Here is a 126079-nt window from a genome sequence, read left to right as displayed (position 1 = left end):
ATGTGAAGGTGCACAGCGGTATGAGGAGTGAATGACTCCCTCCTCCTCCTCCTCCTCCTCCCCCTCCCTCCAGTTGGTATTAATGGTGACACGGCAAGTTGCTCATTCACTGCCACTGATCCCTGTTAGAGCGAGACGGGGAGGGAGAGTCAGTGGGGGGTGATGAGGAACCCAGGAGGTTGTAATTAGACACACATGCACGCGCACACACAACCTCTGGGGTTAACAGTAAAAAACTGCCTGTGTGTGATGAACGGTAGCACTTTCCATCAGAGTCGCCCCAGAAACTTTCCCATGATCGATCACCTTTGAGTTCGATATCAGTCCACAGCTGTCCCATTAGAGGGGGGGTGGGGAGCCCCCGGCCTGCGGACCGTGTGCGGCCCCCAAGCATGACTTTTAAACCCCGTCCGTTATTCAACTGCTGGTCTACCAGAGGAACATGGTATTATTAATTACGTTTTTTATTAAGTGGTTCTGTTTTCTGTTTTAGAAATAAATCAGACAAGACGTTCCTCCCTGGAGTTGTGGGTCGTACCTCCCCAGATATGGAAATAAAAAAGATGGAATAAAAAGGAAAATAAATGACAGAAAGCTGAAGCAAAAATATGAAGTCATTTTAATTTTCCCTTTATTTATTATTAAAGAAAAAGCATCATTTGGGCCTCATAGGCATTATTAATGAACAGATTTTTAGCCTTTAGCTCCATGTAAACAGGCAACAGGATAGATATGGATACACTTTAAACAATGTAACGTGCATCAGCGTGAGGCGAAGCACAAAGCTTGAGGCCTGTCTCAGGAAGTCAGAGCTAGTTTAAGGCTGATGTGCTGATGTGGTACTGTGTTCCAGAGCTTTGGGGCGTAATGGACAAAGGCTGCAAACCCGACTTTATCTCAGCTGTCTCTGGAAACGTCCAACAGACCAGCAGCAGGGAGGAGGACCTTAAAATCAATCCTTAACGTGGACTAATGTGCTCTCTCCTCTTGGCTGGTTCATCGCTGCAGAGTTTGAATGAAGTCTCTCAGGTGTTTTTATCGGGAGGACAGTTAATAGTGCGTTACAGTAATGGAGTCGGCTTGAAATAAAGACATGAATCAGTTTTTCAGTATCCAGAATAACGGCGTCACACCTCTTCTTCTTGTTCCAGGTTTTTCTGCTGTGAATTGTTCATTTTTCAGTGGTTGCAGCTCTCTGCAGCCCCACAGCAGATGTCACGTTCCTCAGACACGATCTCCAAGACTGATGTCAAACTGTCTCCTCTGATGTTTGTTTGAAAGCGCTTTAACACACAGTCAGTTTTATGGCTTCTGTGTCACTTCATTTGCTTACAGGCGCCACCTGGTGGAAGAAGGTGTACAACACACTCACAAACACCAGAATGTCAGAAGTATGAAACTGACAGGAAAAAGGTTGCCTGTGATATGACCACGTGTTTGTGAATGAATTAAGTCTGGATAAATCTACCTCGAAATCTATAATATGACCAAGACATATATGAAGTCATGCCGTCTCCATAACCTCAGGTCTTTTTCTTTATTTTATCGAGGCATTTTTTAACGAGATATTACTGATTGTCAGGGCAGTCAAATAGTTAATCCAACCTGTGAGACTGAATTACAAGATAAGTTTTAAATACTATGCATCTCCACACTGGTGAATGTAGAAAACCAGTAGAATCCTGATGAGGACAGGCTTTTAATGTTGTAGCTGGTCCAGGTAGTACTGAAGTCAAAACACTTATCTTATTTATAATCTATGATCATCTATAGTAATATACTGCGGTAAAGTTAGAAATATATTCACAGATTCGATCAATAACTCCCACGCGAACATTTGTTAGACAGCAAACGATACCTCTTCCCAACCGTGGCAACACAGACAACGAGCTACAACCTACTTCTTATCAAAATAAGCCGTCCTCCGTGCAGTATGAATTAAACGGGTCTCTACGAGCAGCCGGCAGCGAGGCTGGAGCGCAGGGACCGTCTACAAATGTCTATACCGATAAGAAACAATGAAAGATTATTCAATAGCTTCACTTCTGTTAAATGTATTGCCACCAAGATCACCTGACACATCAATGGCCTCCTCCTGTTTATACTACAACTCTTAGTTTGGGAAAAGGTTCTTTTGCATAATTTTGGGGAATTTTTATTGGGAATAATATTCAATAACACTACTTCTGTAGTGTAGTCCGGTAACGATTTGTTCCTTTCAAGTCATTTTATGTGTTCTCATCCTGTGATATTTTATTGCATTTGTCTAACCCAATGAATGTCCCTGAACCATTCAGCGTTGTAAGATCACATGGCCGGTGGAAGCCAGGTAACACATCTTCGTGATCATCAGACTCTCTGCTTTCTGCTTTCTTGGTGGCACTACACATTATTTACATGGAGTTATTGTATATTATTCCCTTGAAAAATTCCCCAAAATTATGCAAAAGCACAATTCTCCAAACTAAGTGCTGTAGTATAAACAGGAGGAGGCCATTGATGTGTGAGGGGATTTTGGTGTCACTCTACTCTATTACCATGAAATTATTGAATATTATTCCCAATAAAAAATCCCAAAAAGTATGCAAAAGCACATTTCTCCTAACTAAGTGTTGTAGTATAACCAAGAAGAGGCCATTGATGTGTGAAGGGATTTTGGTGGCACTACATGTTATTAATATGAAGTTATTGAATATTTTTCCCTTGACAAATTCCCCAAAATTATGTTAAAGCACATTTTCCCAAACTAAGTGATGTAGTATAACCAGGAGGAGGCCACTGATGTGTGGGGTGATTTTGGGGTCACTACACTTCACAGAAGCAAAGTTATTAAATATTATTCCCTTTAAAAAAGTATGTAATAGCACATTTCTCCAAACTATATGTTGTTGTATAACCAGCAGGAGGTCATTGATGTGTGAGGGGAATTTGGTGGCACTCCATGTTATTAATATGAAGTTATTGAATATTATTTCATTGAAAAATTCCCCAAAATTATGTTAAACCACCGTTCCCCAAACTGAGTTTTGTAGTATAACCAGCAGGAGGTCATTGATGTGTGAGGGGATTTGGGTGGCACTACATGTTATTAGCATGAAGTTATTGAATATTATTCCCAATAAAAATTCCCCAAAATTATGTAAAAGCACCTTTTCCCAAACTAAGTGTTGTAGTATAAACAGGAGGAGGCCATTGATGTGTGTGGGGATTTTGGTCGCACTACACTTAACAGAAGTTACTGAATAATCTTTCATTGTTTCTTATCGGTATAGACATTTGTAGACGGTCCCTGCGCTCCAGCCTCGCTGCCGGCTGCTCGTAGAGACCCGTTTAATTCATACTGCACGGAGGACGGCTTATTTTGATAAGAAGTAGGTTGTAGCTCGTTGTCTGTGTTACCACGGTTGGGAAGAGGTATCGTTTGCTGTCTAACAAATGTTCGTGTGGGAGTTATTGATCCCGGAAGTTCGAATCTGTGAATATATTTCTAACTTTACCGCAGTTACTAACTGATCAGAGTCCAAAAGTGGAATTATGTCTGTTAGAAAAATGTAGTTCAATATAAATGTTACGATCTTAAAGATGGAATGAACATTTTGAACTGCACCCCCTGAGCAGATCAACACAAAGAGCCGTTTACAAAATACAAAGGTTTATTACCACAAAGTCGGGTACAGAACTACGGAAAAGAAAGCCAGGAACACGAACGGAAAATCAGCCAAGAAACAGAAATTCAACTGCTCCGTGGCGAGCGGGCAGGAAATAATCACACTAGCGAAGAATAACAACTTAGACCCGAGAAATAACTATATACAGAAAAACACGAAAACTAGACCGGAAGCAAAAACTCGCTCTACAGGAAGGAAAACACAACGCGAACTAGGAATTACGATGAGGCAAGGTGCACGGCTGGAAAGCTGATGGCCCAAAACAATCCGGCAGCTCTGCCTCGCGGCTTAACGCAGGGAGAGATGAAGCAGGTGAGCAGGAACATAGAAGCAGTGAAAACAAAACAATGACAACAGAAAAAAGGTACAACAAAAACATAACGACAACCAAAGTATAACAATGAAGTACATTTCCCTCAAAAAAGTACAATAATACTACACTACAATAAAAAGTGTCAAATGAATGTAATGTAAATGAAATGGGTTTGTTTTATCAAGCATGCCTGGAAGTGGATACACACACACACACACACACACACACACACACACACACACACACACACACACACACACACACACTCTCTCTCTCTCTCTCTCACACACACACACACAAGACATGTTTATTTTTGAATTTAATCGAACAGATATAAGGGCATTGATGTGACATCTCACATTTCATGCCTTTGATCTCTGACCTTTCATCTTAGGCCCCGCCCACAAACAGACAACATCGTGTTTGTCTGTTTGTGGGCGGGGCCTAAGATGAAAGGTCAGAGATCAAAGGCATGGAATGTGGGATGTTACATCAATGCCCTTATATCTGTCAGATTAATCAGAGACCCAATTCATTATTTTGAAAAACGTCTGATAGAGAGATTGTAGTATCGGTGAAAGATCACGTTATCATGGCAGAACCAAATAGAGAAAGAGACTCGTCTGAGGAGGACCCGCCCCAGTGGAAGCTGCAGATGCTGCAGGAGGTCAATGAGAGGCAGGACAAGTACTGGCAAGAGCTCAATTTTTCTAGCGTCAAGAAACAAAAACTTCTGGAAGCAGAAGTCAAGGCTCTCAAGAAACGTTTGGAAGACAACAGCACAGAATTTAAAAGTCTTGAGGAAGGACTCAAACATAAACTATCTGTCTGTGACAAAGAGTGCGAGTCATTAAGGAGAAGAATTACTGAATTGACTGCTAAGCTTGAGTCTAAGCAAAAACAGATCGATGAGAAGGTGAAGCAGGAGCAGGCGCTTGTTCAGGACAACAAAGGAAAGGACAGGCTACTTAAAGCGCTGGAAAAGAAACACCAGCGAGAGGTGGAGAAATGGAATGAGCACCTGAATAAGGTGGAGCAGGCACACAAAAAGGAAGTGGAGAACCTCGAACAAGAGCTGATTGATAGAGACCTCGCCACTGGCAAACTGCAAAAACAGCACGAGGAAACAAAACAAGAAACTCTCAACGAGTGCTCAATCCTGAGAGTGAAAAACGAAGAGCTGGAAGAGACACTCAAACCTCTGAAGGAGAAGCTTAAGGACACTTACAGAGAAGTGTCTCTGTTAAAGGAAGCTGTCAAAGAAAAAGACAAAACAATTGATACGAACATCCAGGACTTAGCCACGACAAAGCAAGCGAAGCACGAATATCAGGACCAGTGGCACACGGAGAAGGAGAAGGCTTCTTCTCTCAGCCGAACGTGTGAAGGCATGACTGCACAGTACAAGATTCTAAAGGCCAATCTGAAAGAGAAACAGGACGAAGTCACCGCATTAAAAAATGAGCTAGATATGGCGAAAAAGGAGAAAAGAGACCTGAATGAAATAAATGAGAAACGAAAAACCAAACTGAAGATCTGTGAGGCAGAAATTGTTAAGCTGAAGACAAAGGTCAGCCAACTGGAGACCTATCAGCAGCGTTTCAAGGGGCATCTGGACGGATGTATTCGATCTATTACTGACCCCAAGGCGCTCAAGAGCAAAGTCATCGCTCTCAAAAAACACTACCTGGACAATTATGAGCGAGTGGAGCTGGAGGAAGAGAAAGAGCATCTGTACAAACGTCAGGCTCAGTTTCTCAATAAAAGGATCGATGATTGTCAAAAGATCAATGAAACTCAGGCCGTGCATATGAAAAAATTGCAGAATCAGTTAGACAAAACTGCTGATGAACTGGACCAGACCAGAAGCCATTTCATCAGATTAATGAATCAAAAGATTGTGGAGGCGCACGAGTTAAAAAAAGAACTCAAAGAGACCAATTACAAGCTTCAAAATGCAACCAAGCCGATACCACAGAGGTTAACATCGTGGGTCAATAAAAAAATCCTGCGGACTGTCAGCGTTGCCTCAAGTACAGAAAACCAGGAGCCACCATTCCTCTATCCGAATGACTGGCAGCTACCAGACCGGGCAAGGCAATCACCACCCCCCAACCTGGATGACTGGCAGCTACCGGGCCTGAAAAAGGAACCGCCACCCCCCAACCTGGATGACCGGCAGCTACGAGACCCCCAGGTAGCACGACAGCCACCCAAAAACCTGAATGACCAGGAGATACCAGACCGCCAGGATGAATGTATCACATCAGCTGTGCGGCCCTGTACAAATGATGAGGAATCATCATCCAGGAAGAAACTTGGGGCCGGTGGTCTCCCGTCAGTTGACATCTAGAACTCAAATTGTAAGCCACCTCCAGTTAAGTGAATCTTAATTCGTCATTCATTCTCCCTCGGCTTTGACACCATGATAATACAAAAACTCCTCTTCAGGACGGCAGCACCACATCTCGGTAAACGTCCTCCTACTTACCAAAATCATGGTATACTGGGCAAAATCCCCATAAAGAATGGGCCAAATCATACAAAAAACATATAGCTTAAAAATCAGACAAAAATCATGTAGCTTGAAAAATCGGACAAATCATATAGCCGAGCATATCTTAATTCATCACTCAAATTCATCTCAAATTAAAACCAAAACAATTATTATAATGAATATATAATAATATAGATTATAATATAATATAAGGGCAGCACGGTGGCACAGCAGGTAGTGCGCGTGCCTCACAGCAAGAAGGGTGTGTACAGTTTGCATGTTCTTCCCGTGCATGCGTGGGTTCTCTCCGGGCGCTCCGGCTTCCTCCCACAGACCAAAAAGATGCTCATTAGGTTGATTGGTGACTCTAAATTGCCCCTAGGTGTGAGTGTGAATGGTTGTTTGTCTTGTGTGTTGCCCTGCGATCGACTGGCGACCGGTCCAGGGTGTACCCCGCCTCTCGCCCGTCGACAGCTGGGATAGGCTCCAGCCCCCCCGCAATCCCAAAAGGGATAGGCGGTATAGAAAATGGATGGATGGATATAATAATATATATGAAAATAATAATCAATAAAAAGGATAAATAAAAAGACAAAAGTCCTTTAATCCCTTTATTTTGTCTCTAACACATGAGTTTTTGTTATTGTTGTTATTTTGGGTTGGTTTTTTGTATTTTTTTTGGGTGGGGGGGGCTCCTGCTGCAGATGCCTCCGTAGTGCAAGCAGAATTATCACCCACAGCTTCAGAATCTCAGGGGGTTTTTTCAAATGTGGGTGGCTCCAGCATTATATCTTTAACTCTTGCCTGACATATTCAAAGTCCAGTGTGTAGGATTTAGCGGCATCTAGTGGTGAGGTCACCACACCCCTCCCCCCTCATCTCACCCTCCCCCACAGCAGCCATGAAAAATATATGGAAACTAGGAAACATGAACGAGAAAGAGTGGGACCACCAAGTCCTGAACATTTTTGAATTTTGTTCACAATTTTTGAATTTTGTTTACTTTGATATTTTGTCTGCTTGTGGGCGGAGCCTAAGATAAAAGGCCACAGATCAATGGCTCCAATGTGATGATGTCACAACCTGTTAAAGACATACTGAAAATGTACACATACGTGCTTTCACTTTGTTTTCATCGTAGCACTTCCATGTATTTTATTGTAGTTTGGTGTTTTTTGGACATGTTAAGACAAATGCTTGCCTGCTGTATTTTTAGTGCATGGGGACTCAATTTAAGTGAACTCTACCACCATGAAGGTCTGATATTGAGTAGATTAGACATAGAAAAAGCATGGCAGCAAAGTGACATTCAAGATTATTCAGTTAACTCCATTTACATGGCTGCGTTGCTGCAGCTGTCCTCTGCCTGCCAGGTCACTTACCAGGGCTCAATCACTGGTAGATAGGCTGTGGTTTTGTATTGTAAAAAGTTCATGACAATTAAGGAGAGAGCCCTGAGTGAATCATTCAAAGGAGCAACTCCAACATTTACCAGGTTAAAAGCAGAACTTTAAGGTCCAACACATCCTGAAATGAAACTCCACAGGCTCGAGAGGTGCAGTGCTCACACTACCCTCAAACACAGCCCGTTTCCCTCTGAGCAGTCATCAAAGACAGGTGCTGCAGTCACCTGCAGGGGGCGTGGCCAGGCTTTCTAACACATACACTCAAATCCAAGCATGACTTTGACCGACGTTGCTCTTCACTCAGAACGTGGAAACATAAACTTTGATGCGACACTTGCACAAACCTTCAGCCTTTCTTATTCTTGTGCTCCTTGTTTCATTAACCTGTGTGGTTTGAGCGAATGACTCCTCGTCAATAGACGTTACAGCTAATGTTGTTGATACTGCCACCTGCTGTGCAGGAGGGGAATGAAGCAGCCACATGAAATGGGAGGTGGTGAGGGTCGACAGGTGTGCGTGTGGCAGAGCTGCATCATGTGTCCGCTGTTTTGTTGTTATGATCTCTGTCACATGAGCAACATGGTTCACGTGCTTATTTACTTCTAATTCAATGCACAACATGACATGATGAGACAAGAATGTCCTGGTGTCATCCATTTTGTTGTTTTTGTTGTCTTTTATACATCAAAGGACACGCCGTTCTTCAAGATGGCGTGCATGGTCACTACCTGTCATTGTTTCGCTCACAGTTAAACCTGCAGACAAGTTTCCAGTTTAGCTGAGCCGCATGTCGTGGGTCAGTTTCATGCTTTACACTCTCAGGTGGTTTGTTCCAGATCTTTATGAATAACCTCATCGGTCCTGCTCCCATGGCTGAGCCGGGGCTGAGGCAGTTATTTGTGGTTAACTGGCCCCTGCTTTGCGTCTGTCACATGTGGGTGTGTGTGAGCCTCGTGGCAGAAATGAGACTGTAGGCAGGCACCCTTCAGACAGAGCAGGAAGGATAAATGTCAAACGATGAAGACACTATCGTGATGTGATACCAACAGCGATGTTGCTTTTCTTTCAGTTTGTTCTTCTGTGGGACCCTTTCATGAATAACACACACTCTCAGCTGCTTTATTACTATTTTAATCTTTAATCTGTAATGTCGCAGTGGCTTGCGTTAGATGCACCGGCTCGTGACACGACGAGCAAAGCACCGTACGAGCGTTAGCATCTGTTTTTGTGTCTCTTAATAAAATGAGACAAGGTGAGGTGAAACTTTCTGCAGCAGCAACTTCCTGCAGAACTAAAACAAGCAGGCAAAGAACAGAACAAGGCAGCCATTGAGGAAATATGGTGGATGTGTTTGCTCATTTCATCTGAGACGCTGAACATGATTTTTCCTTCTTTCTTTCTTTTTCGACGTATTTTAGCTAACAGCATAGTCTGTCTGTCTTTGGCCCCAAACTAAAATATCTCAACAATTTGATGAGTTGCCATCCCAGTTTGTGCAGACAGTCATGGTCCCAGAGGAGACATCCCACTGAGCTTGGTGGTCCTTCCAGGTGTGACTGTTTGGAACAGCAATAACCATTTTCGACATCTGATGAATGAGCCAAAGAACAGCCTTACAGAGCTGCTATATGGCTGAAGACTCACGATCTGTAGCTGTAACAGCTGATGCATGCGCACTGTGCACATGCTGCGTCTTACTCAGATGGTGAATTAACTGTGTTCATACTGTAACAAGTATATTTAACTGTAGTTTAAGGTGTCTCTGAACATCTGGCCAGACACAACAGACAAAAATGATGACATGAAATGAACATGTGATGCTACGGATAACTGAGAATGCACTCAGGCCATTCACGTTACACCTGTGAGTACAAATACTTTAAATACAGTAAATACTTCATAAGGACTTTTCAGACCAGATGCACAGATTTTAGCTTGCTGAAAGGATGCAACAGGTGCCCCTCATTTATCTGTGGGGAAATGCTGCTGAACAGGAAGCTGACGGGGAGCTCCAAACACAAGTGACTCGCCTTGCAGAGCTGCAACACATACACACACACGCACGCACGCACGCACGCACGCACGCACGCACACACACACACATTTCAGTAGGCATGAAGCTGAGACTGAAACTTACACTGAGAACCTAAAACAGCACAACTGCCATTAATCCCCTACAAGATACACACATGTAGGCACCCATATGTTCCTATAGTATACGCACACACACACACACACACACAGAAAGATCTTTGTTTTAATCCTAATCTCACCTGTAGCCCCTTCTTTAACAGTTTCATCATCCTAAAAGCGATTTAGATTTTTGTGTGTTGATCATCACAAGCACAGACACACAAAAACAGACTCCACAAGGGAATCAAACACACAAATTAAACACACTTAAAAGTTAAGACTTAAGACTTAAAAGCAAAGCATCAAATATGTCTCTGTGTGTCACACATGCACACACACCCAACAGGAAACAGAGCTGGATTACTTAAATGAGCTGAGAGAAAACGCTTGGTATGAGAGAGAGAGGGAGGAGGATCGATAGCAGGCTGAGAAACAGAAACAGGAAGGTGTGTGTGTGTGTGTGTGTGTGTGTGTGTGTGCGTGTGTGTGTGTGTGTGTGTGTGTGTGTGAGTGAGTGTGTGAGTGAGTGAGTGACAGCAGCTGAACAACACCAGTCAGAGACAAAGACGTCTTTTCCCAGCATCTGACGTCTCTGAGAGCTCATCAGTTCTGTAGCCTGTAGATGTAGATGCCACTGAGCGTATGAGTGTGTGTGCTTGTGTGTGTGTGAGCGAGTGTGTGTGACATGCCTGAGCAGGACCAGTTCTAACATAAAGCGCACAATGGATTTCCAGCACAGGGCTGCTCTGGACATCTCCACCAGGAACCCTCAGGACGACTTTGAGATCCTGCTGAGAGTCGGAGGAGGAACGTACGGAGAAGTTTACAAGGTCAGAGCTCTGAGCTTCAAACGGTCGCTTACTGTCAGAAACATGTGTGGCAACTCTAAAAATCAGCTTTGTCCTCAAGCATTTGAAGGATCTTTCAAAGAGAAGGGCTTCTACAAACAGTTTGAGACGAGAACCCGTTTAGTTTTGAGATCAGGTCCAAATTTAAAGCTGTAAAGCAGAGAAAATGTGTTGGTGTGAAGGGGATGTTTGGCTGTTGGCATCTCAAGTCAAGCATGGCTTACTTCTGCCTGTTTGACGAGCTGCTCAGCTATCCGTGTCGCTTCACAGTTTAACCTGCAATAAGCACAGGACGGTTACACACTGGCTTTCTCAGGCCTGGATAACTGCTGTCGTGCTCACTGGGAATTTCTTGATGAGTTTGGAGGGAAATATAGGTGTGATTGAGTTTACTTTCATTGGTTGATTACAGTCACAGCTTCGGTGCAGGTTCCAGCCCTGCTGGAGGAAGTGGTTTTACAAGAAGTGAAAGTATTCTTGTAAATAGCTGATAGTCTTTTTTGAGAATTTTACTCCAACTGAAAACTGTCCATATGAACTGGGGATTGTAGTCAAACTACTTCAGCGTCCACCTTTGCTTCAAGTTCTGATTTCATGCTTTCAGTCGTGTAAAAAATTATTTTAGCACTTAAAATTCAAACTCAGTATTTGAGATTTTCTGCAAGATGATTCAGTTTCAGTCAGGAGTCAGATGCAGTCAGCTTTGTTCAGGTGTCTTCCAGTCCTTGACCCTGATTGGATGACGGGTCCCAGTTAAAGTTTTTTAATTTCATGTTCATCAAAGTTCAGGTTTTTCTTTGGCAAGGTCTCTCTTGAAACTTTGAGATGCTAAAATTGTTGAAAGACATTTAAAAGATGTTGAGTCACTGATCGAGCTAACACAACTATTATCAACAAGCTTTGAGCTACTGTGTCTGCAAGTCTGCTAGTTAGCTAACGAGCTAACTGCTGGCTGGTTTATGCTGAATATCTTTTTTTTAACAAATTTGATTGATTTTCAACATATGCATATGCCATAAAATACAATCTGCCATCATCTGAGGAACAGAAAGTGATCAAAGACAGACAGAAATAAACATGATAAACAGGATATTGCCATCCATTTGACCCTAAAAGGTGAGTCTTCAAGCCATCAGTCCCACATACATCCTCCACATCGTACACAGGGCCCCCACTATGCTGAATATCTTATTCCAGGAAGTTACTTTTATATTTAACAACAGAACAGAAACTTCAATTGATACTAATTCTGTTTTTGACATGTACCAACACAGAATTCATTTCTCATTGCTGAACACAAGTCATGATGAAGGTTTACATGAAGCACATCTTCATAGAGCTCCGTGCTGAGGCCGCTGTCTGTCCATTGTTGGATGACACTACAGAAATTTAAGGGTCCGTTCACTCAAATCACAAAGGAACATATCTTTCGTCATCTGCGTGTCTCTTCATGCAGGTCCTTTTGGTTTTATACGCTGAGGTTTTGAGGTGTCTCCCTCTGAAACTTCTGCCACCACCGAAAACTTGATGGAAGCCAATGGAAATTTGTCAGTGGTGCTAAATGTAAAGGAAAAAAATAAATACAAATAAAAGATTGGATGCCAAATGTTTTTTCTCATCAGTCTTCACGCTTTATGTAGACTGTCTCCAAGAAAGAGACCCACAGAGAGAACAGTGGTGGCTTCCCTTACGGCACTGTGGAAAAACAGCAGCTAAACTTAGATTTGACAAACGTGTCGCAGCACAAATTCAGCCTGTGTTTTCTGCCCGAAATGGTCAAAACCTCAGTGGCGGTGACACAAATGTGACGTTGTGTGAAGTTGGTTACAGTATAAGTTCGGGGTCTATATATTGAGGAGCTCATTGACCTCCTCCTCAGACAAGTCTCCACAAGCACAAGCTTTATCTGGTGCATCATCAGTTAAAGTGTGGAGCGTCGGATTAAAAAATAAATGGAAGTGTCATCTGAATTTGGCGTTAGTTAGCAGTTAGCTGTGCCTTCATGTCATTCGAGGGCAGCAGACTGAACATGTGGCCACTCGAGTAGTGAAGAGCATTATCAGGATTCTCTGGTACTTTCCACAAAGACAGTCACACCTGAAACAATCATGAATGGAAACGTGACATGAGCTAAAATCATCAGGGTGCACTTTTCTGCTCTTTTCTATTGGCTGTTTTCTGAGCAGTACATCCCCTTTCACAGAGGTTCATTTGAACCTTTCACTGGCTGTGGAGAAGCTCGTCTTTTGTCTCTTATGGACGTTTATATGGAACTGGTTTGCTTTAAGGGTTTGAGTTCACTGGCTGTGAAGGTCAGGGTGGACAGACGGACGTGCAAAGCAAAGCAAAGCTCACTTCAAGCCAGCATCGACTTCTTCAGTCGTCGTGCTTTTTCATATTTCCTCAGCTTTCATCGAGTGCTTTTACTTACCGAGACAGAAACGTTCATTGTGCTTTAGGAGCAGCTGTGCCATCATACTGTGATGGACCACTGCAGTGTAGCCTGGTGATGGATGCCATAGTACAGACAATGGTATGTCAGGGTACAAAAACACAGTTTGCAGTGTTTGCTTGTAAATGTTACATGGTGATGCTGTGTTTTACGGTTCAGGGTGTAGGATTTAGTGGCATCTAGCAGCGAGGTTGCGGATGGCAGCCAGCTGAACACCCCTCACCTCATCCTGCCCTACAGTAGCTGTGAAAACACACGTGTGAGTACTATGATACTGCTAACATCTAAGATGGCACCATCCTGGTACTTTGAGCTTGACTTCAAAAACAGAATAAAACATTGTGATTTAGCTGGATCTTTTGATAACTTTGGGGAATATCAGCTGTAACAGTGCTAATCTGTACTGTGCTACTGTCCCACCATTAAAAAAACAGAAAACTCAACGTAGCTGATGCAAAGCAGGTTAGCTGTAGAGTGAGCACACTTCCTCTAAACAGGCCGGTAGACCCCGCTGTCCTGTTTTACAGAGAGATTTGCATAGTTCCTTCCTTCACATGTGGACACACACACGCACACACACACAGACCCACATACAGATATTATCACACCCACACACACATGGACACGCACTCAAGCACATGTTTCTGGCAACGTGTTGCTTCACACACAGCACAGCATAGGTCAGCCTGCAAATGCAGCACCTTCGCAACATCAGCAGCAGTCAGAAAGCAGACCTTTCATTTCAAGCAGCAGCAGGAGACGTTTTTAGTCTGAGGCTGTAGAAAGAGGGAAGGCCAGCAGAAATAATGTGAATATATTCAAAATGCCCCTTTCAGAGGATGAGTCAAAGAAGGATGTGGTGGCTGCACTGGATGAGTCAGATCTGTGTAATAATAATTGACTTTTTCTATTATTACGTTTTTATCACTTAACCATCTGTACAAATGTACATCGACATGGTTGTTTTTTCTTTTCTATATCTTGTAAACTTTTATTGTTATCTTTTTTTTTTTACCTCTTATGCCACCGTGCCTGCTTTTTGTAACGACTAATTTTCCCCAGTGTCCTATCTTATCTTATCTTAAAAAGTGTTTTTTAAAACATTTTGACAGAAGTGCAGCAGTGTGAGGCAAAGCGCAGAAGTTTCAGGTCTGTATGAGGAAGTCACAGCTAATTAAAGGCTAAGTGAAAGAGGAGATTTTAGCTTTCTCTTGGCTTCCCTGATGGCTGTAGGCAGTTTTAACAAAGGCTGAGTGCATGTTGTGTGGTACACCTGGCTGCATCTGTGTGTTCTAACCAATCACTTCTCATGTTAACTGGTTCATATTAAAAGGTTTATTTCTGAAAAACACGCTGTAACTTCCATTAAGACCATCACCATCACTTCTGTGACTTCTCCAAAGACGTAGAGTTTCTCAAAATTTCTCATCAGGACGTGTTTGTGTTCCTCTGAACACGACCTAAAGAGCTGAACTGTGTTAGCTGATAAAAAAGCAGCTTTTTCCTTTTGGGAGCTGCATAATTCTATGACCCTAAACGCATCATTGTGGTCACGTGATTTCAGGCTTCATTCAGCAGCACAGTGCTCTTCTTCTGTCCTTTAAAAAACTGGCTTCCAAGAACTTCCTGATGGCTAAATGGCCGAACGTTTCTATCATGCATTCATGATTTTTTTTTTTTTTAATATGACTTTATTATTTATTGTCCTGCTCATTTCCACCACCAGCTTTATATTTGTTCTTTATTGGTCTTTGTTTGGTTGTGATAATTCTTAAATTCCGTCATTTTAGGGGTTTTGTGTGTTTTTTCTGCCTCACCTGTCGCTGTACTAGGTTTACACTATTTTCTCACCTTTGTTGGATTCCCCATATATGAATCAGGGAGTGCAAAAGGTCACGACCTGCTCTTCAGAAAAAAACTCACCTTCATGTCTTCTCTCAGATGAAAACATGAAGTAAATGTCAAGTGTACAGTGGGAGATGAATCAGACATGCTCAGTGTCTGCAGACACGTGATCTCTGCTGGTTTTCACATTCGGAGGTCACTTCCTTTGTGCGTTCAGTCATTTTGATCACGGTCAGAGGTCTCGGGTAGAGATGCTCCTTCCTCTGGTTTTATTAATGTTTGATCATTGTTTCCTTCACAGCCACACACAGTTTACAGCAGCTTGGACTGGGAGCTGACTCAGACTTGACTAGAGCGACTGCAGCTCTTGCTTATCAGATTTGGCCTGTGCTGCTGAACTGCAGATGGGGTTGCTGTTCAACATGGTGCAACAACAGTTTCAGACCTGCAGCCACGCAGACGCTCGGGGCTGCACCTGTTGTGTGCAACCTCAGACGCAAAATGAAGAAGTGAGACAAACGAGCAGTGGACGACATGCAGGAGGTGCCTGCAGAGTCGACTTAACTGTGTCAGGTTTCTGCTGAAGCTGTGTGGTTTTGTGTGTGTGTGTGTGTGTGTGTGTGTGTGTGTGTGTGTGTGTGTGTGTGTGTGTGTGTGTGTGTGTGTGTGTGTGTGTGTGTGTGTGTGTGTACTTTGTAAGAACCACTGTGAGTTTTACACCTTGGGAGTGAGGACATTTTAGGAAAGGGAGGACATCTTGGCTGGTCCTGACTGTCAGGCTTTATGAGGCCAAATGTCTTAAAGGGATCATTTTGTTTATGTGCTAAATGACTCAAATGAGATGATAAAATACCAATTTAATCTGTGTTCATTCATTCTGAGGTCACTGATGTGTTTCAGTTAAATCTGTGAACACGTCGATAACTGGATGTGCTTTCTCTGGATTTCCTTCAGCTAACTGCAGACAAAACTGAACTGTTTGGTGCTAAAGAAGAAACAGTGAGACTCTGCTCATCCCGCCTTTAACAACTGACTGCTTTCCAGTGTGTCACAGAGCAGAGTACTAATACTTAAGTAGTACTGCTGCTTGTCTGTAGGACCAAAGTACATCGTCGATCATATGAACCCTCTGAGCTTTTCAGGCCATATAATGTCTAATATCATAAAATAGCATAAATAACAATAAATACATAATTCATCTCCCTCAGTAAGACAAATGTATTCCCTCAACCAGGATGGAGGTGGGTTACAGGAAGGGCTCAGGCCAGCATTGAGGTTAAGCACCAGAGATAGGTTCAATAGGTTTGGGGCCGTTTTTAGGATTAAATTAGGATTACAGATCAACATCGGGTTAGTAATGGGTTTGATGTATGGGCTCACTGGTCTATGTGGTATCATGTGCTGAATGAGTGCCGATACAAGATAGCCCACCCAGTTCTTATGGTTGATGTGCTGATGTGAGATTTCCTGTGTGGAGTCTTATCTCGTCTCTCGTCAGTCGACCCGTTTACTTTCTCTCTGTGACCTTTCACGTCAGTGCGTCAGGTCTGTTCAGGGAAGAGAGCAGGATCCACTTCTTCATTTCTGTTCATCTCCCGTCTTGTTTCTGGTGAGGTGGACCGTTGGCATGATCACACCTGCTGCTTTCAAAGGCTTCAGCAGCAAACCCAGCTGTCGCCATGCTATGTGTTAGCTCGTGTGCGCTTTGTGAGTGAGTGTGTGTGATCACAGAGGTCAGTGAAAGGAAAGACTCCTACCTCGAGATGAAAAAAGGTCTGCGGCTTCCCCATGACGTCCAACTCGTGTGTGTGTGTGTGTGTGTGTGTGTGTGTGTGTGTGTGTGTGTGTGTGTGTGTGTGTGTGTTTCGTTGTTTACTGATCACTTGTTTACTGTGCGTGTTTCCTCTCAGTGACCTCTCTGATGTCACAGCGGTGACACACTAACACACACTTTGACTGAGTGGACTTTCCATTGTCTTTGTTGACTTCATTGTGTTACTTGTCCGGTCGGCAAAATGAATCGCTGGCATCGCATTCATGTCTCACATCGTTTCTACAATAAGTATCAGATTTTCAGTTCATATGAGTTGAGTTTTGTCATCGGGGGACGGGATGGTGGTGGGATGACAGCCAGCAAAGATGACTGCAAGCAGCAGATTTCCAAACTGTGAGATGTCATTTCCATCGTGTTTGTGGTGACAAAACCATGAAATTCAACCCAATTATTGTCTTTTCTGAATCCTAACCAAGTGGTTTTTGTGCCTAAACCTAAACAGACCTTAAGAAAGCATTTAAAAATGAAAATGTAATCTTTGAATGTAAAGAAAGTTTCAACATATTCGTGTTTTCAATGAACATGATTCTGGTGATTGGGCCGAGCTGCTGCACAGGTACACGTAATCTGCTGATGATGAACAGAACTAAACTTTCTCAGAAGTTCCTGTCACAGACGACGTCAGACAGAGAGCTTTTCCAGAGCAACACTGAGTCAAAGCTGTTTGTGAAGCGAGCACAAAGTGATGTCTTTGATTCTGTAAACGGGTCACTTGTACTAACGCAGGGAAAGTGAACACGCAGCCTTTTAGCTGCCTTCGTCTGCCTTTCATTCATTTCTTTGCGTTTTGAAGCAGCACATACAGAGTCCGGAGACCTGTTTCGAGCTAAAACAAGCTGAGAATACGTGAAAGAACCACAAAGCGTCTGAGTTAAGAAGCTGGAGCATTCAGCAGTTTGATGAGTCAGATATTTCAGACCAGAGCTGGACCAGTGAAGACTGGACTGAAAGTTTGTCCTTTGGTTAAAAAATACTTCATGCAGCTCTAAATTCTGCAGGTAAAGCAACTTCATTGTCAGATTAAAAGGTCAGTTCACCTCAACGACAAAACAACATCTTCATGCAGGTCCAGACTGGCCTGAGAAGCACCTGAAGACTTCTTCTGCAGGCTCAGGCCAGTGTTAAAATGCAGAGGGAAATGAGTAATCAAAGCAACTCAGTGCGGCTGCAGACGTTCAGGACGGCTCACCTGACTGGGCCCTTAACTCTGGAGGTGCAACTGACCGAGTCTTCCAGCTGGAGACGCTCGGCCGTTTTTGACCTTTTGGGTGTTATTGAGGAAACATACGTTAGAGAATTTGTTGTTTTAAAGTTCAGCTGGTGGAGGAGCAGCGTCAGGTTTGGTCACGGCTAAAAAAGGAGCGCGCTGCTGAAAATAGAAGCTCTCTCATAAATGTAAGCTGGTTGTAGCCGTCCTCCACTGTGACCACAACACGACGACGACGTGGAAGTCAAAGGCAGTCTGTGAGAGGAACGCCAACACGAGAACACCTCGAAGAGCGAGAGCCAGCTTCCATTACGGCGTGTCGCTCACTGCAGAGGTGACCGCGGCCGGCCTTCTGCTCATTTCATGAAATACGCGTCAGCGATGATTGTTCAGTGATGAGGACTCAAGACGACATTCAGGCAGCAGTCACTGTCTTCTGATAGACGTCCATGTGCTGTGGACGTGTTGGGACGCCACTCAGCTGATAGTATTTTGGTAGTATTTGTTGCTTTGGACAAACTGTCCATGAAACATCTTTGTGTCGTGTCTTTGAAGCTCCCGCTCTGAGGCGGTGGAGTTTCCGTCGTCGCTGTATTACCTGTCCTGCTCTCACTGACTCTGTCTCACGATGTCACGCTGTCAGTGGGTGTTTCCTCTCAGTGAAGTGGGTGGACTCACTCATGTCTGATCTACAGTGTGTGTACAGTGTGTGTGAAGTCATCTGCTCCACTCACTCTTCAGCCTTCGTACCTGGAAAACATGACTTTATCCTCCTGGTTAGCGTTATCTATCATTTATTTCATCTTTCATTTGTTCCTCAGTGCTGTGATGCTTCCTTACAGGCCACCTGTCAATCAAACCGCGTGGGCGGGATCGTGTTTTCTCTAAGTTGAAGTTGATAACAGTCCAAAGTGGATGCAGTGTGAGCAAAGCACAAAGAAAACACACACAGTTTACACATTTGTGTTGAATGGTTAAGTTTAGAGTGGGGGGGCTGGGGATCAACGCTAGTGAGGGTCTTCACAAGTGCAGTGAGTGAGCGTGTGTGCGTGTGTGTGTGTGTGTGTGTGTGCGTGTGCATGCATGTCTGCAACACAAAACCGACTCGGACACATTGAGAAAATATGTGTGAAGGAAGTTTTGTTTACAAACAGTGTGAATAAACAACGAGAAGTGAGACGAGTCGCTGGTCTCACGATTAAAGGTCAGCCTGTGCGTGTGTGTGTGGGTGTGTGTGGGCGTGTGTGTGTGTGTGTGTGTGTGTGCGCGCACGCGTGTATGTGTGTGTGCGGTAGCAGTAGCTCCTGCGTGTGTATTTTTATGCCTGTCATGCCACAGAGGGCTGCAGTGGGCTGTTTTTTGCACTCCACTGATCTGGACAGCAAACATGCAAATGAAGCTGTGCTCAACTCAAACGCCGCGTTTACAGCTCGCTGTCATCACATGACCGACAGCTCCAGCCTGAAAATGATGACCTTTACTTGTGCTTTTGTCTCTTCAGGCGCGCAACAAACAGAATGGAGAGCTGGCGGCCATCAAGGTCATCAAGATGGAACCAGGTGAAATGCTACCTGAACGTTCATCCTTTCGTTGGTCACATGTCACATTAAACTGTTCATTTCCAGCCTGGCTGCCCCGCCCGGCCTCATCTGGTGAACGTCCCCAAACTTGTTCTAATGCAACACGAGTACTAGCTCCGGTCCTCATTCAGATGGCATGATGGGAGCTTTTAACAGAACATTATGCTGCAGTAGATGCTGAGTGACAGAGCTCGAAAAACAAAGAGAGAGAGGAATTATTTTCCACAGCGACATAAATCATCCAGATCAAATCTGTCAGACTCCAACAATAACCAAAGAAAACAGGCTGCATTCAGTTACAGCCCAACAGTCTGATTACACTGATCAACACTTTGCGTAACCAGGAAGTGTGATTAGTTTGAAGTGCAGAAATAAGACTCATTCAGTCAGTCAGTCTACAGAGATCATCAGAGAAATGATGTCTGACCTCTTTATTTAAACCGACGCTCGTGTTCTTCATGTTTTACGTTCTGGTGTCAGAAATGGAAACTTCGCTCAGCCTCAAAGATGTCAGATGTGTCAGGCTGAATGATTGGATCAGCTAAGGAGAAAAGAAAAATAAAAAAACTGGATGTAAAGTGTTTGTTCGTGGCACTAAGCCCTCATGCTATCCACCCCACCTCCGTCTGGATGCCTTCATGGAGGGTTCGGCATAATAATGACTGAACATTTGTTACTCTGATGTACGTATGAGTTATTAAACGCATCTTAGCGTCTACTTTATAGCATGTGATACTTGTTTTAGGCACATTTGTATCTGCTAATAGATGATAATAGAGGTGACATGTTTACAGTGCATGTTTATAAGATAAGATAAGATAAGATAAGATAAGATAAGATAAGATATAGCTTTATTAATCCCACGCTGTGACGTTAAGCTTTAAAACTGTATGCTGTATGCATTACATGAATTCAGTGCATTCAAACTCAAGAGGAACAGGAGCTCACTGTCATCCAGCGTTGGTAGTGCAGCCCTCCCTAATAAACAGTTAGCATGTAGCGTGTATGCCCACTGACTCACCTGTCCTCAGGTGTAATGTGATGATAATGGTGTCTCTCCGTCTGCTTCCGCAGAGGATGATTTTTCTACTATCCAGCAGGAAATTGTGATAGTGAAGAGCTGCAAACACCCGAACATAGTGGCGTATTACGGGAGCTACATACGGTAAGCTGCCATGTTTCCTCTCTGTCATCGGTGTCAGATGCAGTCGCTCACTCAGAGACCTCCTCTTCCCTCTGCAGAGCCAATAAACTGTGGATCTGCATGGAGTTCTGTGGAGGAGGCTCGCTCCAGGACGTCTACCACGGTGAGCGTGTGTGTGTGTGTGTGTGTGTGTGTGTGTGTGTGTGTGTGTGTGTGTGTGTGTGTGTGTGTGAGAGGAGGAGCAGCCTTTGTGGTTTTCGTGGGTTTGATTTGATTTGATTGATCTACAAAATGTACAAAAATCATTCAGACCAAAACAACAACAAGCTGAAGGAAATGAAGTCGACCACGAAGCCTGTAAAACATCCCAAAAAGCTCAGAGCTGCGACTTAATCGCACTAGATAAACGTTTAAAGGGCGTTCTGTTCGTATCTACAGTCTGCTGCACCGCCATGTTTGTACAGCAGCCCAGAAGGTCAAAAATGTTCAGTCTCAGTATCGACAGTATTCAAAGCATCCTGCAAAACAATCAGTACAAATATTAATGTTGTGATTTTTCTTTTTCCAGTCAGTTCTTTCAGTAATGTGCTGTGTGAGCTGGAAATGCTGCAGTATTATTTAATAATGATGATATAAATAAATATTGATCATATATTGATTATTGCATTGACTTATTAAGTGAACCGTGTTCCACAGTGACTGGTCCTCTGTCTGAGCCACAGATTGCCTACATCTGCAGGGAGATGCTGCAGGTAAAGTCACAGATTTACTCACTAATCATTAACTGCTTTCACTCTTCATCATCTGAAACAAGATACTGCTGACAGCGATGTTCAGCGGACAAACGCTCAATTCTACCGATTGTTCGAAATGTTTGTTCCCTTTGTTTCCTCTTCATGGCAGAAGTGGGTTTAATAGGTCAAAGTATAATATTCACTGTCATGTGTGTGTGCGTGTGTGTGTGTGTGTGTGTGTGTGTGTGTGTGTGTGTGTGTGTGTGTGTGTGTGACCAGGGCCTGGACTACCTGCATGCACAGAAGAAAATCCACAGAGACATCAAGGTGAACACAGCTGACAGTGACGTGGCACTGCTCTTTGCTTGTTTCTTGCACGTTTAGACTGAGAGTTGATAATAAATAAAGTGTCATTCAACCAGCTGTCCGATAAAGTTTTACAATTTCATGAAGAAACTGAAGAAATTCCAGACTTTCAGTCTTTCATCGTATGATTTTATAATTGAAAAATGTTTGAGAAAATGCAGCATTAAATCTTAAATTAAGAGAAGATACAAACCGAGCTTAAGTCGATGAAATGCGCGCTGAGGGAGACTTTTGGAGTTGGCAGATTTTTGATTTCCATCCTGCGTGGGCTCAGATAAAGACCACTGAGCGGGTAAAGGAGACTGCGTATTATGAGATGTTTCTGTGGTTGTCTGTGTTGATGTTTATCTCGCCCTCTTTGCTTCCAGGGTGCCAACATCCTCCTCAACGATCAGGGCGAGGTCAAGCTGGGTAGGTGATGTGTGCACCGCCTGCTCTGCACATGGTGTGGTTAAAATGAGTCACTCGCTGCAAGAGCGGCGGTTCAGCTAGCACGTCTCTGCCGTCTCCTTATTCAGTGTCGTGCTTCACGCTGGTGGAGAATTTATTGAATCCAACACTTCATGTTCAGCAGCAGTAAATTTCATTCACAAGCAAAATCTTTTGAGGTGACACTCCCCTGAACACACCATTTAGGCTGACATGTTCATTCAGAAAAGAAGAATACTGAAGAATACTTCAGGGACATTATGATGTGTTCATGGCTGCTGTACGTTCAAGGATACACAGAGATGGAGAAAACCTGTTCGGCAATAATTCTGATTCTGAAAACTGGCGATTTGCTCACAAGCATCTTTTGTACTAGATTTGAATGAGCGGTTATTATTTATGTTGATGTGTTTCCTCTGTTGTTTAGCTGACTTTGGGATCTCAGCTCAGATCACAGCCACTCTGGCCCGGCGGATGTCCTTCATTGGGACGCCATATTGGTAAGGCCGTTAGCCAATCACATGAAGGGGTCAGGTAATGACTGAGGAACCAGTTTAATAAGGAGGTGACGCATGATGGCGTGTTGCCACTTCACTGTCAGCAGTAATGAATCTTCAGGTGGAGTGATAAACTGAATGCAGGGTTTAAGAGTGGGGGCGGACATGTGTCCGTAGGTGACAACATAATCCAACACATACCATAATCCAAAATCATCTCCACTTGGTGCTGTTCCCCTCCTGTCCACAGGATGGCACCAGAGGTGGCAGCAGTGGAGATTAAAGGCGGCTACAATGAGCTGTGTGACATCTGGTCCGTGGGCATCACAGCCATAGAGCTGGCGGAGCTGCAGCCGCCGCTGTTTGACGTCCACCCGCTGCGGTAAATACACACCGCACACGCACCAATCAGAATCAAGCATTCACGGTGACAATTTTTGGTTTATTTTTTCAAATCAAATGTAAAGTCATCAGATTTTTGACTGCACCCAAACGTCTGCATGTCCACGCATGTCACCGCTGGTTTCCCACAAACGAACGTGTCACACTGTGGCCCACAAACCTGCGATGACAGACCAGGTTGCGTGACCCCAGGCCTGTGCGAAGACGTGACGCTCACACACACACACACACTCTTACTGACTGTGGTCTTCTGTGTTGTGTCCTGCAGCGTCCTGTTTCTCATGTCCAAGAGCGGCTACCAGCCTCCCAAACTGAAGGACAAGTCTAAATGGTAAACGAAAAATCATGAGAGCGAACGTTTATACGATATCAGTCAAACAGCTATGATCTGATCAACTTTCTGGTCTTGCATTTATATTTCTAGCCTTGAACAGATGTTCTGTTCAAGCCTGCAGCTGTGGAAGTAATTCCTGCTGCTGCATTAATACAAGCAGATAAATAGGATCTAAATTCAATCATTATATGTGTGCGTGCTGCATGTATTTATGTGCTCATGTCTCCTGTGTGCAGGTCCTCCATGTTTTATAACTTTGTAAAGGCCATGCTGGTGAGGAACCCGAAGAAGAGACCCAGCGCCTCCAAGCTGCTCTCAGTCAGTACTGCTCACCTGTGCTTCACTTCAGGGTTGTTTAGTGTCAGTTCTGCATCAAACTGACTGTTGAGTGTAGAAACACTGACGGTTTGTGAATGTGTGAGAGAAGACAAGCTGTCAGTCGAACGGCTGAATATTAATTCTGCCTGAGCAACTGTTTGCCAACAAGATCAACTTAACGGTGATGAGACGATCATGTTATATTCACGACTTGTTTCTGCTGCCCCCAAGTGGCCGAAACGCAGGTTTAAAGCAGCAGGTGACCACAGCTTTGTCTTCATGTGCTATAAGCCTGCAGGCCGGCTGTCGTCCAACGTCGGTCTTGGCCTCCTGTGAGCTCTGTCTTTACTGGGATGGACGGAGCTGTACTAACTGTCTCCTCTCCGTCCCGTCCTGTCTCTGCAGCACATGTTTTTGACCAGGCAGTGCCTGAAGCAGGAGCTGACCCTGGACCTGCTGGAGAAGTTTCGAAACCCTGAGAGGCTGAAGACCTGCCTGGTGACGGAGGACGACGAGATGGAGGTCAGTCAGTGCTCTCGTCATTATAGATGATTAAATCTGATTTTTTTGTTTTGCTCAAAGTTTTTGGTCGGTTTAAATCAACTTTAGATTTAAAATTCAGCTTTAAAATATTTTTTAGCCACCTGACGGTCAGAGTGTCTGCCCTCCATTCCCCCCCCCCCCCCCCCGTTCTCCTTACGCTCTGACACCATGAATCATTAATTAATGTGTTTTCCTGTTGATTGAAGGTGGCACTGCCTGGATCTTTAAAAAGGATCCAGTCCATCAACAAACACAACCGGGCAGAGAGGACAGACTCTGACATAAAACGTAAGAAAACACACTTCAGCTGTTCCGAACCTCATTGTTGGTGTGATGCTGAGTTTTATATATATTATATATTTTAAAAGTAATAATTATTGAGGCTGCTTTTTGTGAACTGACTCAAATGTTAATGTGAAGAGCGTCTTTGTGTTAAATCTTGTGAATCTTGTAAATCTCAGTGGAGCAGATTTACACTCGGAGGCCTGTGAAGACAGAATCGCCGAACACGACGGTGAGTTTGTTACACATTTCGTGCCAATAGACAGACTTTTTACACACACATCCACTGTGTGCTGTGCGTTGTGTGTACAGCACACACACACACACACACACACACACACACACAGTACAAACATCCCTCTCTCTGTTGGTATTGCAAAGAAAATGTGTGTGAAAAGTCAACAGTGCTGATTTTCAGGCAGGCACACGACAATGAAAGAGATTCCAGGTGTTCTGTCCTTCAAATGTCACCAACAGGTGCAGAACTCAGCACAGGTGAAGCTGAATTATCAGCTGTTGTCCTTCCGGCTTCACTTTGAGCTGATTTTTACCACAAGATGAATAAAACTATCAAACAAACGGAGGAGTGTGGATGGGAGTCTGTGACTGTGACCTGTTGTTTGTACACTTGACATAACAAATGTTGGTAATTTCACATGTTTTCACAGTTAAGACATTCACTGGAATCAACCAGCAGCACCAAGAGTCCAGTGAGGTAACTGTCCCACAGATGATCATCACAGACATGAGTCACATCAACAATGCAAATGTCTAACTTGTCTTTCTGTCCCAGGGATCAGGACACGGACTCAGACGATGACTATGACGACGTGGACATGTAAGAAGACTGTTTCAGTCCAGTTTAACAAAGCACCACACCATCACCACAGCTTAAGAACGAACAAAGTCCAGAGTTATACAAATGCAGATAATGGGATAAAAATGACCTTTAATTTCTTTTGCTTCTTGCCCACCTCAGCCCGACAATACAAGCCACCAGGTAAGCTGAGTGAACACCTGTGCTTGTGTGTGTTTGCATCACTAACACATTTACACTGAACAAACTCTCTCTTGCAGCAGTCTCATCATGCAGACTGATGAAACTCCACCTCCGCTTCCTCCAAAGGTGATTATTGAGTGAACAGGCAGCTGAAACCGTTATTATCAGTTAAAATAATATATAATGTAAGATGTTAGTCAGAGTCACAGTGAGGCTCATGAGCCCTGAACGCATCACTCATCAGTCACTTTAGCTTGTTTTAGAAACGTTTATTTAAGACGCTCAGCATGTCGCCTTGTCTGTGTGTGCAGCCCAAGGCTCGGACCAGCTCAGAGGAAAGCATGGCAGGCGAGGACGACCGGGCGAGGAAACCCTGCTCTTTGTACGCCCCCTCCCCTCTCACCAGGACCTCCAGTGGGACGCACGTCCGACCTGCGCCCAAACCACGATCCTCACGACACTCAGGTGAGCTGCCTCACCTTTGCACTGCGCTCGGCCAAAGGAATCAAACACCAGTATGCAAAATATAAAACACTAAAGAAGAACAGCTTAGGTGAAGCTGTGTGTGTTCTAAGTGTTGCTGTCATAAGTGTGACGTGGCACCCTGAAAGCAGCCTTCAGGAGTGTGTGTTCAGTCTCATCCTCAGACATCACACACACATCTCCTCACACACACAAAGACTAATAATCAGTGAAGAACATGTACTGTAGCTGCTGTGGGACATTTTCCATCGTGCCTTTTTTATATGAATGCAGTGAAAATGCTGTCACTCAGTTTCTTCTCGTGTGTTTACGTGTGCGTCCAGACCCTGCGTCCATCCCCGTCCAGCTGAATGACAACCCGGCAGACCTCCTTCCTCCTGAGCTCCCTCCTAAAAACATACGCAGACGGCACCCCCCATCGAAGGTACAGCAGAGGAGAAGATCTGAAAAGAAAGACAGAGATGTCCCCAGAGGACACAGAAGTGGAGTTAAGACAAGAGAGAGCAGAAGAACTTAGAGATGAAATTCAGGTGTAACAGGAAGGAAATGTTCAGTTTGTGGTGACACTTACAGGAGCTAATACTCAGCTTCAGATGCTGAAGGAAAAGGACGTGTTTCCACTTCCTTCCTCTCCGCGATGTTTAAGTTCTGACACGGTTTCCTTTCTGTTCTCAGGACCATGCTGAGTGCATCAGCCCCGTCACGAAGAAGCCTCCTGTGAGTTTCTGCTGCTTTTCCACAAGTTCTCCTCCCTTCATATCATCCGCACCGCTGCGCGTCTGACGTGTGTGCTGGTGTCTGATGTTTCACGCGTTTCTTATCAACCATTTCATGCTTCAGCAGCTCCATGTTTATCAGAATATGTTGAGTTTCAAATTATGAAAGTGGGTCTTTCAAAAAGCCCCAGCAAATTAAAAAAATGTGGAATTTAAATCATTTTAGATATTAAACCCAAAAGTTCATTATTATGTTACTTGTGCATTTTTACTCTACTACTACTAGGTCTACTTCAAAAAGATCTTCCACGGCTGCCCTCTTAAAATAAACTGCTCCACCACCTGGGAGAACCCAGCCACCAAAGGTTGTGTCATTGAGTGAAGCTCACAGTAACTTCCCTGCTTCTGTCGTCCTGTCAAACGTCCGTCTTATCTGTCTGACCAGCCTGTGCGTCCTCTCTCTCCCTCAGACCATCATCTGATCCTGGGGGCAGAGGAAGGAATCTACACCCTGAACCTCAGCGGCTCGGAGGCCACGATGGAGCTGGTAGGACCTTTATCTGGTTAATACAAACAGGAAACAACAACAGGAAGTGAGGAACAGATTGCTCTGGTTTAGTTGTTGTTAATACTGTTTGTTGTTATGCATCCCAGAGCTGGATATTGAAGCTATCTGCAGCAGGAAGTGAATGAACGAACGTCTTCTCTTTGTCTTTCAGTTGTATCCCGGGAAGTGCACCTGGGTCTACACCATTAATAACGTCCTCATGTCTGTATCAGGTAAGTCAAACGAGCGTTCAGTGAATTGAAATTAACTGACTGGCTCTCCGTCCTCGAGCTTCCTGAAAGAAGTTTGAGATCTCGTTCTGTGTTCAGGTAAATCGCTGCAGCTTCACTCCCATTCGCTGAAGGAGCTGTTCGAACAGGCTCGCAAAGACCAGAGGATGGTTTCCTTACCGACTCACAGACTGTTACCAAGGTATCACTGGAGTCTGGATTTCACATCCTCTCTCTCTCTCTGGTTTGCTTTGAAAGTTTTATCTCAGAAAACGCCAGTTAAAAACTACATTTCGTCCTCAGGAAATGTGCAGTGACGTGTAAAATACCGGATACCAAAGGCTGCAAGACCTGCTCAGTCGGTGAGACAAAACGCAAAGAAATCACGCTGGATTGTTTTTATCAGACATATTATTAATCCCCTTTGCTGTAACAGTCTGTGTGTGAGTGTTTGTTTCTTTTCCAATGAAAATTAGCTGCTCGTTTCAGGATTTAAGCTGCGTGAGGAAAAGTAAAGGATGCAGCTTCCTGTGCTGATTGGTTCAGACAGATAACAGCTAAAACTGGTGTTTGGTCTTGTGTCCTGCAGCGGAGAACTTGCAGCGAGGCTGTGTGTTCCTGTGCTGCGGTCTGGAGTCCAGTGTGGTGCTGCTGCAGTGGTACGAGCCCATGCACAAGTTCATGCTCATCAAGGTACGCGATGCTGTGCGATTCAGTCGACTGTTGTTTCCTATTTAAAGACAAAACTTGAGTATTTTCATCATCAGTTTCTGCATTAGAGGATCAAACAGGTCCGGCCTTTAAGATTTACAAATCCTGGCTTATTAATAGTCCCTTCATGCTCTGACGCTGTCTAATCCTGTGCTCCAGAGAAATCAAAGAGTTGGAAATAAAGATTTCCTACAAAGAAAAATGCAAGGGAATGCAACATCTAGAAAAGAGTTTTTCATCCTAGAAGATTCAGAGATGCATTTATGTGTCTAATGTCAATGTGGCAGCACATTATGAATGGATTATGCTTCTTTAAAACATCCGTGTTGTTTGTATTATTCCATCACAATGAGTCAAAAATGCATTTTCAAGCCTTTTCTCTTCCAGTAAAGTTCACAGATGTTTTTCTTCTTAATGCACTGAAGGTCGTGGCATCTTTCTGTGATGAAGGGAAACCTGTGAATGCTAAACAGGATATTCAGTATTAAATAAAACAAAAACATCTGCAAGTTGAGATGATGTATAGTTTTATTCCAGGGGCTTATTTTTCTTATTTGTCTGTCATACAGTTTTTACCATTTTTATTGCACTCACACTGACAGCAGCTCATAAAATGACCACAGGCAGAGAAATAAAACATTTTATGGCCACTATCAAATTTATGAGTTAGCTTTAAACCATAAAATCATTATGGTTTAAAGGACAGACTCAGTGGTGCCCCCCACCACACTGTGGCTGAAAGCTTGCAGGTCCTTGAACACAACACTTAACCTGTTTTCTGCCTGTGTGAGATGAAAAAACCACAAACGTGTTTCAGGTACCCATAAAAGGAGATCAAACCCTTGACTTGCACCTTTGCTCTTTCATGCTTGCAGCATTTTGACTTCCCCCTCCCCAACCCTGTGCGGGTGTTCGAGATGGTGGTGGTGTCCCAGCAGGAGTACCCACTGGTGTGTATCGGTGTTTCTCGGGGGTCTAGCCCCAACCTGCCAGTCAACGTAGAATACATCAACCTCAACTCCAACACATCCTGGTTCACCAACTCTGGCCTGGGTAGGCTGACGGCGCATTAATGAGACCGTTAGAAAGACTTCAGAGTACACGAGCTACAAACGCACTTTGATCTAAATCCACAGCAAACTTTTGGTCTTTTTGTTGGCGGTGTTGTGTGTCTGTGTTTGTGTGTGTGTGTTCTTACAGAGAAACCTTGTCCAGATGTGGTTCAGGTAAACCAGCTGGACAGCAGCTCACTGCTCGTCCTCTTAGAAAGTAAGTTAACACAAGATTCATTCAACATCTAATGTTAAAGCGCTCCTGATACAATGTTCCAGACGTGAGACAGAAATACGCAAAACAACACAAATATCTGCATGTTGTTGTGTATTCTTTATAAATGACAGTTTGGCTCTCCATGTGACGCCTTGTGGAACATATTGGAGATAATAACGCTGAACAATTATGTTCCCACTCCAGTCATGGGCAGCAGGAGTGATGTTCAGGTTAATTTCAGGTGTTTCTGATCTATAACAGCCTGTGAACTCTGTTCTATGTTTGGTCCATGTTCTGTCTTACCTCCACACCTCCATTGTGGGAGTCCAGCACTAAACTCTCTCCTCCACAGAGTCGGTACATATAGTCGGTCTGGAGGGGGAGGTGAAGAGCAGCAGGCCTCCACCGCATGACACCACCTTTTCCCATGATGTTGACTCTATAGGTGAGAACATCCACTGACAAACCGGTGAGTGTGGATGAACAGAGCCCAGCACTGACCCTGTCTGTCCGTCTGTCCGTCTGTCCGTCTGTCCGTCCGTCTGTCTGTCTGTCTGTCTGTCTGTCTGTCTGTCTGTCTGTCCGTCTGTCCGTCTGTCCGTCTGTCCGTCTGTCTGTCTGTCCGTCCGTCTGTGCAGTATATTTTGAGGACACGCTGCTGGCGGTGTGGCGTCACGGCTGGCAGAGAAAAAGACAAGGATTCACTGAAGTACTGGAGGAAATCACCGACCCCAGGAAGATCTACAGGCTGGTGCAGTCGGACAGGTACGCCGTGTCTTCACTCGCCGCTCCAGTGTTCATGTCTGCTTGCTTAGATTTAGAAGAGGAAGTTGGATTAGGATGGTGCTGGATGCTGCACCCAGCTCAGATGGCTGTGGATGGAGCGTGAATGGGATCATTTGGGTGGACGCTGTTTGCACTGCCAGCCTGTCACAGTCCAGTGGGTGGTGTTAATGCTGCTCATATGGATGAAAGTCATCAGCAGGCGCTCTTTTCTCTGTCTGATCAAACATGATGACTTTTGTTGCAACTGCAAAATAGTCAACTCAGCCTCTGTTTACGACGAGCAATTTGGAAATTTAAAACTCCACCTGTGCCCCGTAATTTTAAAGTAAAGTTTAAAGTTTAAGGTTTAAACTCCACCATATTCATGTTGACATCCTCTGACCTTCTCACTGCAGGATGGTCGTCTTGGAGACGCGTCAGACTGAGGACCAATCAGGGCTGTCCAATCTTTACATCCTGGAAATTGCTGAGAACTACGTCATGTTACCCTGACTCTCCAGTCTGCTGGCATAGAGCATGATGGGAAACTCCCAGCTCCACTTCTGTATGAACGCCTCTACGCAGAGCTTCATCTGTCATCATTAACTCTGACTGGCATGGTCGCTTCACTGCCACAGTATTTTATTTTCTAATGGGAGGACGCGTCAGAAGGACATGAGGGAAGGAAGCTGCAAATTCATACTGCTGAAAGAGGATCGTTGTCTTGTCTCCCTCAGTCTTGGGGATTCTGCTCTTATTTATGCTCATTTTAACTTTTTCTGGTTCTGAAACAATCTGAAGACTCCACACAGCCGAGAAAACCCTCACTGACAGTGAAGGAAGGTCTCCTCTGGCACTAAAGGAGAGTGTCGACTTTCTTCTGCCACAGTATTGTTGATTGCAGCAGCAGCCGCCTGCAGGGACTGAAACATAAGGCTTCCCAAAGATGCCACATACAAGCATAACGGACTGGAGCATCGCAGCTCATGCTGTGTGTTTTGAAACCTGAGTTTGTGTCGGATAAAAATACACACTTCTTACTGCCGTTACACTGTAATAAAGTTAATTACCACAAGATGCAGTGAACTGTCCTGACTGAGGAGGAATAGGCCGAATCAGCCTCCATTAATGAAGAAATAAAATGAAAGTAATCCCTGTTAGCAGGTTTGCTCACATCTGAGGAGCTGAGTTTCCACCTGTGTGTGTGTGTGTGTGTGTGTGTGTGTGTGTGTGTGTGTGTGTGTGTGTGTGTGTGTGTGTGTGTGTGTGTGTCCACCCTCAATGTGTGCATGAGCTGCTGCTATGAGAAGATGATGTTGAAATATTACAGCCCCACAGCAGTGAAGTCTTCTCAATTTGTTCCTCGCTGCGTTATGAGAAAGTACAGAAGGAGATTAGCGGCGGCACAGATTGTATTTGCAGAAATCTGTCATGCTCGTGTTGAACTACTGGATGTAAAACAAAGTATTTGATAATAAATTAATCCAATTCAGCCTTCTGAAGATAAAAATGAGGGCATGAAGGTGTTGGGAAGCAGCGTTATTTTTAATTATAGCCATCGCACACAGTCGATAATATTACAGATCTTTAGTTTGGATTAATTTATTCATGTAAGCAGTTTTATTTTCATCATGTAACAGCTCAGTGTGAACATGAGTGTCATATTTGTGCCGTTCAAACGAAGCGTGGCTTCAATCTCTCTCCATAAAAAGCTGTTGAGTTATTTTAAAGAGGAACCTGCTGTTTCTCGTCAGAGCGGAACATGAAGGAGCGCACTCGTTCCCACAGCTGATCTTTAGGGCGGTGCTGTGGTCACTGGGAGGTTAAATGAGAGGTGAGTGAAGGAAGTGGTCCGGGGCCGGATGCCCTCTCTTTACCCCCCGACACCTCGGTGGGAGTGCGCAGTGCCAGGCCGGGCCAGCAGCAGCAGCAGTCGACGCATCATCGCACGTACTTTACGCACACTGGATGCAGAGACCCGGTGGAAGATGATGCTCAGACCGGCTCAGATGGGCTTTCTCTCGGGCTTCATGTATCAGGTAGCGGCGGTATGGTTGCCGGTACTCGTGTAAAATGCTCTGGAGCAGCCCGGGTGTGCTGGTCGGCCTAGCTGAGCTCGGCTGCTGCTGCTCGCCGTCGCCTCTCCCATTTCTATTCTAGTACTTTTTTATTGTAGCTTTATTATTTCCAGGTCAAAATCTCAGTTTCCTGTGCGGCTTGTTTGTACTAAAAATGGCCGGAGATGGCGGCGCTCTGAAGGATATCAATGAGATTAAATCCCAGTTCCGGACCAGAGAGGGCTTCTACAAGCTGCTCACCCTCTCGGACTCGCAGCAGCGGGGCGGGCTGTCGCGGGGTCCGTCCGCCGGAGCCACGCTGGGCCCAGGGGCTGGACCCGGTACGATACCCGGCGGAGGGGTCGGGCTGCTGCAGGGGCCCGGGGCTGCCGCCGCCGCCGCTGCCGCCGCCGCCGCCTCCTCCTCCTCCAATGCCGCAGCCAACTCCTCTCCGGCGGGCTTCCTGCCGCCGGTCCGGGTCTCGATGGTCAAGCTGCAGCCCGAAGACCCGAGCGAGGAGTCGGAGCGGGTGTGCTTCAACATCGGCAGGGAGCTGTATTTCTACACGTACACCAACATCAAGAAGGTGAGCCTGCTCTCCCTGCGGCCAGTGACGGATCGGATGGTCAGGCTTAGCTTAGCATGCTAGCCTGCATTGCTAATGTGATGTCGTTAGCTCGTGTTTCGTCATCTTAAACCGAGCCTCTGCTGCTGCTGCACAGAGCTAGCCACCGTGCTCACGGTCAGTTTCTGTTTGGTGTGCACTGCAAAATGGAGAGGCCGGTGGTGTGTGTGAGCGGACCGTGAGTGGTGCATCTCCAGGTGGATGCACGGTGTCAGCGGAGGCTGCAGGGGAGCGACGGTGGGAGCAGGAAGAGGCGGACTGACAGCTCTCCGTGCACTGCATGTCTGCCGAAAGCATGCGAGCCACAGGCTGCTGCTCCTCTCTGCTGCATGCTCAGCGGTTACACACCGAGGCTGCAGCTTGCTGGTGTTGACATTTTGAGGTGATTCAGTTTCTAATTTACGGTGAAATGCTGCTGATTGAAAACCTTCAGCCTCCCGCTGCATCACAGGCTCTGCTGTCCCCTGACCCTCCGTGGAGCAGAGGAAACACTGATTCAAAAGTCACAATTCAGTGTGAAAATCAACTATTCCCAAGCTTTTAATCTGTCGTACTGTGTCTCATAGTACATGACAGACATCTGAGATTCTGCATCAGATGTCTGTGTTGACCGGACTCTCGCCTGAGGGAAGGATCTGCATTTGTCCTCCGGTTTCTCCTCACAGAGCTTGTTTTTAGCATCGCTAGCATGCACCAAGGAATTCTTAGAGGGCTGAAATTGCTTGCAGCCAGTTGCACGCTTGCTTCTTAATGAGGAATGCTAATAACCCATTGAGGACGACCTGGAGGACGAATGTGAAACGCTTGTCCTCCTCTAACGTTGCATGGATCAATGAGGGCAGACTGACTGCCAGGCTTTTCTTTCACTGCACGCTGTCACTCAGCTTTAGATTCATCGTTCGGTTCATCCTGAAGTTACTCCACGAGTGCAGTAACGTGGTTCATGTTCACATGCAAACAGTGTGAAGACACACGTCATCGTCAATGAACTGAGCAGTCAGAGTTCACTCAGTGTCTGCACTCAGGCAGCCATCGTGTGGTTCATCATACTACGACTCTACATCCTCAGAATTCAGGGGTTTGCAGTCTTTATGTGAAGGAGGAGATGATGTCTGAGAAGCTTGAGTCTTCCCTGCTGCAGACACACAGTGATTTAACTGGAATACTGACTGATACCTGAACCGAAGTCCTGCTCAGATGCCTGCTGAGCAGTCATGTCTGATCGAAACGTTGAACTTTACACTGACGAAGAGCCCAGTCACGTCTGGTCAGTCCAGTCTGCTTCATGAGGTCGGCTGGTTTTGATCCGATCTGGTGCGTCCCTGATAATCAACGCTGCACGCTGCCCTGAAGCAGGTCTTAACTTCACTTCATCAGTGCAGTCTGCCTTCACCCTGCAGGTCAAGATGTCTTTCGACCTGCAGATCACTGCTCACTGCGTTCCCTCGTCTGCTCCTCCTTCACTCAGTGACTTCCTACATTTCCCAGAATCCCTCCTTGTGCCCCTGCAAACATCAGTGATGGAAACACCTGCGCACTTCCTCTAAACCACAAATTTATTTAAAAGACAGGCTACCATTCAAAGTGTGTCTTAAAGGACCAGTGTGCAGGTGGTAGTGACATCTAGTGGTGACGTTGCAGGTTACAACCAGCTGAATACCCCTCGCCTCAGCCCGCTCCTTCCAAGCGAATAAGAAAACCTACAGTGGCCTTGAAAGGCGTTCTCTGGAGTCATTGGTTTGTCCATTCTGGGCTACTGTAGAAACATGATGGACTCCATGGAAAATATAGATGATATTTCTGCCAATAGATCCCCATAAATCCGACACAGTGCTCCTTCAGAACAATGCTCCGATGCCTGGAGATCGCTTCCTAACGAGCGTCTGATGGACAGCCGGAGCAAAAATGTCCACCAGGTTTATCTGAAGCTGATGAAACCGTGTTTCTGTGCTGAGCTGCACCAGAGGCCAGTAACGTAGTGAGGTGTTAAAGAAACAGGCCGCTGACGCCTCATAGTAACATCATCAGGCTCTGTGTTCAGAACGAGGCGGCACATCAGGAGGCGATCTGTATGAACGTGAGTACAACAAGAAAACTCAGTGCTCGTGTGGACGCCTTTGGTTTAAGTGTGAACCGTCCTGCAGATGGACAACGTCTCGCAGATTTCTTGTCAGTCAGTTGTGTTTTATTGGGCGTGATGTGTGTTGTGGTGTGAATATTTAAATCATGGACTGCATTGAAATCCAGAATGACTTCAGCAAACCTTCAGAGGCCAGGTGTGACCTTTAGGCGTGCTGGTGGTGGGTGGACCAATAGCGTGGAAGTGCTCCTGCAGCCATGTTGCTTTGTGGCGTTCAGGACACGTCGGCGTCTCGCTGTGAGACTGCTGACTGTCAGCACAGAGCGGCAGCAGAAAGAGACCTTTGTTCCTTCGATCTGTCACCAAAACCTGATGTTTCCATTGATCTTTTGTGTGGATGAAAATGGTTTTCTGTCAAACTCTGCTGCAGAGTCGCATCACTGATGAATACACGGGTGCAGAAATGAGCTCGTCAGCAGATGTTTGCAGCTGTGTGAAGTGTTTCCTTGTGAATGACCCCCCTGAGCGTGATGTCGTGGTTCTCTCCCTGCAGGCTGTAGACCTCAGTAAGCCGATAGACAAGAGGATCTACAAAGGGACTCAGCCGACGTGTCACGACTTCAACCAGTACTCGGCCACGGCAGAGAGCGTGGCGCTCATCGTGGGCTTCTCGGCCGGACAGGTCCAGTACCTCGACCCCATCAAGAAGGAGACCAGTAAACTCTTCAACGAGGAGGTATTGTGCTGCGCTCAGCTCCGTGCCGCTGTGATTAAATCCTGCTGTAAAGCGTCAGATCGAATTCGTCATTCTTGTGTCTTTTTTTTTTCTGCCCCAGTTTGGATGCTTCAGAATTCAGTCTTCATCGTTTCCCTCCATCGAGCTTTGTTGTTTCCACATTCTTTCACTGCGTCTCCTGAACCGCCTCTCTGTGTAATGGGATTCTCTTTAATGGGATTCCCAATTGAATTTAGGAAATGTGTGTGTGTGTGTGTGTGTGTGTGTGTGTGTGTGTGTGTCTCCTGAATGTGTTCACCTCTCTGAGTTTTGCTTCTCTACATCTTTTTTCCACCTCCTGCTCTCTCCTGTTTGTCTCTCTTCCCTCTCTCTTTCTTTATTTTCTGTCTTTTTTGATCATGTTTTGCTCACAATGAGCCGACTCTGCGTGATGTTCTCATAAAAGCACAATCAAATCTAAAATCAAACTTCATATTTTTTCTTTCTTTCATATTTTTCTCCACCTCTCCTCCTCCCTGTCCTTCTCCTTCTGTCCACTTCCTCACACTTTCCTCCGTCCACCTCCTTCCTGTCTTCCAGAGATTGATAGACAAATCCAAGGTGACGTGTCTGAAATGGCTTCCCAAATCGGAGAACCTGTTTCTGGCCTCCCACGCCAGCGGCCACCTCTACCTCTACAACGTGGACCACCCGTGTGGCACCACGGCCCCGCAGTACTCTCTCCTGCGGCAGGGCGAAGGCTTCGCCGTCTACGCCTGCAAAACCAAGACGCCGCGCAACCCGTTGTTACGATGGGCGGTGGGTGAAGGAGGCCTCAACGAGTTCGCTTTCTCCCCGGATGGTGTGCACGTGGCGTGCGTGGGCCAGGACGGCTGCCTGCGCGTCTTCCACTTCGACTCGATGGAGCTGCAGGGGGTGATGAAGAGCTACTTCGGCGGGCTGCTGTGCGTGTCATGGAGCCCTGATGGGAAATATCTCGCCACGGGTGGAGAGGATGACCTGGTTACCGTCTGGTCCTTCGCAGAAAGTCGTGTGGTCGCGAGAGGGCACGGCCACAAGTCCTGGGTCAATGTGGTGGCGTTTGACCCCTTCACCACGTCCCTGGAAGACGACGAGCCCATGGAGCTCAGCGGCAGCGAGGAGGACCTCCACCAGGGGGCGCCAAATAACTCCATGCACTTCGGCCGGGTCCGAACCAGCAGCACGTTGTCGCGTCTGTCCCGGCACAGCTCGAAAGGTGGCGGCTCGGCGGCGGTCACGTACAGGTTCGGCTCGGTGGGGCAGGACACCCAGTTCTGTCTGTGGGACTTGACGGATGACGTGTTGTACCCCCGCCTGCCGCTGTCCCGTGCCTTTACTAACACTTTTGGACCCTCACTGTCCAACTCCGGCAGCGGCGGGGTCAACAGCACTTCAGGAGGGGGAGGAGGTGGAGGTGTTGAGGGGCACCATCACCCGCCTAACACCAACACCGGCACCTCCAACCCACCGACGCTCCCCTTACCGCTTCCTCGCTCCCTTTCTCGCTCCAACTCTCTGCCCCACCCTGCGGTGGCAAACGCCTCCAAAGGCCAGGGCAACTCTGAGGGCGGCGGAGGAGGCGGAGGAGGAGGAGGGAGCAGCAGCGGAGGAAACAGCACACCCTTCAGCATCGGCCGCTTCGCCACGCTGTCGCTCCAGGAGCGCAAGTCGGACAAGTCCGGTTGCAGCAGTGGGGTGGAGAAGGAGCACAAGCGCTACCACAGCCTGGGCAACATCAGCAAAAGCAACGATAAGATCAACGTGGCGCCGAGGAGCAACCGGCTGGACGCCGCCAAGGTCCTAGGAACCACGCTGTGCCCACGCATGCACGAGGTGCCGCTGCTGGAGCCGCTGGTGTGCAAGAAGATCGCGCACGAGAGGCTGACGGTGCTGGTGTTCATGGACGACTGCATCATCACAGCCTGCCAGGAGGGGCTCATCTGCACCTGGGCGCGGCCGGGGAAGGCGGTAAGTCTTCAGGCAAGTCCCTGATTGGACAGTGAGGCGCAGCTGACAACTGCTGTCACTGTGATCGTGTTCATTATTGATTATTATCATCATTATTATTCATTAAATGCTTCAGAAGCCGAAGTGACTGCAGTCCAAAGCGATTTCCGTAATTATCACATTTTCAAACTGCAGTCACAGAAGTTTTATCTGCACAGCTGAATGATGTCAGCAGTCACTGGAAATTTGATCAAAATGAAACGTTTAAAGTCAAACATGATGAAGACAAGCTGCTGATGAAGAGGTGCAGCTGACTGAAGTGTTGAATTCTTTATTCTTCCTGAAATGATTTTTACACTGAAGAGTCTCATCTTTAATTCTTTGCATAGAAGAAGAATTCCAGTCACTCATTTCAGGACATTGATCACGACACCGATCAGCTCTTAAACTCTGACCTTCAGTGTTTCCCTCTCAGCTCAGTCAGCAGCTCGTTTTGAGCAGGACATGATGTCACCTTTGGATCTTCCTGCTCTCAGAGGTGGAGGACAGATCTTCTGGTTTTCTAACTTGGTTTCATGTTTTCTCTTTGTGTTCAGAACTTGACAGCACAGAACGGGAACTCTCCGAGCGGCACGGTGGTATAGCTGGAGGAGAAGCTTTGCACTCATCCCCAATCCTTCCTTCTTTGTCTCCTCGCTGTCCAACTCCGTCTCCACCTGTCCTCAGTCAGGGGCCAGAGACCTTCCCGCCTACCACAGCAGTATTAAACCCTCAGTGTTACTCTCTGTACCCGTCACCACCCAAACCCTGATTCCATTCGCTCACACGGCGGCGTTTGGTGGGAAACGCTTCCTGAATCGTCGGCACGTGAAGTGTGAAACTAACATCTGACAGATTTACCAAGTCAGCTGCTTGAATATTAGCAAAGAGGCTAGCTAGCATGTGAAGCAGTCAATAAGGTTCTGGTAGCTCGCTGCAGTGCAGTCAGGAATATGCATGACATGGCCAAAAGTATGTGGACACCCCTTTGACGTGGGGCCCCTCAGGTCCAGTGAAGTCTCCATACGTACACCTGATCCACTCTCATGGCTGAACGGGAGCAAATCCCTGCAGCCGGGTTCCAACATCAGACAGGAAGCCTTTCCAGAAGAGCGGAGGACGGTCTGTGATGCTGGAATGACAGCAGTCACTCACACAGCAGGTGTAATGTTCAGGTGTCCACGTGCTTTTTGCCACATAAGTTCAGATCCACAGATTCTGTTAATCTTCAGTACAAAGATGACGTCGTTCCAACGTGTCCTGATAAAATGGCCGAAGGCGTCCCTCAGATCTGCTTGTCCATTTTCCAGAGGAGCAAAGTGTGTCTGCAGTCAGTTTGACCCAAAGTTCATCAGAGCCATCATGGTGTCACTTTAGATTTAAAGACTTGTTCCTGTACGTTCGATCTGTCTGACGTCACCGCGGTGGTCAGCGCTCGAGCGGCGCCTCGCTGTGCTTCGTCTTCAGGGAGACTTTCCCACCTCGAGCCTCCGTGGGAGTAAAGTTTATTCCCAGTGCTTCGGCCCCCTGCCTTCACTTCACCCCCCCGTGATTCTCTGCAGAAGGACTGCGTGGAACAAACAGATGGTATCTGCTCCTCTGTGTCTGCAACCCTGAAGCTACAAGGAGCGAGCAGCAGCCTCCACCCTCATCCACCCCCCGGCCCCCCCCCGCCCCCCCACCCCCCCCATGCAACAGACACTGCGAACGCCACGGCCGTTGTATTTAAGTTATTTATTTTATCACAAGACTGTGCAGTAATTTATAATGTAAATACTGAAAATACTCTATAAATACAAAGAGGACAAAGCTGTATGGAAATAATGACTTGACAGCGAAGAAGAGAAGAAGAGGCGGAAGATGAAGAATATTAATATATGAAGATCCTTCTATTGTACATAGCAACAGTTAAAAATTGAATGTCTGCTGTTTTAGGGAACTTGAAGATGTCAATGTGTTTTTATTTGGTGTGATAGAGTTTCCTCAGTTGGTCCCAGACGGCGAGCTGGGTTTGATCCGTCGACTGAAGCGGCGGCGTCTCCGGACTCTTTGGAGAAAGTGGCTCCTCGAACGCAACGTCCAGAGGACAGACAGCATCTTAATGAATAACCTGCTCACGAACAAACAAACAAACACTCACTGTTGCACATTCCGGACGTAGAACTGCTCTCTCTCACACACACACACACACACACACACACACACACACACACACACACACACACACACACCCTCATGGTGTAGCGTCATGCATTGTGTGTCTTGGACTCCGTTCCTGTTGCACCTGATTGCCTCTTGCAAGAGTTTGCACATGCAGTAAATCCACAGTCCATCCTGAGCTGCCACCAGTCTTCTTGTCTCGTCTGATTGGACGTCTGTGCAGAGACGCCTCCCGTAACGCCGCCTGGAAACGGCTTCTGCTTGTTGATTCTGGTGCTTCTTGAATCTCTGAAATGATTTGAAACTCTAATATGCTGCACAGATATTCTCTGTGGATTTGGGCCTGAAAGTATGACTGAGTCATTTTTGGTTTAGTTTGTTCTTTCTGGAGTCGGACGTGCAAACGTGAGCAGGTTTTGAGGCATTTTGAAGACGACAGGACATCAGAAACTCTGCATGCTGACACCATGCTGCATGAGAAGCTTCATCACACTGAACAGACTGAATGGTTTTGGTTTTAACAGTTAATGTTTTTCACATCTGGACTAATTTAAGAGACGTTAGCAGCAAAGGATGCAAACGTCTGTCTGTCCACCGCTTTGGTCCAGACTGAAAACGACTCATTTTTGGATGCACTTCCATGAAACTTTGTCCAAACGCTCTCGGTGAGATGAATTCTGCTGATTTTAAATCTATTATTTATGACTAAAAGCCTGCGAACTCACATTCCCATCAGCCTCAGTGGTCCTTTGTGTTCAGTAGTGATAAACAGATGTTAGCACGCTAACATGCTAAGCTATGATGAACAAACATCAGTGTGTTAGAGGAGTTAGCGTTTAGCTCACAGAGCTGCTAGCGCCTCGTTGCTCGTTATAAATGTGAGGCTGGTGAAGAAATGACGGCTCGCTGATAATCAGCACGCCAAACCATCGCCGCTCACCTCTGAACCACAGAGAGACAAAGGGCTGCAGGAGTTTTCCTTCACCGAGCCTCTTCTTAACAACGACTGACTCCTGGCTGATGTATGAAAGCTGAATGCTATTTTAATCTGCTTTCTCTTTGTTTTTTGTGAGTTATCGAGTTTCCTGTCTGACAGCACGTCCTATAAATAGCAGAGTACCTTCCAGGACCGCCGGAGCCAAGGTTGTGCCCTTGGAGCTGCAGACAAACCACCAGGTTCCTCACGCTGTGGAGCCGGCGTGATGGTGATGGTGCTGGTGCAGCACATATACTGGCCTTTGCTCATGAGCTCTGGGGTCAGTCTCAGCTAAATTAATCACAACGTCTGAGATACGAGTTAAGACTAGATGCGCTCTCTGTGGAGGTTAAAGGAAGCTCGACCTGCTTTGAGCAGACGTTGAGGATTCACCATCTGCAGAAGGTCATGCAGATGTGTTCCTGACTGCACCGAAGCCAGTCTGTCAGAACTCCTCTTGTCTGTTTCTCATGTCTCACTTTTTTGCTTTTTATCATTTCTTCCTGAATCTTTTCTGTGTGATTGACATGGAAACAGGTGCCTTTGTTTATCGGCGAGCTCGGGTCCAAAGTTCAGATGAAATGTAAGAGGAGAATCAACATCAGACCAAAAGAGATCAAACTGCAGCTTTTCCACCTTCACTTACAGAACGCTTGACTCAAACCCTTCAAACTGTTTGAGGCAGCTGATGGGACGTTTTAGGCTCTTTCTAACGTTTGGACTGTGAACTGCAGGAGGTCAGAAAAGATGCTCCATACGTCAAGTCAACACTCGCTCCTGAAGATCGACTTTCAGTGTCTCAGCCAAGGATTTACGCTTCTGTGCTTTTAAAACAACCGTTTAACCTAATGTCAGCTGCGTAAAGCTGCTTTAGTCAGAGTCAGCTGACAGTGAACACAGTGAACAGCAGGGAATACGAGATGAATGGATGACGATGAGCATCAGGATTCAGTCTGAGGGGCTTTGAGCTGTTTAAAAGCACGCTGCGATCACAGCCCAGTTTCCACCTGAGAAAATTCACTAATTCACTTGTTCAGTTTGCTGTGTTCAGGCAGAAAATCCAAAAGCAAAATAAGGTGTGATGTCAGAGAACTGTGAAAACCAACATTCAGTCACATTTCTGCTCATTTCGTCGTCATTTCAGGCCGAACCGAAACATGTCGTATTCCTCTGTATCTGTGTAAAATATGCACTCTGTTATCACCATACAGGCATCCCATGCATGAACACACACACACACACACACACACACACACACACACACACACACACGCTTTCACACACACTTCATGCCTGTCCTGGTGGGAGTTATAACAGCAGAATGACGTCACTGTATCCAGTTTGTATATGGAGATCTGTTATTAAAACGTTAAACCTGAAACCTGTGTGTGTGTGTGTGTGTGTGTGTGTGTGTGTGTGTGTGTGTGTGTGTGTGTGTGTGTGTTCAGAATAGATTAAGATGCTGTTTTATTGGAGCCCCTGTGACAGTCCAGCTTTAATCAAAGCGTGTTGTTCAGACTCTGGTCGACAGGGGGCGACACACACAAACACTCACTTTCACTGCTTCGTGCCGCTGAGGAGGAAGACAATGACCCTTTCACCCGAGAAAACACGAAGCTTGTCGACGTGACGTGGCGATGTCGTCCGATACGAGTGTCAAGTCAGACACAGTAAGACCGGAAGTCAAAAAATGCATAAAATAAAGGCTGTCAGGAAAAGGAGATTTGGGCCCACTTCAATTTCAACCAATGTAATTATTCAGTTAATATTTTCACCAGTAATCAATAAAACAAATAATAATTGATCCATTCTTTATTCTGTGAAATGTCAAAAACAATAATAAAACCTGTCCATCAGAGGTGTGCACCTGTGTGGGTGTATAATCGACACTAATGCATCACCATGGCTGATGAACAGTCCAAAATAACCTAAAACATAAATACACAAGTGCAAGCTCTGAAATTTGAGCTCAATGACAGAGCTTGAGTGAATATAATAAGGTAAGATAAGTCAAAATGCATCGTCAGAGTAACTGGAAGACAGCGATGACAGCTGAAGGAGACTTTTATTTTGGAAATGAACGGAAGCACAGCGGAACTCTACAGTTATGAGCTTGACTATGAACAGTAATGTAGAGCTGGACGGCAGCTGAGCGAGTAGTCTGAACATGGAGGCGAAAGAGGAGGCCATGTCGGTCAAACGGTGAGTCTGATTTATCAAATCTCACCTTTAATGTCTCTTTATCGTCTCTGTTGTCCTTTTCTTTGTTCGCTGTCACTCTCCGACATGACAGCAGTGATGCACGCGGCGCTCTGATGTTGAGTGTTTTAGGGTTTGATCAGTTTCACCCGCAGCTGCTCTGTCCTGTCTGTGTGAGTGAAGAGCTCCTGTAATCAGGTACAGGTGTTTGTTTGTGACTGTCAACAGTACACAGCTGTTTGTCTGCTGCTCAGCCTTGTCCGTCAGTGGAGCCACAGATCAGATTTCATCTTTAATGTTCGTCAGATCCTTTAAATATTAAAGAAAGTTGAAAACCTGCAGGCGGACAGACAACATGAGCTGCTCTCTGCTGTCTGAGCAGCTTTATTTCCGCCACGTGTGGAATCTGAAACATTAACCTCCAGAGTTTAATACAAACAGCTGGAAATAACTGCACGTGCACGACCCGAGGCGACCTGCCGTGTGCAGGTGAGCAGAGAAACCTGAACTCACCTGCAGTAAACTGTGATCCCGACTGCGTGAGGGGAAACTGAAGATGAGACGAGTTTGCATGTATTCATAAAACAGTGAGAATTCACACTGTAATCAATCAATCAATCAGTTTGTCAATGCGCATAAAAATCATCAAGTGTTTTGAGAATTGATTCATCATTCAGGTTGAATTTCATAAAAATGCCGTAAAGCTGCTGGATCCCACGTGTCTACAGCCTTTGTGTCATGTGACCGTGAACTTTTGGTTTGGACTGCGGGTCAAAACAAACCGTTTCAACATGTTTCACCTCGTTTGGCTTCCGGAAGTTCTGATTGATGCAAATGTGTCAAAATAAAGCTGAAATCTTCAGTTAAGAGTTCAGAAACTTTAGTTTGAAGCTGCAAAGATCTGCTGCCTCTGTCGGCTCGGCTCGGCTCGGCCCGTTTCTGTAGCTATCAGAACACACCGACTCTTATTGTGTCATTGTTTCTGTGTGTGCGCGTGCGTGTACATGTCAACAGGTGTGTGTGTGTGTGTGTGTGTGTGTGCGCCCGCGCGCGCGTGTGTGTGGACTCCTCCCTCCTTCCTGAGGACATTGTGTTCTCTGTGAAGTAGGCCAACCTGCTGGTTAGCCTTCACCTTGCAGTTCACACACACACACACACACACACACACACACACACACACACACACACACACACGGGGATTTGGTTTGTTTATCACTGGAGCTCGTTTCCCAGAAATCACACTGATCGAACAAGTTTTTCTTCTTTTTCCTGAACAAATTCAGCTCATGATTCTTTTCATACTGAATTAATATATTGATTACTCACACAATGTTTCCTCTAAAAAAAAAAAAAAAAAACGACTAAAAAAACGTTGAAAAGTCTCATAATTTCCTGAAGGCCGCGCCGGCGTCGTCAGCTGCTAACAGCACAGATGCTACTGCTCATGTTAACAGTGAAACCACAACTTCTTCATAACCACAATGACCTGTCCAACACTCAGAACACAGTGTGATCACTCAATGTGTGTGTGTGTGTGTGTGTGTGTGTGTGTGTGTGTGTGTGTGTGTGTGTGTGTGTGTGTGTGTGTGTGTGTGTGTGTGTGTGTGTGTGTGTGTGTGTGTGTGCACGCACGTGTGCTGGAGAACAAACTGCTGTTACTCAATGTAAGCAGTTGTTTATTTGCAGAAGCAGAAAGTGTGTGAGAGGGGAAAACACACACACACACACACACACACACACACACACCCCTACTGCACAGACTCTGTGTGTGTGTGTGTGTGAGATGCTCGCTTTGATATTCGATGATGGTTTGTATTCATGTGCGTCACGTGCTGTCCGACTGCACATGGGAGGTTATTTCTGAAGTGGCGTCCAGCTGATGTCCCCTGCGTCCTTCTTCTTCTTTGACTTTATTTGACTCCATCTGATTGGCTGTGTTGGTTGTGTTTGAGGAGCGCGTTCATGCTGTGTGACGTGACTGCACGTCCACGAACTGTGGAAACATGAAACCCTGCTTTTGTTTTGTTAGCACGTGTTTGTGATTCAGGCCAAATGAGGTCAGGACGAACGGAGGGAGGGAGGTAGGAGCGAGGGAGGGAGGGAGGAGAGAGGGAAGAAAAGACAGCAAGGGAGGGAGGGAGGGAGGGAGGGAGGAGAGAGGGAAGAAAAGACAGCGAGGGAGGGAGGGAGGAGAGAGGGAAGAAAAGACAACGAGGGAGGGAGGGAGGAGAGAGGGAAGAAAAGACAGCGAGGGAGGGAGGGAGGGAGGGAGGGAGGGAAGAAAAGACAGCGAGGGAGGGAGGAGAGGGAAGAAAAGACAGCGAGGGAGGGAGGAGGGAGGATCTGGACGGCGTCCCACAGGCTGGAATAAATAACATTCTGTTCTCGTCCGTTTGGGACATTTTTCCCTGTTTTGTTGTCCGCTCTGTTCCCAGGGAAAGAGGCTGCTGTGGCCTGAAGGGTCCAGGATTTAAGACTTTAAAGGGCCAACAGTTCAGAGCTGGTCCTCCACATCAGGCTCAACACAGGCCACATCTGAGCTGAGAGAGTTTGTGAAGTGACTTTCTGAGGTGGTCGATATGAAACGTATTAAAATTCTTGTTAAAAACAGCTTTTTGTCGCTGAATGAATGAACGAATGAATGAATGAAGCTGCTTTAACGATGCTGAAGAGGAAAACTGTGATTGGTGCAGCTGAACTTTAAGGGTTCAGATTTAGTTTAATGTCCATCTGTCCTGTGGCTCTCCTCTTCCTCCTCCTCCTCCTCCTCTTCCTCTTCCTGTAGGACCAGTTCGGAGCAGAGGAAGCTCCGCTCTCGCGATGCCGCCAGATGTAGGCGGAGTCAGGAGACAGAGGTGTTTTATGAGCTCGCCCGCACTCTTCCTCTCCCCCGCCGAGTCTCGACACACCTGGATAAATCTGCCATAATGAGAGTCGCCCTCAGCTTCCTGCGGATGCTCCGCCTCTTCCGACCAGGTGAGCAGAACCTCCTCAGGTGCCGTCTGCTGCTTTCTCAGCTTTTATTTTGTATTTTTCATTTAACGTCTGTGCGATTCTTTTGTGGGACCTTACCTGCAGCTATAGTCTGTACATTTACGTGAAGCCCTGCTTTTAATTTGAAAGGTTTGCCACACTCTGTTTGCTGTAACACACCAGGTGAGAATCAGAAAGAGGAGTCTGAGGAGGACGAGGAGGAAGATCCAATGGACACTTTCTACACTCAGGCGCTGGCCGGCTTCGTCATGGTGATGACCGAGGAGGGAGACGTCATCTACCTGACGGAGAACGTCAGCAGACACATCGGCATCACACAGGTACACGAGGACAGAGCGAGAAAACTGGTTGAACACTGATAAAATCAGTCTGCGTCAGCATTTCCACCAGATCAGCCAGCGGTAGTTTCCCATAACACCCTGCTGCATGTGGTAGTGTGAGGAGTCAGCACTTTAACAGCAAATAACAGAGATGTGGAGTCTGTGGTCGGCCCTCGCCGGCTGTCGCTTCCCTTCACTGGTTCCTCCTCACTGTGTCTTTAAGTGGACTCGTGCTTTTACTGTAAGCCTCTGGAACAGAACGTGACCTGTTCTGAGAAACTCGAGCAGAGAGGGACGCCGTGCCTTCGGTCTATTCTTAGCGCCGCTTGAGATCAAGTTTATTATTGAGGCACGTCAAGGTTACGCTGACTGCATACACAAACACAGAGGAATGTTCTGTCCTGCTGTTTGCTGTCGAGCTGATCTCATCCAGCGGCGGCGACGTGCAGCGTCGGCCCCTCCTCCTGTCGGCGAAGGCGGAGTTTGTTTTGATTCATCTGACGGCACATTTAAAGAGTCGAAACGTGATTTCACTCGTTTCCAACCTGAAACTGATGCATTGGTCTTTGTGTGTCGCTGACAGTTGGAGCTGCTGGGACAGAGTATTTATGACTTTGTTCACCCGTGTGATCAGGAGGAGCTCAGAGACCTGCTGAGTCCACGCCCAGGTGAGACGCACTGTTTCTTATTTCCATCAAACTCGTCACTAACATAGTCAAGCGAGAAGAAGATTCAATTCTAGAGTCTGTCTGGACTCCAGGATTTAACGCCGCGCTGTGTTTGAGGTTATACTGGGCTAGTTAGCATTAGCATTCACTTTCAGAAATGAATGTCGAAGCAGAGAATTTAAGGGGATAAACGTCTGTGAGCTAGCTGCGTTAGCTTTGTCGTGTCGCTTCCAGGTTTGAATAAGAAACCACTGAAAGAGCTGCACAGTGAGAGGAACTTCTTCCTGAGAATGAAGAGCACGCTGACCAGCAGGGGGCGCACCGTCAACATCAAGTCGGCTGCGTGGAAGGTTCAGTATTAGCAAGACTGCATATAAACACACACACACACACACACACACACACACACACACACACTTAGATCAGTGCTTGAGTCAAGTGTGAACAGACTGTCCAGCCAAGAGTGGTACTCTGAGCACACACGCACACATACGCACGCACACACACACTTGGGCTAAACTCCAGCCTGAAAGAGATACGAGGTCGTGTGTGGCGTTCAGCCCAGCGCTCTCACAGTGTACACACACACATCCACACACACTCATACAGTACAAACACACACGCACACACACAGACGTCCAGTTCGTGTCTATTCACGCCTGATGGAATAATACAGAGGAGCATTTCTTTACTTGTCAGACAGTTTTGGACTGAAAGGAAAACGTTGGACCGTCTGACTTTAGTCTTCGTCCGCTCCTTCAGGTTCTGCACTGTACAGGTCACCTGCGTCCGTTTGGTGGCGGCTCCACGTCGCCCCCTGCAGCCAGAGTGATGACTCTGCTGTGTGAGACCGTCCCTCACCCCTCCAGCGTGGAGTTCCCTCTGGACTCTTACACCTTCCTCACCCGCCACAGCATGGACCTGCACTTCACACACTGCGAGGGCAGGTAGGACGAGGCCTCACCTGCTGCAGGCTTGTAGCTAACCCCGACCTTTGACCTCCCCGTGGACGGGAGGCGAGAGAAAAGAGGTTCCCCTTTGGGAGGAATGTCAGAGAGAGAGGATTTAAAAAAACAGTGAACTTTTTTTTTTTTGTAATTCCTCTGTTGTTTTTCCTCCATCGTTCTGTTTCCAGGGTGACAGAGTTGGTGGGATACAAACCGGACGATCTGATTGGCCGCTCGGCCTACGCGTTTCATCACGCGCTCGACTCCGATCACGTCAACAAGAGCCTGCACACACGTGAGTCTCAGTCTGTGTGTTTGTGTACTCCTATTCTGAATATATTCAGAAGCACAAAGCATGTAGTAGTAGTAGTATTACTAGTAGTAATAATAGTAGTAGTAGTATTAGTATATGTACATGAATGTGTAGATCTACTTTTAATACACACAAATTCTGTCACTGAAAGATGTTGAAGCTCATGAAAATGAGCACATTTGAGCCTTTTCACCATATTTGTGTAAACACAGACTGTTTTCTGTCCCCGTCTGTCTGTCTGTCTGTCTGTCCGTCTGTCTGTCCGTCTGTCTGTCTGTCTGTCTGTCCACACTGCAGTGCTGTCCAAAGGTCAGGTGAGCACCAGCCGCTACCGTTTCCTGGCCAACAGCGGCGGCTTTGTCTGGGCGGAGACCCAGGCGACCGTCCTCTACAGCAGCAAGACGTCGCAGCCCGAAGCCGTCGTCTGCCTCAACTTCATCCTCAGGTACGGCGAGGTCAGGTCACATGACTCAGAGACAGAGCAGGTGATCACAGAGCTGGGACAGAAGGTGTGGGACATGTAGAGTTAACGTGAAGGACGTGAAGATGTGGTGAATAAAGATGGAGAAGTACAAACCCTCCTCTTCCTCCTCCTCTTCTTCTGCAGTGCTGTGGAGCAGCCAGACGTCGTTTTCTCCGTCGAGCAGATCCAACGTGCTCAGACTGATCCCTCGCCGGCGCTTGCACCAAAGGATTGTGGGACATCTGACGTCTGTGACTCTGACCCTGATGATGAGCATCTGGCCAGTGAGAATGAGGACGTGGGTTCGAATCCCGGCGGCGCCGCAGAGCTCTACTTCAAACTGAAGGAGAAGCCGGAGGAGCTTCTCCAGCTCGCTCCCGAGGCGGGAGACGCCATCGTGCCGCTGACGGGTGAGACAGCAGAAACGTTTGGAGGTGATGAAGATGATCTCTGGAAAAGTGATTTAACAAACCGGCTTTTGTATCTAAGATTTGTACGTTTGTGAGTTTGACTCTCTTCACATGGACGCCTCGTCCACACGTACACGAGGACTGTCCAACACGTCTCTTTGTGTTTTGGTCTTTCGTTCACACTCAGACGCAGTTTGATATCAGCATGCTAGCATGTTAGAGCTGCTAGCATGACATGTTCACCATTTTAGTGTGGTGGCATGCTAACATGTGCTAATTAGCATTAAACACAGAGTACGAGATCATTGGCATTTTTATTATTATTTATTTATCGTACAGACTTTAATTTGTCTCCAGTTTGAAAATATTTCTCGTTTTTTTGTGTTTTCTGTCAGATTTTGCTGAGCTGTCGTTCTTCAGTCCATCCGGTCCAGACTCGGTGCCAGACCACCCTCAGGATCTGTGCACTCCACAGCTGAGACAGCTCCTCTCCCCCATCTTCAACCCCCTCACCCCACCTTCATCCTCATCTTCATCACCGCCCACCTCCCTACCTGATCCTGAGCCGGTAAAAACGAGCCTCAAGTCTTCTTAAATCTTTGAAAGCGACAGTTTCTCTGTCTGTCCAAGAGTTTCAACTCTTTATTTTGTCTGTGTCTCCATGTGTCGTCCTTCCTCAGAGCTCCTTTGAGGAGGAGGAGGGGGAGGATGAGGAGGATGAGGAAGAGGAGGAGGAGATGGAGGAGATGGACGAGATGGACACCAGCAAGGTGGAGAAGTTCTTTGCAGTTTGCCCGGAAGATGGTCAGAAGAAAGAAGAAATGCTGGAGGTGGGAGCAGAAACATGATGATGATGATGATGATGATGATGATGATGATGATGATGATGATGATGATGATGATAGCTGTTTTTACAGGGTACAGTGCTTCACATGGCTGAACCAGGATTTTGTACAAATACTTTCTCACAGTAGAATCATGCTCTGACCTCTCACTGGGCCGTAAATGGGATCTGATGCTAAAAATGATCTTAAACTACGAGCCGTCATCAGACGGCGTCCTGCTCGAGGTCTGAACGCCGCTTCCTGTCTGTGTGTTGTCAGGACACAGAGGAGATGGACCTGGAGATGCTGGCTCCTTACATCTCCATGGACGACGACTTCCAGCTGACCTTCCTCAGCAGTTTGCCAGAACATGCCGACAAACCTTCGCCTGAGCGCTCGGCTGTGACGCCAGCGGTCGCAGCGAGCAGGAAACGGTACGACGGGCCGCTTCCTTCCCTCAGGTGGACGAATCGAATCCTCCTGTGGATTCAGCCATGTTTGACATGTCTGATAAATTCACTTTGAGGAGGAAGATGAGCTCGATTCAACTGAACAGGAAACAACTTTAGCTGCAGAGATCAACATATTTCTTTCTTTTCCAAAATGAGATAAACTACAGAAGACGCATACTAATACTACTGATACTACATTTCATAGTATTCCTGTCATAATGTCTGAAACACTGACTGATCACAATGTTTCAGAAGGCCAGACTTCATCTGAAGCTCATGTTCATTACTGAGTTTGTCCTGACGGGGGCGCCAGAGGAAAGGCTCAATCAAAAGCTTGAATCCTCTGTACGGTGTCCACCTTAGGACAAATTAGGACATGAGACTCAGCTTGGCAGGTTCATTTCTCCAGTCTTCCTCGTTTAAAGAAGAATCAGTGAGAAAAAAGAATCAAAGCGGAGAAAATAAAAAATGAAATTAAAAAGGAGCCAAGAGCAGTAAACACACACACACACACACACACACACACACACACACACACACACACACACACACACACACACACACACACACACACACACACACACACACACACACACACACACACAGAGCACTGTTGAATACTGCAAGACTGTGTTGAGCAAAGTGTGTGGTGTGGTTAGCAGCAGCTGAGTACTGTCCATTATTAAGAAATAATGGACACCCCGCAGCCAATCAGAACGGAGTATTCATGGTGTATATTCTGTAACTGAGCTTTGGGATGTCTGAGATATGATGAAGTACTTAATGCAGTAAACAGTCTAACAAAGCAAGTTTACTGTGTAAATGTCTCAATGTCCTCTGTCCGTCTCTCATGAAGGACTCATAACCCAGATGAGGAGATGTCATCCCAGCTGATTCAGGACAAGAGACAGAAACAAGATGCTTCCTCAGTAGAAGAGGAACTTCTTCTCAGCCACAGATTACTGGTGAGGAGGAGGAGGAGGAAGAAAATGTGTTTATCCAGCAGCTTTTTAAATAAGTTTACTTTAGAGAATGAAAGATCATCTTTCCGCCGTGTGGAATTGAAGCAGTTATTGATGAACCACTGAATCACCTCAGTGATTGCTGGGGTGTTTCACCTCCTCTGACCGTCTCTTAAACTCCGCCTTCAGGGCTGTCTGGATGAAACCGACCAATCAGATGTGGTCCTGGATCTGGCAGGGGGAGGGTGGAGCCAGCTGCTCACAGACAGAGACCCGCTGTTTGGAGGCGTGCATGGACTCTGTGATACTGCAGGTAACACACACACACACACACACACACGGTATGTTGTGTGTACACAGTGCAGTCACATGATGCAGTTTTTAAAAGTTCTTTTGCATAATTCCTTCTGCTAACCAGAGTTAGCATCCAGCCGTCCTCCACAGCTGCAGAGCCGTCAGGCTCGATGCAGAAGCGTTTCGCCTTTAATTGTGTTTGTTTTAGTTGCTGATGTCCAACCGGAGTCTGCACAGGGTGTTTTATTTTGAAAATTTATGGGATTCTCTGTGCTCGTCCAGACTTGACTAACTAACAACGTGTCAACATACAGAGCGAGAAAATCAGCAAAACCAGGCAGGCTAAACGCGCCTGAAACCATCCATGAGGTCCTAACACGTCTGTCTGTCTCGCTCTCTTTCAGCTCTGATGAGGGACATCTTCAGTCCTCGCCCACCTGACCTGTCGCCGCCTCTCTCTCCTTTGACCTGACGGAGATCTTTTCAGTCGAGCGTCAACTTTCAGCGCAGAAGTCGGATCTGTCTGAAAACACACCACGCCGCAAACACACACAAACATGAACTGACACACGCTGCCTCACCAGGACGTGAGGTCGGACGTGACCTCATCGCTTGTAGCTCAACCAGGACGTCACCCTGTGGGGTCGTTGGGTGTCGTAAGGCGGGCGGGCGGCGCCGTCCGTCTGGTCTGCTTCCTGGAAACGCAGACGGTGCTAAAATCTGAACACAGAACATTTCTCTGAGCAGCTTTCATCACATTTAATCTGTTTCTGTGCTTCTGTCATCATTTAAACATGTAGGAACTCCCATCATGCTCTGCTTTGACCAGCTGTTTCCTGCAAACACACACAAACATCGTTTATTTCAGTGGCATCTTTTTACATCTTTTTATACATTTAAACCTTTTTAAAGAGTACGGTTATTACTGTGTTATCAAAAACTCTGATTCAACAGTCGGCTGGTTTGTTTTAATCACCCTGTGGTGCCGGGCGGGTGGGGTTTAATCGAACACTCCCTGTAAGCTAACGTGAGGCGATCAATCAGAAAACACATCACGCTGTGAAAGCTTCGTGTTCATTGTGATTTTAAACTGAAACCGTTAATGAGTCGGCTCGTTCAGATAGAAAAGTACGTAAACACTAGTATTCATGTTTTTGACTTGTACGTGTTCAGTTGCAGTGATGTTTCTCCTTCTGTCATTTTCTACATGTGAGCCTGTTTGAAAGGCGCAAAATGTCCTGATTCAGTGTGAAACCGTCGACTCTTCCAGCTTCCTGTGCCTTTACGGATCTGCTCTGAAGGTCTGCGGTGGTTTGAGACGAGGGAGGAAATGAAAGCTGTCTTTTGTTTTCGCTCTTTGTCTTGTTAAGCTGAATAAAAGCGTTGAAGCAGGAGCTGCTGTGTGGTCTGTGAGTGGCGCCACCTGCAGGCGATGATCAGGAAACCAGGAACAGATCTTCTGTCCGGGTGTCATCGCTCAGACGGTTTAGTCAGCCATGCAACAAAAGTACGATAGTACGAGTATAAAATAATATAAGGTGTAAATACTCAAGTGAAGTTCAAATACCTTAAAACTGCAGTACAGTACCTGAGTACTGTGCTCCACAGAGAAATACTGTACTTTTTACTTCACTACAGTAATCTGAAAGGTGTAGTTACACATGTCAGGTGTGAGCAGCTCCACTCATTTCCCCTCTGATCTTCTCACATGGTTTCATTTAAAGAACTGAAGCCACAGAGATCAAATTATCTAGTTCACAAAGGCAAAAATGAAAATTTGTGTGTTGAGTGCTCAAGTACTGTGTTTATTGAGATACTTGTATTATGACTTTGTACTTCTACATTTCAGAGAGAAACACTTTAATGATGTAAACTTTATTCACTTGAGAGTTTTAGTAACTAGTAAAAGATTTTACTCACAGATGAGCTCATAAAATGTGGTGCAGGGTCAAAGGTTAAACTAACCAATAAGACACAACCAGATACTGTGTACTACTTCCACATGAATGCATTAGTAATAGTATTCTATAAACATTTTTCTGCTTTGAGTATTTTTAAACACATTTTATGAACAGTATTTACTCTTATTGAAGTACTCTTCAATGCAGTACTTCAACTTTGGCAGAGGATCTGAATACTTCTTCCTGCACTGCCTGAGCGTCACTGTCCGTTCCACCTGCACCTGATCAGCTCGACCAGGCGCGTTTGGAGGCAGAGACAGGATCAGGAGCCCTGAATGAGTAACTGTGACTTCACCTTCATGCAGTTGTCGCACACTGGTGTCACACGCACACTGGCGTCACACACAGGTGTCATACACACACTGGCATGACACACTGGCATGACACACAGGTGTCACACTGGTGTCACACTGGGGTCACACTGGGGACACACACTGGTCACTTGGCGGAAAACCTCTGAGGGTTTGTGTGAACTGAGGGGAAATCCTCTGGCCCATCCCCTCTTGCACTGGGGTCACACACTGGTGTCACACACGTGTCACACATGGGTGTCACACACGTGTCACACATGGGTGTCACACACTGGTCACTTGCAGGACAACCTCCGAGCGTTTGTTTGAACTGAGGGGAAATCCTCTGACCCGTCCCTTCTTCCACTGGGGTCACACACTGGTGTCACACATGGGTGTCATGCTGGTGTCACACACGTGTCACACACTGGTGTCACACATGGGTGTCACGCTGGTGTCACACACGTGTCACACACTGGTGTCACACACTGGTCATTTGCAGGAAAAACTCCGAATGCTTGTGTGAACTGAGGAGAAATCTTCTGACCCGTCCCTTCTTCCACTGGGGTCACACACTGGTGTCACACATGGGTGTCACGCTGGTGTCACACACTGGTGTCACACACTGGTGTCACACACTGGTCATTTGCAGGAAAAACTCCGAATGCTTGTGTGAACTGAGGAGAAATCTTCTGACCCGTCCCTTCTTGCATTCAGAGCATTTCGACAGCGAGGTTTTTCCACAGAGGACATTTGGTTCTTTCAGAGCTTCTCTCGTGTGTTTCCTCCTTCCTTATGTAATCCTGCCAATCATGTTGGCTCACTCACTTCTTGTCCTCAGTGTCTGGAGGTGGCTTCCTGTCTATGACGTCAGGTCCTCAAACACTGGAGTTAAACGGCTCCACACAGATAAACTGAAGCTTCATCAGCTAAACGTAGTTATTTAGAATTTTTCCAGAGGTCATGAGCTAAAAGGTTCATATTTGTATATTCATCTGAAACGTTTTAAGAACTAAACCTGCTCTTGTTAAACACAGTGGAGAAATGTGATTTTCCTGACATGTCGTGAAATTAGAAAATGGCAGAAATGAAAATAAGTGCATCCACATCGTCCTGCTGTGGAGTGTTTGAGTAAATGTACTTGTGTCTTCATCAATGACTCGTACTCGTCCGTCCATTCATTTGACTGTAAGCTCACAGCTGACTGCTTACAGTAAACAGCTCCGACTCTTCTGCTTTTCGCTTCCTAATCACACACTCATCAAGCCAACTTCTCATTTCGGTCGAACTCCTCCTGAACACCCAGGATTCACTCTGCAGCAGGAAGTCCGATTTTAACCCTTAATCACCGTCACGCTGCAGCAAACAGCTGTTTCACCCAGAGTTCAGGCCTCGTAATGATTCACAACGTTTTCCTGGAAATTTAAATTTTAATCCTGTTTCAATGGAAGCATCCGGACAGGAGGTGATGCTTCAGTTCGTTTGGAATGAATAGAAGACGGCTAAATCTTAAGGAATTAACTGCAGTTAAACAGTAAAGGAGTTATCACCAATCAGCAAAAAGCTGTACCAAGAAAAGCAGCTTGTTTGATCAGCTTGTCAGGAAGTGATGATTTTGAAGCTCCCGCAGCATCAATGTGCGTTTATACCATTTAAGATAACTCACACACACACTTCCTGTATGTAAGTGTGGCAGGCTGCACTGATATCTGCTACGAACACTGAACATTTCTTCTTAGATTCATACCAGGTCGCATCAAGATGTCTAAATATCTAAATAACTGCAGCTTCCTGAAACCTTCCAGGAGAAACTTTCACCTGTTTTCATCAAGGGAAGGAGAACAGAGCGGAAACATTTGCAAAATTCAGAAACTTTCAGTGTTCAGTGACTGAGCTGTTTCACGTCGCTGTGTCTTCTTCTGTCAATAAGAGGAAAATCATTAACCTTATTGGCTCGTGCTGTTGTTGTTCAGGTGTGTGTGGACTGACCTGCAGCAGCTGGAGGGAAAAGTCCATCAGGCCACGAGGAAAAGGTTTATCAGCAGATCTGAAAGTACATTTTAATCTCCAAAACGAAAACATTTAGGCAACAAAATGATTGTTTCACCTGCTTCTGTGCTTCTGCTGAACACAGCAGGTGTGTCGTCACAAACCGCAGGTGACGCCGATTAATGTCAACGAGGTCACAAACGAGGACGTGCAACAAGGAAACATCTCAACATTTATTCATCATATAATTCTGTGCAATAATACAATGTACAAATAATCTGTGTTACAGTCCATATCAGAGTTAGGTCTGTCACCACAACAGGAAACAAAATACATTCAAGGTCTGAAGGCGTCAGCCGCTCTGCAGAGGTCAAAGGGCGACAGAGAGGGAGCCGGCCAGGTGAGGCGGGAAAGGTGAGCGTCTCAATGTTTGATCACTGCTGAGTTCAGGCTCTTTGATTCGGTCTGACGTCTGCGTTTGTGTGCTACAGCGGTGAAATTATTTGTATAAAAGCACCTAAAAGTCTGCACCGATGCCACCAGGGTGAATGAACACCTGTGAAATGATTTCACGTCAGCAGAGAGATTCTTCTCACTGTGCACTTCAAATCATGCAGGTGTGACTCATTTCACTCCGTCCACCGCCGAGTGAACGCAGGAGAAACACTGTGACGCCGTTTGAGCCTCAAAAACCTGCTGTACACGAAACGAATTTACACCACGACATGCTGCTGGTCCGGAGTGTGTGTGTGCGTGCGTGTGTGTGTGTGTGTGTGTGTGTGTGTGTGTGTGTGTGCGTGTGTGTGTGTGTCTTTCATATTTAAACTGAAGTCTGAGATTTTTACTTATAAAAAATAATGAAAGGAGTAAAATCAAGTTTTTTTTCCCCCTCTGGCACGTGAACTCCCTCCTCCTCTGACACACTGTACAATCAGCACTTCATTTAGAAATGTCCTCGTCAGTCAGTCGTCTTTGTGATGTAACAACCGGCCAATCAGAGCTTATCAGCTTCCTGTAGAAGAGCGTGTGATGGGACAGAGCGTCCTGATGCTGGTGAGCTGCAGCCAACCAGGAAAAGTGCAGGCAGTGCTGGCGTCTGCTGTCAGTCAGAGGAAACACTGCACTGCAGCAATCAGCTGTCAATCAAAATCACTGCTAAACAACCGCACGCCGTGCGTCACATACGAGCCCCCCAGTCTGTCAATCAAGTGTCCTTGTCATCTGGAAGTGCAACGCGTAGCTGTCTGACGTCGCCGTCGCTCATCCTGTCTCTGGGATGTGAAGACTGGACCTCCTCGTAGGGGGGCGGGGGGTTGTCAGGGCTTTGGCTGGACAGGAGGGGGCGGTGACTGCCGTCCGACTGGGACGACTGGGGACAGCTGGGAGCCTCCTGAGCCAATAGGAGCTGCGTGGGTCCGGGCGCTGAGCAGGCAGGGAGGCGCTGCCCCCAGCTGCCGTACACTGCCTCCTCATAGGAGGGCAGAGAGACGTGAAGCCCGTCCACCATCAGGTCCAGCTGGTCTGAGGAGCGGCGGCTGGGGGGACACATAGATCACGTCATGTAGGATAAGCAGGTGTGTGCAGGTGAAGTGGTGAATCTGACCTCTGATCTGTTCTATCAGACATATTGATCCTGCACTCCCTGCTGGGAATCACTGCAGGAGATCATCTTTTTACCTGTGTGATTGACAGGGGTAGAGGCGGGACTTGACGACCAGGCAGGCAGTGGTGGTGAGCAGGAAGATGGACACGCCCACGGCCGTCGTGGCCATGCTGGGCATCGAGTCGTTCACTCTGTCGTCAGAGTTCACGTTCGGACCCTCTGAGGAGGACGAAGTGGAAAAAGAAGGTTTAATGAATAAGGAAGCGTTTGCATTTAGTTTGTGTTCGTCAGTTAAATATAACCTGAAGACAATGAGCTGAAGCTGTGGAAGAAGTCTAAAATCACTTGTGTTCCACCACTATGGAAACATGAACAGATTATCAAATACAACATCTCCAAGAGGAAGTTGGCTTTGTCATGTGGTTTCTCTGTGCCCGTGACAATACGGCGGTATCTTTCCGTGAGGCTCTGACAGCGTCGACACAGAGGAAATGTTTAATGGTTATTATGGTGGCTTGGCCCGCTTCCTCCTTCTGCGCTCTGACTTCCTGTCGCAGCATGTTTGAGTGAATGGCGATGGAGGAAGTCGGAACTGGTCTGAGGAAAGTGAAGCTTCTCGCTGCAGTCTGAGCACGTCTGCGTGGTTCATGTTAAGTAGGTCAAAAGATAAAGTGCTGTGATGGCACGACGCATCACAACCTCCTGAGTTTACTGATGAAAGGTGACATTTAGAGTCAAAGCTGACAGGACGCAGTTTCATTCAGGGGCAGGTCACACAGCCAGACTGCAGCTCACGCCTGGAGTCAGCTTTAAGTACAGGAAACCCCACTGGGAATCAATCCCCATAACCCCACCACAACGATGGCACGCCGTCTGCTTCCTGAACACTCAAAACAAGAAGGAAGCGTCTCTCATGAAGTGACTAATCAGCCTGTAAACGCTGCGATGAGTCATTAACAGATAATTGAGGTAATCGCTCAGGAACGTCGTGACGCTGCGGCAAATGTCACGAGTCGTCCGTAATCATCTGTTTACTAATGAAGAAGGGAATTTTTAGGTCACATGACTCGACTGAGCTGCCAGACAGCTGAAGCGTTAGAGGCCCCAGCGGGACCTGAACCCCTCACCTGCTGCCTGTGCTCGGCGGGACTGAAACTGATGACATTTTGTTGTTGTTGAATGAATCTGATTTCTACGCCACCTCGACAGAAAGCAAACGAACACGTGTGACATGTTGGGAGCGCTCACCTTTGATGCGGATGCAGGCAGGTATGGGAGGCTGCCACCTGCCGTGGCGACACTTGGACATGTCCACCTTGTTGCTGATGCGGTATCCGGGCTCACAGAAGAAATGGATGGAGCTCTTATGGGGGAAACCTCGACACGGGGACGGATCGCAGCGGAAGCCTCCATGTTCAGGCACCAGAGGGTGAGTGCAGTTGCTCAGTCGGCCTGTGGAAACACAAAACATGGTGAGGAGAGCAGAGCTTTAAAAGGTGACGCTCTTTGGAGGCAGATCGTCCACCTGAAGGCCTCCTCTGCCTCACCCTCGCTGCAGCACACATGCATTTGTTGCATTTGCATTTGCACCAGCAGCAGATGGAGGTCATTTCCTCTGCGAGGCGTGAGGACGTTTAGTTTAATGGCTGCGGTGTGTTTACACATGCATGTAGACATGAACGTGTGCTGCATGCTGTGAACTTTTCCAGCAACTCGCTCCTGCATTGAAATGCCACCTCAGCTTCACCCACCAGGCAGCCAACACTCTGACCCACTTCCTCTATTTCTTTACCCTCCACCTCAAAAGTCTGCGTCTGCAGAATCCACCGCCCACGCAAGCTCCTCAACACCAAACATCAACATCTGAGAGTAGGTCAAGTGTGAGGCTGAGAGTGGAAAATCACTAGAATTTCTGCAAATGAAGCGACGAGACGAGTGTCGGTTTTCAATGAAAGGTTTATCTTCCTCCAGCGGTTTGATGGCGACTGAGCAGAAGCTGTTAGGATTTCAGCTTTTATTAATTCACACAGAAACAGGAAGGAGGCGAAGTCGCAGCAAGTTTGAGGAACAGTCTAAAAAGAGTTTGGCTTCTTTAATTTGACCACAATATAAATATAAAGAGTTTGATGAGAAGAAGGAGAGCTGCGATGAGAAGAGGAAGAGCCTCTGAATGCTGAGCTGAACAGAAAGCAGCGACATCCTGCAAGCGCCTCTCAGCCGCTCGGCATCAAACCGCTGATCAGCATTTATCTGGGTCAAATTTACAATTAAACTGCAAATGTGGCTGATGAAAGTTTTGAGGTTTCGGTATCTTTCTGCTGCGGTGTATCCCAGTGAAAACGGGAGGGGGGGCGTCAGAGGTCATACCTGTGGTGAGGGGCGGCGAGGAGGCCAGGAGGAGGAGTCCACAGACCAGACTGACACGTCCACACGGCCACGGGCACAGGACCGACCCAGACATCAAACCAGAGTTCCTGAAAGCACGAGAAGAAGAGTGAGAAGCAGGGAACACACACACACACACACACGCACACACACACACACACACACGCACACACACACACACACGCGCGCGCGCGCGCACACACACACACACACACACACGCACACACACACGCACGCACACACACACACACACACAGGTCTCTCCTCTCACTACAGGGAGCTCTGGTTAAAGCTTTGTGCTGCAGTAAACGTCTGAAAATAAAAGTGACCCCACAGCTGAGAGAGAAGTGTTTTCAGTGAGTCGTCAGCTGTGAACCAGCCCGTCGCTGTTTGCTTTAGTCCACAGAGGACTGACGAAGCAAACCTGCTGCGGCGCTCGTTCACACCTGTCAGCTGCCGAGTGCCGCCACACCTTCGCTGGCTTCCCTGCCGGTCAGCGAGCAGCTGCACTGATGGAGCTCTTCGCTGATGTGACCTCCAACACCTCTGAACTCTGACATGCAAACACACGATTCTGTTTAAAACTGTGTTCAGGTCATAAAACTCAGAGCAGAGCCTCGATGTAGGTCACAGAGATGCATCGGCTACTCGCTTTTATGTCATGACTGTTTGACTTTTCTGACGCAAAGGGACCTTTGTCCATTAATCATAGACTATAAAACATGGACGTCGTCTCTGTGACGTCGCCCACAGGTGCCTGAAGAGTCGCTGTGAAGCTCAGGGGCAAAGAGGTGGAGCGTGGCTGTAGCTGAGGCGACTGATGAAGCCTGGCTGCTGAAACCTAGCGGCTAGCGGTCACTCAAAGCAGCCATGCCCTTAATCATGTTTGACTTTAAGTCTTAATATAATTTAAACTAGTGAGTTATATAAAAATTCACCCCCATCAACAGGGAAATTAGCTACAGAGAGCTAAACTATTCTTTAATATGGAGGTCTATGGGCACGGACTGGCTTTTACAGCCTCCAGTGGCCACCTGAGGAGCTGCAGTTTGATGCTTGGGATCAGTGAGGTAATCACTGCAGCTCGTTATTTTTCTAAAAGCATTTTTCAAAGTTTCTTTTTTCCATTTTGTGCCGGAAAACTTCAGCATCTTTTTTTAAACAAAGCTCCTTTAAAATGACGAATGTGTGTGACAGCATCACACCGTGCGCTCATGGATAATAATGAATGACGAATACGTCATTTCCTTAAACGGTCGTCCGCTTCATCCTCTTACCTCCTGATCAAACCTTTGGCAGCAGGACCTGCGAACCTGTCCCGATTTCAACCTTTCAGCCGATCAATACTGAAAGTGTCACCTCACATTCTTCACTGTTTCGACAATGACCATATCGACCACAGCGTCACATCTGACGCTGCAGCAGCTGAGCAGCAACAAAACTTTCTTCATGCTGAAACCACACAAGCCAAAGCTCTTTCTCCAGATGACTTGCACCACGCTCGTCCCCGACACGCACTTCCTGCAGCGCACCGGTGCCAGCAGAGCCAGACCTGTGCTCCAGCGCCAGCCTAAATGCCACCGTGTGTGTGCAGATGTGTGTGTAGGTGTGCTTTGCTGTCTGTAGTGTGTGTTTTGTGCTTTCATGTCAGGAGAGATGCCAGTCATCTGTGGAGCGGCGAGGGAGGGCCCCCTCCCTCAGCACTGTGGTCACGCTCAGATGGGCTCTCTCACTCACACACACACACACACACACACACACACACACACACACACACACACACACACACACACACACACACTCACAGCTCCTTCTTATGCGACCACAGGCTGCGTGGGAGGTCTTAGTCATCGTGGCCCTCTGTGGTATTAGAACTTCTGCTGTAATGTTTGTCAAGTTGGAAACGGGGCGGCTGCACGATTATTGTGACAACAAGATTTCTCCTAAATGAATTCGGCTGCTTCTCGTGAGGTAACTGCACGCTGTTCAAGCTTTCTTCTTCTCTTTTTTGTAAACTGGCATAGCAACAAGCCTGTGAAACAGCTGCCTGGCCTCACTGAGAGCCTGTGAAGAGACGCTGAGAAGCATCAGAATCACTACACACATCACCGTTTGGAGCTTCAGATGTCACCGGTTTCACCGTCAGCCGACACAATGTGCCTCTGCCTCGCTGCAGGGCGATGAAGAGCAAAATGACTGCCAGCACGTTTGAGCTTCCCTGCAGGTGCCTCCACACTTTGGGGGTCCGGGGTCCTCCTGTGCTGCAGCTGCACAGAAAGCTGGTGTGACTTCACAAAGTTTCCCTAAAGCGAACGAACGCACGAACGAACGAACGAACGAACGTGTCGTTTTCATGCAGGAAAGGTCAACGAGTGACGTCGATGGAAGCGGCCGTGTTATGTGTACACACTCTCAGATCAGAGCGCCAAACAAACGCCACATTATGTCGCGTGAGTGACGTGAAGCAACCTTTGCCGCCGTGAACGCTCTGCTGGCTCTTTCTTGGAAACATTGTCTGGCACACAGGAAGTGATGCGTTTTGTGTTTCCAGCCACAACAGAAACTTGTTTGGCACAAACAGAGGAAGAGCTGGGTCATTAGCAAGAGCCATGACGACGACGATGATGGTGACACATCAGAGAGAAATCCCAGGAAAAACACGGTGCAGGAAGCACGTCGCCGGGTCTCTGAGACGTGTCACCCACTGAAGCACATCTGACGTCTGGATGATCAGCACCTGAACTTTGCTCTTTCTGCTCTGCTGCTTTAAATGATTTCTGATCGTGTGAAGCAGGTAAAAACGCAGCAGAGAGACGGAGCGCGCGGCTGAACCGAAGCTCAGCGCCAGGCCTCATCATGAGGCTGCGGACCCCAGCGTGACCCCGAGCCTTCAGACAGCTTTCTGAGTCTGATGAGAGCTGCTTAAAACACACATCAGTGATGTCTGAGATTTCTACTGCTCTACACCTGATCTGAGATCTGTGTGGAGTCTGCACTGAAACATCAGTGACATCCGGGGAAAAGTTACCACTGAGGTCTGAAGAAAAACGCATGTAAAGGAAAATGTGGAAATTAAGATCAACTAAGCCACAAATTGATGAAACGTTTCAGCTCTTTGTTGAATATTAACTTAAACTTCACCCCTGAACTGTAAAAACATCTCTAACCTGCTTTAAGACAGCTGAACTTCGCTCACACCTCCACAAAGAGCCTCGGAGTGGATCCCTGTGGGTTACTCTCACGCTGCAGGGACCACTGAAAACCTCCAGAGACCACGAAGACCTGCGGGAACTTCGCTGTCATTAATTTTACACATTCAGCACTGAGGAAGGAAACCAAATTTCAACATAAACACGACGCTTTATTCGGACCACACCTTCAAAACTTCCTCTTGATGGTCTGATTTGGCAGAAGTGGCTCTAATGTGAAGCCAGAGCAGCGTGAGGCGAACTCGCACATCAGAGGTCTGCGATGCCTGAACAACCAGGGACACAATGCATGTGTGGAAGTGCTGATGCTGCAGTGCAGGTCACAGTGTGGGGGGTCAGGTGTGTGTGTGTGTGTGTGTGTGTGTGTGTGTGTGTGTGTGGGGGGGGGGGGGGGGGGGGGGGGGGGGGGGGGGGGGGGCCTCTGTTCTAATGTGTTTATGACTCCATCAGCAGTTCAAGGTGAGCTGGTTGAACCGAGCTGGATGCTAATTAAGCCATAAAGTCTGATGCCTTCCACACGTCAGGTTAGCGTGTTCTTCTTCTCTTATCTGCTGTGTGTGTCTGACGGTGTGTGCGGCGAGCTGCTGCGAACCATCAACCTCCCAGAGACGAACAAAGCTGGATTGAATTGCACTTTAATGTCAGCCAGGTGTTGCTATGGAGAGCAAGCCGCCGCAGTACAGTCTTATCTGTGAGTCAAGTGGTGCCGCTTGAGGTAAGGAAGACACGTGCGCACGCACGCACGCACGCGCGCACACACACACACACACACACACACACACACACACACACACACACACACACACACACACACACACTCACTCACTCACTCACTCATACACACACAGAGATGTGTTTTATATAGTATACACCATATTAGCACACACATATCAAGCCTACAGCATATTATGGGGTGCAATGTGTTTTTTTACACACCTTAAATCAGATTTAATCATTGCTGCAAATATTTTATCAATTAATCTGATCAGGATGTTGGTGCTCTTTCTGGATGAAAACAACTAATTGACAGTCGCTTGTCGTTCCGTCCGTCGACTGATCGACTGATCGACTGATCGATCGATTGATCGTTTCAGCTCTGGATGAAATTAGAGTGAAAATTAACTGTTGAGCTCCTGGACAGCAGGTCTGGATGTGGCAGCCCAGTTCGCCTCGTAAAGAGCTCCTTTGCTCCTCATCAGGATGTGATGAAGAGCAGATAAGCTCCTGTGATCTCTGCCTGCCGGGCCTTTATGGCTCATCTCCTCTTTTATCAATAATTAACAGGCACCGACTTTCCGGTTACAGCCAGAACAACAGATTCATATGAAGGCTGTCTGAAGACCAACAACTCTTCATCAAACAGCCAGAAAGCAGCGCTCGTGCTGTTCACGCAGTCACGCGAGGACTGAACTATCGATACATGATTGATTCTAATCACAGCTTGGACGCTCCGCTGTCGCCGGCAGGTAAAGGTGAACACCCCCTCCCATTGAATGGACACGTTCAGGCGGGTTAAACGGTAAAAACGTCTCACCTGAGAGCCGTGACAGAGGCAGCGGCGGTGATCCCGGGCGGACGCGGCTGTTCACGCGGCACCGGAGCTTCCTGACGCCTTCACCGACGGACGTGGGGATGGAGAGACCGAGGCTCAGAGCGCGGCCGCCGGCTGCTGATCGCTGCGCCTGCTCGGCAACAAGTGGGAGCTTTTCGGCCGCTCTCCGCCTGACTCATCGATCAGCTGTGTTTGACAGCGACACCCAGGCTTCCTATTGGCCGCTGCGGCCGCCAAACACCGCCCACCTGCGCGGCTCCGTCATATTCTGGAAACGCTCCCTTTTTTCTCACCTCTCACCACACACACACACACACACACACACACACACACACACACACACACACACACACACACACACACACACACACTTTTACCAATGAGTTCCTCATAGTTCTTGGGAAATTCTGGCGAGTTCTGACATACAAATAAAAATACTAATAAGTTAAAACATTAAAATAAAAACACTATTCCTGCGAACATGAAAGCCAATGATAACAATACTAATAATATATAGTAATAATAATAGTATACGCAGTATGAATAATACACACCGTATATTTATATATAATGTATAATAAGTACTTGTTTGAATCACAGCATGTCTGAGTGTTTGTTCATCCATCCAATAGTTTGAGACATTTCACTGGAAAACACAGATTTGAACGTCGTGATGGCGCTAGAGGAAAAGTCTGGGGACCAGCAGACATAAGGGCTCATCCTCTGGGAACCATGAATGTCTCTACCACCTGACAGACGTTATATCACCTGCTGGTGGCGCTGCAGGAGAAGTCAGGGATGACCACAGTCAGCTGAGTCTCAGGTCATCTGAGCATCTGCACATTTCATGGAAACAGATCCTTCACAGTAGATCCAATAACTGTGGAGACATTTCAGTCTGGACCAGCGTGTTGGACAGACAGACAGACAGACAGACAGACAGACAGACAGACAGACAGACAGACAGACAGACATGCTGCCGGCTAAAAATGGATGCAAATCTGAGACACTGTATAATCAGCACTATAAAAATAATAATAATAACAGTCTACACTGAGCTGTATCCAGTTGATCCTCCTGTACTGTGTTGTTCGGTGCTCTGTCTGTGCTGCCACATCAGTGGTGGCCTAGTTTCATTTGTACCAAATGTAGAGAACAATTATCTCCAAGACATCAACAAACTAGAAACCTCCATCCTGATTTTTAAAGTGCATAAACGCAAACTGATCCCAAATATACTTTCAACTCTAAACTCTTAAATCAGCCTGTGGAAATGAAGAAAGACGTGCTTCTCCTCTGCCTGCCTTTGTGAGGTCCACACACACACACACACACACACAGCTGGCCTGTGGTCTGACAGCGGGCATCGTTTGGAGGGCTCCACTCTGAGCTGCAGCCTGCAGAGCTGCTGCTGCTGCTGCTGCTGCTCCGTTTCCTCGACTGATGGGCGACTTGACGGAAGTGCTAAAAATACAACCGTGCTGACTGTGCCTGCTGCTGTCACACAGTGCAGCTTCTCCACGGGCTCCATGACGGCTGCTTTACAGCACCAGCTCTTCAGCAGCACGTTATCGGGCCTGTGATTGGTCAGTTAGGCGGCTGAAGGATGGCTTTCACTTCAGGCCTCATCATGACATGTCAGACACAGCAGAGCCTCGTTCATTACATGTTGGTGCTTCATTTCCTCACACTTTAAAGCCTCTAATGTAAAATATGCAGCTGATGGTGTATTTTACATTGCTGGGCTTGTTTTGTTTCAAGGCTCATGTTCAATAAAGCGGCTCTCCTGTTCTGATTGGTTTGGTTCTGAGCCAATGAAAAGCAGGGAAACTGTCCAGTCTAACAGAATAATAATTAACTTTCCATGGGCAGATTTTGGGGTTAATCCTTCACAATCAAAGAGCTTCTGATTCACATTTTCCCAGAAAGCGTCTCTTCCACGCTGGTGTTTCTGTAATACAAGCTAACTTTGACACCAACACGCTAAATGTTTCATGCTTAACGTATTCATGCATATGATCCAGCTGTTAACATGCAAATGAATTCTCAGCAGTTTCACCCCGAGCACAAAAGACCCAAGAGGGCCACCGTACAGAGAACGAACTGTGGTCTTTCAACTTCAGGTTACACTTCAGTTTCATGGTGTGTGATGAGTGTTGTTAAAAGAGCTTGGTCTGTACCAGCTCTATATGGAAAGTGTCCTGAGACAACTTCTGTTGTGATTTGGCGCTATACAAATAAAATTGAATTGAATTGAATTGAATTGAATTGTTACGGCTGAAACGAGGCCACTCTGCAAAGAGGAACAGAAAACACACACAGACAGACAACTTTTACAAAATCTGTATTTGCAAAAAAAAAGTAACATTTGCAAAGTGAAGTCTATGTTTTTACAATACCAGTGAAGTTTACAAAAGACGGTGCAGGAACGCTGGAATCTGACGCCTGACCAAACGCGTCCACGCAGCAACAGATCGACAAAACCAGCTTTTACACCAGAGGCGAGTCGACGGGCCACAGCGGCCCATGAGAGGATGAAGTCTGCTTCTGTCTGTCACAGGTTCACAGAGCAGGCTGGCTGGTCAGCAGTGGTCCCACCCCCCCAGAAATGTCTGTCAGGATGCCGCTAAGCAAGGCACTAAACCCTGGCTGCTAATGAGGGAATCTTAAGGAAGCTCTGAGGTGTGAAGCAGGGACACAGTGGAGGAGAAGAAGCCCAGCAGTGCTGCTTCCTGAAAGACCCCTCTGGACCACACCTCCTTCAGAAACTGAGCACCGACTTTGAGACGCTCAGTAACCATGAGACGAAACACACCCTGAAAAGTCCTCAGTCCGAAGACGAGTCCGCGATTTCAAACTGTCGGGAATGTAAAGGAGAGCCGTGGAGCACAGGAAGCAAACGGCGCCGACTGAAAGACGTGTGAGTGAGAGGCGTCGCGGCGTCTCCGCTCACCGTCTCCCACAGCCGAAGTGTCAGAATCATAATCCATCAAGTGGTGATTGTAAATGTTAAGGCATGAACTCATGAATATGCATTCACACATGCACGCACGCACACACACACTCACAGCAGTTGACTGGTCCATACAAACAGAGTTAAAGTCGACCTAACGAGCATCAGTCCACCAGCAGCGTGAACAGATTTGGGATTTTCACATTGATAATCAAACAGATCAGACGTGGGGTGAGACATAACAGGAACACCAGAGACGCCTGGACAAACGGTGGGCAGGGACAGAAAAAAGTCCAGAGAGGACTGAGGAGAAGCTGAAGGCCTGATATCTGCCGACCTGAACGAAACATCCGGGCAGCCCGTCCTCTATGTGCCAATGAGCAGCGTTGAAGCTCCAGGTTTCACCAGCTTTGACGATGTTTGAAATGAAAATGAAACCAGTTGAATAAACAGACGCGTGTTGAAGCAGCCGCTGGGGACCAGCAGGACGGTCAAACTGGTCAAAACAGCAACTGTATGCTACAGAATGGACTTCATGGAAATGCTAAAGCATCAATGTGATCCAATCAACCTGAACGTATTTACATTTTGCCCTCGAAGCAGCCTTCATTACCAAACCTTTCTCTTTTTCTTGTAATATTACCATTTCAAATCAGAGGCCCAAACACAGTTAAAAGTAGAAATCTTATCTATTGCCACAGGCCTCAGAAAGTACAGCAAGAAACAAGCAGCTCTGTTTTCAGTGACCTAAAAGTGAACGATTTCAAACACAGTGAGAGATGAACCAACATGTGCAGCCTGAAACTGGATTTAAAAGGTTTAAAACGTGGGATCAGGGTTCAGATCTGAGATTCGGACTGTGAGGAAACCTCTGAAAGCAGAAAAAAAAGAAAATCCAGAGTCTAAACTTAAAATATCACAGCTCAAACTGACAGTCATCACGAACCCTCGCCTTCATCTGCGTGTCCCACTTCTGACCACAAAACACTTCCAGAAGCTGCCACAGCTGGAAACTTGCAGTCTGGTGAGCTGCCAAGGAGACAAAGTACAAAACGGCTTCCAGAAACTTCTTCTGCTGAATGTTTGTGACGACAGTTTTCCATTAACCTGCGTCCGCCCGCGAGGCTCAAAACAAACTGCGAAGCGCCTCCGCTCGGCGCGTAAACATGACGAGTTCAGCTGTGTGAGAGCGCGGCGACGATGCCTGGAAGGACTCAGCATCATCTCACAGCGACGACGCCCCTGAAGGCTGCGCTTAGGCAGAAGTTAGTGATCCGACCTCTTCCAAGAAGAGAAGCTACGCGACAATAACAGCCAGAGTAACAGTGACGATGCTTCACTGTCACACTGGAATAATCAACACGGTTAGAAAACGTAAAAACCTACGTCCAGCTTTGACTGCTGCTCCTCCTACAAACTCACAGTATTTGGTTTCTGCACTCGCACAGGAGGAACCTGCAGTGTGTAGCAGTGTGATATATACAGTGTGTACTGTAGGTACGTAGAAAAGTACACGACAACAGGAACAGCATGTGTGCTAACCATCCAGAAAAACTGCTCCCTCGGTTTAGTTCTGACTTTCTGTGGGGACTGAAAGCGAGCGCTCCTGACAGCACACGGTAAGAAAATGTGTCTGCAGGCCTTCACGTGATCTCTGTGCTGCATTACCTTGAGAGAGATGGATTATCTGTTATTTCACCTTCCTTGTAATATTTTCTCATTGCCACAGCGTGAACCTACAGATGCTGCTGACTGAGACGCCTCCTGCTGCAGCCTGAGGAACATCAGGGCAGCGGCGGGTGGACGATAACCAGACCTGGGTGCTAAACTCTCCATGGTTCCCTTCAGCCTGCCGAGGCCTCGGGCTGATGTTTGGTGCAGGGGAACCATGAGAAGAGCATCTGACAGGGAATCCACTGTGATCTGTGCTGATGGAGAGGCCTGAACTCCCACTGAGAGAACTCCTTCTGATCATTTAGGATTCTTTGCTGTCAGTCATGAAATTAACAGAGGCCTGTTTTTTTTAGCTTTTGTGTGTGTGTGTGTGTGTGTGTGTGTGTGTGTGTGTGTGTGTGTGCGTGTGCGCATCATCAGCAGCTGGTGTTTCATGAAAGCGTTTCCTGCCTTCTGAGCACTTCTCTTATCTCTGTCATCTGCCTAATGGTCCACTCTCACAGAACACACACACATGCCGACTAAAGCGCAAACACTAACGTAACAACAGATCGTGTATCTTCACACACACATCACGAGCCGACCGACAACACGACTCATCAGATATGAAGCGAAACATTCTTGCTGGTCCTTTTCGCTCTTTCCTGCATGTCAGGCCGATTAGTGTCTTCATCATTTATAAATTAGGTACTCAACAGGTGAAAAAACCTCCTGTTTGCTCCTTTCAAGCACCCAGCAGCGCTCTGCCAGACGCACTAACCAGGCCGTCAAACATTAATCGATTCGATCAGAGAACTGGCGCAGCAGCCGCCGTGAGTTGGATGAAGTGATGACGTTAGAAGGAAGCTGAGAGTAAAAACTCCTCATTGGCTGTGTGAGGTGAGTCACCTCCATCAGCTCAAACAGGTAACTAAAAGGAGGGCGCGGAAAAACCTCCGTTTCCAAAAACAACAACAGCTAAAAGTGATCTTTGTCTGTTCTGTCATTGTTTCATACCCCTTCAGTTTCGAGGAGGTGGACTCTTTACGCTCCATCTGGCCGGGCGTAAAACACAAAAAGAACAAAATCAAACGTCTAGTGTCTATCATCTGGAATCAGGGAGTGCAGCTTCTATCTCTCCTGGACAGTGCTTCAAAAATCATCACGTCACTCTAAAATAAAGCAGGAAACAAATCATAATAATAATAAAACAATCACAAAATAGAGATAGTAAAACATCAAAACTGATATATCTCTCTATGTTCATTGTACTTACACAGGAAAATAAGGAAGTAAGAGGAAACTCATGTTAACCACAACTCCAGTGTTTACCTTTTGACTTAGTGTACGTTTGCTTGTTTACAACAGGAAGCTAGTATTCATATGGCTACAGGTAAAGTCTGTCTGACTCATTTCTGAGTCCAAAGGTTTCCTCCCTCAGTAGTAAGTTCTGGGCGTGGTGAGGATGGCGTCCGAGTCCGGGATCCGTCCGTGAGCGAAGTCTTTGTAGTGAGAAAACTCGGCTTCCAGACCGTCGAACAGTGAGATTAAAACGTCGCTCCGCCCGCTCTGAAACCGGCCGATGGACTCCCGGCTCCTTCAGAGCATTCGATTGGTGTGCAAAACCTCACCTTCACACTTAAAATCCAGGTAAGGTCCAGATGGAGAAATACAACAGGCTCAGTCCTGAAGCCTTCCAGGTAAAAGGAAAACATGACATCAGCTAAAATCACTCCACAGGCAAGGTGTGGCTGCTCTGCTCTGCTCACACACACACACACACACACACACACACACACACACACACACACACACACACACACACACACACACACACACACACACACACACACACACACACACACACACACACACACACACACACACACACACACACACACACACACACACACACCTTATTGCCTCTTGTTAAGGGAACAGCTCCCCTCAGTTCAGTGATTCACATAAGAAGTTAGAATACTCCTGCACACCCAGTTCACACTTAACAGCTCTCGTCACTTTCTGAGAGTTTGACCCGAAGCGCAGACCTCTGACCTCTGTGTGCAGGAGTATTCTGTCCCATCTGAACCTGCACACGCTGCCCTCCGGCGTCCGGAGGTCTTAGGGTCACATGTCTCATCTCATCCTGTTCTGCCTCATCAGAGGGACGATGCAGGACGGCGGGCCTGCCTTCGTCAGGAAGGGGTGTTTGAGGATCTCGCTGGCCGCGGCCCTCTGAGCCGGGTCTCGCACCAGCATCCTGTCCAGGAAGCCCTTGAGCAGAGGGGAGACCTGGGAGAGGGAGAGAAGCCATCAGAGACAGTCAGGTGTTCATGACACCAGCCTGCAGGTCTGCGAAGGGCTCATAACTCCTGTTTTCATGGCACTGCGGCACAAAATGGGAAAACAACACCACTTCAATTAAGAGATTGTTGCTAAAAGAAGCCTGTAAAGAAGTCACAGATCACTCAAAGCTACCTTCATAACTGCTGCATTAAGAAAACACGGCATGCTTACAAACAAACACTTTTCTCCTCCTCTTACAGAAAGACAGGATTATGTTATTACAGCCATCGATTAGTGGTTGTTAAGACATCTGATTTCGTTGTCTTAGCTCAGGGAAACCGGTACATCTGCTGATGCCGCTCCACACAAGCTGCCCTGTCAAACTCAGACCCCGTCTCTGTACCTTGTGCAGGTTCTTCAGTTTGGGAGGCAGGTTGTCTCGAATCATTTTCATGGCTTTGAGCGGCGGCTCGTTGAAGTACGGCGGCTCCCCATCCACCATCTCTATGACCATGATACCCAGAGACCAGATGTCCACCTGGACACAAAAGAAGAGACGGTCAGCATGTGGAAGAGCTCGTTTCCAGCTGCAGCAGCCTGGCTGCTTCTCTTTTCACCTCGTGAGTCTGTGCGTGTCGTCAGGGCAAAATGTGGCTCCTGGAGACACCTGCTTTAGCATTTTGTCAGGTGTCTGTATGTCTGTGGACAGACACTGTCATGAGACCGTACAGGTGTGTAGTTGAGATCAAAGTGAAGGCCGAGTTCGACCAATGAGCACTGAGTACTCGTAGCAATGTATCAATGCTCTCATAGGTGGGAACGTCAACATGGTGACAGACGTCAGAGCTGAGTATTACCTCTGGTCCGTAAGGCAGTCTGGATATGAGCTCCGGTGCCATCCAGTAAGGCGTCCCAACCAGAGACTTCCTTCTCTGCACTTCCTTTGACACCTGGGCACAGAAACCAAAGTCTGACAGCTTCACCTGGACACAAAAGAGCCGAAGAAAGAGCCGGAGGCAGAGAGGGAAGAAGAGAGGAAACAGAGGCACATGAATGTACAGATTATTTTTACAGAAAGTTCACAGTGACCGTGACTTTTTTTTTTTTTTGCATAAAAATTTCACTGTTAACTCACCGGGCATTTTATTATAAATTCTTTCAGCACACTAACTTTCACTTTTGACCAAGGACAGATGAATTAAAGTTTAATAGTAAACGTGTCGTTAATGCGCTTCAGCACCATGAATATAAATATTTAGTTTGGTTACGTGAGGCGCATGTGAGTAGACCAGAAGGTGAAATCTGTCTCACGGTCCTCGTTACCACCCAGCCCCCTTTCTGAGAATGCGGCTGGTATTTAGGCTGAGAAGCAGCTTTTGATGTTGCCCGCAGGGCTGACTGTCAGCCTCAGAGAACTCAGAAATGAGAAATGAAACAAGCATGTTGTGAGAATGGGCACACAAATGTATGAACACTGCAACGTGAAGGCTGCCAGTGCTTTGGCCCAGAAGTGACAGAAATCAGACGCTCATATAGATCACCCAGCACACAGGTGACACACCAAACACACCCGCCCTACTGACAGAAAACACTTCAGGCTTGGTTGAGTCTGCTTCCCCTGCTAAACCCAACCCAGCACTGAAAACAGCACAGCAGCCAGCAGGAAGCTTTCTGTGTGAACCAGAGATCCAAGGTCTTCCTGAGAGGAAACCAATACTGGTGACAAACATTAAGAATTCAAATTCATCCAGTGTGTATAAATACACATCTGTCTAGAAGTTTCATGAACACCAAAGATCACAAAGAGCGTCGTCTGCGCACTGAGAGCTGCTGCTAATTTCATATCATTAGTGTTAAGTAATTAAACTTAAACTCACACAATACTGCCATTCCGTTTCTAATCACTGACACTGATCACACACGTCCTCAGCAGGAATATGAGCAGCATGAAGCAGTGCCTGCAGGTGCCTCCTCTGCCTCGCAGCGCACACGCACAGTGGGAGAAACACCTCAGCGTCACGGCCATGTTCACAGCTGGAGGCCGAGGCGCTGGGTGAAACCACAGCATGTCAAGACTTCAGACCACAAACACTGTGGTTTTTAGTTAGCTCATCTCAGCGTCACATATATGACTTGCACAAAAAGTGTATGCTGAGGTTGGTGCAAAAGACTGGGAAGAAAAAAAACTACGGGGTCATGTGTTAACTCATTAATGGAAAAGTACAAAAGAAAAGTAAGTAAATAAACGAATAAAACGTGAGTTAATTAAGAGCGATGTCGTCGACAAATCAATCGTGTGACAATCGTACAGAAACAAGTACAGAAAATTAACAACAGGTACTTTAACTTCAACAAGAGGAGACATTAAAGGGGGACTTTATCTCAGTCTAATCGTCCTGCTGATTGACTGACTGTGACTTTTCCATGACATTTTCAGTGATTCACGTACAGAAATATGTGATCTCTGTGATATGACTAAACAGAAGCTGCAGCGCCGTGCTGATGACGCTCCGCAGCAGGCCTGCCTTAGCTTATCGGCCTGTGTGAACGCACAGCGACAGCGCAGCTGAAGCGTCAGCTGAGCGTCTATTTCTGTTGGTTTCATTTTCTGTAGAAAACAGAAACTTAGCAGGCAGGAAGTGAGCTGGCACTAACCTCAGCTCCACAGTGGTTAACAGAGATGCAATTAGTTCCTTTTTCCAGCCAACATTTTCCTCTTATTCTGATAACTGTGGGTGAAGTTCTGTCAGTGGCTGCAGTCGTGTGATGATTGTGCATCCTGTGAGCGAGGCGCACCTGTGCCCAGCATGTGAACACCATCAGTCTTTAAAGCAGCACAACCACTGGCACGTCATAGCAGGGAGAGCACAGGTGTCCCTGATAAAAATGTACCATCAGAGGGCCCTTGCACTGCGCAGGCTGGCTCACAGTGATGGCCGACTGAATCGTGACACCAGCGCTTGTGCTGCTGTGACGAGTTTAGATGTCTGCTGAGAAAAAGGCAGAATATACCTTGATGTTGATTAAGTGGTGGCTCAGCTGCAGTGCGGTGGTTTGACATATAAAAGCAGATGTGTGCTGATGCTAATTTGAAACACCAACTACATTTTTCACTTGGTCTGTGTGAAGTCACACACTGAACATCTCTTATGGGACTGGTCAGCTCACAAAGTGCTCACATTGTTTTTACAGCTTTACTGTGAGTCTTTAAAGCCTTTTATGGCTAAAAAGAACAAAGATGCAGCTGTTTAATGTGGTGTTGCTGCTGAAACTAGAATCACCGCCTCGCAGTCGTCTGCCTCCACCGACCAGTCGAGCTGCATTTACATCCATGTCTGTCCAGACTCACATAATACAATCAGTGGAGACTTTACAGACTGTCTGATGAATAATGTCCAGTGAGAAACATGCAGACTGTTTGTCCAGAGGAGGACAGAGGACTGATAGAGAGTTTCATCACATGGAGCAACAACGATCACCTGAAGATCAATCTCAGCACAGCCAATCAGCTTGTGGACTACAAGGCTTCAAACATGGATGGTGCTACAAAACATGGACGCTTGGGTAGCACGGTGGCGCAAGTGGTAACACTGTTGCCTCACAGCTAGAAGGTCCCCGGTTCGCTGTGGGCGCTGGTGGCGTGTCCTCCACCTTGCCTCGGTGCCTGCTGCCTTTCTGTGTGGAGTTTGCATGTTCTCCCCGTGTTCACCCGGGGTTTCCTCCGTAATAACCCCCACTAAAAACATGCAAGAAGATCACCACCTGACCGATGGTGACGGAGAAGTGCTGGGCGTCAGCGTTGCCTGGCAGCTGGCAGCCCACCGCTCCTGGTCTGCCGCGGAGGATCGACAGATCGAGGATGGGGCAAATGCGGAAAAAACTAATTTCACGGAAAGCATGGCGTGTAGTGCAACACCTGTGTGATGTGATTAATAAAGTACGTTTCTTCTTCTTCTCTTCTTCTTCACACATCTTCAAGCCGACAGCACACGAGACAACCAACAACCAGCTTCAAGGTGGACGCCAAAGATCAGAGTCACCAAATCAGGATCAAACGTGAAATATGGTCACAATCTGCCTTCTGTTGATGAGTGATGCTGCTGAATAACGCAGTTTCTGCATTAGCACTATGACGTCACAGTGAAGCTGACCTTTGACCTTTCGGAGATAAAATGTCATCATTTCATTTTAGAATGTTGCCATAATCAGCATATTAATTCCTGAGTTATGGTCAAAAAAGTGTTTTGTGAGGTCACATGAGGTTCCTGTAATATGGTTACCAGAATGGGACGAACGAACGACCCAGAAACATAACGCCTCTGGCCTCGCCCGCGACCGGCATGGGGGTATAAAAAGCAGAGTTAAGCATGTGCTACATACCCGGCCATCGTGGGTGAGGAGGATGGAGTCACTCTTGATGTCTCGGTGGATCACACCCTGTGCATGAAGGACAGACAGCGCCTTCAGGACAGACAGACACACGGTAGCAATCTGCTCCTCGTTCATCCTGGAGGGGGAAGGAGACATTGGACAGATACGTCAGTTCAGCCTCACCACCTCTACTTCAGGTGTGTCATCTTCTGGTTCAATCTGCAGTCAGGTGTGATCATTTCTGAGGCCACACTGATGATATGTCCACGAACAAAGACCAGAAAAACAATGGAGACAACATGAAAGCTGTTCCATTAGTCAATAAATAACTTGCTGTGAATGAAATGTAAAACGGCACAGGCCGCGCTGGTTTGTCTCTCTGTGGGTAACACTGCCCCCTCATGGAAGAAAAGAGTTTTGGTGGAATTAAATCTAATGCTACTAAAGCAGGATACAGAGTGACGGTGAGGCAGTCATACAGTTTTACTTTTTCTTTAGAGACTGAAATGCTAAAATCACATGAATCACAGGTCAAATATCCATCATCCACAGCGGTTCCAGCCCTCAAACACTGAGGTGCAACATTACCGACACACACAAAGTTCTTCTCTCACCTGGTGTGTGTCACAATGTCGGTGAGAGCTCCTCCCTCCAGGAACTCCATGACGACCCAGAGCTCGTCTCCCACCAGGTAGCTGTTGTACATCTCCACCACGTTCTCATGGTGATAGTCCCGCATGATTACCACCTTCAGTCACCACAGAAACACACAGACAGGGTACATTCACATAAGACTCGAAAGAACGGCGAGGTGGGCTCGCACGCAGAGAGACCGCCTTCTGTCTGGAAGCTCGACGATGCATTGATCAAACATTAACAATGCTGGGCACACTGAAACCCCGCCTGATTGGCCATCAGCCGATTTAGATGTTTAAGATGTGAAGTGACAATTAGTGACTAATTTGTGCAATTTGTCAAAAGGCATACATCACAGTATGCAAATAAATAAGGATATTTCAATTCTTTAACTGAAAACTGGTGAGAAAAAATAAGCATATTGCAAATCTGTCTCATATCAGCCTCCCGAGCAATCAGCGATCACAGCGATGTCTGGTTTGAGTTGCAGCCTCCACCACAGTGTGACCTCTTACCTCGTTGAAGAGGAGCTCCCTGCGCTGTTGTTTTCTCAGGTCCATCTTCTTCACGGCGACCAGTTTCCCCGTCGTCTTCACTGTGGCGATGCACACAATCCCAGTGGACCCTTCCCCGATCTTAATGTAGTGGTCCAGGTAGGTCCGTGGATCACCAGGATCCACCACCATCTGTAGCGCCGCTCTGAACTGCTCGTGGGAGACCCTCTGGGGCTCCCTCTGCGGCGACCGGCCCTGTGGCGGAGCGCCTGATGCGGGGGGCCCAGAGGGGACGGGGGGCCGCGGGGCTGGAACGTTGGGGTGAGGCGTGTGTGGGTGCTGGCTGGGTTCAGGGGTCAGGCTTGGATGGGAAGTGTGATGAGGGTGCGGTTGGCTTACAGGGGGCTTGGAGCCGGAGGACCCTCGGCTGGAGCCGCTAGAGGGGCCATTTTGAGGGGAGGACTCATGGTGTCGACCCGGCTTAAAGAGACAGACAAGAGAGCCCCGTCACACACAACATACGACAAGAATAAAAATCAAGAGGAAGCAGCTGCGAGTTATTAACAACTTAAAAATATGAATACCACATTTACACACGGGCTTCCTCCCTGAGGCTGCTGGCCCCCACGACCTGCATGCTCATCCTCACCTGTCCTGTGGGGCTGCGCCCGCCCTCGCTGTCTGTCCTCGGGTAAGTGTTGAATGGTCGTGTGGTCTGTTGGGCAGCCTTCATCACCCCGTCTGTTACTGGCAGGTTTGGGGTGCGGATGTTGGGCCCAGACAGGGGCCTCTTGTCCCTGGGAGACTGAGGGCTGCCATCCCGCACCATGTAGCTGGACTTCGGCCGATGGTCACTGGGTTGATCCCTGTGAACCACCTGGTCCTGAACAGAGGCAGAGTTTGGGTGAGAGATGGAGTGATTATTGGGAAGCATGCAAGGAAAATGGAGAGGAGAGGACAAGAGGACAAGAGCTACGTAGTGGATTTCCTGCTGCAGAGTCAGATCAAAGAATCACATCAAAGATACTCGAAGGTTTGTACAATTAACTAAAATGCAGCTGACTTCATGATCATTAGCCGCCATATTGTTTACTGTCAAAGTGTAAAGGCGAGGGGCTTAATCCAGGGTGCATCTTCAGCCCTACCTGGTCCCGGTCCCGAGGCGCTCGGTCTCTGTGTGGAGGAGGAGGGGGCCCGGAGCCTGGCCTGTCCCTGTGGGCCCTGCTGGGCTCTTGGCCCCGGGGCTGCTGCTGGGGCCGACCCTGGCCTCCCTCCTCCCACTGAGGACGGACCGCACGCTGACCCTGGCGGGGGTCTCCTCCACTGTGGTGGTCTGGTCTGTGCCGGTCTCTGAGGAGCAGAGCGAGGTAAACGTGAGCTTACATTGACTGAATCTGGCTATGACTCCACCTGGAGCTGCAGCTTCGCTCCTCACCTGTCTTGTCTGTCCGGGTGTGAGTAGTGTCTGTGGTGAGGATCGCCGTTCTCCTGCCCTCCTCCTCCTGAGGAGCTGGAGTCCTTGCGAGGCTGGGTGGGGGGGCTGCCTCGTCGCAGGGAGTTGGAGCGAGTCACAGACATGGTATCAAACTCATCCAGCAGCCACGTCAGAGAGCCGTCCACTCCGAGCTTGCTGCCACGTACGATTGACTGAGAGTTTTAAAGAAAATGATGAAAGTGCACCAAAATTCACAAACTAATAAACACAATTCATGACATTCAACACATGCATCATTTTCCTGAGCTAACAACTTGTTTGTTGTTTGGATCATTGCTCATCCCACCTTGTGCGGCTCTACTGTAGTGATGACAGTCGCGTCGATGAAGGGTTTGGGCCTCTTGGCCGTGTCTTCGATGAGCGACTGCCATTGCCGTGGCAACCCAACGAACTTCTGCTCCTGCTCATCAAAGTCCGTGTGCACGCGATGCTCAAAGTTGGATGGAGCGGAGATCTGGATGCGAGACTTCTTCTTTTTGGTGAACATGATGGCGGCTGAGGCGTCTGCAGCCTAGCATCAGACCTGCAGGGAGGAAGCAGGAAAGAGCGGAGAGTTAGCAGGAAAGACTGAGGAAAAACCGCAATATGAAACATAGCACATATGCATAAATCAGCATTTAAAACTGGCTCTGAGTCCAGCCTGGGTGCGATTTCCTATAAAATGCAATCAGTGACTGAGAGGGAGTAAAACTATTTAAATCCAGTTGAGCATAAATCTGTGCAACTGCTGAAAGCTTATAAAACAGCAGCCAACCTGGTGTAGATTAAAATATATATATATATATATATCAAGGCCTTATTTATAAAACTCACATCACCACAATGAGAACACTCTGGGTTGGAAGGACAGCAGAGAGACTGACAGGAAAGACAGTGGGAAGAAGGAAACAGGGATGAGGTATGATGGATTTTGAGTAGGAGGGAGGGGGAAACACAGGGAAGCTGTAAGTATAATCTGCTTGTTCTGCCCAGTGAGGGGAGGGGTCCCTTTATAGCTTGTGGTTTACTCTGTGTGCGTGATTCAACAAATCATCTACCACCCAACTGGCTTGTTTCAGCTCACTGAGGCTCAAAAATAGGCTCAGTGCTGGTCCCCCATCACTAATGACGGGACGTCTCCCGCTTCAGCACTTCCTACAGACGGGGACAACGTCACGGTAGCATCTTCAATGAGCCATTTCCTCCTCATCACACGCTGCTTTTCTTGCTGTCTCAACCATGCTGACTGTCACAGCTCAAGTGCCGCTGTGCACTGCACACTGTGCATGCACAAAACAGACTGACGACTGTCCAGCCTGCCGCTGACAGCTCACTTTCTGTGAGATGAGACAGATGTATACTCTACTTTGGATTCTGCTTTATTTAAAAATAATTCAAACTTCAACTTATCAGGGTGTGAAGGAGGAGAGCTGTTCTCAGCCATGGTATCTAAATGAACTGCCTGCTGAAATCTTCCTTTGAGGATCCCAGTCCATGCAGATATCAGAGCGGGCTGCTGGGGGTCCCAACGATGTAGCATCGATAATATTTTTACTCCTCCATATGCTTTATGTCAATTAGGGGGTCAAAAAAAGGGTTTCTATTGTTCTGGTAAGTAAGTACATGTGGGTCATGGTTTGTGCAAAAAGAAGACATGACTACAGTTTTTCAAATCTAACATTAAAACTTGCAGTGCTGCACTCTCCAGCGCAGCTGTTTTCAGTGTCTCGTCCGACAGTGAATCAATTACAAGAACAAGTGCATAATCAGAGACGTCCCCACCTCATCAGCGAAATCACTGAAATCTGCTGCTGTTGCTGACTGGAGTAAAAAGCTGCAGATGGAGTTGAAACACTGCTCACCACTTTGGGTCTCTCTCCACCTTGCTGTTTGTCAGTGGGTATCAAAGGAGACCCTCCCAGTAGTCAAACAGAGGCCCACTGGTGATCGGTGTGTAATAAACAGAAGCAGCTGACCAGAGGGGGCAACAGGAGCGGTGGGGCATTTCAAGAAAACACTGCAGCCAGCTCAGCCCATTTACACAAGAAAAGAACAGAAAACAGGGGAAGTTCAAAACAAAGCAATGAACAAGATGAAGGGATGAGGAACAGGCAGATAGGGGGTGGGTGAGCTGAGCGAGAGGGCCATCTGGGTGGGTCACAAGTTAGAGGGCATGAGTCATGCAGCCGCGCTCACAATCTGAAGTTTTAATAAAGTCTTTCACAGCAGGAGTGTTTGAAGTCTACCAGGACCCACCCAGAAACATTAAGAAAAGCCAAGTTCACAGCCAGCAAAGCAGGCACCAGAACACAGCGAAATCAGGATAAATGTGTGCACCAGTGCAGAGATACACTGAATACTTCATCACATCGCTGCCAGCAGGACAGAGCGAGGCACAAAATGGTAAACAGCATTTCACATGCCAATCCACATGCAGTATTTTTTGATTTATGCAGTTATGGACAAGTGCCCAAACACTTTTTCCACACAAATCAAACTGGTTCAGATGGAAGAAAGCAGCTCAGCTCATTTCCTCAGGCATGGTGTGTTTTTAACTTCATTAACAGCCTTACTTATAAATCACCATCTGATGTCGCAGCACTTTAATGAGAACGAAGAACGCAGATATAAACCGCTGTGTGATGAGCATCCTCATCATTTTAACAGATGCTGCCATCACTGTTATTCTCAAACACTTGGTCAATCACTGTCAGCACCGTTGTTCTCCACCTTCTGTCAATAATCAGACCTCTCTCAGACATATCAGATCAGATTTCTAACTATTGATCACCCTCAAAGTGGCAAAGTGATGTCATGGCGTACATTCATCCATGACACAGCAGCCCGGTGAAGCTCAGTCCACATCTTCAGTTACTTCTCTGAAAAAACGGAGTTCATCTCCACCCAAGTACTAACTCTGGATTTTCTAACCATTAGCAAAACAATCTCATAACAGCGAGGTTACAACACTGGTGATAAATGCCTCTTTCCAGTCATAATGAGTCTGGTGACAAGAGCATATAAATCACTGGAGAAGCCTATCATTAGCGTTCAGCTGAAACAGCAACGCAGCCAATCAATGCATGTTAACTCCAGGACACAGATACTAACTACTGCCTTAAGGACGGATGAAACGCAGACTGGAGGAGGTGTCTGGAGGAATTATATCACCTACAGAGCACAAAAACATAAACCAATTATATATGCACCCCATGATTAGAGCTACTATTGGCAAGATGGGAACTGTCGGGGTGTTCGCTAACGGCTTGAGTCAAAATATGTTATTGAAAGCATAAGGAGCTTTAACAGCCTGTAAATCAGTGTAAAGTGGTCTGGCTGTGAATCATGGAAGATTGTGGCTTTCAAATCATGAGCTTTTGCTGCATGTGGAGATATCTGGGACTTTTAGATTGAGGGCTGCGGGTGAAAAACAAGACTTTAGCGCTGCTGTCAAGAGCCAAGACGTGATGAACTTTAAATGACGAAGGACGAGTGGCAAACAGGGAGCGTTACTGGGACCTCAACGGTCCCATTCGGTTCGCCGGGGAAGCTTATTCACGAGGTGGCATGCACACAGCTGTCAGTTTGTAGTACAAATAAACATAAGTGTGTGGGTGCAAATGGAGGGCTTTGCATGACAATGTGAGCCTGAGTGTGCAACTGAGTGCAGCTCGCTCATTGGACGATAAAAGCACATCCAGCATGAGGAAATAAAAATGACAGGGATGTGAAGAAAGACCTTTGCCAGTCATGTCTAAGTGATGAACTACGTTACTAGTGGTTGCTTTTGTTTTTTTTAGATGGGAACAGACTTATTCTCATGCTACAAAAGCCTCTGCAGCACCAGTGCTATGTGAGAAAAAGTTGACCAATAGCTGACATCCCCATCACATAACAGAGGACAGGAGGATGAGAGTAACAGGTGTCTGCTCCTCTGGACCACAACAGGATCTGTTTCATTTGATCTTGCAGTGAAATGTGGAGCGGCGAATTAAATGGAAACACAAAGACGGCATCAACAGTGCAATTCCTCAGACAGGAAAGACAAACCATGTTTGTCGACCACATTCCCCATTTTTCCTCAGGGCGGATCACACCTGCAAGCTCACACATGACTTTAAGATCCATCAAGATCATTTGCAAGGAAGTTCATATACTTGGAAATGTCACCCAAAATGTAGTGAGGTGTGACAATCACAAGAAAAGTTTGAGACCTATTAAAACATGCAGACACTCCGATTCCTCCAGTGCAGCCGCTTGACACTGAAATAGAGAAAAAAAACACTGAAAATAAGCTTTAAATGCTACAAAAATACAAGTCAGAGTTGTGATTATTGAATAATCCTGTTATAACTGTGCCAATAAAAGCTCTCTCACACACACACACACACACACACACACACACACACACACACACACACACACACACACACACACACACACACACCCTCCTCACAGAACAAAACAAGCAGATCCCTCTTCGAACTCCACAATCACTGTAGTTACAGCTTCCCTGTGTTTCCCCCTCCCTCCATTTCAAAATCCATCACTATCTCATCACTGTCTCCCTCCACCCACCCCTGCTGTCTCCCACCCTCCCCCCACTCTTCCTCTCTCCCTCCCTCTCTCTCCCCTTGCATTACTCGTGTATGCCTGGCTGAGCAGTGAGAAAGCCTGTCTGGTTACTGGGCCGGAGCCAGGCTGATGAGCTCTGGATGAAGCTGCTGTCCTCTGGCCTGATTCAAGCATTGTACAAGGGTGGTCCACACTGAGAAAGACACTGTCAGTTACAACAATACTGTTTAGCTGCAGTGGTGCTTGGGTAAGAAATGATCCAGAATTACATACATGACGGAGACAGAATATTAGAAATACCTCTGAATAATGTTGAACAGCTACTTAACTTTTTCACTATTATCTATCCTTTGGTTGTCTGCAAGTTAGCTCTGCTCCACCTGATGTGAGACTGGTTTGGCATAGAGCAAGTGATGATCAACACTAGTGTACCTAATAAAGTGGTAAATTTCTGCTCAAACCAGGATACAAAGCTGGACATTTCCTGGCATCCTGGTGAGTCTTTATAATAAATGGTCATTACAAAATGTATAATCAACAGTGTAGGTTACCACTGACCCGCTCCGTCTCATTGCATTAGACCCACCTCACAATCCAACTTGGATGAGGTGAAAGACACTTTGAAAGATACTTCATGAGCACAAAAAGGGAGCATGCATTACACATTTCCTCTCTCCGTTATGACCCTGCATAACTATCCTCCTATGAAGACACGAACAGCACTCATGGGTTGAGAAGGCCACTGCAGTCATTCTCCAAAAAGCCAAATAAATCTTTATTTACTTTTATTCAGTGACTTCAATTTACAGGCCATTTTAAGTGTTGCTGACCAGGGCCCAGGTCAGATGTTTTTAGACCATTAGAATAAGTCAGTGCATAAACTCTTGTTCACATAAAGGCCACGAGTTTCCAGATTTGAGGTTATGAATAGCTCCTAAATTATTGCTGATAACCTGCCAAAGCAACTAGTCGAGTGCATTAAGATGGAAAAAACATTACCAGTGTTTGTCAGGTGGTTATTTCTCACACTAGACTTAATACAGCATCCTTATCTGATTGGCCCCTACAGGTGACGTTCACCAAAGCTGAGAAACCACTCAAACACACATGTATTAGCTCTTCAGTGAGACAGAACACGGAGCATGGCGGTGCTGAATCAGGGCTGATAATTAATAGCTGTTCTCCCACTACTGCAAACACACAAACACACACACACACACACACACACACACACACACACACACACACACACACACACACACACACACACACACACACACAGGGCAGTGCTGTGCAAACACACTGTACACTGTTTGACCTTGGAGCTACTGATTGCTCTAACGACCATCAGCCTGTTCACAACAGTGCTGGAAAGTAACTGAGTGCATTTACTCGAGTACTGTATTTAGGCACAATCTCGAGGTGCTTGTACTTAACTCGCTGTGTATTTCCATGTTAGGCTACTTTATACGTCTACTGCACAGGAGTAAACTGGCTAACTGGTCATAAAGCGGTTAAAGTAGCTCGAGTAGCTGTAACAGTCAAACGCTGTTAACACACTGATGCGTATTAATTTAGTTATTTCCTAAAATAAAGATCAGTCATGGAGGACATTTTACTGCAGAATGAGTCCTCTCACTTCTGATACTTAAACTATATTTTGCTGATAACTGCATGTAAGTTTATGCTTTCATGACTGGTCCTCTCCTTGGGAGCACTGCCTTGTCTCTCATTGTGAGAACTGTGTGTCCTTCAGCTGAGGACACAGGCTGATACTCTGTTTGAAGCTGGTAAATCTGACCTCTGCTCCACACAACTTCAGTCTTAAAAGTAACAGAGGGGATCATGTGATGTGCACAACAATGGATGGTCGGCTTCTACTCAGACACAGCGTGGAAAGTGCAGTATTTGAACAATGGTGCCACCAAAGGGAAGCTGCTCTTCTTCTGGGAATATTAGGAAAAAGGTGCCAATTTGGAGGGTCCACATGCAAATGAGTGAATATTGAAATAAACCTCTGAAAGATCTGAATACATTTTCCTCCACTGGTTCACAACACTGTGCATGTGTGGCAGTCTCAGCCTCAATATACAGTCAGACCAAGTGGGCTTGCTTACATCTGTCTACCATTACACTAAATTAGGTAGTTAAGATACAGAACTGGTTGTTACACTAACTTCCCATGACATCGAGCAGCTGATGTTAATATGATGAGATCTGAGATGTAACAGCAGGAACAGTGGATTAGAAAACTTAACTTTTACAAGCTTAATGTAACTACAAAAGAACTAAAGTGGAAGTAAGACAGTTCAGGTGGTTAAATATCTGTCCGAGTGTTTTAGTGTTTTGTACACTAATGAAAAAAGAGAACATAGAGGATGTGACAGACTGGATCCAAAAGCAGCTGTAAGAACCCAATCATACATCCTGCAGTAACAAATATGCCTTAGAAGTTCCTAAACACAGATTTCTGTGCTTCACAAGCTTCAGCTCCATATTCTCTCTGTGTTTATCAGACAAGGAAATACTCCCTGCTGTTCAATAACATGACAAACTTCCAGCACATCCGAGCACAGACACCTGACTGAAGTCTGAACCCAGGCCACTGGGTAACAGTAAATCACTCCAAAATCTGCTCTGCCCCTCATGTGTCACCAACACTTGTGCAGACAGACAGGTGAGCAGGATGTCTGAGGGTAGCAGCTGTCCTGACAGTCCCAAACATGAGCAGCCAGTAACAGGTTTGAGTGGACATAGTGAGGCAGAGGAGGGAGGAGGGACAGCCCGTCAAACAGGGCTGTCTGATATTCATCCTTCTCTCTGCCTGCCTGCCTGCCTGCTCGCTACCTCCACACAAAGCAAACAATAAAGTTATTATGCGTGTTTCTGACTCACAGTTAATCCCTGCTGTGAGACTTTAACAACAGAGTTTTGTTGTTGTGGCCCACATTAACTTTCGCTCCCAGCAGCAGCAGCACGGCCAAACCAGAAGTTAACTTAAACCTACCAAACTGTTCACTTGCTTTCCGGACGACAAACTGCGAGTGAAAACCCCACGCGCGGCACAGACGCGTGTTCAGCCCGCGGTGTGTCGTCGGGAATACTCACTTTTACTCACAGGTACTCGTTCAGTCGGCAGCCACACACTATCCACCTGATCTCATGTCGGAAACGCAGCGGAGGACGAGGGAAAAACCAGACTCCTGCACCAACAAAGTTGTTTCCGCGAAGAAATTCAACTCGGTGAAACCGTCGGAAGCGTCTTCGCTAGCCGCGGACACGGACACGGGGACAGACAACGGAGCACGGCGCAAAAAAACACGCAGAGAGAAGTCAAAGTGCCGCAGCTTCGGCCCGTAAATACAAAGTGTGTCGCATTCCTATGGTTTCAGCGAAGCGCGGCCCAGTATCATGACGTCACCGGGAGAGAGAGAGAGAGAGAGAGAGAGAGAGAGAGAGAGAGAGAGAGAGAGAGAGAGAGAGAGAGAGAGAGAGAGAGAGAGAGAGAGAGACATTAGCTCGGGTCTGTTAACAAATACAAGCTAAAAATAAAAAGCCTTTTCTCCGCTCCTTCCTGCCGCACAATAGTAAAGCTGCAGTACAGGTGCATGTTGTTACCTGTGCTGTCAGGTGAGCAGCGACGTCACCTGACAGCACAGGTAACAACGGCCCTGAACCCAAAGATACATTCAGAGCATGACACAGAACGATTGAGCGTTTCAGCTCTGCTTGATTTGAAGTGAAAAGGTGGAGTTAAAGTTAATCTACTGATCTAATCGATGTAATATTATGTAATATAGTAATCTAATGTATTTTTACTGCTTCAATAATAACAGCACAAGCCCCCAAATACAAAGATGAAGTATGATTAAGTGATTATTTTCTCTATGAAATATCAAGTGAAGCAGATTCGGGGGATGGATGACAAGACAATTTTATTTGTTGCATCTCCAGTCTAATTAAGTGAATGAGGATATATATTATTTTTAGCTTTTAAAGTGACGTTTTTGCTTTTGTCACATGACAAACTGACTCACTTCAGCCCAGCAGACTCTTATTATTGCAGTTCATAGCAGTGTGATCAGGACAGGCTGCTGTGAAATACCATGAACACCTGCTAATATAAACAGATCCATCAGCAAAGACGTTACAGGCGACACACAAATACTGAGTCATGGCTAAACGACAAAGCTTCGGGCAGCACTGGCCCACGAGCTGTCAGCCATGTTGTTTTAATCACACACTGAGATGCTGCTTGCAAGAAAATAATTTCTGTTTGACTGTGTGCCGCTTACTGTAGTTGCGTTGGGAGTGTTTCCAATGTACACAGAGCAAACAGTTGCATAATTTTAACACACATCCAGGTAAAACATAATAAACACTTATTTTACAGGAAAACTTCAGATCATATTCTTCTACATTTTAAACTGAGTGACACCTAAACTGAGCATGCTAGTTTTCATGGATGTCTCATTGCCATACTCACTAACGTCTCACAGAAATTATTTCAGCCTAATTTAAGAGTTTCTTATCAAAGCCGGCATGAGTGAGCCTGTTTCATTATTTATTATCTATCATTCAACAGACTACAAGGTGTCAGCGCCAATGAGGAAAAGGCCTGCTGACATTCCTTTGAGGGTAAAAATACAACAGGACGGCTCAACGTATCCCAGCCAGGAACACACAAACCTGCCAATGCCGAGGCCGAGTTCAAACAAAGCACGCAGTGTAACAGCCAATGAGGGCCGACTTCCAGACGCAGGTTGTGGAATGTGGAAAGGTCAATGATAAAGACGGCAGAGAGAGCACACAAGCTAGCTTCCACATATTTCAGCACGCATACGCAGACAGAGCAGTCAGCTCGACCGCACACGACCTCCAGACCTTTGCTTCCTCTCCGCTCACCGACTGACTCAGAAATATCAAATCAAGTTCACCACGAGGAGTTTATGACACCTATAGTTCAAGGATAAATGGGATGTTAAAGGCTGGCACACAAAAACATGTAAACACAGAGAGCGATCAGGCATGCGGAACAACGCCTGCATGAGTCTGACCACAGATAGCACAGCCCGTCAAACAACCACAGAGATAAATGCAGCTCTGATGGCATTAAGAGCAGATCACAACACTGTGAGGCTGCTTTCATCTGAGCTCTTCACAAAGCCGTGGGTGACGTCACGCGGACCTCGTCCATTGTTTTATAGAGTCTGTGGGAGAAGTCAAACATCACATCAATCCCCTCTGTCATTAGCGAGGCCTGTCATTACTCCATCAACTGCTCCGAGATTTGCCGTTCTGCCAAATACAGCAGATGAGTGAACGGCGTTCACACGAGAAACACGGTGGAGGAAAGAAGCTGTGATCAGATGGTAAATGTCCATGTAAGTGTAACTTCTGCTTTTCCAGCAGCTCTCACTGCGCTGCTCATGATCACATGAAGCTTGGTAGAATTCAAAGTTCAGACATTTTCACGCCAAAAAACATTCCAGTTGATTTCAGTGGTTCCCTCAGAAATTATATCTTAGGCTAAACTGTGGAAAACTACAAAATTTGGATAAAAAGTGATGTCTTGTACTACTCTTATAGATCGGTCAACAGCACTCAAAGGGGCCTGATCCTGATTAAAGAGCAGGATCCTGAGAGCGAATCCCAATTCTACTTACAGACCACTGCAACAAACGTCCTGCCTGTGTCATCCAGACCTTTCCGGTGTTATGGGAGGGCAGAAAACAACAACAAAAAAGCAGCTTTTTTCCTGTTGTTTCACCTCCCTCCATAACATACTGCCATTCACTAGGATTGCAACACCATTACAGCTGAGGGTAAACATAGCCACCGTCCAGAACTCTCTGTGTACTGTGTGTGTGTGTGTGTGTGTGTGTGTGTGTGTGTGTGTGTGTGTGTGTGTGTGTGTGTGTGTGTGTGTGTGTGTGTGTGTGTGTGTGTGTGTGTGTGTGTGTGTCAAACCTCCATATCAGCAGGAACATGCAGGCCCAAGCTTGATTTTCAGCTGCAAATAAACTGTACATGCAAACACATGAACTAAAGTCCTCGCTGTGCATAAAGAAAGGGAAGAATATGCAACCAGATGCCCGTCACTATGTACACTGCATGGTAAAGAAAACACAGGAAGTGGAGAGACTTTATGGTATTATGGGGTTTTGCACGTTGATGAATGTATTCTAAAGGGAAGGGACAAAGTGAACTGTGTGTAAACAGCAGATTATCGACAGAATCAAAGTATGATGACACAGAAACACCAGCAGGTTTTTGATCAGACAAGCTGATCTGAAGCTACATTGAATTCTCCTTCTGATCCTTTTCACAACATTTCAAACTCTATGCTGACCACAACGCTGGCTCTACTTAGCAGATGAACCTAAGTCTGAAAAATGGGCTATTGTCATGATATTGAATATTTCTTTTATTCATACGATGTTTTCGCCTCTGCTCCTGAGCACCTCGCGGGCTGTGTTGACGTTGGCTACTGCGGTCATTCCAGAGGGGATTTTCTTTCCTCTGAGGCAATAAGCCTGGCCCTTTCCCCCGTTACAGGGGAGAATCATAATGTAGGGTCTGATATGACCCTCAGCATGTTCCTCCTTCTTCTACTCCTTCTCCTCCCCACCCAGGGCTTATTTAATCCAGTCATCTTAGCTTGATCCTCTGCCTCTAGACACTTTAAAGATTTTTTTTTTGAGGGGTTGAATGTTGAAAGCTGTGGATTATTTTCAATGAGCAACTGCAGCTGTTTTCCATTCATTTCTCAAAATTGTCTTCGTAAGTATGGTTTGATAAACCATCCTGTTAAAAAATTACAAATGAAAGACAGAAATGAAGGAATTAACCAGACATGAAGTAAAAACAAAGACATAGAGAAACAAAGACAGAGAGCTCATCCCCTCAAAGTTCTCCTCGCTCTCCCATCACTCCCCTGACACGAGGTGGAGTCGGGGGTTTTCTCTGCTGTGTTTTCTCTGCAGATCGGCTTGTGTGGCTGTTAGCCTTTAGCTAAATCTGGCCCAGTGTTGGCTCTGCACCTCGCCCTCCCCTTCATGCTCTCTCTCTCTCTGGACGGTCCACAAACACCCAGCCCTACCTGCTCACAGAGAGAAAGCTCGGCCCTTCATCTCTGCTCTCCCTCCCTCCTTCTCGTCACTTCCTCCCATATCGCTCGACTCACACAAACACAGTCCACCCCCTGCTTTTTAAAGCCAATGCCGTGTTTTTCTGTGAAACCTGATACCAGGAGAAAGATGACAGGCTTTCAGTGTTTGGATGCTTGCTCATCCCTACAGCTTCAAGTCAACCAGAAAGGACACAAAGAGGATGGAGCAAAGTGGAAGAAAATAGACGGGAGGGTGCACATCATGTCTGGTTAACGCACTTAAAATGGGTTGATGTGAATATGTACTTTACAGAAGCTAAACCTCAGGAAATGCTCAGAGAGGCAACTTTGGGAATATATCTTTACTCGTGCTTCACTCAGACAGACCACACCAGAACATTACATTTTCCAGAAAGAAAGACCAGAAAATGAGACTAACACTTTAATGTCTGATAATAAATCACCACGCAGGACGATAGCAATAACAGGCTCCTCACTGTTGCTTTCAATGATTATTGCCAATATGATCATTCACAGCTTTAGCCTCCAGCTGCCGCCTCGTACGTCCATGTGGAAGCTGTTAGGAGTCCCTGAAAGATGCGTGAACAGCAGCTGTGTTTGTCTCTCAGTCTTTCTGAGGGACCCTCAGCTCAGCTTGCATCAAACTAACAACAACCTCTGTCCTGCCATCAGCTCGACCCGCTTCTCGACACGTCGGTCAAAGGTCGTCAGCAGTTCCTGACTGTCTCTGCGCTCTCTCTGCCTCTGCTGGATCACCTCAATGGCCTTTTGCACTTTTAAACTGTAAATTCTCAATTTGAACAAGTCATCACAGTTTGACTATTCTTCACGTTAAAACAAACGTTCAAATTGTGAATAAAAAGGGAGAGCCTTATTTTGTGCTAAATAGCATGAATTCTGTTATTTATAGAAGCTACAGCTGATAAATCCCACCAGCAACAGGTGTCACTTCAGCCTGCGAGACTGTTATCACTCTTGACAAATAAGATTTTTTTTTATTTTTGTTTACTGGAGGCACATGTGAACAGTGTCATTGTCTGTTCTAAGCTTGGGTCCATTTTTTGAAGACCAGCTGAACTTCTGAGAGAAGAGAAAGCCACTCTGCAGCCTGCAGGGTACCACAAATCCCTTCAGTGTTATAATGTGATGTGAACGCTGGGAGGGGGAGCAGAAAGTCTATCAGGAGGAGCAAGAAAGAAGAAATAGCTACTGAAGCCCTGCGCAACTTGTAGTATAACAAAAAATATACAGTAGTCTGCAACCTAATACTCATTAGTGAGGGACAGTCAGGACCCCTACCAGACTGTCTGTATATCTATTATTAGCAATACAAAATTAGTACTTTTTCCAGCTGTTTGACAGTGTGCAGCCAAATACTGAAGTGACCATGACAGATAATGGTTTGGATCCTCAAGCATCTGCAGGTGGACCTGCAAGCCAGTTTTTTCCTGTTTGACACTACACAGCGGTCAATCTGAACGCTTCCATCATAATCAAAACTTAAACTGTAACCCTGATAAAGAAGTATACTGTTCAACCACTGTCATCTGATCTGCAGCTCCTGGTCATTTCCCAACCTGACTCTGGTTTCCTCCTGACAGCAGCCTTCGGGGTGTGATGTAGAACTGGGGGTTGGCTTGATAAGAGAGCTCAGTGCTGATGTATGAAGTGTATGGGAGAGAGAACAGTGACCCTCCATAAAGCTCTGGCACGCCAGGAATGTGTGCTGTGCCCAGCACTAATCGCACAACCTTGCTGACTAACTGCACGCAGAAAGTCTTCTCCACCCACTAACAGACACACAGTGCGTACACGTGAACGCAACACACTTGCACATATCTGCCAGCTGGGAGAAAAGGAGGAGGGGGGGACATTTAAGGCCGGAGGATAAGGAGAAACGACCTGCGTATTAAAATGAGGTCGAGGAGGGGAGACAGCAACTTAACCAAATCTCAGACAGACAATATCCTCTCCTCCTTCAGCCTCACCAGACGGCTGAGACACACGACTGCATTCCTGTTTCACGGATGAAAATGAAAGTTGAACATGGTGGTGAGTAACAAGAACCGGTTACATGTTCCCCAATATTACGCATGAAATCCCACAAACAGAGAGGAGAAGCTGGCCTCGGTGTCTCATAGCTGCTAGACAAATAGCCGATGTTACCATAACCAGCTTGTCTGCTGGATTTGCCATTAAGCCTTCCAGTGAGCTTAGAGGGTCTTAGCAAAGAACCACAGCCCTTATGTAAAATTAGCTTGGTTCGGTGTCCGGAGCCGCGGCATTAACTGTTCAACAACTTTCACAAGTGACTCATCGCCCTGCACCTCGGTCCTACCTTTAAGACTACATAATGCACACCTCACTACAAGACATGCTTCACGTAACACACACACAAAGCAGACCGAAAGAGGTTTCTCAGGTCCCCTCAAACACTGGCTGTCCAGACTTGAAAGCGGCTAATGTTAGCCACTGTTAGCACCTAAAGGGAAGCAGGGACGCGCCACAAGCTAGCGCACATCACGCTTTGATTACAGTTATAAGAACCAAAATGTGGTTACTCACCCAGAAACTCCCAGGGAAACTTTTTCTCTGTTGCCTCTGTGTTATGGAGATAAACTTCCCTCTCTTTAAAAACGCAGACGCGGACTAACTTTGGGCAAACTGTGTAACATTAGCCGAAGTCTCACTTTCCCGTCGCCATGTTGAACGGGGGAAAATACTACATCCGGGAAACTGCGGCAAAGCACCATGGCAACCGAGTCAGTGGCTGGGGGGCATTAGCATATAGCTGTTTATTAGCATTAGATTAGCACAAAAAATAAACGTTTTTCTGCATGAAGTGAGTATTTATGTCAGCAGTTATCGTGCTTGTATTCATGGCGGGTAAATATGAAGCCCTAAATGTTCAGTGTGGTATAAATGGATATAAATTGTATAAAATATATCAACAATTTGTGAAATTGCTCGTTCATTTATATGTTACTAAACCTCAATTCATTATTCTAAAACGTTATTTCATCATTCATTTTTATAATAACTCAATTATTAATTATAGGCTACCAAGTTATTATTATTAATTCAGAAAGGAATCCAGAAACAGGTATTACTGATTCAAAAGGAAAATTCCTCATTTAAAATGCTCTTTTTGATTTTGACCTTCTCAACAAATGTTTTTTTCCAGGTGAGAGCACCTTTTTTCAAACCACTACACACTGCATTGTGTTAGAAAAACGTCTTCTAGAAGTCAAACTTACAAATGTACAACACGGCTGAATATTTTGTATACCGTCGGTGATGTTCAGACTCTAACAGTGAGGGTGCAGTGTAAAAGAGGATCAGAGGTCAGCATGCGCATACACACACCCAGCTGATCTGCAGCACAACAGTGTGACACATCTTAAAGTGCTGTGCTCAGTCTACAATTATGCACTACATAACAGCAAAACAGACAACGGTAGATCACAGTGAGCGACTGACTGACTGACTGAGAGATGTGTCCAGGAGAGGCCGGCTGAGGCTGGGCACAGTTTAGAGCCCCGATGGAGTTTATAAAATCAGCAGTCTCTCCCTGAATTAGACCAATCAGCTGCTTCCTGTGTGATAGAGGTGGTGACCCTCTCTGGGCCGAGCATGTGATTCTGCAACACCTGCGCCTTTAAAAGTGAAGGGAGGCCAGGCTGGAGAGAGTGGGTGTGAGGAGAGCCAGAGGAGTCATTAAACACTCCTCCAGCTGCTTCCTCTCTCCTTACCCATCCTCAACAAGTCATCCCAAACCCTCTGCTGCTCTGCCGGGCTCAGGCTGGGCAGCAGGAGGAGGAGGAGGAGGAGGAGGAGGAACACTGAATCTCACCTCAGCTGCAGAGACAGTCTGGAGAACCACTCCCTGATGAGCTGGAGGTGTTTGTCCCTCAGACGCCTGCTTCTCCAGTCTGGATCAGGACATCCTGACCGTGTGGCCAGTGGCCATCTGCACATGTGTCAGTCTGCAGCTTTGCTCCACGTCCAGCTCCTTGATGAGCAGATGATTCCTGGATGATGGGCCTTTCCTTAAGGACTGTCTTTAGGACCAAAGTCAGAGAGACGGGGAACCAGGCTCCTTTAATGTGTTTCATGTGAACTGACTCTACTTTAGGGAGGAAGCAAACTCTGACCTGGAGGAGCTGCTGCTTGATGAGCGTGCTGCCACAGACCGAGCTTTCAGGGCAGTTTTATGAAGCTGGTGAAAAGCTCCAAATCCCAATTGATTTGGTGAGTATTTCCACTGTTAATGCCACATGTTAGATATCATGTAACTGGTTAAAACAGCCCAACGATGCCCTCCTTCCCTGCTCTTTTTGTAGGTCAACAGGACAGCTTTGATTTTATCGACTGTTTCAGAGTTAACTGAATCAATACAGTGATGAAACAGTATGAAACAGTGCTGCACTCGTTCATACTGTACATACTTTTACATAAATGACATTTGCTCAGTGCAGGAGTTTTTATATTGCAGCGATTCAAGGATCTGAGCTCTTCCTCCACCTCTGACTGAAGAAACACTAAACATCTGTCATGTAACTGCTGTTGACACTAATCGATTATTAAATGCTTGTTACATATTTAAGATGGCCAAAAGTTCTAAGTCTAATTAGCACTAATTAATTCTAATATGTTAATTACAATGTCCAACGTCACTGTGAAAGGCAGCGGTCTCAGTGCAGATTTCAGTCTGTGCAACACTGGCCTCTAGCGACCAAATACACGCACTGCATTTTCCAAGCGGGAACAGAAACGCATCGCTTCAGTTTAATGATCAGGAGTTGGCCTCAACAGCTGTTCAATAACTTTTCTGTAATCCCTGTGAAGTGAAGTAGGAGGATTATATCCATAGCAGCTTAAGTTATTTTTCTCCTCCAGTAATGTGCTTTCAAAATAAAATTAAAGGTGTTCAGTTAAAGCTTCAGTTCTCATCAAATCTTCATCTGAAACTTGAACTTGTGCACAGAGTGATTTCTTACTTTGAGGTAAATTATAATAAACATTGTCTTTATTTATAATCTGTTTTAAACAACAAGTCCTCCTTTGACCTCTGACATGGTATCTGAACTCGTCCACTTCCACATTTTATGTGTCTGAAAAAGTTCAGAGAATACTGCCTGAAGAATAACCTGCTGAACATCTGAAGACGGAGAGTTTTATTTTGAAATTACACATTTGCACCTTTAATAATAAAGTTCTGGCAAGAGGATCAGTGTCCTTACTGATATTTTATGATGCGTTTCTTAAAATGACAGCGCACTGATGGATTCACTGGCCATTTGTCATCCAGTCATGCAGTTTTTAATGTGTACACACATCATTCAAAGTCACTGTCAACACAAACACAAGCACATGCACACTGTACATTTCTGTGTATATATTTTATTTTTCCTGAACTCATTACTCAGTCCTTTGTTTTTCTGTCTTTTTATCCTCTTTGAGTGTAATGTTTAAACCGGAGTCAAACTCCTTGTATGTGCACACGCCGATTCTGATTCTGATCTTTTGTGTACACACCTCTCAGAGGATTAAAACATCTCAATTTATAAAAACATGAAGGTCTTAAATTGATATAAAACAATTGTGTGTGTGTGTGTGTGTGTGTGTGCGCGCGCGCGCGCACATATGCATGTGTGTGTGAGTTGTCTGGCTTCACTTCAATCAATCCTGCTGTGGAAGCAAATTTGGCATTTCTCAGTATCAGCAACTTTTGCCGTCACCCTGCGAGTGGAGATCAATATGCTGTGGATGTGCTGAAGCTGCTGATTCCTGGTGCACCTTCTCCAAGTTTATTTCCTGTCTTTATTTATCCAGCAGCTGCTTTGCTGAGCACGCTTGCTTCCCCGTCATGTTCACTCTGCTGGATCCAAAACGTTTCCTGTATGTATTTACTCTTTGATGACTCTGTGAATCATGTTTTCCTGCTCTGGTCTCTCTCTGAACACGTTTCTCCATTCCCAAAGCTCTTATTGTAAATATGAATATGAGCCGCCTTGTTGAATGAAGTTCAGCTAAGTTGCTTTCATGTCTACATTGCTGCTGGGGTCACGTCCAGACTGTGGTCGGGTTCAGGCAACAAAAGCACTTTGATGGTTTCTATGTGGAGAAAACAGACAGACAGACAGACAGACAGACAGACAGACAGACAGACAGACAGACAGACAGACAGACAGACAGACAGACAGACAGACAGACAGACAGACAGACAGACAGACAGACAGACAGACAGACAGAGTGAAGACACTTTCCCACCTGTCCTTAAAATGCGAAGCACTTTGGACAAAACTGCTGGAACAGGAAACTCTGTCCTAAATCTTCTCCACAGCTCAGCAGTTTGGCGAGCAGCCTCACTGGTTCCCATCCTCCTCTGAAGTAATGAAAGTTCTGATTGGACGGCACAGAGCAGAGCTTCATCATCAATCCTCCCAGTGATCACTGGCGGCTAATTACTTTAACAGGAGGTCACGTGAATCGGACAAAGATGAATTCAGTGTGAAACACAGCCTGACCGTCACAGACTGTGTGTTTAGAGCTACATTCAAGCTGATTGTCAGTTCGATCAATTCCGCTTTACATCCCGACTCTGAGGCAGATTCGTGCCGTCAGAGCTTCACACACCACCAGCACGACTGAGAGCACAGTGAATCTTACTGACTGCTGCAAAATGCTTCTCACGCTCGTAACCTTTTGCTGCTAAAATGTGTGTTTACGTAAAATCTGTCCTTTTGCAGCTTTTTGCCTGAAGGTGACTGAGTCTTTGGCTCTGAACCAGCCGGCCTGCGGAGAAGCAGCAGCATCCACCACATCACTGTCCATCACAGCCTCCTGACTCCACTTTGAATATTGTGAAATGAATAAGAAATGTATTTCAGCCAATGGGGAGAGAATATTGCACATTCCAGATGTGCCTCATTGTGTCTTAATTAAAGAAACTAATTTCTGAAAATGGCTAAAACAGTAAAATTACGTCGATGGTGGAATTATTCCTTGAGAGCTTAATGTTTAATGTTTTTAGGATGCTTTTTCTCTGGTGTGATATTAGAACACTAATCCACAGTCTGACCTCCTGTTGAGGTGTCGTTGGTGACCTCACCTGTGCTGATGGTCAGCCACACCTTGAGTTCAGCCATCCGACAGGAAGCTGCTCTGCACCTGAAGCACCTTCCTATTGGCTGAGCCGCTTCACACCTCCTGATGTCCTCAGATGAGTTCATGAACATTATGAAGTACACGGTTGTCCTTCTGAGGAACAGCAGATTGTATAAATGAATAATGATGAGAAGTCACATCGTCTCCTTTCCCTTTCGCTCAGTTTGGACCCACAGAAACTGAGAGCAGGAGAAAAGGAGGAAACACTGAAGGACTGACGGAGGTGTGAACGGCACCCGTTGGTTCGTCGCTGCTGCAGTCCGGACAGGACGGCCAGCTCTGCTGAGTCATGCCACGCTCGTCTTCAGGCTGCTGAAGCCTGCGAGGAAGCTGCTGACTTAATTATTGATTGAAGGAGGCACAGTGACTCTCACACATACACACACACACACACACACACACACACACACACACACACACACACACACACACACACACACACACACACACACACACACACACACACACACACACACACACTGTTTGTGCTCTGGTATTACAAATAATACAGTCAACTCCCTGAGTGTGCTGAGGAGGCCTGAGTGTTTGAGTCCCGTTAATCATTGATGTAACGGTGAAACAACATGTTGTCTCACAGCTTTCGCCTGTTTATTTTTGTTTGGATCATTTATATTTGACATTTTTAAAGCGCCTTCCTTTTTCATTCATTTCACTTTTTCTTCAGTGACGCTTGTTTGACTTTGTTGGACATTTTAAATGGTTTCTACCTCCAACCAGGAGCTCCAGTTTGTCTGTTAGCTTGTTAGCAGAGGATCCAAAAGCTGGATCCCTCACCGGCTTCCCAGCCCACAAACGTGACACCTGACCACATCACAGGTTTCCTGATGCTGGTTGGTTCCTACAAAATAAGGTGGTGTAAAACTGTCTTTGTTATTGTGGCGCCTTCGCAGCTCAGCCAGGAAACACTGTGCACACAGGCCTCATATTAACTTGTGCACAGAAGAGGACGATGGAGGATGTTAGGAGTGGATCGCTGTGCATGTTGACATGTGAAATGTCTTCTTATTAAAATGACAACCTGAGAGGTTTTGATTTTCTATCCTAATAAAGTTCCTTAAAAGGACTTTGGTGTTTTGGTGCAGCGTTAAATCTTTCACATTTCATCGTTCATCTGCTGCCCGTGGAGCCGCCACACCGCGGCAGCTCGGTGCGAAGTGTGTTTGCTCAAAGGCTCCTCGACAGAGAGAGAAAGGAAGGCTCACCCAGATTTCTCCTGCTGCTCCGGGACCGTAAAGTACAGACACGATGACAGAAACACAACATCAAACAATCTACCACTTAAAAAATTAAAAAAGAGGTGATTCAACACCAAATTTTACATTAAAAGCTTCACAAAGCTTGTATTTATTGCAGAGCCTCTGGATTGCATTACACTGTACAGGTGTTCGCATTATTGTGTCCACCTCATGTGTGTGCATTATAGTTTAACTGTGTTTCACTCTGTATCAATGAGTCTGTTGTTTATAGACCATCAGTGCTAAAAGACATAAAAAATTAATTATCTTAAAGAAGAGAATCATTACTGTTACCATCAATACATGATAATACTGAAGTGGAAAGTCAGAATGTGAGAGCAGCTTTCATTCTGCGTGAGCTAAAGTAAAGCAAGAAGCACTGAAGGAACTGAACTGCGCCGTTCACTGTGACGACTTTAACTTCACAAACACTCTTTGAGCTCCAAAGCACAACAACCAGATAAACGTGAGGAAGGTCAGTGGACGGGAGGGTGAGGAGAAGGCCAAGCTGAGGAGGGCCAATATACAAGTATGATGTTCCCTGGTGTAATTTAAAGAATCAACCCGCACAGATTCGTACAGAATGTGGATGTCGGAAAATGTCGCGGAGGTTTTTTTCTAAGAGCTGAAATGTTTCCGATGTGAAACTGAAAACAGCACAGCTGACGTCAGCTTGGCCTTTCCGCTGAAGTGTCCTTCTGTTTTTTGAGCGCAGATTGACACCACACGGCCGTCTGTGGTTCTTCATCTGCTGACAGCAGCCACAATGACGACAGCCACACTGGAATAAATGCATAGTTTATCATCTCATAACAATAACTTCTCAAGGCTACATCGTAAAGAAAACAGTCTAGTAGGTTTTGGGATTGTAGCCTAAATCATGAGCAGGAAGTGAGGTGAAGAAAACCGTGTCATTAAGAAGAGGTACACTGAATATTGATGCTCATTCTGTGAGGCAATGCAAGACAAACGTTACTCTAAAAAGGTAAAATTGCTGCAACTACTGAGAGTATAGTGAGTGATCGCCTTGCATTTCATACAGCTACGAGCTACCAGAGAGTTTAGGCTACTTCTGCTACAGTACAGTATCGCTTTAAGTTCCTCTAGATACCTGAATACAAACAGCATCCTGCTGTGGAGAGAAAGAAAGAGTCCGTCGTCCCTCTGTAGGCATATCTTTAAAATAATCTCCTTTAGTGCAGAGCGGTGGATCTCAGAGACACGTCCTCAAGGGGTCTAAGTGAGGTGAGATCAGCAGTTCTTAAACGGGTTTCCAGCAGGGGTGCAGTGGGATCTTTGGGGTTGAGGGGTTCCTCAGGACGGTTCCACCGTTAATCGTCTTTGTGGAAGTTTGAGAGGTTTATAGGGTTTAGTCTACTCCGGGGTCCAAGAGCTCTTGATTCATTGAAATGGCTGAAGACCTCCATAGAAGTGTTCCTAAGGGCTTTCTAAAGTACTTGAGGGTTCCAGTGATGTCCCTCAGGGAAGTCAAGGTCTTCAGGGGGAATTGTGGGTTGTCCTTGAGGAGGGTCTTAGGTGTACAAAGTGGCCCTTGTGTGAGTTCCAGGAGACGCTAACTGGGTTTGAACAGTTCTTGAGGAGACAGAAATAATATTTAAAAATCACTAGAAAGTGCCAGAGTCACGGCATGGAAGGATTACTGAGCGGACCGACCGGGTGCAGCAGCAGGCCTGCGTCTGAGGAGACGTGGAAGGCAAAGGTCACCAGCGTTAGCATCAAAGGTGTTCACAGGTGACAGGAAGTACGGCTGCACACGTCAAAAAGCAGGAAAAACCAGAGGGAGCTGCAGGAATCTAATATATATGTGTCGAATGAGTTTGATCTTCTTTAACTGTCCTTCGTGAAAAAGGCATCGAGCTCAGTTAAAGCACAAATTTCCTTTTTTTTTTTGCTCCTGATGCCGATCAGTCTGTTTAGATTGAGTATCTGCCAAACAAATCCAATATTTGTTTTAATTTATTTCGCTCGTATTGCAGCAGCTCTGCATACTGAGCCTCAGGGCTGCATCCAACAATTATTTTCACTATCAATCGATCTAGCAGTTATTTACTTGACATGTTTTGCCGAAAACACTTTCAGAAATAATGAAAATGTGCATCTCAGCTTCCCGCAGCCCATTGTTACGTCTTCAGATGACACGTTCTGTCAGACCAACAGTCCAAAACCAAAACATATTCAATTAAGACTCATAAAAAAGAGAAAAGCAGCAAATGGTGACATGTGAGAAGCTTGAGCCGCACAGTGACAACCAGCGAATCGACTAATGGCTGCAGCTCTACTGCGGCAGCACAAACATTCAGTCTAATGGAGCAACAACAGTAAAGTAAGTGAAACCAGTCTGACAGAAGAAAAGCTGGGAGAAATCTGCATCACCGCCTTTCTTTCACCGTTTCCTGCATTATTCTCTGTAACATCCTGGAGAATTCAGCAGAACATCTGCACAGATCTGAACAGCGAAGTTCAGCTGCAGCACCTGAAGGTCTGCTTCACCTGCAAAACGGCTCTCAGCCGGGGGGCCTTTTACACGTCTGCGCCCAGGGGCCCGTCCTCTCATAATCCGCCCATGAGTTAAAGGATGTGTGCAGACTTTCAGAAGGACCACCACCATTTTATCCCTCACATACAGTGTGACTAACACCAAACCAAGAACTAAACCTAAAACATCCGTTTAAGCAGGCTGAGACTGAAGAGGGAAGCTGAACACATCCTTTATGGACTCTGAGAAGAAAAAAAAAACAAAACAAAAAAAAAACACGTGAAAGCCCCTCAGGACTGGGTGTTTGGGTAAAGCTGGAGAAAAAACAACAATCACACCCTCCCCCCCCCCGCCCCCCCCTCCCTCTCAACCTGCATCCTGCATGCGGAACACTGATGCATCCCAGCAGCAGCTGCCCCCTCTGTCCTCCCCCAGCATCCCAAACTCTGGATTCGGTCAGGTCTCTGTGTGCGTCCTCTCCCATCCGTCCCCGCTGCAGCCTCATGTCAGGTGTGTGCAGTCACCTACATCATGTGTGTAGATGTGTGCGTGCGTGTGTGTGTGCGTGCGTGCGTACTATATAGTCATCCGGAGCTCGGCGCGCAGTCGGTGCGGTTGGGTGGCTCGGTGCTGGTGATGTTGTACGGCAGGTCGGGTGTCCAGAAAAACACATAATAAATCACCAGGATGAACGCAGCCACGGACACGCACAGGAAATAGACAATCGCCATCGCCACTTTCACCCAAATCTTAGTTGACATATTGGCGTGTTTGGCCCGCAGCTCGCCGGGATAGCTCGGCCTCCGCTTCGTGTCCCCGTTCAGCTTCTCCGCGGTCATCGTCACTTGCCTGCCGGTCGTTTTCATCTTGGTATCACAGCTAAAACCTTTTCCTGCGATGTTCCCTCCGCTGACTGTTGTGTGCTCATTTGAGTCCGGACAGCAGAGCCAGCTGTCCCGCTCCGCAGTCCTCGGCTCCTGTCTCCTCCGGTGCCGGTGTAGGATGCGGTGTAAAGCGCTGGGCAGCCGCTGGGGTCCCGCCGCCTCCTCCGGTACCGTGTCTGCAGGACGGTGGATCTCCCTGACCCCTCTGAGTCCTCAGTGCGCACCGGGCAAACTGAACTCAAGGAGGCTGAGCCTGGCATCAGCTGGATGGGACCGCTGTCAAGCGAGCCAGAGTTAAACACAGCTTCCGGTAGCACTTTTCAAAATAATATAATAACTGCAGCGCAAAGTCAAAAGTACAGAGAAACAAATGAAGAAGCAGCAACTTGAAATAATAGTCATAATAGTTTTATTCAGAAGCAGTAATATGGACTGCTGAGTTTGACTTATGGAGACAAAGTCTGTTTGTAACAATACAGAGACAGACGACAGCATCCAGCCGCCTAATGTGACCAATAGTTCAGGTGAACGTCTAAACTTTTCTGCAGCCTAATGCGACTTTAACGTGCAGTTCAACTGTCTTTAGCCAAAGATCATTAACATCTGTGACTGAGATGAAGCACAGAGGATCAGGCTGCTCGTTACCGTTATTCTCAGAAATCCACTCTTATTCTGAAGGAACCATCGCCAGGCTTCCGGCGCCGCTCTACGTGTGGCTGACTGACTTGACGCACCTTCGGACGAGGAGGGGCTGAAAGTACGCAACACCCAACGATTGGGTCATAGTTTGAGAGAAACGTCCCGCAGCAGAAGATGGGGGAGATGCGGTGTTCGTCCGCGCATCATCGGCGGCTCCTCCAGCCTGTGAAAGCTGCTCAGCAGCTGCTCGCTGGAGCCCAGAACACACATCAAAAGCATAAAAAAAAGATTTTCCTACTCAGATGAGTCACAGGCTGCAGCCATTAAGAGCAGGCTGTTCACTGGGGGGGGGGGGGGGGTCTGACCTTCATTACGTGCTGCTAACAGGGGATGAAAGAGGAACTAAGGCCATTCTTCTTCCTGTCCTGCAGCGGCCAAGGTCACAATCACACACAAGGCGAGATTCGAGCACAACAGCACAGCACTCTGGGTATTCAGTCTGTGCACGGGGCAGAATGGATTCATGCTGTCACACCGCCTGGAGAGCAGGACATCCATTCATGAGTCTGGACGACGAGCAGAGCCATCAGCACGTTTCAGTGGATGTAATGTGCACAGAATGAGCGGAGCGAAGCGTCAGGCAGCGTTCAGAGCCACCGAGCATCATCATCACACCTGCAGGAGGGAAAAACCAGGCCGACTCCAGACTTCAGAGGAATACATTTATTGGCTAAATGAGGGAAAACACAGGCTGACGTGTGCTTTACAGAGTACAGACATCAGGGCTCGTCTCTCTGACGACCACATTTATTTCATCAATGGCTTTGAGCACATTAAAAAGCTACAATTTCGGATTCATGCGAGTTCTGATAAGTTTATGAAAACAGCTGCACACCAGTCCCAGAAGGCAGACCTTGTTAGAGCGATTTCATGTATCAAACAGGAAGACGTCGTAGAAATGGATGTACAGTACGCTGAAACATCTACGGCCTTAAATACAATCAGTCATCGAAGCTGAGAAAAACAAACGTCCTTACGCAGAGAAAGAATAAATCATAGCTCACAGGCTGCACGAACATCCAGCTGTGGAATGCTTTTAAAAACTGTACATTGAGGCTCCTTTCAAGCTAAACGCCTCATTTTCATTCCTCGGACACAGAACACAGAAACAGGAGAGCGTCCGTCTGACGAGCCGTCAGCAGGAACTCCAACGCAAACCAGACGAAGCCCTTTGTCTGCTGAGGTATGAATGAAGGGTTCAGTCCAAAAGAAGCACACTGAGGCTCAGAGTTCATCATCGAGCCGCCGCTCATCTTCCTACACTTTAATGTGAAAGTCTGAGACGATCACGTCCTGAAACGTGGCCGCTCAGACACGCGTCACGTAAAACCACTTCATGAGCAGGCTGTTTTTCTCGTACCTTTCTGGAACGAGACTTAAAAAACAAACTTTCCATCTCAGAGGCAGTGTGTCATCTCAGAGGAGGGGAGCTGGAGTCAGACGATGTGACAGGTTTCTCTGAAGGACTGATGATTCACGAAACGACAGCAGACAGAAATAAAGTACACATCATGGCCGAGCTGCGCCGGAGCTCGAGGAAAGAGCCTTCAGCGTGTCAGCGCGACAGGAAACAAACCAGCAGAAGAAATGATTTGCAGACACAATCTAACCAACGGAGAAACGAAAAGCCACAAAATGAGAGCAAAGAGCAGGACGGGCAGCAGGCGGAGTCCCGGCTCCTCGTTATGGACACTAATGGAGCTCAGATCGCTGCCATGACGCCTCGATCGCAACGCGGCGACGCTCAGGACGAGCGTCAGAGAACGCAGCTCAGGTGACGCACAGGTGAGTCAGCACTGCAGCTCATTAACCAACCAATCAGACAACAGGAACAAACTTTAGTGTCTCGGCTGAGTGGAGCCTGGCCTCGAGTGATGTCACCTGAGGCAGCGTCAACGACAGGTCTGAAGACAAAACTAAGAAATGTGTTGGTGAGCAGTTAGAAAGAGGTGAGCTGACCGAACATTAACGCACCCGAATCAGCCTGAAGTGTTGGTGGTCGAATTGAATTGTGGGTAATGTAGGCGCACAAAGGAAGGACTATTTTTACCGACCTGGCGGCAGCAGCTGACCCCAGCGTCAGCCAGGGAACACGTCGCTTGTGTCAGTGAGGTCACCAAAAAACTAATGAGCTAACAAGCTGCCGTCAATGAGACGAATCGATTCCGATCAATCACTAAAGGAGGATCATTTTCAGGTCAGCAGGGGTCATTAAAGGGCAGGAGACTGATGCACGCCATGTTCTCGCCATCACCTGAAACACCTCCATCAGCTGGCAAACCTAAAGCAGAGGGAAACGTGACCTTGACCTCTGACCTCTGTGAGGCTCAGCGTGAACATGATTCTCGCTCAGTCTGTGTCTCTCGTGATCTTCGCTGATGACATTTCTACACGTTGAGTTGGTGCAAAGTTCATCGAGACGCCACAAACACGACGGAGCTTTTCTCCACACAGAACCAGAGGTGGACTCTGAGACAGAGGCTGGTCCATGGCGCCGAAGCCCTCCTCCTCCTCCTCCTCCTCCTCCTCCTCCTCCTCCTGATGGTTTAAGTCATTTTATCTTTTTATTTCGATGTGTGATGGTCACTGCAGTGATGAGTTTCATGATGCTCTTCGTCCATCTCGTCGTCTCTTCGTCCTCAGAAGTGCGTCTGTTTGTTCTCAGCAGCTTCAGCCTGTTGACACAAACACAGGGATGAAGCGGCGGTGTGTGTGTGTGTGTGTGTGTGTGTGTGTGTGTGTGTGTGTGGCTCTGGCAGCGCTCGCGGCGTCGCTCTGCACATCCTCGGCTGCTGCTGAGCGGACGAATCATCAGACAGAGCGGCTGAATCACGCAGCCTGAACGGATCAGCGCTGACACTTCGCTGATCTTTCAGTCACAGCCAACATTTTGATCCCACATCCACAAAACACAACATGTTCTAGACAAACAGATGACGCAGGAGAAGATTTCTGTCTCACTGCTGCTTCTGGAACATGTGGCTCAGATGTCGAAATAAAAGCATGTGACTGTTGATCAAAAATCGCCCCGGTGGGAACATGAACCACCACATCCACACTTCCTGTCCGGCGGGACGTGTGTTGCATGCTTCTCTTTGTCTCCACCATCGTGTTTCGAACAAAATGTTAAATATTTGTTGCTTCCAGTTTCTCAAACAGGAAGATTTGCTGCTTTTTTCCAGTAAGCGCATCCTGAAACCTTTGGCTTTTGGACTGTTGGTCAGACAGAACGCGCAGACCATCTTACGTCTGAGTGCTGAACGTGAAGCTGCAGCCAGCAGCCTGTTAGCTTAGCTTAGCTTAGCTTAGCAAAGACTGGAAGCAGCCGGCCTGGCTCAGCCTGAAGGGAACCGTCCACCGACCAGCAGCAACATGTTCAGCAGGTAACATGTCAGGTCTGATCTGTCCTTTCAGCTTGAGCATCTGCACTGATAAAAACAAAGATTTAACGTGTTCGTTCATGAGCTTCAGAGGTGCTGGTGTGTGGATTTTGTTACCCATGTTTCCAGTTTTTGTGCTAAGCTAAGTTAGCTGCCTGCTGGCCTCACATCCACCTCTCAGAAACAAGTGCGTTTTCCAAAATGTGGAACTTTTCCATCGATGAAACGAAAGAATAATCAAAGAAAGATTTGTCCCTGGATCAATAATGATCACAGAAAATGACTGCGTGACCCCGCAGACTCTGCTGAAAGCCCCCCCCTCCAATGAGGACTGATTCATCTGATAACCACTGACTGTAAGATGACCAGAATGGTTTTAGTGGTTTTTAATAGGGCTGCTTCTGGTACTTGACTGATTCATGTCATTCATCTGCATCCAGTCAGTCGAGCCTCACAAACGTCATCAGATTTAATCGAATCAGCCTTCAAACGGCCTCCGTTCAGTCTGCCGTCATCTGTCCGGCAGGCTGCAGCTCATTTCCTCTCAAAAGCCTTTTAAAAACTTAACTCTGCCTCTAATTTCCTGGTTTCCTGATCTACACCCTGACACCAACACACGCACACACAATCACATCCACAGATGTGTGTGTGTGTGTGTGTGTGTGTGTGTGTGTGTGTGTGTGTGTGTGTGTGTGTGTGTGCGCGCGCGCATACACACGATGAGCTCATCTGGCTTGTGCTGTTTATCACGAGTGAGTCAGCGGGAAAAGTGTAAATTCAATCAGTGCGGCTGCAAACAAAAGAAGACAACAGCAAGCGCTCGTCTTCATCGCCGTCTTCATGCTGAACTGAGCATCAGAAAACAGTTTCAGAGTAAACAACGCTGACGTTCACGAGGTAGAGGAAGACGAAGACTCAGAGGGAGTTAACAGTGACGTTCATTACCAACGATTTTCTAGACGAACCGATGATTGGATCAATAATGTGTCAGAAAAGTTAAAAATGAGCCGGCACAGCTTCCCAGAGCCCAAAGTGACGTCTCCAAATGTCTTATTTGGTCTGAACAACAGTCCAAAACTCGACAGACTCAGTTCAGTTTATCTACACAACGAGGAAGCAGCTGAAAGACAAAGAGCCATGACAGATCAACAAAGGCATCAGACGAACTTCACACTGCCGCCTGAACAACAAGCTGCTCTAAAACACTTCAAAACTTCTCCATTTGCCAAAGTGACGCCGCAGCCGCGAGCCCGGCGCTCGTAACGAGGGCGTCTAATGGCTGCACTTCCTGTTTATTCCCACTTTCAAACCGCCATGTGCAGATATGAAGGATGGATGGTTCCCGTCCCCCGTGGCTCGGCGCTGAACGTGGTCCCCGAGCACAAAAATCATGTGGTATAATTTTCAAGAAGTGCTCGTTGGCTCAATCTGCATCAACCTCAATAACAACACGGCTTTTTACGGCTGGCCACGAGTGGAAACCAGCTGAAAAACATCCATCAGCTTCTTCATCAGGGGGTGAAACACAGCGGTCTGACGTCCCCCGACACACCAGCAAAGTCTGAATTTGACTCTCAAAACCTATTTTCTCTAAACTTCTGGTCGAGAAATTTTTTTTAATAATTCACTCGGCCAAAGTTAAAAAATATAATCAGGATGTGTTTCAGGCTGTTTCTGGCACATTTCAGAGTCACTAACTGTCTTTGCTCTGCTGAGGCCTGACGTGTTTACGGAGGTTGATACCTCCCAGAGGAGCAGTAACACACACAGGAAGCACAAACTGGATCCGTGCAGAGAAACCAGTTTAAGGTCAACTGGAACTTTATGAACCAGCCCTTCAGGAGCGCAGCAGGAAGCAGAACTTTCTCCACCTGCTGCCTCTGAACTTCAACACATTTCAACCTCGACCGGCTCGAGCAGCCGCCTCAACCCCTCAAGTGTAAAACTGTGAGATTTGGGGGTTTCTGCAGGGACGGCGTGTCAGACATGATCTGCTCTGCTCTCACAGGACGCCTCTGCACAGTTAAGACGCTTCATAAAGACCATGCGTCACTCTCTGGACTGAGACACTCCATAAACACAGGCCCTGATCTGTGAACAGATCTCTGAGCTCTCATTGGCTCTGCTCAGACACGCGCTGTCATCACGCCGGCCGAGGCTAAAACACTTATTGAGTTTGTTTGTTTGGTGGTTTAGGCGGAGGCTTCTGTCTCCATGATGTCATGAGTGTCCAGGAAACAGAGGACAGGCTGCAAAGACTCACAGTTTACTTTCACTCCTCTTTTTCTCGCTTCTCGGCGTGAAAGATAAAAAAAGGAGTTTGATCACATTAAGACCAGAAAGACTGCAGGAGCAGGACGGAGAGGGTTTGGTGAAGCAGGCAGCCATGCAGCGCCGGAGGCACCGTCAGCAGCCGCAGCAGGACGAAACACAAAGGATCACATGACGAGGAAGACGAGCACACGAGGAGGAAGGGTGGGGGCTGGGCACACCACACAGGGAGGTGGAGTTTACTCTCAGCCCGTCACAGCAGGAGCAGGAAGACAGCCAGGAGGAGTTTCAAACAGGAAGTGGGGCCCTGATTGGCTGGAGGAGGCAGTGATGCTGCGACAGATCCACAAAACAGGCAAAACGCCGCGCTCACATGAGACTTTAAATAAATCTTTGGGTTTTGTCATGCCGCCAAACAACTGCTGCCATGATTTATTTAGACGAAGAAGAAACAAACAAACAAAAAAAAGGCGAGGGAGTGAGAACAAAGATGAGGAAGATGAGGAAGCCACAAGATCACAGGGATAAAAAGGAAGAGCGAAGAGGACGTTAGAGGAGCGCGGGGGGTTTCTCACAGTAAGACGCCGTCTCAAAGTCACTGATATGGACCGCACCTGAGGACGTGTGCTCTGAGGACACCTCCACCGTCTCCTCGGTCTCCTCGGTCTCCTTCGTCTCCTTCGTCTCCACCGTCTCCACCGTCTCCACCGTCTCCTCCGCTTCCGCCGTCTCCTCCGTCATCTCTGCTGTCGGAGCAGTGTCGGTCCCAGCGGGCGCCGTGTCACCATCTTTCTCCTCTGCTGGTTCAGAGGAGCTCTGGTCGGCCTCCAGGACGGCTGGAGGGGGAGGGGACTCCAGTTTGTCTGCTGTTGGAGACAAAACAAAGTCCACAAAGCTCCACTAAGTAATCCAGCAAGCTCTGCAGGCTCATTATTAAGAGCAGCTTCTTTCACACAGTCACATCAGCACGAGGGCACTGTCATGGAGAGCATGTTAGCATTTCACTCAGTTCAGCCTCACAGTTCGATTTTTGAGGGTTTATTACCTTGCGATGGAGCAGCAGGTGTATCCTGGTCTGTCACCACGACAACCCCACTGACCTCAGAGGGGGCGGGGTCAGATGCCGGTGCAGCGGGGGTGTCTGCTGGAGGGGACTCTGGTTCAGTCACTATCACAGTCTGCTGGGCTTCAGTCTCTGCTGAAGGACGAGAAACATCTATGGCTAAGCATGGAAGACAGAGCGGGAGAGGATAAAGGGAGGAGAGGGAGGAGGCAGGGAAAAGAAAAAAGAAAGTAGACATGAGACAAGATAAGACACCAGGAAAGTCGAGCAGAGGAAACAAGACGCAGAATCAAAGAGTCGAGCCGCACTTCAAACAGCATTCCTCTTCTGCAACCAACTTTCTGTGCCGCCGACGAGACGAATGCAGGAGAGACATCAGAGACAGCAAACAATGAGAGAGAGGACAGACATCAGTGAGGACAGTGATAGGCATCCCTTCACTGAAACAGCATGGTTATCAGTCACCCTGACAGACTCAGTAATGGACAGTCTCTGTCTCTGAACTCTACCTGTGTCCTCTTTCTGCTGCTCAGCAGCTTCACTGGAGCTCACAGTCTGGCTCTCCGTCTCCTCGTGCTCCTTCTTCTGGGGCGGGCTGGCCTCTAAGCTGGGGGGTTTCAGGGGGCTCTCTCCTCCCATGCTGCTCCGCGGTGACAGCATCTCCATCTCCTCCCCCCAGTCTGACACGGGCTGGTGGTGGTCCAGTGGAGAGAAGGGGCTGAGGGGCTTGCCTCCCTCCGGTGACTCCTGGACCGCTGCCGGCGGGGGGATGTGGACCTTCGGCCGGGGAGTGCGCTGCTCTTTGGGGCTCCCCGCTGACGCTGGTCGAGAGCGAGGCGTGGGAGGTGTGGAGGAGGTGTCCTTGCTCTTGGCGGGCTTCTCTTTGCCCTTGTCTTTCTTCTCCTCGTCCCTGGACTCGTGTTCTGAGTCGCTCCCTTCCTCGTCACCTCCTGAATCACTGGCATCCTCCCATTCCTCATCATCTTCATCTCCGTCTCCGCTCTTCTCCTCCACCTGAGAAAAGATGTGAAGAGGGGATTAGCTGGAATGAGTTTGCAATCTAAACGTGCGACAGCAGTGAAAGAAGCTGCTGAGAAGGTGAACCTGTTCCCACACCGTCACCTATTTACACTCAGGATTTATGGAGAACCTTTTCTGCTGATTGATCTGAGTGGTGAGACTGAAGCAGAGCAGTCAAGGACTGGGCCAGAAAAGCAAAACAATGAGCTGAAAGATACTGAAACGCTTGACTCCAGCTGCCACCCCCTACAGGCTTGCATTATTAATCCAGATGGGGCCTCTCTACCTTCTGTGCTGCAGGAGGTTTGGGTTTTTCCTCCTCCTTCTTAGTCTTCTGCTCTCTCTTCGTCTTGTCCTGCTTCTCCTTGTCCTCCTCTTCTTTCTCTCCTTCCCAGCGGTTGTCATGCATGCTGTCAAAGGCATCCAGATGTGTCAGAGAAGCAGAAAGCACCTCATTCTTCCACCACAGTCTCCCCACAAACACACCAGCACTGTCTCATTAAAGCTTAGAAAGGTAACCGCTTCAACACGCTAGTCGACTCTTGGGGACGCGGTGATGCTCAGATTTACTTACCTGTAGCTCGGTTTCTGTCCTCGGCCCTTCCCTCTGCCCCCCCTGTCCCCTCGGGGTCCCTGGGTCCGGCCCTGGGACAGGAAGTCGCCAAATGTCGGTGCTTTGGGAGGCCGCTTGCTGTCGTCTGCAGGAAATATGGATGGTGAAAGTAAATAAAAAGGTTTCGTCATACTTGATGTCAGGGTGGGGTGAATCAGAGAGGAGGGACTGACAGAGAGGAGGTGACGGAGGAGTTAACTGCTGTGATAGCTGCTTCTCAAATGGCACACAGGTCACATACGCTGCAGCAAATGATGCATGAAACCAAACTTAAGATCGAGACTTATAAGAGCGTGGAGTCCTCGAATAACTCTGCAGCCTGAGAGCCGATGTCTTACGTAACATCAGAGCCGAGACCTGTTTGACAGCAACTGTCCTGCAGAGTCAAACCACTGCACAGTCCATCTGAACTCTGGGACAAGGTCAAGCATCTATTTGTTAGCTGGCGGGTGAAGGATGTCTCCGAGTGGAAGGAGAGGAGAGGAATAAGGACAGCTGGACAATCACCACATTACTTCAGCCTGCTTTGTTTTTCTAGACACGCCATGGACAGACAAACACTGATCATAGAACAGGACGCTTTAAACAGACAAAGGAGGGATGAAGGAAGGTCAGAAAGAGGGAAGAGGAGAAGAGGATGGAGGAGGTGAAGAGAGAGAAGGTCAGAGACCAAAAGCTCTGGCGAGAGGAGGGAGGATAAGAGCATGAAGGGAGGAGGGAGGGAGGAGGGGCGAGGGGGGAGGATGTGACAGAAAGGTCAGGGAGATACAAGTACAAAAGAAATGAAGGGATCAGTGAGGAGAAAAGAAAAAACTCAGAGGAGGATAATGAAGAGAGCGAGCAGAGCAGCTCAGGGCTGTGAAGAGGACGCTCGAGTCATTCCGCAAATTAGACACACACACGCACACACACGCATGCGCACGCACACACACACTGAGCCAAAGCGGGTGCAGGCTGTGATGTGGGGCAGGTGTGATAATGCCATAATCTGTAATGTACTCTGCAGTTATGGTCAGACACAAAGGAATGGAAAAGAAAAAAGGACTGAGCAGCACTTTGGAATAATTCTCAGCTTTTGTTTGAACCTTCTCTCAGTTGGAAACAGGCCGGACGACCTGCTGATGGCCGCGGCCACAGGAAAGGCAAAGATCAGAGAAGGCGACACAAATGCTGAGAACTACATGCTGAGAGACGCTGACGCCCCGAGGTCGGTGTGAGTGCGGTCAGACGTGCTGCCGCCTCAGGGGAAGGTCAGCAGACGCTCACCCAATCCAAAGCAAACCTGGACTCCAGCCAAACTGTGACAATCCACAAAGCTGCATTTAGGAAACTACAGTAAAACCGCATTTAACAGCAGACTACGTCGATGGAGGGCTGGCTTTGCAGCAGTCAGGTTTGTGAGTTTGGCTTTGGGTGCAGACGGACACAAACAGAACAAAACACACGACTTCAGGCCCATGCTGTGGTCTGACCTGAGGCCCTGCCCCGAAGCTCTGCACGAGAAATACGCCCCCGGGCTGCAGAGAGGACACACACACAGACACGTTACAGCGCCTCCCCACACACACACACACACACACACACACACACACACACACACACACACACACACACACACACACACACACACACACACACACACACACACACACACACACACACACACACACACACACACACACCATGACCACGAGATCAATCAGTGACATCATCGCCATGTAAACATCATTGATGTTGCTGCTAAACCACAACTCTGCTGCTGCGAGTGAGGTGAACGCAGGTGAGACACGGAGGTGGGAGTTGAACTGTCCAGTGAAATCTGACAAACCACGCTGGTTTAAATTGTGTTTGTCCAATAGAATCTTCTCAGTGCCACCTGGTAGCTCCTCCCCTGCCTCACCTCACCTGTGGAGTGCCACAAGGTGCCTTCCTGGGTCCCTCCGAGGCTTTATGAGCTTCCACATATGTCTTCTTTAAAAAGACATTTTTCTAATGAGTCTGTACGTGCACAAGCATTAATGTGCACATCTATGGTCAGGTGTGTGCGTGCTCCTACACGTACACGCCTGTGTGTGCGTATGTTTCCGTCTTTATGTGTGTACAGATTTGTTTTTCTCACCTTGTTTTCCTGCCATGCTGTTATTCGTCTGCTTCATTTCTTTTGCTTTTCTTGTCTTGTGAAGCAACATGTTTTAAAACGTGCTTTATAAATAAAATTCATTATTGTTATTAGAACTTCTAACTAAGTGAGAAATGCTTAATTACAAGCCTCGTGTATACTGCAAGGTGTTGGTTAAATGTATATTTTCAGTTGCTGATCTGCTCCTTGTTTTTTCGTACCCGTAAAGGAAAGCAGGTCCTTCTGGAAGCTCCTCTCGGATCAGCGCGAGCGCGGCTTAAGAGGTTGATTTGGACTCCGGGGAAATTCAGTGAGCATTTACATAACGAGCTTAATCAACTCTCATTTACATAACGGCCTTAATTAGCTGGAGGAGGGAGGCGGCGCGGCGCGGCGCCTCGCGATGTGTGCTCGGTGTGTGACGACGCGTCGGGGTGACATGAGATGAAGGTTGACTGAGGGTCTGCCGCTGTCCATCCCTGCCAGCTGCTGTGTAACCACGGCAACAGCACAGCAGCGGTGCATCAGTGTGTGTGTGTGTGTGTACTTGCCTCTCCTGCTGCCCTGCTCGGGTGTGATGCCCTCCGCAGCCACATATGGGTCCTCCTTGAACCTGTGAAAACAGCCGCAGGGTTAGACAGACAGACAGACAGACAGACAGACAGACACACACACACACACACACACACACACACAGACAGACACACACACACACACACAGACAGACACACACACAGACACACACGCCGAGTGTCAGTGTGTCCTTCTCGTCATGTGCCCGTCAGTTGGAATGAATTTGATGGCAAACAACTTCCTGTCCTCACACGTCCTCACACGTCCTCTGTCTTCGTCTGACGAGGACGAGGACTTCAGTGAGACTCGATAAACTGGATTTGCTCTCTGGGTTTGTTGATCAGTTGTCTTGATGTTGCGTACATCCTCTGTCGGCTACATGAGACAGCAGTTTAACAGCTGAAACAGCAATCAATCCAATGAGCGACGCGGGAGCACACGATTGGCCTGTCAGCGCCATGGGCGGGACTAATGCTGATGGGCACCAGAACCAAGAAGGAGTGACATCAACAATGGCGGCTGCTATAGTTCTTAGTTCTCTTCAGTCTGTTCTCACAGCTCCAGACAAACCAGACTAACCATAATGTTAGATGATAATGTTAGATGACTCGTGATTGGTCAAGAGAAACCAAATCCCAGGTTTTATATATATATGAGACAGAATATGACAATTCTATATATATGACAGAAAAAATTAACATTGGATTGTCAAATTTCCCACGGTCCTTGAATGCTTCATGTGTCACGTATACTCCCTTCAGGAAAAATAACCACATTCATGGATTTCTGTAACTGTGTTACACTGTGTGCTGTCTCTGCTTCCAGCCATGAAGAAGACAGAAGACGGAAGACAGAAAAGATGGCTTCAATGTTTCCTAAACATGAATAAAAATCACTCCCATGTCCCCGTCTCACATGTTCTCCGTCTTCTGTGCGTCCCACTCTCGTCTCCACTGGCCTGTGGCGTTGCGATGGCGTGCGAGTCTCTCCTCGTCAATCTGCTCGCGCTCTTTCTTCCAGCGCAGGTACTCCGCTCTCTCCCGGCCGGTCATGGACATGGTCATGTCCACGGAGCCTTTCGGACCAGGTCTTCGACTCTGCGGGGTCAACAGGGGGTCAACACCATGTGAATGACTGAGCGGTTAACATCCCTGCTGGCACACAGCCCATTTTAAAGAAGGACATTACTCACGGTCCACTCTTTCTCCAGCTCTGCTCCCGTCTTCACGTTGTCAAAGTCCAGGCCTCCCCAGTTCCGTACATGTCTCCTGCTGCCCTCTTTGCGGTCTGTGTCCGGTGCCGGGCCCGAACGTCTCGGGTCGTCCAGGAAGTTTCGGATCGGTTTGTCTCCGTCCGGCTGAGGAAAAGAATTCCAAACGTCACGTTTCCTCTCCGCTCATTTACAAACAGCTTGCTTTGGTTAAAAACTGAAGTTTCTCCCTTCAACACAATTCACAGCGTCAAACATTCACACTTTAATTCTGAAGGACGGCACAGAAGAACAGCAGAAACTAAAAGTGGGACCAAAGCAGGGACAGACATCAGTCCAAAGTAACAGGACATACGAGCTTGCTGTGAAGCTGCTGAAGGAAACGAGACAAGAGATGAGCAAACACAAGGAAGCTGACAGGAGGAGCGTTTGTAGTCGGCAGGTTTGGACGGTCACTACAAACGGACGCCATCTGTCAACTCTAAAATAACCTTTCAGAGAGCGGCTCTCTCACCCGCTGTCCTCGCTCGTACTCCGCTATTCTCTCCATCTCTTCATTCATCTTCTCAATGTTCTGTCGCCTCTTCTCCTCCCACTCCTGTCCAAAAGACAACAACACTTAGACATTCTGTGTCTGTGCTGGTCTGAATGCAGACCTTCACCTGTCATCCACCGCTCAGGTGAAACCATGAAACCACGTTTAATGGCCAAAGAAGCAGAAGCTCTTTACTCGGACGTCTCATCATTCAGTGAAGTTCAGTAGCTGATGACACAAACTCACCTTGGACTTCCTGTCTGTCCCTCCTGGTGTCCCCCCTCCTCCTCCCCCTCCTCCCCCTCCTCCTCCTCCTTCTCCTCCTCTTCCTCTCCTTCCTCCTCTACGCCCCTGTCCTCCTGACTCCCCAGGTTCTCCATCTCTGGGTGTCCTGGGTTCCCGGTCTCTCCTCTCCTGGCGGCCTCCTCCTCCTCCTCCTCCTCCTCCTCCTCTCTGACCTCCTCGACCCACTCGTCCTGTTCCCGTCCTCCTGGGGGGGCTGTGGCCGTCGCTCGGTGCCCTGTGGCCGTCGCTCGGCCCTCTGCTGTGGCTGTCACTCTCCTCCGATGTCTTCCGGCCACGAGGCACTCCGGGTTTCCAGTCGTTGACGACTCTCTTCTCCTGCGTGGACAGTATGGACAGCAGATCAGTCACTGAGTACGATATGTTAATTATGTCCACATGGAGGACACATTCTACTGTAAAGAGGACGCTGAGGACACCTGTCCCACTGGACCTCTGTGCATGTGCACGTGACTGCTATCGTGTTCTGTCGTATTTGGGTTTGTGTGCTCTGAAAATCCAGCTGGCCAAAAGGGAAGAAATGATTTCCTATCCTGAGTTTAACCCCTTTAATCTGAGGAAATGGCGCCATTCAAACAGCACAAAAGACTAATGAGGGCTATGGATTATGTAAAACTACAACATGATGAACTCAGAGAGAGGCTGGCAGTGGAGGAGGTGAGTGAGAGAGGGAGGGAGGGAGGCGCGAGACGGGAGAGGCAGCGAGTCATCATCAGTTTTTCAGGGAGCTCTTTAAGCGCAGGGATCAGAAGTCTGCGGCTGAGCTTCAGAAAAGGTTCAACAGACTAATGAACCAGACCTGACCTTTCGACCCTGAATCAATGTCCAGTCAGAGAGACGTGTGGCGCAGACGCCACCTTCTGGCCCCTCAGGACCTCCCCTGTCTTGTAACCTTTGCAGGGGGTCTGCAGCCATCAGTGGCGCCGTCCCTCTTGGACCTGATTAACAGCGACCTCAGCTGTGCTGCTGCAGTCCACAGGAGGCCGACTGGAAGCACGCTCTGCATTTCAAGCACTGCTGTCAGCACTCGCCTGAAAGCTGCAGCAGGTATTTAAGGTGGTTACATTCCCTGTTTTTATAGAAGTGGATCAGATGCCTCAGGAGCAGTTGGAGACAAAAAAAGAGCGCGAAGAGAGTCAAAACTGGACCGACACTCGTCAGGTGACGCTAACACCACTCCACGTGAAGAAACGTGTCGTCTGAAGCTGCTGGGTGTGGAAACAAACTGCTGCTCAGTTCATCACATCAAAAAAGTGAATGTGTCCGTGTTTACAGCTTGTTTCCAGGTGGACAGTGTCTCTGCTCAAAGCCTGTGAAAAGCAGTTTATTCTAACACGTCAGTCAATATCTGCATCGAGACTTTTAGGAAAACTGGGCAGACCGTCGGTAACGCCGTCATTCATTTGTTCAGTGTGTGTTCATACGGTGCTGTTCAGCCATCATACACACAGCAGAGCTCACACTCGTCCCAGAGGGAGAGACGGAGGAAATCAGTGATGCTAATGTTAGCTGCTGTGTTAGCGGATGAGACACAGATAATGAATGAATGTTAATCTATTAATCAGCTGTGAAAACGGTGCCAATCGGTTCGCTTTGGGTCCCACAGGTCTCAGCTTTCATATAATAGATGGGTCTGGTTTGGGGTCAGGTCGTACATTTCTGGGTCAGGCGCACGTTTTCGGACCCGTGACGACCTCCCAGACAAACTGAACTGCACACTGAACATAAAGATTTGGGTAAAGTTCACTTTCCAGGATGTTTGTGTTCTTCAACAAGTCGATTAAAGGTCACCGTGCAGCAGCAGCATCTGTTGTGTAATACAATCACCTCAGCTCTGCTTCAACAGAACAGCCAGAAACGTTTGCCAAATCAGATCTTTGCTCAGCAGAAGCAGAGCGGCGTGGACGGCTCGCCAGCACAGAAACACACACTGAGCAGATGAAGACTCTCATCATCGTGTTTTAACTTCATCTTCATCATTATTTAGCCGGACTGTGTTATGGAAAAGCTGAGTTTACAGGATCACTACATGTGCTAAAGCCTGCTGTCTGCAGGACCTCACAGATATCCGACTCCACCCGACACACGCAGGCACAGCACGTGGGCGGCGGCCGGATGCAGGGAATGATGGGTAGATTGGCGGGCGTGCCGTTGGTAAACTGATCACAGTAATGAGAATCTATCAGAGTTATTAAGCCACATCCTCCGTCTGCAGGATGATCATGAAACAGATTCAAAGGGAAACTGTGATTCTCTCATTTCATCCAGTTTAGACGCTAACGGCTGCAGCTAGCTCTCAGGCTAATCCTTACAGGTAACAGACAATAAAACAATCGCAGTGATGCTGAACACCTTCGCAGGCTGACACAGAAGACTGAACACGAGTTAGTGAAGGAGCTGATCTGAAGAGTTTGGGCGAAGCAGCAGAATTGACTGATGTTAATAAAACCTTATCCTCCAGTTTGGGTCTCACCCCCGCCAGCTTGGAGAGGTCGACGGTGACGGTGAAGTTTTCCTTCTCCGTCTTCCTTCTGTCCGTCTCCGGCTCGTGGGGGCGGGGCTTCCTGGGCGTTGTCACGGCAATGCCCTCCTGCTCTGCCTTCTTCTTGTCTTCCTCTATTTCCTGTTGAGATGGAGTGAGAGTGAGTGAGAGGAGGAGGAAGCAGTGCACCGAATCCAACATCTGGACCGATGCTGAGCAGGTTCTGAGTGATGGTCACATGATGGCCGACACTCGATCTGCTTCGTGAGGTCAATATCTGAACCGCGTCGGCCCGAAATGAGCCAAATGGTTGGTGTGGTGTGACAGCATTTACACCCAATGCTGCAGTAGTGTCTCTAAGTTGACGGGTGGACAGAGACACATCCAGTGTGTTTGTGTGTAAAACCCACCTGGTACCTCTTGACCAGAGCTTCATTCTTCTTCCTCAGAGCTTCGATTCGTTTGTCCAGCTCTGCATCCTTCTCTTCCTTGGTCTTGAGATCCACCGCTGAAGACTGGCACAGAGGGGGGGTGGGGGGGTGGTTAGGAGGAATGAGGAAGAGGCCGGTCTGTCCTACATGACACAAACTTACAGAGAGCGCTGGACCAGGTGAAGCAGGGGGAACACAGGTGAGTGTGACCTCACCCCGCCTCCTGCACTGCGCTCAGCCTGTGACTCACCATAGCTGCCTCTGACTTGTCTTCATGCACGGGTGGCCGACTGCTCGTTCCTCCTGCGGTGAGGAAGACGAAGAGTTAAGGATTAGTCCAGGACTCGCTTTATGTAAGATTAACAGTCCTCCTCCACTCTGAAATGTGTTTTGTTTATGGTTACTTTGCTTGAATGTTTGCGCTTCGCGGTGCAGAACGATGAGCGCAGTGGGCGATTTGAGGGGGATGAGGGTGAAGTGACCAAACCTCATGAGCAAAACGACCAAGCAGAGGGAGTGCAGGGGCGCCGACCACGGCGCCGAGATATCTGCAGCCTCGCTGTGCTGCTGGAGATGAATCCATGTCTGCATACTGACTCAGCATATTCTACAAATACTCAGTTCCATACTGTGCTGCAGCCTGTAAACTGGATGAAGCCGTTTCTCTTCCTGTAGCTTTCTGTTATTCCTCCAAGCATGACTTAATGACGCTGCAGCGAGTCTGGACGCCAAGCACTGATCCTCAGACGTGTGCGATGGGAACCCTGAACCTCAATTTGCATATTAAATGACTCAATGAGCACATTTAATGCCAATCATTTTTAACAAGCTAACTGATTTTCTAGTTCTTATTCTGTAGAAAAACAGCAGCAGTAACATAGATTACTCTTCCAAACAGACTACTTTATGTGTCTCCAAACATGTCTGGAGATCAGCTTTAAAACTGATTAATAATTCTAGTTATTCACCAACTAAAAACACCAAATATTGGCAGGTTAGAGTATAACAAATGACTTTCCTCTATCCTCTACTGCTGAACAACAATGATGATGATGATAAGTCAAAGATTCACTGGGTAACACCTGTTCACTGTGTCACAGGTTACAGCTAATGACAGGTGAGTTTACAGCCAGGTGTGTGTGTGTGTGTGTGTGTGTGTGTGTGTGTGTGTGTGTGTGTGTGTGTGTGTGTGTGTGTGTGGAAGACAAGAACCCAAATGAATAAATCCTTCATGCGTTCCCAAAGCTTCTTTAAGCGTATTAGAGCAGCAGGCGGGATGCGAACATGAGCCACAGCAGCATCGGTACAGCGCACACACACACACACACACACACACACACACACCGCGTCAGACCCTGAACGCCCCTGTGCTCCTCCAGCTAACAGACCCGTGGATGCACTGGTTTCCCTGCTCTGCTGGGAGGTAATGTAAGCACACTGAGCCATGTCTGACACAAGGCGCCGAACCCCCCCACGATGGAAACGCAACACCCACACGGACGACACACAGCAGCCCAGCGAAGTAAACGTTTACACGCCTTTAACTCCCACCCTGTCCGTTTTACCTGAGTTTGGGGGGCTTGTAAGCAGAGTAAAGAGCAATGTTTGGACTCGTAGTTCTTTGCCAATTGCTGCACCTCAGTGTGTCCTCATTAACCGGCTTCCTGTTAGCCGCGGCTAACTTCCTGCCAAATAAAGACCCCTCTCGTGGGTTTTAAAGACACAGCGCTCTTCTTGAACTAAAGGGTCAACCTTCGTGTAACTGACACCTCACTAAACACAGCTCCAAGTGGATGTGAAAAGACTGTTTTAGTGATTTGGTAAATAACGTCGTGGATAATCGAAACTAACTGATGCTACGTAGTTTTACAGGACATGTAGTTCCGGAGTCGTCCGCCTTGGGGCGCCAGCGGCCAGCAAACGACATTGACCTGAAAACCCAAACGGTGACTCAGACGTTACAAAGAGTCTTTGACCAAATCCTGCCGCCCAAACCGTTAAAGAGAGACACGCACACACCACACAAATGTGCAGTTTACCATTCAAACTTTACATCTGCAAATATTCATTCGCTCCAATGCAGGGGGGATAAAATCTGAGACAATTTACACAAATATTTTCATATTTTCACAGATTAAGATGCCACCATCAGCATGTGCAATATTAAAGTGATGAATACATCGATGCATCACTAACTGTAATTCATAATATATCTGAACTGGGTCATTCTGCATAATGAGTACTTGTAGTTTATCTTTACACTGTAGTATTACTGCTTTTGCTGAAGTAAAACTTCAGTAAAAATTCTTCCACCGCTGGCTACTACTCACTAATTGGTGAATTAAGATTGTACATGCAAAACCTATGCAGTATGAATTACATACAAATTTCATTATAATATTATAACATCATGATATATAACTGGAAACAAAAGCAGTTTTGGTGGTTTTATGAACTCCTCAAGTCAAAAAAGTTGTATGCTCATTGAATCTTCACTTGGATGTTTGTCACTGCAGAGTTTGGAGTCTGAAGAGTGGATGTTTATCTGGACTATAAGTTTTACGCCAGCTGGATTTACGTCATAACTAGTTTCATGGTTCAATATGAAACCCACACATGTGTGAAGTGGAAACTTGAAACCTTCAGCACTCAAATACTAAGTTGAAAACAAAAGGGCACAAATTGCGTCCATCCGTTTGACTTTCAAAATGACAAATATTTGCTTATCGAAAGACAGCAATTACTATTCAAAGCAGAGTATTTCTGTAAAAACATGTCCAGAAGGCATTTTTAAATACATCTTATTCTTTTTAATTTGTTCCAGACCCTTTTCACAAAAGACATTTTGACATAAAAGCGTGAAAAGCACAGATGTAAATAATAAAGTTAACGACTGTGCAGAGCAGAGCCGTTGTTAATGTGATTAGTAACACCTGTGCTTCTCCCCACCTGAAGGACCACCTGCTCATCAGGTCGAACGCTGCTGCTAAACATCTGAAAAGCTTCACAGAGCGGCCAGATTAGCTCTTCACTGTACTGATGTGTCAGTCAAGCAACTTCATTTCTGCCTGTGTAGCTTTAAAATGCTGCCCCACACACACACACACACACACACACACACACACACACACACACACACACACACACACACACACACACACACAGATAGGATGACAGACTATTTTGTGGCCCAGTTTCACAGTCAAAACAAACAGCCACGCTGTCGTTAGGCAGCACACACTCAGCGATGACCACGCAGTCACTTGATAAGATCGTGCAACCAGAGCTGTTTGTCTGTGCCATCATATCACCAGCAGCCTCACAGAGGGGGCCTGCTGCCATGGTGAAGGTGGAGACAGGTGGAGACAGGTGGAGGGACAGCGGGCAGTCCAATCAGGAGAGACAATAAATGAAGATATTATTATGTGATAACTGAGTCCTCTGAATAATCATCAGAAGACAGCAGCTGGACAGCCATGTGATTGGACAGATGTGACCAGCTGATGTGAACAGCTGATATCTCTATGACAGCATGAGTGGTCATGTGTGAACGGCAGTATGGTGGGAGACGTAAACTGCAGGCCTGAGCATGCAAACGAGTCGTTTTCCTGACTGAGCTTTGGCTTCAGATCACCAAGATTAGTTACACGTCAGGGTTCCTCTCATCTTCTAATCATCATAAAATTTAATACAAAACCATTTCACATGAATTAACCTCAGATTTTGTGCGACCAGCACCAGGCTGCTGCTGAACAACCTCCAACATCAAGTCATTTGATGTGTTGGAGTCACACAGCTCCATGAAAAATCAGACATCAGCTGAAAATGCTCTCAGCTAATCAGGGCTGTCTGTATCTAATGAGTCTGGTCGCCTGCAGAAATACAATGACAAGCAGGCAAAACATTTCCACAATTATTTTTGCATCTGAAACAGCCACATCTGATCTGAACAACACTAAAAATTGTTTAGGAGTAAACTGTCACACCCTGTTTAAAGGGAATGAAAGCAGTGAATGCCATCAGCCATGAGCGTCACAACCTCCACCACCTTCACCTATAATGCATCTTAATGTGTTCTCTGTGATCCCATGTACTGTCCACGTGCACCTCAGGTGTGCCAGGTGAGCCTGGCTATGAAAATGCTTGACAAACCAGACGCACTGGGCAGGATGCGCTTACTGCTGCACCATGAAGCTCACGAAAATAGAGCCCATGATGAGACGTGGTTTGACCTGAACACAGAGGTCAGAGATGTTATCTTGTTATGTGTAATAACATATTATATCACAGTGGGTTACGTGACCTCGCATGACTTTGCATTGTGTGACCTCACATGACTTTCCATAGTGTACTGCATGATATAACATAAAGCTGTGCACTGTCATGTGAGGCCACATGGTCGCAGGTTACATCACACTGTGCCGTTACATCACATCACAGAGAGAGAGGAGGAGATGTGAGAGAACATCCTGATATTTTTATGTTATGTTATTATCACAGAAGCAGCACATACGGAGAGTAGAGCAGTGCAATAGGTGATTAGCAATAACTCAGTCATTCCTGTATAGTTCATCATTTATGTGCTTGTGATGTCAACACGCTCACCTGCTCTCCAGAGGACACATGTCAAAGTCTGAATTCATCTGACCAGCTTGTTAAAAACTCTTTACTGAAGCACCCATGTTGCCAGACTCCTGACTTATTAATTGTGATCACTATGTCACCCTGTGGTACGGGTCAGCAGCTACCCCCGTCCTCTGCTCCACATTAGTCAGAGTTTAATTATCTCCGCTCGCTGCTCTGTAATGGCTGCCCAGTGCAGAGTCGTGGATCTTCTTTCAGTTGGAGCTGAGGGGAACTCGGTGATGAGCTCATTGTTGTGAAAGCCAAACAACAGCCTCCCCGGGGATGACATGAGCACCCTTGAGGCTCTGATCACGGAGAGAGGAAAGTGACGATGTTTTCTCTTGTTGATGCTAACAACCAGCACTTTGGGGCTTGCAGACTGCACGAAGCGTCTCTGAGCGCACTTTACAGCTGGAGGCTGCTCTTGTTTTGGAATCACAAACTTTCCTCTGAGAAATGTGGGAAAAACCAGACTTTCATTCCACCACTTGGACCAGACGAAGTCTTTATTCTGCCTCAGCAGCTTTAAGAAGCACTTCTACTGTATGTCAGTACACAGTGATATTATTGCTGTGACATTTGCACATTTATCTGCTGTTTCCAAAGATTATAACATATATGAATTCTTTAAAAACTCAAGTAAGACTGACATTTATCCACCAGACTGGTGATCGTTAGTTGGATTCATATTTTCTGCTTGTACACATCTCTAAAACGTGCATGGACAGTGGACACAGTCTATAATGGCGGAGGCCTGTGGGGGAAGCTGCTCCTGTGTCTGGTTGTTTTAATGCACAGAGCTCTGTAGCGCCCACTGCAGGGGAGACCTAACAGGTCGTGTTCAGGGTGTGATGGATCTGCAGTGATGTTGTCTATGTCCTGAGCACCGGTGATTTTCTCTGCTGTTCTGACAGTCTGCTGTCCACACCAGCCAGTGGACAGTGGACAGACTGGATTGCTGCAGTATGGAAGAGCATCAGCAGGTTGAATTTCCTGACCTGCTGCAGGAAGGAGATCAAAAATGTATCTTGTTTTTATCTTGTATTTTACATCATTGTTTGTATATTTTCTGTACAGCGACCTTGGGTGTCCTGAAAGGCGCTTTCAAATAAAATGTATTATTATTATTATTATAAATAAAATTTTGCAGGTTCGTGTGTGATTATCTTGCTGCTCCGTGATGCTGGTCATTGATACATAACCTCCAAAAGCACATTTGACATATATCTGCGAACACTCAAATAACTGACGCGTTCACTTCCTTCCCATGTTTCCTGGCACTGCAGGAGAAATAAAAGCATGTGTGAAGAGCCGGGATGTGCTGCAGATGCACATTCCTCCACACTGTGTTCACTGGGCTTATCACAACAGGGATTTGGTGGGCTGTCAGAGACTGAGCGGGGCACAGGATTACACACACACACACACACACACACACACACACACACACACACACACACACACACACACACACACACACACACACACACACACACACTCACCAGGTCCATCTGTTCAACACTGCTTGAGGTGAAACAGATGAGGTAATGGTGTTGCTCTTCAGAAGCCTGACACCTTCTCTCTCTCCTCATGAATTAATCCATCAGACTGCTCACATTTCTTCCTCTATACACATTTCTGTCTATCGCTTTCTCTCTTCTCTCGTTTCTTTACATCAGTCTTTGTGAAATAGCCCCGGCTGGAAGTCAGCTGGAAGGTTTAGATGTTTTCTGAATCTGTAAGGATGGAAAAGGCTCTTTTTCCTCTATCAATCCATCAAAAGGTGTTGGTACAGCTTATGCATGATAATAACACGTGCTGTCACTGGTGTCTTTGTGTAGTGTGTTATTCCTCTTCAGCTCTACACATCACATCGAGTCATTCTTCTTAGATTAATGTTGATATTTGATTTTCTTTAACATCTAAAATCCTTTATTGGTCTTCAGAGTAGAAAAGAAGGTGCTGCAGCAGCACAAGGATGGAGATATGTACAGATAAACACAGAGAAGTAAAAAATAAATAGCAAAAATAAAATAATGAATACAAATAAACATATAAGCTGTACAGGAGCAGCTGAACTCAAGAATACAAGGCAAGAGTCAGTGGTGTGATTTGTAGCTGACATAATACATTTACTCAGTTTATGTGTGCAATACGTGATAATAATAAATAATAAAATCTACAGAACATCCAGCAGCAGAAATGAGCACAGAGCAAATGACCAGTGGACGGAGCTAATAAGCTAATAAACAGATGGATGAGATGAAGTCCAGAGTTGTTTGGTCCTGACTGTGAACACCAGCAGCAGCTTCTTTTCATTTTATCTCTGCTCGCTAACACCCGA

At 47.0% G+C, this 126079-nt stretch overlaps 7 protein-coding genes and 1 long non-coding RNA gene across 11 annotated transcripts; 4 read left to right on the top strand and 4 right to left on the bottom strand.

Moving 5' to 3' along the window:
- The first annotated feature begins 4573 nt into the window (after positions 1-4573).
- LOC139335952 (myosin heavy chain, clone 203-like) lies at positions 4574-6334 on the top strand. The gene has a single exon (XM_070969734.1). It carries the CDS (start codon positions 4574-4576, stop codon positions 6332-6334), a length of 1761 nt encoding a protein of 586 aa, XP_070825835.1.
- Positions 6335-10614: 4280 nt separating this feature from the next.
- On the top strand, positions 10615-31510 carry LOC139336220 (mitogen-activated protein kinase kinase kinase kinase 5-like). The gene is made up of 32 exons (XM_070970223.1): positions 10615-10847; positions 19705-19762; positions 20858-20948; positions 21026-21090; positions 21624-21679; positions 21941-21988; positions 22396-22438; positions 22884-22956; positions 23204-23335; positions 23624-23686; positions 23926-24007; positions 24413-24529; positions 24757-24838; positions 25012-25064; positions 25501-25547; positions 25626-25670; positions 25812-25832; positions 25910-25958; positions 26144-26297; positions 26639-26739; positions 26991-27032; positions 27318-27396; positions 27502-27578; positions 27751-27811; positions 27908-28010; positions 28112-28170; positions 28398-28501; positions 29395-29572; positions 29720-29788; positions 30141-30233; positions 30427-30553; positions 30970-31510. Exons 1-32 carry the CDS (start codon positions 10740-10742, stop codon positions 31064-31066), a joined length of 2577 nt encoding a protein of 858 aa, XP_070826324.1. The 5' UTR covers positions 10615-10739; the 3' UTR covers positions 31067-31510.
- An 882-nt stretch (positions 31511-32392) lies between these two features.
- LOC139336280 (WD repeat-containing protein 20) lies at positions 32393-38744 on the top strand. Its single transcript, XM_070970326.1, has 4 exons — positions 32393-33196; positions 35869-36051; positions 36631-38040; positions 38616-38744. The coding sequence occupies exons 1-4, from the start codon at positions 32786-32788 to the stop codon at positions 38661-38663; spliced, it is 2052 nt and encodes a 683-aa protein (XP_070826427.1). The 5' UTR covers positions 32393-32785; the 3' UTR covers positions 38664-38744.
- A 4614-nt stretch (positions 38745-43358) lies between these two features.
- Positions 43359-53432, top strand: hif1al (hypoxia inducible factor 1 subunit alpha, like). The gene is made up of 15 exons (XM_070969837.1): positions 43359-43396; positions 46179-46369; positions 46550-46707; positions 47291-47375; positions 47610-47725; positions 48138-48322; positions 48511-48617; positions 48933-49080; positions 49243-49508; positions 49904-50076; positions 50189-50338; positions 50612-50766; positions 51641-51749; positions 51936-52059; positions 52445-53432. The coding sequence occupies exons 1-15, from the start codon at positions 43362-43364 to the stop codon at positions 52510-52512; spliced, it is 2070 nt and encodes a 689-aa protein (XP_070825938.1). The 5' UTR covers positions 43359-43361; the 3' UTR covers positions 52513-53432.
- Positions 53433-56499: 3067 nt separating this feature from the next.
- Positions 56500-65206, bottom strand: LOC139336008 (sushi domain-containing protein 6). Its single transcript, XM_070969838.1, has 5 exons — positions 65012-65206; positions 60251-60357; positions 59132-59335; positions 57958-58102; positions 56500-57815 (listed from the first exon to the last, which is right to left on the bottom strand). The coding sequence occupies exons 2-5, from the start codon at positions 60342-60344 to the stop codon at positions 57485-57487; spliced, it is 774 nt and encodes a 257-aa protein (XP_070825939.1). The 5' UTR covers positions 60345-60357; positions 65012-65206; the 3' UTR covers positions 56500-57484.
- A 6199-nt stretch (positions 65207-71405) lies between these two features.
- Positions 71406-93303, bottom strand: pak4 (p21 protein (Cdc42/Rac)-activated kinase 4). 3 transcript variants are annotated; one of them, XM_070971149.1, is made up of 11 exons: positions 93169-93303; positions 79204-79440; positions 78858-79069; positions 78568-78772; positions 78072-78305; positions 77444-77902; positions 76907-77040; positions 76302-76428; positions 72779-72904; positions 72325-72459; positions 71406-71927 (listed from the first exon to the last, which is right to left on the bottom strand). In XM_070971149.1, exons 2-11 carry the CDS (start codon positions 79402-79404, stop codon positions 71772-71774), a joined length of 1989 nt encoding a protein of 662 aa, XP_070827250.1. In that variant the 5' UTR covers positions 79405-79440; positions 93169-93303; the 3' UTR covers positions 71406-71771. The 3 variants fall into 3 exon arrangements, with proteins under 3 accessions (XP_070827250.1, XP_070827252.1, XP_070827251.1); XM_070971151.1 differs by having other exon boundaries at positions 78072-78299; XM_070971150.1 differs by lacking the exon at positions 93169-93303 and adding an exon at positions 86580-86739.
- Positions 93304-99811: 6508 nt separating this feature from the next.
- Positions 99812-102652, bottom strand: LOC139336504 (uncharacterized). The gene is made up of 2 exons (XR_011602475.1): positions 102104-102652; positions 99812-100622 (listed from the first exon to the last, which is right to left on the bottom strand). It is a non-coding gene; the product is annotated as an uncharacterized lncRNA (long non-coding RNA).
- Positions 102653-103763: 1111 nt separating this feature from the next.
- On the bottom strand, positions 103764-120804 carry ccdc9 (coiled-coil domain containing 9). Of its 2 annotated transcripts, XM_070971063.1 has the most exons (16): positions 120675-120804; positions 119360-119412; positions 119089-119193; positions 118670-118819; positions 116140-116514; positions 115873-115956; positions 115341-115505; positions 115064-115245; positions 114127-114188; positions 112929-112973; positions 111418-111541; positions 111130-111253; positions 110333-110837; positions 109806-109982; positions 109375-109626; positions 103764-105784 (listed from the first exon to the last, which is right to left on the bottom strand). In XM_070971063.1, the coding sequence occupies exons 2-16, from the start codon at positions 119360-119362 to the stop codon at positions 105780-105782; spliced, it is 2358 nt and encodes a 785-aa protein (XP_070827164.1). In that variant the 5' UTR covers positions 119363-119412; positions 120675-120804; the 3' UTR covers positions 103764-105779. The 2 variants fall into 2 exon arrangements, with proteins under 2 accessions (XP_070827164.1, XP_070827165.1); XM_070971064.1 differs by lacking the exon at positions 112929-112973.
- Between the last annotated feature and the right edge of the window lie 5275 nt (positions 120805-126079).

Source organism: Chaetodon trifascialis, chromosome 9 (assembly GCF_039877785.1).
Source record: "Chaetodon trifascialis isolate fChaTrf1 chromosome 9, fChaTrf1.hap1, whole genome shotgun sequence".
NCBI classification, from domain to species: Eukaryota; Metazoa; Chordata; class Actinopteri; order Chaetodontiformes; family Chaetodontidae; genus Chaetodon; species Chaetodon trifascialis.
This window is presented reverse-complemented; position numbering and strand designations above follow the sequence as displayed.

What these genes read in the sequence shown, in the direction of transcription:
- LOC139335952 (XM_070969734.1), top strand. Translation starts at nt 4,574, where the DNA reads ATGGCAGAACCAAATAGAGAAAGAGACTCGTCTGAGGAGGACCCGCCC.
- pak4 (XM_070971149.1), bottom strand. Translation starts at nt 79,404, where the DNA reads ATGTTCACCAAAAAGAAGAAGTCTCGCATCCAGATCTCCGCTCCATCC. An exon ending in GGGAGCTCCTCTTCAACGAG is followed by an intron (nt 77,041 to 77,443) that starts GTAAGAGGTCAC and finishes TGGTGACTGAAG; the next exon opens with GTGGTAATCATGCGGGACTA. An exon ending in TCCTCACCCACGATGGCCGG is followed by an intron (nt 72,905 to 76,301) that starts GTATGTAGCACA and finishes TTTTGTGTCCAG; the next exon opens with GTGAAGCTGTCAGACTTTGG.
- LOC139336008 (XM_070969838.1), bottom strand. Translation starts at nt 60,344, where the DNA reads ATGTCTGGGTCGGTCCTGTGCCCGTGGCCGTGTGGACGTGTCAGTCTG. An exon ending in CTCGCCGCCCCTCACCACAG is followed by an intron (nt 59,336 to 60,250) that starts GTATGACCTCTG and finishes GTGTTTCCACAG; the next exon opens with GCCGACTGAGCAACTGCACT. An exon ending in TACCCCTGTCAATCACACAG is followed by an intron (nt 57,816 to 57,957) that starts GTAAAAAGATGA and finishes GTGTCCCCCCAG; the next exon opens with CCGCCGCTCCTCAGACCAGC.
- LOC139336280 (XM_070970326.1), top strand. Translation starts at nt 32,786, where the DNA reads ATGGCCGGAGATGGCGGCGCTCTGAAGGATATCAATGAGATTAAATCC. An exon ending in CGTACACCAACATCAAGAAG is followed by an intron (nt 33,197 to 35,868) that starts GTGAGCCTGCTC and finishes CTCTCCCTGCAG; the next exon opens with GCTGTAGACCTCAGTAAGCC. An exon ending in GTAAACTCTTCAACGAGGAG is followed by an intron (nt 36,052 to 36,630) that starts GTATTGTGCTGC and finishes CCTGTCTTCCAG; the next exon opens with AGATTGATAGACAAATCCAA.
- ccdc9 (XM_070971063.1), bottom strand. An exon ending in CGAGCAGGGCAGCAGGAGAG is followed by an intron (nt 112,974 to 114,126) that starts GCAAGTACACAC and finishes TCCTCTCTGCAG; the next exon opens with CCCGGGGGCGTATTTCTCGT. An exon ending in GCTTCGGGGCAGGGCCTCAG is followed by an intron (nt 111,542 to 112,928) that starts GTCAGACCACAG and finishes TATTTCCTGCAG; the next exon opens with ACGACAGCAAGCGGCCTCCC.
- LOC139336220 (XM_070970223.1), top strand. Translation starts at nt 10,740, where the DNA reads ATGGATTTCCAGCACAGGGCTGCTCTGGACATCTCCACCAGGAACCCT. An exon ending in TTTGACGTCCACCCGCTGCG is followed by an intron (nt 23,336 to 23,623) that starts GTAAATACACAC and finishes TGTGTCCTGCAG; the next exon opens with CGTCCTGTTTCTCATGTCCA. An exon ending in GACGGCACCCCCCATCGAAG is followed by an intron (nt 26,740 to 26,990) that starts GTACAGCAGAGG and finishes TTCTGTTCTCAG; the next exon opens with GACCATGCTGAGTGCATCAG.
- hif1al (XM_070969837.1), top strand. Translation starts at nt 43,362, where the DNA reads ATGGAGGCGAAAGAGGAGGCCATGTCGGTCAAACG. An exon ending in TTCACACACTGCGAGGGCAG is followed by an intron (nt 48,323 to 48,510) that starts GTAGGACGAGGC and finishes TTCTGTTTCCAG; the next exon opens with GGTGACAGAGTTGGTGGGAT. An exon ending in TGCCTCAACTTCATCCTCAG is followed by an intron (nt 49,081 to 49,242) that starts GTACGGCGAGGT and finishes CTTCTTCTGCAG; the next exon opens with TGCTGTGGAGCAGCCAGACG.